This window comes from Strix uralensis, chromosome Z (genome assembly GCF_047716275.1).
Source record: "Strix uralensis isolate ZFMK-TIS-50842 chromosome Z, bStrUra1, whole genome shotgun sequence".
NCBI classification, from domain to species: domain Eukaryota; kingdom Metazoa; phylum Chordata; class Aves; order Strigiformes; family Strigidae; genus Strix; species Strix uralensis.
Window position 1 is genome coordinate 85,155,071 of NC_134012.1, and position 144,179 is coordinate 85,299,249.

At 39.7% G+C, this 144,179-nt stretch overlaps 4 protein-coding genes across 13 annotated transcripts in view; 3 read left to right on the forward strand and 1 right to left on the reverse strand.

The window, feature by feature from the left end:
* Nucleotides 1-31,372: 31,372 nt before the first annotated feature.
* On the reverse strand, nucleotides 31,373-80,150 carry NNT (nicotinamide nucleotide transhydrogenase). 3 transcript variants are annotated; one of them, XM_074856698.1, is made up of 22 exons: nucleotides 80,036-80,150; nucleotides 78,769-78,966; nucleotides 71,582-71,811; nucleotides 70,209-70,426; nucleotides 68,660-68,747; nucleotides 67,858-67,946; nucleotides 66,064-66,251; nucleotides 65,199-65,332; nucleotides 61,893-62,084; nucleotides 60,598-60,751; nucleotides 59,559-59,720; nucleotides 58,672-58,782; nucleotides 57,723-57,868; nucleotides 56,078-56,273; nucleotides 55,231-55,464; nucleotides 53,165-53,325; nucleotides 52,249-52,428; nucleotides 47,853-48,012; nucleotides 46,530-46,611; nucleotides 35,890-36,008; nucleotides 34,804-34,919; nucleotides 31,373-33,541 (listed from the first exon to the last, which is right to left on the reverse strand). In XM_074856698.1, exons 2-22 carry the CDS (start codon nucleotides 78,917-78,919, stop codon nucleotides 33,392-33,394), a joined length of 3,261 nt encoding a protein of 1,086 aa, XP_074712799.1. In that variant the 5' UTR covers nucleotides 78,920-78,966; nucleotides 80,036-80,150; the 3' UTR covers nucleotides 31,373-33,391. The 3 variants fall into 3 exon arrangements, with proteins under 3 accessions (XP_074712799.1, XP_074712801.1, XP_074712800.1); XM_074856700.1 differs by having other exon boundaries at nucleotides 80,079-80,114; XM_074856699.1 differs by having other exon boundaries at nucleotides 80,032-80,067.
* Nucleotides 80,151-80,268: 118 nt separating this feature from the next.
* On the forward strand, nucleotides 80,269-105,159 carry PAIP1 (poly(A) binding protein interacting protein 1). 7 transcript variants are annotated; one of them, XM_074856707.1, is made up of 13 exons: nucleotides 81,737-81,851; nucleotides 84,170-84,859; nucleotides 84,972-85,126; nucleotides 85,460-85,641; nucleotides 88,219-88,407; nucleotides 93,072-93,184; nucleotides 95,841-95,952; nucleotides 96,843-96,968; nucleotides 99,537-99,643; nucleotides 101,022-101,139; nucleotides 101,266-101,320; nucleotides 101,867-101,960; nucleotides 103,718-105,159. In XM_074856707.1, the coding sequence occupies exons 3-13, from the start codon at nucleotides 85,096-85,098 to the stop codon at nucleotides 103,809-103,811; spliced, it is 1,221 nt and encodes a 406-aa protein (XP_074712808.1). In that variant the 5' UTR covers nucleotides 81,737-81,851; nucleotides 84,170-84,859; nucleotides 84,972-85,095; the 3' UTR covers nucleotides 103,812-105,159. The 7 variants fall into 7 exon arrangements, with proteins under 7 accessions (XP_074712806.1, XP_074712808.1, XP_074712803.1 ...); XM_074856705.1 differs by lacking the exons at nucleotides 84,170-84,859; nucleotides 84,972-85,126 and adding an exon at nucleotides 80,269-80,633 and having other exon boundaries at nucleotides 81,734-81,851; XM_074856702.1 differs by having other exon boundaries at nucleotides 84,170-85,151.
* A 15,159-nt stretch (nucleotides 105,160-120,318) lies between these two features.
* On the forward strand, nucleotides 120,319-133,198 carry CZH5orf34 (chromosome Z C5orf34 homolog). The gene is made up of 12 exons (XM_074855241.1): nucleotides 120,319-120,545; nucleotides 120,872-120,961; nucleotides 124,633-125,249; nucleotides 125,838-125,933; nucleotides 127,227-127,350; nucleotides 128,191-128,282; nucleotides 128,496-128,565; nucleotides 128,870-129,040; nucleotides 130,038-130,126; nucleotides 130,861-130,953; nucleotides 131,742-131,782; nucleotides 132,538-133,198. Exons 1-12 carry the CDS (start codon nucleotides 120,351-120,353, stop codon nucleotides 132,729-132,731), a joined length of 1,872 nt encoding a protein of 623 aa, XP_074711342.1. The 5' UTR covers nucleotides 120,319-120,350; the 3' UTR covers nucleotides 132,732-133,198.
* Nucleotides 133,199-134,431: 1,233 nt separating this feature from the next.
* TMEM267 (transmembrane protein 267) overlaps nucleotides 134,432-144,179 on the forward strand; it is an 18,652-nt gene continuing 8,904 nt past the window's right edge. Inside the window, exons 1-3 of one of the 2 annotated variants that reach the window (XM_074855242.1) lie at nucleotides 134,432-134,625; nucleotides 137,589-137,727; nucleotides 139,669-140,056. In XM_074855242.1, coding sequence (XP_074711343.1) covers nucleotides 139,733-140,056 — 324 coding nt within the window. In that variant the 5' untranslated portion in view covers nucleotides 134,432-134,625; nucleotides 137,589-137,727; nucleotides 139,669-139,732. Of the gene's footprint in view, nucleotides 134,626-134,868; nucleotides 134,958-137,588; nucleotides 137,728-139,668; nucleotides 140,057-144,179 lie in introns of those variants that run through there. The other variant, XM_074855243.1, reaches the window with a different exon arrangement.

Here is a 144,179-nt window from a genome sequence, read left to right on the forward strand (position 1 = left end):
CACAGATGTGACCATCAAAGTGAGCTAGGACAGAAGCCTGCAGTTCTCAGTGACACTGTATCTTCACTAATCTACATTTACCTCCCATGGACACTGACAGGATTTAATCTAAAAGACTGATATTGTTTCATACTACATGGCCTCTTTAAGTTACAGGAGCTGCTGTACACTTCTAATGCTTTGTTTGATAACAAGAGAGTTTGCAAACAAAAACTCTTTTTGGTCTTTACAACATACTGTGCATTTTTCTCTTTCATCTCTGGATGTCTCTAAGGAAATTGGATGAGCAGGGCAAAGAAAATCAGCAGAGCATAATATGGTCATTAGCGTATCAACTGTAGTGTGTGCATTTATGAACCTGTCAGTCAAAGATCAGACCAGACATGCTTCTCTCATCAAAGGCTTCAAAGTCAAGCCAGAATACTCAGCTGACTTTCCCAAGATGGGATTCTCCTACTCTCAAAACAAAAATATAATTTCTGTCTGTGCTGGAGAACCCTCTCATATAATGCCACATCACTTATAATTAGTTAGATTATTGAATCCAACTGCTCCAGCATCAAATTCTCTAGAAAGTTCCAGTGTAGCTGTCTTGCTGACTTGTAATTTCCTGACAGAAGATATTAAGGCATCTTTTCTGTATGTGTTGGGACTGCTCTAAGTCAATTTACAGTTCCAGTGAACTGTAATCTAGTTCAGCCTAATGACTCAGAGCATTAACTGGAGAGCTGTATTCCTAGGTCAGGTGCTGGGTTACTATATGACTTTTGGCAAGTTGCTTAACATTTCAGATAATCTTTCTTCTAAACTTAATATCACTCTATTTACTATATTTAATTCACAAGAATTTTGTAAAGCTCAATTAATATTTACATGTCTTCTGGCTTAGATAGCAGGCCCTGCTGAAATGCCAAGTATTATCACACCTATTAAAGCTGCTTCACAAATCACCATTATGGCTATATCTAGTGACGGAATCATGATTAGGCACTTTTGTTATCTTGTCAATAGAAGTTAGACTGCTTGCACAACATATAAAACTACCAGAGTGATGAACCCTCCTGCTCACAGGTCATAAAGATTGATTCCATATTTTAAAATGTGGCAATTTTTTTTTCTTTCAGTTCACAGCTTACTGAGGGCAAGGCAATGCCTTTCCTCAGGATAAAAATTCATTTTTTACTAGTAAAGTTCAAAATACATTCTTCTCCCACTTAGTGTAATGTCACTCTTTTTGGATCCTCCTTTTTACTTCTGTGTTTGAAGTCCTGCACAAAGTCAAAGGATTAAGTCATTGGAGGTGTGACATGTAGGAAAAATGTTATGGGCTTTAGCTGTTCATGGGAGAGTATACAATGTTAGCAGTGATATAGTAGCTAGCATTACAATGACAGCTTTTACAAGGCAAACTGTATCCCCTTTACGGAAATCATTTCCTATTTGAAAGATAAAGACTAGTAACTGAAGATGCTTGACTCCAGCATTGCCCAGACAGTCAGGGACTGAAAGCATTAATGCAATGCAAATTATTAATTTTCAACCTTTGAAAATTCCTACCAAAGAAACAAAAAATAAATAAGTATTGATTTACACTCACAGACCTCAAGGTTGAATCATTTCTGTTATAACGGATGGGAACATTTCCTTTCTTACCTTTACTGTCTGTTGCTAGCTAAACACAACCTCTGTCACACACATTCACCTCATAATCACATATTGACTATTAAAAAGATCGTTTAGCCTCCAAGCAGGGGGTAGAAGTACTTAGTGATGTTAGCTGATAGGAGTCAGAAGGCTGAGTTCCTGTTTTATTTGCATAAGGGCGTGATAAGCTTGTGAGGACCGGAAACAACTGCATTGCAAATTCCTAGCAAGGTCTCTATAATCACAAGGTTATCCAAATGCATGTGAACAGGCAGAATGTAGTGTGTCCATCCAGTGTGATGGATGCAGCCAGTAACCATCTTGCTTCTCTACAGAAACAGTGCAATGCTCCAAACCCGTTCATCAGTAGCACTTTGAGAATATATTGGAAAATCCACTTATAAACACAGGCTAGCCATGTATGCAGCTACTCTGGAGTATAGTTTGTAGCTTGACAATTAGTAGTATTTCATCATAATATAACAAACTTTTTAATCATCATTTGTGGTTAAGGAAGAAAGCAAGGAGAAGGTAAGGAAATTCTATTTGCAGTTGTAGGGATTTAATGGCCCTAAGTAATCCAAACAAAACTGTATTGCTGTTCTCAGCTGCTCTCTCATAGTGTTGTCAGCTTACAGGATTTAATCAAGAATATTCCAGTACATATATTTTTCTTTAAAACCCAGTACATGAAGAATCTCAGTTTGTGACTTTCAAGCAGGAGCATTTGGTGCTTACCTTCAGCATTCAACTTGCATGGAAACCCTAAAGCACCCAAAGAATACATCCTTTCTGCAGAATTTAAGCAGACAGGATCTCCCTCTACAGGCTTCCAAAGACACTTCCTTCTCTCCCTTGATGAAAACAGGATCCTAGAGGAGTGTCCAGATGTGGTTAAAATGAATCACAGGTTAGGTGGCCTGGATACCAAATGAAGTTTCTTGTGCTAAGGTTTAAAGATGAACATTCCTCATGCCTAAAAGTTCGAAGTCCAAGCACAAAGAATTGTACATTTTGTGATGTGCAAAGTCATGATTTTTAAGTTACCCTCATGATTTTTTAAGTCTGTTTGTTTAATATCTGGAAGCACTGCATGAGAGTGTCTTCCTCTTTAAACGAAGCCCAAGCAGCTTCCTTTGCTTGATGGCATTAATGGCAAGTGTGCAAGAGGCTGTTTGAGAGTAGCAAGGGCTGTATGCATGCATCCGTGCACCCTTCAAGCTGAAAGGGAGTTCAGTGTTTGGATGAGCTACAGTGGTTGATGTTTATGGCCTGTGCTGTGTGAAGAAACAAACTGTGGGTTAAACACGGAGTTTTCTTTTGTAACCTCAGTGCTGATGATAGGGATTGCAATGCTGCCATGCGGCTGAGCAAAGGTTCTGCATATTGCAAGGACTCACAAACACAAATACATGCACGTGATGCTTTTTTAAAACCCCGAGCAGGGATTTTATTTCCTTTTTAAAAAGTCGGTGAACTCACAGGTGCATGAGAGTGTCTCTGCCACTAAGTGCCTTTTCAGTACTAACAGAAGCTTTGTGTGTTTTGTCTGCCTCTGTCATAAAATCCCACGGTATAAGGGCCTAGAATCTCCCCATTTTCTGATGATAAAAATGAACTGTCACAAGGCCATCTGGCATTATCAAACACGGTAACTGTGGAGGCACATAGGTTTGAAGTAACCTGGAATCTTCTTTTGCTGAAATGTCATGGTGATGGCCACAGTGAAAACAGAGGACTGTGGCTAGAAGGAAGGCACACGGTCTGTTGCAGCTTCAATACAAAATATTTTGTGTCTGATACTTTTCTTTTTATAGTTATGAAGATTCTCACCAATAGTCTTGAAAGAATGGCAGCGTTTAGAAAAAAAAAAATCAGTGTGCTAGGAGCCTTGAAAGGAATTTGGAACATATTGTTTACTGGATGTTAGCAGCTACTTGAAATTGAACTTTTTCTGTCTGTATACATTACCATCCTCCAATTCCACAGGAATTATACACAAATATCCAGCTCTACTGATGGAAAACATGACGGGGTGCATTTGGCAAGGATTTTTCATTCAGAACTGACTTTCCTGCCAGGAGGTTTCAAGGCTCATGCAGCATTGTTCGTATGGCACCCTTCTGGAAACCATCAGTGTGGCTGAAAAAGCTTCCTGATCACATCAAGTCTTCTCATTTTCTTACCATTTACTAAAAGTTTCCTCTGGTGGGAAAAAGGTAGGATTTCTTGTTTCAACCATATTAGATATTCTCACACAGCCTCCTGTCCCAATTTGAATAGATTTATTGGCAAAACTCATAATAGATTTAATGTGAGAAAGAATGGCCCAAACCAGTGATTTTTTGTTTTTTTCTATTTCTGGATCTTCAACATTTCTGCAGGGGAGGTGGGAGGCATGTATAGCAACATAAGCTGAGCAAAACCTTGATTTCATTAGCTGTCTTTCACAGACTCCTTGTAGAAAACACTGTCTTAAATCATTAAATCACAGAGCTTAGCTTGTGCAATATTTGTCTCTATGAAGCCAGGAAGCTCTTCTGTGCAGGATTACTGCCCATGTTCTGGCCCATAATGCTTATGCAGGTAGCTATTCACAAAAATCTGTCACACAGTAAAGGAAAAGACATCTTCTCTTCAAAATGAGACATTTGTCCTTACAGCTGCACTCTCAGAGTACCTCAAGGTCTGTGGGGTGTGTATGTACATTATATGTATATGTGGTGTACTCATTCTTAACAGTGGAGAATTAAAGAGCAAAGGAATACCTTTTCAGGTATATTCAGGAACCTAATTTCAGAGGAATTAGAAGCACAACAGAAATTCTCACTTCACAGTGGAGAGAAACGAGCTTCACAAGGCATGATGCAGAGCAAGATGCTCACTTAGATATTTGTTGTGGTTTGAGCCCAGAGAGAAACTGAGCATCACACAGCTGTTTGCTCACCCCTTACCCCTTAGGAATGGGAAGGAAAAATTAAAGCAAAAGGCTCAGGAATCGAGATAAGGACAGAAAGGGATGACTCACCCATTATGGTCATGGGCAAAAGACACTCATTAGGGGAAGAAAAAGAACATCAGTTTAATTCAAACACTAACAACACTTAACAAGCAGAGTAGGACAGTGAGAAGCATTGTCATATCTTAAAAACACCTTCCCCCACCCCTGCATTCTTCCCCAGCTCAGTTTTGCTCCTGATCTCTCTACCTCCTGTCCCCACAGCAGTGCAGGGGGCAGGAAAGAGGGTTATGGTCAGTCCACTGCTCCTTCCTTCTTGGAGGGCGGACTCCTCGCATTCTTCCCCTGCTCCAGCATGGGGTCCCTTTCACAGGAGACAATCCTTCATGAACTTTCTCTGATGTGAGTCCTTCCCAAGGGATACATTCTTCCTAAGATGCTCCAGAGAGGGTCCCTTCCACATGTTGCCGTCCTCCCAGCACTGAACTACAACAGCAGGGGCTTCTCCCCACAGAGTCCCAGCCTTCTTCAGACAGAGTCATGTGCTCCAGCATGGGGCCCTCCATGGCCTGCGGGTTGGTATCTGCTCCACTGCAGACCTCCGTGGATGGCAGCGGGGACAGCCCTGCTGTCTCACCGCAGGATACAGAGCACGGGTATCTGTTCTGGCGCACCTTCCTCCCTTCCTCCTCCTTTCTTCCACTGACCTAGGTGTTTGTGTAGGTGTTCTCCTCACAACCCTTCCTCACACCTCCCACTCTTCCTCCCAGGTTCTGCTTCTTAAATACATTATCATAGAGGTGCAGTCACCATCACTAATTGGCTCGGCCCTGGCCAGAGGGGGGTCTGGCTTGGAGCCAGGGGAGCTTCAAGAAGCTTTCTCAAGGGCCAGCCACTGCTGTAGCCCCCTCCCCAGATACCAAAAACCACCACCACAGACACAAATCCCACACAGTATTGTAAATACCCTACAGTCTCCTAATGGACAGTGGCCCACGGGTGACCCACGCTGCAGCAGGGACACCTCTGTGCAACTGCAGCTCACAGGGGACCCACACCGAGGCAGGGACACCTCTGAGTGACTATGGCCCACAGGTAACCCACGTCGGAGGAAAGGCACTAAGAAACAGCATAGCAAGAAAATCTGAAGAAGCAAAGAACAGCAGAGAAAATGAATAAGAAGCAAAGAGCAACAGAGGAAAAGCAGTAAGAAGAAAAATGCAGCAGAACAAAACAAAAAAGCAAAAAGAGCAGCAGAAAAAACAGTTATGCACACAACCACAGACCTCCTGCATCATCCCATCACCTGACCAGAGTAAGTGGGATAGACTGAGTTAATCTCCCAGCAAACACCAGGAAGTCGAGCCTGGGAAAGAGGGAGCAAAAGGTGTTTTGCTCAAGTGATCTTTTAATTGTTGACGTTTTTTCTCTATACCAAATCAGTGATAGAAGTTGATGTTAACTGGACATAAATTAAGTAAAAATACCCTGAGTAGAGATGTTTTGTCCATGACAGATGCTCAGATGCTCTTGACAACAAGGTATGTGTTTCCACAGTGCAGCTCAACCAAGCAAAGCTCCCATTCCTCCCCATGGGAGCACATGTCTGCCTCCAGTAAAAACTGACCAGGACCCACAGTGCCTGGCTCCCATCAGGTGTCCTAGCCAACAATTCCCTTTAACTACTGCAACATAAAAAGTTATAAAGAACTTATTAATCAGCGAAGCCTAAAGCTATGGGAGTATTTCAAATTATTCATTATTAAATTTGGAGGGAAGGGGGAATAAGGAGTTATATTTGGTAGTAAAGAACTGCAGCCCAATATTTAAAAATAATAAATAAATGAGTATGGATATTATTAAACACAGAGTTAGGTGACTGTCATGTTACAGGTGAGGTTTTAACATTCAGTTGTTCTTTCACTATGGTCAGTAGTAAAATATGCTTTTACTTCAATAGGAGGTGAATAGAGTCATTAAATGGAGTTGAATTGTTAGGCCATATGGTCTCTCTCCTTGTAGTTTTCTTCATGTTGCAGGTATTTGTTTCTGCTTTGTGTTTGTATTTACATTTTCTTGGCCCTTTAGTGCCCTAAGGAGCCATTTATAAATGGTCATAGCACAGTAACCCACAAAATTACAGCCCTATAAATTACCCCCTCAGGCATTAAAAGAGCCTGGGAAAATACAAACACAGACAGACTCAAAACTTTTGTTTAACAAAATTTAGGCCATATTGGTAGTGGGGAAAAAACCCCCATCAATGCAAAAACTGGAAAACTACCTGTCTTGTAGACAGACATCATTTGGTGGCTAACATATAACAAATATAAGAACTAAATAGGCCTTCCATAGTATCTTAGGAGGTCCAAATGGATGTTTTTATTAACAGGGAAAATGAATTTTATGTAAAAACAGTGAATACTGCTAAATGGCAGTGTACTTACTTATCACATCATTTACAAAGTGAAACACTTAAAAGTCAGTAAATTAATAAAGGACATCTGAAATCTTACACTTGTCACAGGAAAAAAGAAAACACACTGACAGCCTCTATTGCAGTGGTACCCTAGAATATCACATTCAGACATTTGTTCTCAAAGCTTCTCTCTGAGACAAGACATGATATTTTTAATCAGTGGGAAACCGATGCACAAGGCAACAGATTTGTAAGGATACCTAACTTTGCAGACACAGTGGAGACACATGTTTGCTCTTAGCTTCTATGCCAAAGGGAGAGAAGTCCCATAAAGCTTCATTTGCAGCACACAGGAGTGCAAACAAGAGGGTGATGAACACACTTGTGTTCTCTGACTGTGCTCCTTCTGCAAGTTCCTGGAATCAGAGCATACATAGCTCAGTGACGCACAACCACACCATTAGGAAACAGCTCAGGATAGTCCCAGGCCCCATAATTTGGGGATCCACTCACTGAAAGCCTCACAACCCACTTACTTACACAATGTCTACCATATGATGCTGTGGTAAGGACAAGGGTAGTGTGGACCCAAACCATTCTGCCACATCACTGAGTGCCCCAAAAACCTGGCAGTTGCACTTGGGCATGTGGCCAGACACTGCTTCACTCATACTGAGAAACAAGAAGTCACATGAAAAACTGCGTGCAAGGCCAGGAAACCTATGACAAAAACTGACTTGCAGATTGCCAGTAGGTTCAACTACAAACTCTCCTCAGAAGTTTCCCAACATGCCCTACCCTACTTAACCTGCCAGGTCTGGCAAGAAGGTGGTATGGCCATAGATAGTCTCAATTTTAAGGTCTAGTGAAGTGATACTAATTTCTTCACAAAAAGATTTGTACTAGAGATGTAATTGCAGAACACTTCGAACTAATGTTTGCAAAAAGACAAATGCCTCCGTGTTGTTATTGCTTCTGGGATTAACGAGAAAATGCCTTTGTCAGTTGTTTCCAAATGTTTTTTTGACCTCTTAGTCCTGGAGATTATGAATTTCAGATGGATGTACTGGATGCCAAATATATTAACTCAAATAATCGGTGCCCTGGGGACCCACCTCTCTGGGAGACTAAATTCATCAGTAGACCTTGCTGCAGGACCTGATTTTGGCACACATTAATATGAAATCAAGCCCAGGGGAAAGAATCTTAGAGTTCACCTTAAATATTTTATGGACTAAATTCATGGTTATACGTTATTTTTCTAACTACAGTACTGCTGTCATAGGATTTCAGGAATGTTTTTTTTCCCTCTTTCTTCTGAAAGGGATAAAAAGTGGGTGAGAAACCATGTTTTTAACTAGGACGAGCTACTGAAGAGACAGTATGTCTGCTGGAGACATAAATGGAACTGTCTGTCCACCCGTGTTTATGGGGAAACTCTGCAGGGTAATATGTTGGGATATGTTAAGTCTCCACAATCAGCAAAGAAACAGTTCCAACTCACATCAGTGGTGAAATAAGGCCCAGAAGATACATTGCACTTTCTAAGAGAGAAGGCTTTGAGCAGAGCAGTGAGAAGGCAGGCTGCTAAGGAGCAGATCTCTGCTGAACATTTCTCTGCTAAAGCACTGTGCACATTTTTTACTGGGGCATAACAAAACTTACCATTCGGTGTCTTTCCAGAAGGTATAGATAAATCATTATTGCCCAAAGATTTCTCTGATAACAAAGAGTTGTCAATTCAGTCTTGCTAGATGATTTGGCTTTATTCACAACAGGCCCAGGACTGTCTGCTAGCCCTGAGGCCACCTGGCCATGCGCAGAGTCCATCACATGTGTCCCTTTCCCCATTCACCCTTGAAACCAGGATAGCAGCATCCAAACCAGCTTCTGGGAACAGCCCCTGGGTGATGGTATGGCCAGGTCTCCTCTGTCAATGTACCAGCTGACTTGGGGCACAGCCAGGAACTACAAGAGCAGTTTTACTAATACAGCTATATATCCTATTAATATAGCTATAGCCACTTAGAGCAAGCTTGGACCAAATGAAGGTAAACCAGATCTACTCAAGACCTTGTGGACACAGTACTGTCCTCCTTAGAGCGAGATAAAAAAATCCCCCTAACCATCCCATAAAACCTTCTTCTGAGTCTGAAACCAAATTCCTTCCAGATCATTTTGTTCCTAACAGCAAACAATTTTAAAACTCAAGTTTTTACACTCACAGAAATGAAAACTTATGGGCATCATAAATTTTATTACATTAAAACTTATAAACCTGTTTTCATATTGAGTACAGATTATGCCCAACTGCTAAGTATACATTCTACTGAACATTTTTATAAAATCAGTTATTTCAGCAGATATGAATTATCAACATTTGACAGCTGTGAGCTAATTTTTATTTGTAAGGGTATGTTCAGTAAAATTCACAGAAATAAGATCTAATTTACTGGAGAATTCAGATTGACAGCTTTAAATGACTGCTTTCATTACAGAGGTTCCATAAGGAAACTAATAAGCAATTGTCTGAAACTTGAAAACCACACATTATTAATTTTAAACTTTGCACAGAAAAGTTAAATGATATATAAAGTAATATATTTAAATTAAACCCCTGAATTCAGAACTTCTCAGAACTGAATTTTATTAATAATTTTTAATAAAGTTATCAGAATATTTAAATTAGTATATTTTATTATTTGTCAAGTCTTAACAACCTGTTTTGCATTATGCAAAATAAAACTTGAAGACAATCTACTCCTCAAGGAGACTTAAGTCAAAATATTGGATATTCTCATGCTATATAGATTCTTAGAGGGAAACAGATCATGCAAGCAGATACAGCAAATATCAATGCATCACTGGAAGAACATGCACACAAAAAGTTGATTTATCTCCAGAGAATGGACTTCATTTAGGGGTTACCACTTCCTCAAAGGAAGAAATCTTGCAAAGACCATCCTGTCCTGTGATGCAGTCTGGTAGTACTTTCTTTGCAGAAGTTACATCCAAACTTTCTATGTCAATACTCAGATTTCAACAACAGTTCATCCTCCATGATGATGATAAAACACACAGGGTTCTTAGCAGACTGCAAAATGTTCCATAAGAGAAGATACAGCACCACAGCCCCCTTACTGTAGCTAGTTCTGGTTTATATCTACCTGACATTCTTTATTTGCATGCAATCTCTTTTATACACTGTTTAAATATGCAGTAATGTTGCTGCTTTTGTAGCAGTATAAGTATACAACCTAGAGTAGGTAATCTCAGTCTCTGTTCATTATTCAGTTGCATACACTGGATTACCATAGGATTTCAGTTCAGCAGCTGAGGAGTCAAGCAGCATTGTACAAAGAACTTTTTATCCTGCTTTTATGATGATTTATAAATGAAAGAAGAAAAGTAGTGTATTTCTTAAGGCTTCATTTTAAGTAGCATTTCAAGACTTTGATTGAATACATAGTTCATTCAAAATGGTAAAATATTACTCAAAGGGTACTTCTATTTCTAATGCTCCAGTTAGGTTTCAAGGGGTTTTTGGCTTTCTTCCATTGTCAGGAAGTATTGTTTCCAAAATCATCATTTATTAGAGCAGTGTTTAAAAAGTACAAAGGACAGGCAAAGAATTGAACGCTATGTTCTTTCTAAAAGTCTTATAAGGAATAAAGGAAAGGTAATTTAGCCTCTACCATCATGCCTGGATCTGCATTCCTTCCTCAGAAAAAAACAGCGTTATTGATCCTTGTGCCATTCCTCCTGAAAGACCTACTTTGGTATCTTGGAAGCCCTCTCATTATGTAACATGCTGTAACATTGAAAACATGTAGGGGAATATCTGCACCATTATGCAATGTACAGTACAGTCTATGAATCAGGGCTCCCTTACAATGGCCAGTGCTTCAAAACAGTTTGGTTTAGTGTCTCCTGTAGTATCTCTCTGCTGCTAACTAAATATTTTAGAACAGTTTATATTGACTCCAGGGACAGCTGTTGAGGACAAAATTCCTTATTTCAAGCCAAATATGGAGTTCATGGCTTAGCTCAGGAATTGGACACTACCCAAGAATTTGTTAGGTTTTCTTCCCCTTTGCTCTGAATTGTCCAACATCCCCCCTGCCTCCCCCTCCCCGCAAAAAACCCTCTACAATAATAAAATTTGAAGTGTACCCAGAGTGCTTACTATATGCTGACATTTTCTTAAAGGGATGGTGTCAGAATAACTTAGGCCTAAATTCTGGATTTAATAAAAACTTTTAAACAAAAACATAAAGTTAATACAAAATTTAAGATGATTTTAAACTGTCTCAGCAAAAAGAGCAGTTCATATTTTAAGAGGCCCCTAATGTTGTTGCATTTCTAAGAAATGTCTCACTCTATAAAAGCTAGTAAGTGAAACTGAGTAGATTTTTAAAAAGTCCAACACTTTGGCCTGGTCTCACTGTCTAAGTAGAGAAAAATGCAAAGGAAAAAAACCCTAAAATATTTTTGGAATTTTCACTTTTAATGCTTTATCATATATTAATCACACACCATACAGATATCAGTTTTTATTACAGCCCTTACAACCTGGTAACCAATAGCCCTTTAAAAGAAAATATATGCCTTTGTCCTAACACAAGTTACAATTGGTAATGAAAACAATAATATACCTTCCATTTCCACTAGCCAAAGGTTTAACTACTTTTCCTATGACCAATCATAGCAAATACATCAAGAGTCATAAAATACAGGAAATACTGACCAAATTCTTCTCCAGGAAAAAAAGGAAATATGTTTATAAAATGGCACGTATTTGTTACAGGAAACATCTCCATTTGAACTTACTGCATAAAACCTGTGTTGCGCATTTAATTTCTGTCTATGTTTAGCTTGCTTTTAAAACATAGGACAACATAAGAAAGTTACAAATTCCACAAGGTGTTTAGAAAACGCAGCTTATCAAGATAATATTACACTACACAGCTAACACCTATAAAGATTTTCTGTGAATGATATCTTATATATCACATAAATAATGCCACAGGTCTTTTGTGAATGACATGATACATCAGTTCCAATAGAAGAGGAACTTGCTATCATGAAAAAAAATTGTTTTTCAATAAAGTAAGGCACTATCAAGAGTAAAAGCAAACCTGTAACTGTTAACCTCCAAGGCATGGGTGACTCAAAGCAAAAAACACTTAATCCCAGTGATATGTAAAATATTTTAAAGATTTGCCATTGTGAATATCTGAGCAGTTATGAGTTTTTAAAAAATGTTTCTTGGATTTTACTGAGAATTCTTGGTGGAAGTGATGCACCTGTGGGATGTTATAACAACTTTATGGCAACCACTCATCATGGCCAGAGAGGTCTGACCCCTGGAAGGATGGGTAGCAGGGGCAGCTTGAGGTGCTTTCCTTGGTCATGTGCTGCAGCCTCAGAAACTGCCTTCAGCAGCCACTGCAACCATCGAAATTGGCAGGAGGGTTCTGTTCTTCTAGGAGGAAATGAACGTTGCCCCTTTAGGCAATCAGCAGTGATAAACAGACCTCCTGCCCGGAGCTCTGCACAGCAGGTATTAAAGAAGAATGGTTGCAGAGCTATAGGGTCCTAGTGCAAGGCACCCATGGAGGACATAGCTTAAGGAAGCCCTCTCGGCTGCTGCCCCACACACTGAGTTACCTCGGGCAAATGGCTACAGTTTAGATCTTCAAGGAAGATTTTTATGGCACTAAATCCAGTCTGTCTCTGGATGGATTTATACTTACGGGTACCCACATGGTTAGAAAGTACTTAAAAATTAAAAGTCTGACTTCTAGACTGGTGTTTCTCTAGCCTAGTCCCTTTAGAGGCTTTGCCCTTCTCAGGGTATGCCCTTATAGATGTTTATTTGTGCTGAATCACTTTGGGATATCTCCAGATGTGGCCAGCAGAAGCAATAAATGTGATTACAGCACTACATTCACCAAAGGAGAATAGGATCCAATTCCCTCTTCACAACTCAAACTTTTCCACCTCTCTTCTAGAAGTCTGTGCCTGGTGCTGTAAAAGAGTCAAAATTAAGTAAAACATAGAAAAAAGTATAAGATATTTTAAGTCCATGGTTTAGGGAATTCCTTGGAGACATGCCTCAGTTCTCTGAGGAGGAAGATGTCTCCTCATGTCTTACAGTCTCTACTTCCAGAGCCAGTGCTCTGAGCAGCAGATTATTTTATACAGGCTATTTGCTGACATTCTGTGTGCTGATCCTGTTTTAAAACAAAGCATCTGTATAATTGTATTTCCAGAGGTATCAGGTTTCATTGGGCCCCTGGGGTTAAGTGTCCTGGGAGAATTCCCAATGGATTGGCATCCAAGGGAACCAGACATCACTCAGTCCAGGCTCAAGACCCTCATAAGGAGGTAGGTGCTGATTTTCACATTGATTAAACAAAAAAAAAAAAAAAAAAAAAAGGCTCAGATTTTTATGTTTAAAAAATGCAGTCTCTTATGAGATTAGGCATTTCTACTATTAGGTAGCAGCTAAATAAGGTTCTTTAGAATTTGGCTTGGACTACTTTCGGATATGGTTCCCTGTTGCTAGTTTTGCATCTCTAAATCACAGAATCACAGAATCACCTAGGTTGGAAAAGACCTTGAAGATCACCTAGTCCAACCATTGACCTAACACTGACAGTTCCCAACTACACCATATCCCTCAGCGCTATGTCAACCTGACTCTTAAACACCTCCAGGGATGGGGACTCCACCACCTCACTGACTGGGCAGCCCATTCCAACGCCTAACAACCCCTTCTGGAAAGAAATACTTCCTAATATCCAGTCTAAACCTTCCCTGGCGCAACTTGAGGCCATTCCCTCTTGTTCTATCACTTATTACTTGGTTAAAGAGACTCATCCCCAGCTCTCTGCAACCTCCTTTCAGGTAGTTGTAGAGGGCGATGAGGTCTCCCCTCAGCCTCCTCTTCTCCAGACTAAACAACCCCAGTTCCCTCAGCCGCTCCTCGTACGACATGTGCTCCAGACCCTTCACCAGCTTCATTGCCCTTCTCTGGACACGCTCGAGTCATTCAATGTCCTTTTTGTAGTGAGGGGCCCAAAACTGAACACAGGAATCGAGGTGCGGCCTCACCAGTGCCGAGTACAGGGGCAAGATCACTTCCCTGTCCCTGCTGGCCATGCTATTTCTGATGCAAGCCAGGATGCCATTGGCCTTCTTGGCCACCTGGGCACACTGCTGGCTCATGTTCAGCCGGCTGTCAATCAACACCCCCAGGTCCCTCTCTGACTGGCAGCTCTCCAGCCACTCCTCCCCAAGCCTGTAGCGCTGCTGGGGGTTGTTGTGGCCCAAGTGCAGCACCCGGCATTTGGCCTTACTGAAACTCCTACAGTTGTCCTCAGCCCGTCGCTCCAGCCTGTCCAGATCTCTCTGCAGAGCCTCCCTACCCTCGAGCACATCAACACTCCCACCAACTTGGTGTCATCTGCAAATTTACTGAGGGTGCACTCGATCCTCTCGTCTAGATCATCAATAAAGATGTTAAACAGGAGTGGCCCCAAAACCAAGCCCTGGGGGACACCACTCGTGACCGGCCTCCAACTGGATTTAACTCCGTTCACCACAACACTTTGGGCCTGGCCATCCAGCCAGTTTTTTATTCAGCAAAGCGTGTGCCCATCCAAGCCACGAGCAGCCAGTTTTGCCGGGAGAATGCTGTGGGAAACGGTGTCAAAGGCTTTACTGAAGTCAAGGTAAACAACATACACAGCCTTTCCCTCATCCAATAAGCAGGTTGCCCTGTCGTAGAAGGAGATCAGGTTTGTCAGGCAGGACCTGCCTTTCATAAACCCATGCTGACTGGGCCTGATCATCTGGTTGTCCATTATATGACTTTTAATGGCACTCAAATGAGGGACAACAACTCAAATGAGGGACAACAGCACAAAGAGTCCATTCCAGGTGTTGTAAGAGGATTAGCAATACCATCAGCTCTTAGGTCAGAGGATACTCTGTAACTCTGAATCTATCCCTACCTCCACATCTTCCTGGTAACCCTTGGATATGCCACCAAGGTAAAGGTAAAGGAATCTACAAAAGTGTTATAACCCCTCTTCAGAAGGAGCTGGTGCCTTTTTTTTTTTTTTTTTCCAGCTGGGGTGGGTGAGCTTTAAAAATGATTCTATTTAAAGAATTTATTGGTAGGCAATAATAGAATTCTTAGCACAACAAATATTAGGAGACTTGTTTGTTAGATGGAGACCCAAAAGAAGGGAAACAATCAAGGCTGGATGTGTTTCATGGATCAGATAGTCCCACATTCACATCAAGCCTGAGCTCCTAAACCCTGTTGTGGTCTGCCCTTCTAACACGGATGTTGTAAAACTTTATTTTCCTTGACAAAACTTGCAGCCCCCCAGTTTAGCAGAGTACTTTTCATAACACCTACAGGTTGTCACCTACTAGTGCTTTGGCTTGTATAAGCATGGGGCCATGATAAAAAGGTCACAGCTTACACGAGGGAAAAGAAAAACATGTAAGTGTTACTGCAGTTTTTCTAAAGTGGAGTCCTGGAAAAATTCATGTAAACTGTCCATAGCTGTAATGTGAAAGGGGACATTTGTTTCTTTAGAAAGGAATTACTGTGGTGCAAGAATTGTCTTGGCAGATAAACAGAACATATTTGACCAGTGTGTAAATAACTTTTTCTTCTGTAAAACTTCAAGTAAATAAGTAACTTTTTGAAAGGCAAGACTCCATCTCTTTACCTTCTGTACAGACACACATACCTGTTACTTTATTAAAAAAAAAAAGGGGGGGGGGGGGGTAGGGGTATGGGATTTTTAATTCTACCTTTTGACCTCAATGGTTTCAGCACAAGTTTCAAATGTCAAACCAAAGAGTATTGCTCATGAAAAGAAATCTGCTGGCAAAGGTAACTCTCCTATTGAGGTCACAATTCTAGAGTTCAAAGTGTGGGAAAATTGATAGTTTTTTCCCCATTTTCCTAAGAAATTAGTCATGTAAATATTTTGTAATTACAGAAAACACTACACATAACTTGCCTATTGAAATGTATTTGTTTGAGCGTCTATTACGCAGTTTCACTAGAAGGAATGCCTGCCTTTCGCAAATTGTGTGCAAACGGGTCCTTCCCTATTGGCTGACCTGGGGAGGAATGAAGCCTCTCCAAACCATAGCAGCTATCTGTACAGAAATTCCTCTTGAGCTCAAAGCACAGGATGCCTGTGCTTCTGGAGATGCTGTTCAGCTATGGACTAACTGTATGCAGTAGCATATTGTCCATGTTAATACTACATGTTAATGCCAGGCTGAAGCTCTCAGTTGGACCTGCTCTGTTGAGCCGAGTCATAAACATTTTCTACTGGAAAGGGGTCAGTCATACAAACATCGTAGAGTTGATGCCAAAATCTGTCTCATTGAAGGGAGAAGGATGGGGAGAAGAGAACTCAGCTCAGCTCAGGCAAGATGTTGCCCTTTTACACTGTGATCATCTCACCAACCTGGATCATTTTAAGACTCAGACAGCAGTTGCTTATACTCTAGATAAATTCTTTTTTTCCAATTTAATGGTGAGTCTATCAGAACATGGAAGCCAGGGCTTCTTCTGGGTGTTAGCCTGGAGCACAAATGCACCCACTGTTAAACCATGAGTCATTTTGCCACTTGCTAGAACTCAGCAAAAAAGTCACATCTTCTTGACTATTTTCTTTGAACAAAATTACTTCTATTTACACTATTTTACCTGGATTTTTTTCTCTCTATTTATTTTGTGAGTTGTCAGTGGCAGGACTGTTTCATTATTTGCTGTACAAAAAAAGCAAAGAAAAATTTTCATTTATAGCCTACCAGAAGCATAAAGTATACAGATACACAAATTTTCAAGAAAATGAACAAAACAAAACTTTTCCTACCATTTTTAGGTAGATTTTGACACTCAGGAGGTTGGAACTACTTAAGTCTTTTCTCATGATTCACAACTAGGTCCACCATACATTTTAAAAGAATTAATGAATGTATCACCCTACAGAACACTAATGCATGCATTATTCATTGTGCCTCAGCTTGTTTGAAATGTTTGCAGGAAGAGGAACTCTAGTAGGTACTGTTTCATTTCATCACTTTCAGTGCCTGCAACCTGACTGCAGTAAAATTTACAGCACTGGGCTCTTGCATGATTAATAATACTACTGCCCTGAGAATCTGCTATACTTTTGGTACCATTATACACACAGGTTTCTCTTGGATACCATTCTTTGAGACTTCACATATCATGAATTTAAAGCCAGCAAATGTTTCCTTAAAGTATGTTTTTAACCTTATATATCAGACACAGGAGACATTCTATGAAATTTGTGGAAGAGATCCTTTGGAAGAAGCTGATACAATTCAAGCTAAGGAAGCAGCCTAACATTAATCTGCTTGTGTCTACTCATATGTAATTTAGAACTAGATAATTCCCCAAAACAAAAAGAACCATAAGACTCCTAGATAAATAAATGAATAAAAACAACCAGCAAGGTCTCCCTCAGTTATCCAGCAAAGCAAGAGAAAGGTTAAAACTCCACAACACACTAAAACACACTAACCCTGACACCACCGCTATTCTTCTTCTTGGAATCTTCATCATGTGAAGCAAAAAGTGGCAAAAAAAACTAAAATACAACTACTTGAAATGGCTTGCTTGTGGTGGAATACACACAGCTCAAAGGAGAGAAGGCAAATGGGGAAAACAGGATGTGAAGTGCACAATAAGTTAAAGGTGAATTTTTTATTTCTTTTCATTTTTCCATTCCTCCCATGCGTATGATTACAAAAGCTCCACTCATACCTTTAATTAAAATATTGAGTGCCAGAAAGCAGCTGACAAACTGCTTCAGTTCTTGTAATCTGTAGCACAGTCCTTTGGGGCATCATTTACCAAATTTGACCAATACGTTTAACTGTTAAAACAAAATTAGCAAAGGTTTGTATTATACCCTGATTGAATTGTATGTAATTAAGAGTAAACAAGCTCTGTAGTCTCCATTGGTATCTAATATGGTTTTATAATAACCAGACAGAGGCAGCCTATGCTGTTGGGAAATTAATACTATACAGAGTAGTGAAAAATTGGGACTGAAAACTTCACTGTAGAGTTTTAAGATATAAAAGAACTGAACAGAAAAAATGTCTTTGTAAAAAAGATGAGATCAAAAACCAGACATGAAAACACTTGGATTGACTAAAAGATCCTTGGAAAGAGACCATTCTTTAACAAAAAAGCCTGTAGAGTTGGTAACCAGCAGCCACCTCAGACCCTACCATGTAGTGAACTTTACTCATGTTTTAATAGCAGATGACATCCGATGATGAAAATGCAACTAGAAGGGCAAAAAAAGACTATTTCAGTTTTAAGCACACTAACGACATATTACTATAAAAAGTTTTCCAGAGCACTAAATAAACCTTTAAAATAGTAATTTACTACAAATACGTGAAACATAATCAAAATTTACAAATACAAACATATTAAAAAAAATGTATTAATGTACCCTGCAAAGATGCTATCACTTAAGTGTTTATGTCATAAGTTTCAGAGGAATGACAAGTAGTAGAAAACTGTTAACAATAATTGCTGGTTTTTACATTGGATCCATGCTTGAACTTCTGTTCTTCAAAGCTAAATATACAGAATTTTGAAAGATAAACAACATGTATTTTAATTTTAAACAAAAAGTTTTGTTAGAAATAAAAATCATAAAAATGGATGATTTTTTAAATGTTGTTTCTCAGATGACAGGGGACAGTTGTTTGGGCTCTTTTTTTTTTTTTTTGTCAGAATGCATTAGCACTTCAGAACAACTCAGTAGATGTGGGAAAAACCCTCTCAACACGAAGTCATTGGAAGAAGTACACCTCACTTCAATAAGGACAACATGTCATTCTACATCTTAATTACCAGTAAAATTTTAAGAGCTGACACCAAGGCAGGAATCATTTCAGTAGAAAAGAACATTGTGACACTACAGAAAGTCTGTATGATTAATATTGTAAAGAAGACAACGATATTAACTCATTAATTATGGGATATTTAGCACATATATTGCTTATATTATGCATTTTATATGTTTTGTATTTATTTTACATATTTTAATATTATATGTGGTTAATATATTTAGAATATTAGTTAAATTTTATTATTTTACATACTTACTAGAAGATGAAAATTTAGCCCCAAACAGAAAATAAGTGATGGCACAGTGTGCTCTGGCTGAGGGTTACATGTATAGGCATTGACTCATAATTGAAAAAGACTTCCACAGTTCTCTGTGGCTTAGTCAAGAGAAGACCCTTCTTCCTTTTATTCCAGGCTTTTGATGCTGCTGTCAGATGCTGCCCTTAGGACTGACATAACAGACAGGCTGTACATATAGGCACAATTCTGTTTGCACAACACATGACCAGATCAAGTGTAACTACCTATGTCAATACACAGAAGAACAGTTAGAATTTGACTGGTGTTGATGTTGCCCACACATTTTTTCAGGATGTGAACTTCCTTAGCTAGATATTCTGCAGTGAGTGGTCACTACCCCAAGAGGAGAATACTTCCTCTTGGGTTTTGTTCCTTTCTGGTTTTTCCTCTTTTTTTTTTTTTTTTTTTTTTGGCAGCGTCTTTCCTTTTTCTGCAAATCAATTGATACATCTGAAAGATATATCTTTCTCTACATCCATATTTTTGTCTTTAAGACAAGCCTACCAATGCACAGATCAAAAGCACTATTGTGAAAACCACATTTCTGTTGACTCAGATTCATGGTGCAAGTCAGTGTTAATGCTACAGAGGAGATGGAAATCGGCATAGTAGTGGCAGAAATAGGACCTTCCTGATCACTGTCTCATGTTATATGTTATAGGAAAACCCAATATCTAAACCTCACTTATGAAGCATTATAGGCAAACATACAGCTACATAGGCAACATAGGCAAAAATACAGCTACAAGCATCTTGTGCTCCAAGGTAACAAGATGTCACTTCAAATTAACCTCTCTTGATTTTCAGATGAAGAAACACAAGGCAGAGAAAGAAAACTTCTGCTGCCTGTGCTCACCTAACCACCATTTCCACGTTCATAACAGACACGCAAACTATTTCTTCTGATGCCAGTCTATTAACTTCTTACAGATATTTATGTGGAACAAGTGACATCCAGTGGCTGGTACAGTCAATTACTAGTCAACTCTCAAGACAGGTGCTCCAGCATCCATATGTTTCTCCCTCCCTTCTGTTCCCTGTCTACTCCAAGTGTCCATAGCAAGTCGACCAGTTTTTCTGTCTGAAGAGAACTCCTTCAGGACCCTCACTGAAAAAAATCACAGGGAGAATGGCACAAGGATTAAGAAGGTAGACAGGAAGCCCAGATCACATTTAAATGAGGATTTTGATGTTGAGGTTTGCAGTGACATTTGATTGCAAAGCCATTTATGTTGCAGCTTGTTTTAATCCTCAAAAAAGCAAAATGAAAATTGATTTCCTAAAGGTACTCCATGAAATCTGCTACCTATCTGTGATATACAACAAATCTTAAAGTGCTGCATAGAATACTCTCAAAAAGCATATATTAATAGCTGAATTGAGTAGGTGTATTTAGAAATTGTTTCTGAAAAATCCCAGTAAGACTCTGCTAGGACTGGGAAAGGGAACACAGAAGCAGTATTAGACATTTTGTGTAATAGTTACAAATATCTGATATCCAAAGGTATTTTCATACCTATAAACTACATTCAACCTCATTTTTATGAGCTCAAAAATCAAGCATTTCCATACTAACTGGCTCAGCATAGATGATGTTACAAAAAGACCTAGGAAGTCATCTCTTTAATCTGTTTTTACTAAACACTTCTAACAAAAACATCACATGGGCAGAATTTATACATCAGGGAAGATGGGGCTCGGTAGATCTCCAACCTGGACACCCTGGAATGAACCAAAGAAAATGGGAGATCCCTTACAACACAGTCTCAAGCATAAGGCCCAGTCACAGCATCAGCGACTTACCAGATCTCACTGTTGTTCTTACTACTGATACCAGAACTCACTGAAAAAGGACACAGCACAGAAAAGAAGCCTGGGTCCCGTCAAAAGGCAGCCACTGATCATTTGTGTCATGAAAACTGCTATAATGAATACATTGCATGATTACCAAACAGCTTTGGGATAGCAGGCATTTATTTTATCTTACATTATTTAATTATCAGTGAGCAAGACACAGACTGGAGTCCAGTTAAGTAGTAAGAGAATGCTATAAACTATGTAATTCTGTAACAGACTGAAGTATTTTAGTTCATTTTAAAGAATTATTTGACAACATATTCAGATCAAGTACTCTGGTCTGAAAGACATCAAATAATAGAAAACACAATAGAGTATTTTAAAAGCTTTTCCCTTTTTCTCTATCTTGAAATCTCCTGCATACCTATTCACCATGTATGCACAACTTTTATTTGCTATAGGTTACTTACAATAAAATGCTTCATTTTTATGCTGTGTTAATAATATGTGCATTCTATTTTAAATTCTTATCTAAGAATTTTCAAGATTTTAGCATTTAAAATGAAGTTAAACATTGCTGCTACAGAAAAAGGAGAATGGGCAATGACATTTAATAATAAATGCCAGAAAAACAGACCAGATATCTTTAATACTACATTAATATTTAGTAATTTTAGATCCCATAGCAATAAAAAATATTAGAAGATACAGGTTTGCCTGACATACCACAGAAAACAAGTTTTGTGAGAAGAAACAATGTAAAACAAAACAATGTAGCTGGGAAAATAACAGGACAAGCTTTCAGGCCAACGCACCCTTCAGAGCGGAGTACAAGGCCATTTCCGACTAGAAGAATATGAGGTCTGAAAAATGTGTCTATTCTTTTCCCAACTACATCAGTTGCCTAATAAAACATGTCAACTCTCCCTTTCATTTCTAGTCTGTTATGACAACAACAGGCCACCAAACAATAGCAACAACCAACTTCCAAAGAAGGAAAGGTCTTTTTCAGAAGACGATGTCATAGCTGCTCCATTACACATTCTGCATGAGGATTATTTCTTAATGGTAATGGGAACACAAACTAAGCCAAAGACAGCTAGCTAACTTTGACATGTCTGGAACAAGCTTTCAAAAAAAAAAAATCTCTAAATGTGTGACCAGACAGCAGCATACTTAGAAGTCTTAAGTGTTCAAGCAAAATGTGTCTGTAGAGATAAGTATCAGCTGAAACCTACATTTTGACAACTGACATTTATATACATCAACACATACAAACAGAGCTTTACCCCTACTGTTTGGACCACAACAGTATTTTTTCCCTACAGGATTTTAATAAATTATGGCAAAACACTAGCCTTAAAAGATGTGCTTATTTTGTGGCAACTCATATTCCACATCCTGAACACTTACGTAGTGCTTGGGGTGACAAAGATCGTAACTACTCTTGTAAAGTAGAGCTATCACTGTCACATGGCAGTCATAAGGCAAACTGGGACTCCCCTTCTCAGAGTATCAAACCCTTCCTGGGGCACAACGGTCTGAATCACACTGTTCTTTAAGGGGCTTTCTTTTCAACCATTCCTTATTTTGGGCTGCCCAAAAATATTTTATACACAAGAAATACAATCCAGTAAGGGGATAATGGTCTGTTTTATCTATACTTTATCTATACTTTAATCAGAAAACATGAATTTTAAAGATAAAAATCTCAACATTTACTTTTCTTAAATGCCTCTATTTTGACAGCTTGTGAATACTGAGATAAATCACAAATAATTCCTATTAGGAGAACTGAAATTTGTGGATAGAACCTCAGATGCGGACTGCATTAATTATCAACTTGTGTCTTCATTTTGATGAAACTTTAATATACAAAACCTAAATTATTTTTTTTAAAAAAAAGCTGCTTTAGGTGCCCAACTCCTATTTGTCTCTGCTCCTTTCTTATTATCTTTGTACTTAACACAATTTAATGCTTGCAATCCATGGTAATTCATCTTTGTGTTTCCATTCCCATTAACCATGGCCACCTCCTCCCACACAAAATGCAGACAATTAGGAAAATAACTGAAACTAATTTTCACCGACAAAATGAACCCAATATAAGTTATAATTCAAGTTCATCAGAGTAATTCCCAAACCAATTACAACTATTCTTAAAAGTAAAAGCCATGAGCAATTTTTGGAGCTAAATAGACAAAAGGGAGTTGATATTACCTCTGCTTGGAAACGGAAAAACATTAATGTATTTAAACTCTGGCAGAATGCTTCGGTATTTCCTGCAAAGAACATAAGTCTTCAGGTACGGTAAACTTAATGTCAAACTGATCAAAACCTGAGCTTCTTCCTTGTTCTAACCTAATATATTATTTGGTAAGTCTGGCCGAGAGTCAAATCAGTATATTTTGAAGATAAAATAAAAAAAGATACTGGTTAAAAACTAAGGTTCAAATACTGTCTTTTGCACCTCACCAACATGCTTTTTTGAGGAAAAAAAGCATTGCTTGCAGGAACAATTCTAATAAAACATCTTCTCAAAGACATGTCTTCCAAATACTGTAACTTATTTCTGAATTAAAGAAACAAGCAGGTTAAAATGCTTTTACAACTATTTACAGATAACAATGAGGTAATCTTATTCATGGAAGGATTTGCTATGTTTATTGAAAACTAATGGCAGAACACCATCTAACAAACACAAAAACAACACAGGAGAAGTCTGGAGGCTATATGTGTTCCAGGTTCTGGTTGATAAAAATATCCATCTTTCTTCTTAAGAGCCAACAATTTTAAAGATAATTATTTTGAGAAGAATGCATGCACAGAAACAACGTGTTGATAAGACTACTACTTATTTTATTGAAAAATTGCTGTTTGTAAGCCACTGTACATTTTCTGAGATGGAAGGATATCATACCCGTTCAAACACTGAGATTGATCTGTTCAGCCCAAAGCGACAGAGCTGGTCCCTGAATAGATTGAAAGAGAATTGATTGTTACAAAAGCCAAACTCACCCCCTCTTGAAAATTTTCTCATTTGCCATGTCATCAACAAATGATAAAATGTCAGATGCCTCCTCTTTATCCAGAGGGATACACTGCAATTCATCTGGGAGACTGACCCAGCACATCTGCAGGACAACCAAGACAAGTCTTTTTACCTCCAATGTTACACCATTTGTTACACTGAGCTCTTCAAACTGTATTTTGGTCTTCACTGTCACCTCAGCTTCATCCCAACATTGTTTTGCTTAACCTTTTAATAAAATGCATTTTAGTAAGTCTGAGGAATCTCAACATGTGTCAAACATGAGGACTATGGTAATCTCAAGGTAATACACTAGGGTATGTTTTCAAACTAAAACTGAACTTTCTTTTGTATCATCTCCCATTCGGGCCATATTCACGCTATTCAGATCTTTAATGAACATGAGGGATTTACACCTTCCTTAAAGACCAAATGAATCATAGAGTCATAGAATGGTTTGGGTTGGAAGGCACCTTAGAGACCACCTAGTTCCACCCCCCCTGCCATGGGCAGGGACACCTTCCACTAGACCAGGTTGCTCAAAGCCCCGTCCAACCTGGCCTTGGACACTTCCAGGGAGGGGGCAGCCACAGCTTCTCTGGGCAACCTGCGCCAGTGTCTCACCACTCTTGCAGTAAAGAAAAATGAGCATGTTTATATTTGAAAATAAATATTAGAGCACCAGAGTAACATTTTAGGACCAACCGCAATGGTCAGTCTACAGCAGAGATGTGAAGCTCTTTTCTAGCTTGGCAACAGAATTAGAGATACAGGAGAGTAAGGTGAGGCTATTGTATGGTTTCCTGTAAGATCAACTCCACAAAAAATGCAAAGGTGACTACCTCTGGAGGAGGACAACAGAAATTAGATCCCCCAGACAGAGTTAGCAGTCAAATACCAAATGCTATAATAATTTCACACAAACCAAAAAAGGCACAAGTAGGTAAAAAGGCAACAGATACTTCTTCCTCTGTTGCTCTGCAGAAAAAAATGATTCTGAGGTCTACAGACAAAATTCAGCAGCTCCATGGGTAACTTTAACACTGTTCACAGATCAAATTGACCGGGTAGAAAGTCTGGTTTATGATATCTCTGAAAATTTAAAAAAAGAAGTCAGTTACATCAGAAATGTAACCTGAAAATTATATCAATATTTAGCACGTCGTGTGATAGACAGTAAACTGTTTGTTCATCAAATTCCATTAAAGATACTGGGAGCTTGTGACATGTTATTCCATAAACTGTGTAGGCCTAAGCTTAATCTTAACTATTACACTGTGTAACGACTAACTGACTGCAAGTGCTTATCTAAGTTGAAATGCTGAAGCAAGGACTCCTATTGTACAAAAGACTGAAAAGAGGGAGAAAGGGAAGAAGGACAAAGGGGAGAAGGAAAAAGGGGTAGTGTCTATACTCTGTAAGACATAAACAAATATTTGTGAGCCACTCTCAGGAAAGCAGGAAATACGAGGAGTTGGTGACGCAAGGAAGACCCAGATGGAGCGACCCCCTAGATGCAAAGTGCGCGGACGCAGGGTACACCTCTCAGAGAGACCCGATACCGGAAGGCGGAGGATATAAAAAAGACGGACCCTCGGGAAGTGAGTGCGCGCCGTTGGTGGAGCAGGGACTCCCCGGCCGCCCAGCGCTGTTTTGCTTATTGCCGCTTGCTAAAATAAATAGTTGAAATTTAATTTGTCCTAACTTGCATCATTTTGGCAAGATAGTCTATAACACATCACACTAAGTTGATTACACTTCTATGGTTTTAAAAATCAAATATAATTAGATGACCTCATATTACATGGTTTGCTATACTAACATTCAATGGATACATTTGAGGACAGAATGCTGATGAAAAATAAGGATTGTTGATGTGCCTATAAATTAAAGAGACAACTTCCTGTGTTGTGTCCACACATTAACAAATCCACCATAAAACACTTGAAAAGTTCATTGTACCATGGACTATGACAACAATGAGCTTCTGAGAATGTATAATCAGAAAACCAAATGTTTTTTTCTATCCACATCTGTAATATTTTAATAGGGAGAATGGGCAACTGCTAGTTATTACTACATGAGACAGCTTTAACATCTGCTTGAGCATTTTATGTTCACTAGCTGTTAGTTTCCATTCTGCTAGGGATTTTTTAAATTATGGGTTAGACTGACCATGTAATAGAATAACTTAATTTCATGCTGGGCTAGAGTACAACCGCAACCTTCTTTCAGAATGACACTTCTTACTGAGTGTGAAGCCCCCTCAGCCCTTTTGTCCTCCAGTTCCTTTGTTGCCTCCTTCCTTCAATAGGGAAAAATTTGGATAATAACCAGTTTTATGGGTTTTGTCAGCAAGGAACAGGAAAAGGTGGTCAAGAGACACACAGGGCCTTTTCCTGGTCACATGCCTAATTGCAAACTATCACACTATTTATAAATGTCATATTCAGCATCTAACAGAACTGCATCATGTATAACCTCATTTCCAAAGCTATACTGACACATGAAGTAAAGGTCTTATTTTTGCAGCATGACTGCTTTACTTCTCTGACGTATAATTTCTTCTCCATATTGTCCGACCCTTTTTGACCCTATATTCAAACAGTGTAACAGACATATTTTGTAACTCTTGTTCACGTAAGATTCCAAAGACAGAGTTAGTTGGTAAATAAGGATTAACAGTTATTTTCCCTATCCTTGTCTAACTAAAATTGCTTTGCAGAAGTACAACCTGCAGAGTTCAAAAAAGCGTCAAGAGTTATGAATTAAAAAATCAGCAATGTAGAATTCAGAGAGCCATTTCTCCAACAGGTAAGTAAAACAGGTATTAATTTAAGTATGCTGTCCAGAAAATTGGACTGTGGAGTGCCAGGTTTCAGTGATGTACAGGGCTTCATGCAGTCTTGGGAGTCTATGGGGAAAAATAAAACAGATCAACCGTCATTAAGGGAAGAACACAAACTACCTATCTTTATGCGCAGTTGAAGCATGTATGATCCCCCTCATTCTCAGGGAAAATGTCTCCAGGCAAAAGTGAAACAGAGAAAGCGAAATAGTTATGTTTCCTTTAACACTTTTTTCCATTCACTCTCTTATTAGCTAACATTTCTCATTATCCTTGCAACAGGAGAAAAAGTTCTTTCCTTAAAACTCATATGATGATCACCTTAGAATAAAGACTATAAATTAGTCCCTCAATATCTCAAGTAATACTTTAATGTTTTAGTACTGTTTTTTCTACTTCAAACCATCACCTTTTGGGAACTGGAGCTTTGAATACTTCTAAGCCCATTTATGAAAATGTGCAAGTACGTATCTTCCACTCAGGATATATGTATTATAATGTATCACATTAGTTTAACAGTTAATAGAATATATCCTCTGGGCAGCTACAGAACAGTTGTATTATACAAGTCTCACAGAATCACAGAATCATCTAGGTTGGAAAAGACCTTGAAGCTCATCTAGTCCAATCCTTAACCCAACACTGACTGTTCTCAACTACACCATATCTCTAAACACTAGGTCAACCCAACTCTTAACACCTCCAGGGATGGGGACTCCACCACCGCCCTGGGCAGCCCATTCCAACACCTAACAACCCGTTCTGGAAAGAAAGGCTTCCTAATATCCAGTCTAAACCTTCCCTGGTGCAACTTGAGGCCATTCCCTCTTGTCCTATCACTTATTACTTGGTTAAAGAGACTCATCCCCAGCTCTCTGCAACCTCCTCTCAGGTAGCTGTAGAGGGCGATGAGGTCTCCCCTCAGCCTCCTCTTCTCCAGACTAAACAACCCCAGTTCCCTCAGCCGCTCCTCGTACGACATGTGCTCCAGACCCTGCACCAGCTTCGTTGCCCTTCTCTGGACATGCTCGAGTCATTCAATGTCCTTTTTGTAGTGAGGGGCCCAAAACTGAACACAGGAATCGAGGTGCGGCCTCACCAGTGCTGAGTACAGGGGTAAGATCACTTCCCTGTCCCTCCTGGCCATGCTATTTCTGATGCAAGCCAGGATACCATTGGCCTTCATTACCCTTTGTAATTTTTATTTAAAAAAAAAAATGCCCTACATTAGTAATATTATTAGAACAGCACTCATTGAAAGTCTTATGAAATGAGTACTTGAACTGCCCTGCTTAGGCACAGAACAGTGCCAGATCTTCCAGTATTCAAATTCCTTCTTGTGAAGTTTTCCTACAGAGTTTGAAAGCTTACACAAAAGTATACATGTGCTAGGGGAGCAAAAAGCTTTTTTGTTTTGGGGTGGCTTTTTGAACTTAAATTTTATGTTAACTTATTACAAATAATTAAGCCTTAGAATGGAACGAAGCGAACTACAGCCTCTCATTCTCTCTTACACTCCGGAGATCTGGAAGTCTACCTTAGCAATTATTTTGGCACAACAGATTCAAACCTGGCAAACAAGGCACTCAGTGATGAAGATATGAAATCCACTGCTGTATGTCTGAGGGTGTTTACTGTGGACTACCTCTAATCTGGTCCTAGAGACCGAATGTTTGTTCACGGCTCTAATGCATCTTCTAGCTTAGTTTCAAAAGAATCCAAGTTTTTGTGCTCCAAGCCTCCTCTGCAAGGGAACCCAAAACTTAGCAAGGAGAAGAAACTGTGATTCACTGCAAAACCCAGCTTTTTATTCAAACTAAAATACAAAAGTAGGTACAAGTCCTCGATTTACCTACTTGAATAGACAAGAATTACATGCTTGCTACAAGGAACCAACACAGCAGGACATGTATGATACTTTAGGTTATGATATGGTTTCTAAAATTCCAGACTAAAGCAAGTTTAAGAAACAGATTGATGGATTAATAGATCACATAACTGCAAACTCATCATTTTGCAATAAGTGAAATTCCCCTACTTACGAAAAATTACAAGGCAAATTTACCAGCACAAAACTTCGTACTTCTCATGATCAAAAGTAAAGTGTATTTGCTAGAAACAGCAGCTTTTACAAAGTTCTAATTTAATTTCTGATCTCAATGGTAAGTCACTGGCTCAAGAAGAGCAAGGGGGAGGACAGGGAAACAATAGGCCAGGCAGCCTAACCTTGACCCTAGGAAGGTTACATAGCCAACTCCCCTGGGAACTTCACGACAGACCAGGTGACTAGGAACAGGCAGCACAATTTTACCAGAGGCAAATCAAGCCTGACCAACCTCCCTTCTACAGTGAGATGGCTGCCCTTGTGGACACAGGAAGAGCAATGAAGTTTGCATAGTTGATTTTTAGCAAGGCCTTTGACAAGGCTTCCCACAGTATCCGGGCACATTAGTGACATACAGTTTGCACAGGCAAAGTGTCGACTAGGTGGAGTATTAACCAGACTCAAATGGTTGTGATCACAGCACGACGCCCAGCTACTGGTGAAGTACCAGCAGCACTCATGAGAGCATCAGTGCTGAAGTCAACACTCTTTAATGTCCTTATTACTGGCCTGGACAACTGGAAGGATAGCACTCACAACAAGCTCACAGATTTTAGTCAATCATAGAAACAAATTATATACTGGAGGGCATGACTGCCAGAGGGACCTCAGCAGGCTGAGAAACAGGTTGACAGGAATCTCATTAAGTTCCAAGGCAAATGTGAAGCCCATTACTCAGGATGGAATAACCCCATACAACAGTACCAACTGGGGGCTGACTGGCTAGAAAACAGCTCTGCAGAAAACAAGAAGATGGTCCCACTAGACCATCATGGAACATGGAACAGCAGCACAACCTTCCAGCAAATGTCAACTGCTTATTGGGCTGCATCAGTAAACACATCGCCTGCAGCTAAGGGAAGCGATGATTCCCCTACGCTTCGTAAGACTGTGTCTGGATGAGTGTGTCCAGTACAAGAAACCATTGACATACTGAAGTGAGCTAAAGAGGGAGCCACCATTCACACATGACATACAAGGAGAAACAGAAAGAACTGGATTTGTCAGCCTTAGTAAGGTAAGGGCAGAATCTTCCTGTTGTTTTCCATGAGACAGTAGTGAAAACATTCTTCTCAGAGGAGCACAGCAACAGGATTAGGCTAGGTAATGCACACAAGCCACAACAAAGGAAATTGCAATCAGATATTTTTAAAAAATTGTTCACAAAGGGAAGAATCAAGCACTGGAATAGGGGAACAGAGAGGCTGTGGAATCTCCAGCCAGGCAATGTTGAAATCAAAGCCTGTAGCAATCTGGTCAAACTGGATCTATTCTCAGCAGGGGACTGGACCAAATCATCTCTAGAGGATCTTTCCAACTAAATTCCTCTGTAACTACAGTAGTGTAACAACTTGTATTAAAAACAAAGATCCAAGATGTCTCACAGCCATGAACACACACTGCAAACTGGAAAAAATTCACCAGCTGAACAGAGATTAGTGTCCTTCATCCTCTCCTTTTGTTCTTGCTGCACTGCTTTGCCATGATCTGATCAGATTTTCATAGCCTGCTTCAGGCAGGCTAGAGTAAAATACCTCTTGGGTGAGGCAAAGCAGTGCAGCAACAATAGGAGAGAATGAAGGACACTAATCTCTGTTCAGTTGGTTTTGTCAGACTACAATCCATACACTGTGGGTATATGCTTTCCAGGTGGGCTGCTCAATCAAGAGGGATGAGAGGTTACCTCATGAATCAACACCAGCCTGCAGCCTCTGAAAAGAGACCTCAGCTCTCAGCTTGACCAAAGCTTGAAGAAAATATGAAAGTTGCATGTCAGACTTCTGCAATGATACAACTGAACAGACCAGACAGCGAAAATTATTCATTTATCATTCACTTTGCAGGTAGAAACTGAAATCATCACAACAATCAGCTTGACCATATTGTAGAACTAAGTAACTAAGAACTGAAGCAAGCTTACATGGTATCAGGCTCAAAGGGATAGGATTCATCTCACACCTCAGCCAATGGAAAATGAAGTACTCAGCCAAGTTAGTTCTTACTGCTTTTTTTTTCTTGCCTTTTTTTTAAGTCAAAAAGGCAACACATACTGGGATCAGCTGCTCTCAAAAGTTGTCTAACTTACTAGAAAAGCTCATAGTGAAGTTGGCAAGGTCAGGTGACATCAGTCATACTAGAATGAATATTTTAAAGAACTATTTGAATTTTAAAAAAAAATAAATACGCATATTCCATTATGATTCCTTTTCACTACATTCTTCAATCTCAACATCATTTGGTGGCATTGTTATTTTCTAACTCCCAGAAAGAACCTCAGACTACTTACCTACTCAGGAAACACAACAGGAGAGAAAAGAAACGGTGATCAATAAAGAAAAATAATCGATTTATTAGCACTTCAACAATTGCCTGGTGTTCCATGGTAAAGCACAGTTATAAGATAACACTGGTACCTCTGATCCAACATAACAGTATGTTTTTTTTCCCAAATACAAAGGAAAAAAGAAAACTGTTCCATATCCCCATTGTTTGTTCTGTTTTTTTTTTTAAGAAAAGCTAAGTCTTATATTAGCTACTTATAAGCAGAGACATGTTGCATACCGCATTAGATACTTCAAGTCTGACAAGACAAAAATTAATGCTTTGGGATGCTAAATCCCTTCAAATCCCCTTTTTGCTTAGCTGGGACGGAGAGAGAGAGAATTATTTCCTATTCTTTCCCCTTCTCCCATTTCCCTCTATTTTTTGCAGACCTAAAAGAAAAGTTGAATACAATGAAATCAAGAGGCCATACATGCTACATTCAAATCTAGCTGCCACGATGTTTTAAAATTTAGTTACAAGTCTTTTCCTGCAGTGTACAACATATTAATGCTTACATGATAATTTTTATTTCAAATTATATGAAAGAGATTTGCAAAAAGCGTAGCTTCTTTCATACACTGTTTCATTTCTTAATGCATTACTTGTTCAAAGTCTGTGTTTTAAGTGATCTTCACAAAAACAGAGGTAGCTAAGTAGAAATACTATATTTTATGAGGTCTCTATACATGGTGTAATAAAAAATGTTTGTTCTACCAAACAAGGTGGATTAATTTCAAGACTTCATAAGAGTTTGTCTTCCCCAGATATGAATGCTTTCTAATACAAGTACAGCTATTTCTATTTAGCCTTCGTCACTATGGACAGTTGCTACATCATTATAGAAACATGATAAATTCATTTTATTAGGAAAATATTTGAGTTCCACTGAAGTACACTTAATATAATAAAAACAAAACAGCGATCTGTGTCATAATTTAATTCTTTGCTGAACTTATTATGGAAATTTAGCAGTGCTTTTAATTAGGTTAGGGAGAAGTCAAATAATCTAAACACTGGTTTTAAGTTTGGTATGCTTCTGTCTTGTCAAAACAATAGCTTATTTATTTAGAAACATCCTAATAAACTCCAGCATCTTAAATATGTTCAAAGTGCCTTTTCCAGCATCACATAAATGTTAATTAAGAAAGCATCACTAAACTTTAAAGTAGCAAATACAGTTAAAAGTCTAAGTGAACATAAACTGAAACACTGTGGTCCAAATTCTGTGAACAGATCGGGTAAGATGTTTTGTCTGAACAGAATCGGACCATATTTTTCCTCAGACACTTAAAAAGGCAACAACTGAAAAAGATGGAGAATTTAGCAGCTGCTTAAAATGGTTAAGCAGTGCAAGTCCTTGTCAGGCTTGAAGATCACTTGGTAGGTCCCTGAAATCTTGTGTTTTGTTTTATACAACATAAGTGGGCACTACAAAAAAGTGGAACTGTATTTTAAAGAGAAGTAACTTTCCTAAGTGTTCCTGATTCACAGCATCTATACAATCCACAAAAGAAACAGAACATTATGTTTAGAATCTCAAATCATGTAAGCATCTATCTGCATCTGCTTGCATCTGTTTGTAATTTTACTTTAAATTTTGATGAAATAATTGTTTTGTCCATACTGGCCAAAGAACAGCTTTAATGATAAGATAGAATTTTGGCACAGTATTTTTTAGTGAATTTCCATGACAGTACAGAGAGTAAGGAGTAGGAAACCAGTAACTCCTTGAAGATGACCACGAGTTATTAGTTCCTGCTTTTAACAGTGTAATGTTAACCTTAAAAAGCGCATTTTCATTCTTCAATGCATTGCCTCATGGGAGATTTAGTTTGAAGGGCTAATGTGCCCATCCTTTCACAAAAGCCTACGTTCCCTGACTGAACTATATCTCCTAGGAGTCAATGCTTCTCCAAATGCCAGCTGCATTATGACAGTGACAGATTCTTCTAACTCTTGTTTTCCATGACTTCTGTAACAAAAATGTAGTTGCAATCATGGGTGGAACATAACTCAATATTTAGCTTTGATACGATTCCCTGACTTTGGCCTGTAGGGCATCACAAGTCTTCTTAGCATCTCCCAACAACATGGCAGTATTGGGTTTGTAGAAGATCGGATTGTCCACCGCTGCATAACCAACTCCCAAAGATCTCTTCATCACAATGACCTGCACATAAAGAGTTCATGTTTGAAATAGCAAAAACCAACCACCATTCCCCCTCCAACAAAGTCAACACAAAACCAACCTCAGTAAATGAAAGAAGAGGAAGAGAGATCCCTGGCAAAAAAAGGGTGCTCAATGCAACAAAACAGTATGTTCAATTTTAATATAGCAGACAATCTGATATCTGGACCAGTTTCAGAAACATTTTATTGTTAAGCACATATTACATGTCAGATGGAGAGACCGTGGACACTACACATACATATGCTTTTACTTTATTCCATGTAATAAAGTCAAAGCAAGATGGGCACTGATGATTATAACTTAAAAGTTTTTTGAGTTTTTTTTATTTTTGAACTGTTTTAAGAACCCAATTCCCTGACAGCATCACAATTCAGATGAGCATTCACATCAATACTTGGTGCAATGCTCTCTGGTACCTCTCCAGACTATTTAGTACTCTGTATTACTTCATACATGGGATTTAAAAAAAAAAAAAATCTTAAAATACATTTTAGCCAGTTTTAGCTATTAAATGTCACATTGTTAACCACAGCACCTTCAGCAGAGAAACTGTGAAGCTTTACCAACTTTAACATGTACATCTGTATTTCTCAAATAGCAACACATAGCTATGCACAAACACTGATAAATGTATGTGCCTATGACTCTTGAGTACTTGAATGCCTAACCCACAGAAGAACTGAGGCTACGATGGGGTTCAGAACAAGATATCAAAGATTCCACATCAAGGAAGTGTATGTACTTTGGATCAGACAATGTTGCTTTCAAAGAGTAAAAGTGGTGAGGTAACTAAATCGCCAATTCCATCTGGATAGACTAAGCTCTCAAGTCAACCAAGTCACTTTTTTTTTTAAGCATGTTAGTTTTTGTATTTTCACCTCAATATTAAAGTTCTCAATCAATTTCCTATAAATTTAAAAAAGCAGGTATTTGTACAGAAATGCTTCTGGGCTGCAGATGTGAGCAGAACATATTCTAATCACATTTTTCAGCAGAAGCACTTTCACTAGGTTTTTTTACTGCAGTCATCATTAGTCTCACTAAAGCACTTGCTGATGATTATAAAATCATGAACAGTGCATAACACTTGCAAAGCATTGACTGTTTTGTTGAACAACTTGCAGAAAAGTTTCTCATGGAAACCAGAAGAGTAGGAGAATCTTGTTAGCTTACCCTATAAACCATGTTTTTAAAAGCATGCTACCTAAGGTAGGTGCTTAACACAACTCTGTTAACCTCACCTGTTTCGACTTCCAGACCTCAAGGACTGGCATTCCAGCTATGATAGAGTTCGGATCTTCCTGAGCTGCTGAATTAACTGTATCATTTGCACCAATTACAAGGACCAAGTCAGTTTCTGCAGCAAGACGAAGAAAATAAAACTGATGAAAAATTATCTGAAATCTGAACATTGAGGCTGATGTACATTTGTGTGTTAAGTCTCATCTTTAGAGGCAGAAGAACCCGTTACAGTGAGCACTCTACAAACATTTATGGGGATTTCGTTCACAAATACTTCACAAATTTAACAGGCAAGTTGTATGTGAGAGTCCAAGTGTGCTACCAACTACCTCCAGCAAACTGCAAGCATCCACAACCCCATTCCAAGTGGTTAGACCACTATGCCACACAAAAGTTAAATCCTTTGATATATAATTGTGGTTTCATGCACACATAGTATCATAGCTTTCAAATTTTTTTGTGTCTGGCTGTTTTTTCAAAACACCTTTTACAAGCACCTTTCTGATTTTTAAATAAAGATGGGAGAAAGGAAGAAGTTGTCTGTACGATGCTATACTGGTTTGCAAGACATGACATGATCAAATCATCCCAACATCCGACCTAAATAAGTAACAGAGGTCTTCCATGTATGGAGCAGTAACAGTGATAAAAAAGACACAGCATTTGTAATTTATTTCACAGCTACAAGCACTTAAAAACCCAACCTGTTCTCTTGGTTCTGGTGAAAACAAGTTTTACAGACCTGTTTAACCTCCCTTCAATATCTACTGTTTTCTGTACCCCTGAATCCAGTATTTCCCTTTTCCTACATTTCCCTGTCTGTACTCTCTTCTTCTCAGTTTTCTGCTTCTGAGTTAAGCTATTTCTCGTATTCCTCTGTGCTCACTTGCTGTCAGCTGGGAGAGCACTCAGATTGCAAGAAAGACCTTTACTCATCTACAGTGTTATTGCAACAGGTACAGACTGAAACTGAATGGCCTGAGATTTTCTGTTTTTAAAATCCTTGTGTAATGTGAAAACAGAATCAAATAAAAACTGACAAGATCAAACCCAATCTACTGGAAACTTATAGCTCGCATGCTAACCTGGAAAGTCTTCGTTGATCTCATCCATTTCCAGTACAATATCATAGGGAACACCAGCCTCTGCTAGGAGTACGTTCAGTTGACCAGGCATACGGCCAGCAACAGGGTGAATACCAAACCTAAAACAGGAAAGAAAGTCCAACCCCATTAATAAGTACTGACTACTGTTTTATACACTAAAATTGCCACCTGTGATCTACAAGGCTGAGAAGTTCTTAAGTATAAGCACACATGTGAATTAATAAAATGAAATGGTTAAACCTTAAGAATATCTTAATTACTTTTTCAGTGTTGCAGGGAACTGAGTGGGTGAGAAAGGAAACATGGGCCATAGACTTGACTTCACCTGGAGGGCAGCTGTTCCTTTTTTGGAAAGTTATAAGTATGACTGACACAGCAGGTACGCAAAAGAGTATGTTATTTCCCAATAAAACTAAAGAAGAAGGAATATATTTTCAATCCTTAGTAAGACGACTCTTTCAGAAAGTTGTTACATCTGCAAAGTGGCTTTGGAGAGCCTGCTGGATACTTCTAGTGACAACACAGAAGAAACTCATGGCCAGAAATGCCTGGAACACATCACTGCAAACAGACCAACAGAGTAAATTTTCCACCCAGCAATAGCTTATACAAACAAGCTTTTCTTCAATTACTTTTGAAAGTAATAGGACTATTTTATCATTTTGTCTGACTACAATCGTCAGTCTGAGCCACATCACACACTGTAAGAATTTGCATTCACCTTCCAAGCAGTACAGTATTTAAAACCTTGTGACAGATACCTTTAGTTTTTCATGAATAAGTTTTTTGGCTGCAAAACCACCACCCACATTAATATGCTTTGGAGGTCCCTCACATCATTGAAAAGTGAAAGCATGACAGAGAAAATGAATTTGCGACATAATAACACTCTTCATGAAAATACCAAAAGACTGTGCAGCCTTCCTGAAGTAAAAATCACTCCTAGACCTAGAAATGCCCTTGACAAATGACCTTATTGATTCAGGTATCTCTAGAGTATGCATGGTCTAACACTCCAATTCAACAGAAAAATTAGCAGGGATTCCACCTCAATCTCAAGACAATGCTTTGCTGAATTAAGTTAACATGTCACTTCTCATGATTGGTCTTAGAAGGAAAAAAAAAAAAAAGGAGTGGGAGTGAGAAGGTGGAAAGCTAAGAAGCTATAGCAGTACAATTTAAGCATAACAATTTAAGAAATGTTTTCAGAACAGCTCAAAAACAACTTAGAGAAAATACACCACTTATGAATTACTAAAAATTCAGACAGACACACAGAGTGGCAGCATGCTAAGGCATGCATGCAGTTCTGTAAGAGTAAAATCCTGACAAAATTCAGATGTTAAACTGGTTTAGCTGCAACTCCCAAAGACATCATTTGGTTAGATACAAATCTATTTCTTGTGGGCAGATTGTACTGTTCTGCTCATCTACTGGCTCTGCATAAACTAGGAATATCAATGTCTACTGTCCTGGGCATTTTCTGTCTTTCCAGCTCTGGAGCTATCACCAAATCTAATACTGACTCAAGCACACCAGAAATGCCTCAGATGAATGTCATATATGGCTGAAGTTACATGTTTAATGAGGAAGCCTACATGTACTTTGGAAGAAACAGAAAATACCCAAGAGAAAACTATAAATTCTTGGATTTCTGAACAGAAATTTCTGAGAAGAAATCCAAGTGAGTCAGGAATGCAATAAAAGGACAGCAGACTTCTTCAGAAAGGAGGGAAACACTGATAAATCAACTCGCCATGACAGATGTCACATACTGTGTTTTCAACGTTATTGCAATGGAAGTGGGTAACACATCAGTGATGGTCCACAAGTCACGGTCCAATCAACACAGATCGTTTGTGAATTTAACACTGTAGAAATACATCCTTAAAAGGGCAACTGAGTGCTCCATCAACAAGACAATATTAAGACAATTCAAAAATGAGACAACTGGAACTCCAGCAACAAAATTAAGGACATATGACTAATCCACATAGTACTACATATAGTATAATTTTAAGTTCTAGGTCAAACAGCAGGATAAAAGCTCATTTTAAAAGGACTGCTTTTAAAGAAACAAAGATAACAGATTACAGAATCACAGAATCATCTAGGTTGGAAAAGACCTTGAAACTCATCCAGTCCAACCATTAACCTCACACTGACTGTTCTCAACTACAACATATCCCTAAGTGCTTGTGTCAACCCTACTCTTAAACACGTCCAGGGATGGGGACTCCACCACCTCCCCGGGCAGCCCATTCCAACGCCTAACAACCCCTTCTGGAAAGAAAGGCTTCCTAATATCCAGTCTAAACCTTTCCTGGTGCAACTTGAGGCCATTCCCTCTTACCCTATCCCTTATTACTTGGTTAAAGAGACTCATCCCCAGCTCTCTGCAACCTCCTTTCAGGTAGTTGTAGAGGGCGATGAGGTCTCCCCTCAGCCTCCTCTTCTCCACACTAAACAACCCCAGTTCCCTCAGCCGCTCCTCGTACGACATGTGCTCCAGACCCTGCACCAGCTTCGTTGCCCTTCTCTGGACACGCTCGAGTAATTCAATGTCCTTTTTGTAGTGAGGGGCCCAAAACTGAACACAGGAATCGAGGTGCGGCCTCACCAGTGCCGAGTACAGGGGTAAGATCACTTCCCTGTCCCTGCTGGCCACACTATTTCTGATGCAAGCCAGGATACCATTGGCCTTCTTGGCCACCTGGGGACACTGCTGGCTCATGTTCAGCCGGCTGTCAATCAACACTCCCAGGTCCCTCTCTGACTGGCAGCTCTCCAGCCACTCCTCCCCAAGCCTGTAGCGCTGCTGGGGGTTGTTGTGGCCCAAGTGCAGCACCCGGCATTTGGCCTTATTGAAACTCCTACAGTTGGCCTTAGCCCATCACTCCAGCCTGTCCAGGTCTCTCTGCAGAGCCTCCCTACCCTCGAGCACATCAACACTCCCACCCAACTTGGTGTCATCTGCAAACTTACTGAGGGTGCACTCGATCCCCTCGTCTAGATCATCAATAAAGATGTTAAACAGGAGTGACCCCAAAACCGAGCCCTGGGGGACACCACTCATGACCGGCCACCAACTGGATTTAACTCCCTTCACCACAACTCTTTGGGCCCGGCCATCCAGCCAGTTTTTCACTCAGCGAAGCATTTGTATTCAACTAGTTAACATTTGGGATCGTGTTGCAAAGGATAATACCTAGAATCAGAAAAAGGAGAGCAAATATACAGGACAAAACATTAACAACTTATATTTCACATGTAAGCCATGAGTAGTACACAGCCAGTCCTTAAGTGTACCAAATTCAATCACTTACAGTACAGTAGGACAACTCTTATTCTGAAGTACACTTGAGAAAACCCATCACTCCTCTGGCAGTGAAAATAGATTTTCCAACAAAATTCTCTTTTGTTTCTAATTAAATTATTTGAGCGTCTTTGTGACCAAAAGCTGCTTTGGCAATACACAAAACAAAATACTCGTGAGGTTTCTATTAAATACTGTATACACATACAATCTTATTTCAAGGGCTGGAAAGCCAAAACTTAAGCTGCCAAGAGATTCACCTTTGACTTCACCATTCCTGGCAAAAGGCAAAGAAAGAAGAGAAGAAAGGGACAAATTATCTTCATTCAGGAAGAGTTATGGCATCAACCATCAGTAGTTAGAGACTTCTGACAGATTCTTCTTGAAACCACATACTGTGTATTCACAAAGTTTGAAAAGCTGCTCATACAAAAGCTTTTTAGACAAATATTGAAGTGACTCCCAGAAGACTGCTTTTAAGAGCCTGTTAACCAAATATGAGAGTAGCCTGCCAGTATCTCTTGAAACTGGATGTGCAAATGTGTCAGAAGGAATCATTAAAAATATGTGTAGATATAAAAATATCTAAGGCTTTCATTCTTTCACAAGATATGATCTACACATATCTGGAGTGAAAATAGCCTTTCCAACAGAAAACAGAATTCAGGTAAGCATGGAAAAGAGATAGCTAAAATCCTTGATGGCTCACAACTTGTCCAATAAAAGCTCCTGACTCACAACAGCAGCCATTCTTCAAAGCTATGTGCATTATGGCAGAAACATTTTGTCACATATGTGCTCCCAGATGTTCAAAATATGAACCTCGTTCACATTCAAAAAATCACACACAAATTATTTTGAGAAACATGTTTTATAGCAAAAAAGTTTTAAACTGAAAAATTGCCAAGTTCCTTTGATATGCTTTTAGTATCACTTAAGCAAGAACTTCCTAAGGTTGGTTGGTTTGTTTTTAAATCAAGCAGAAATCTCACACTCTTTTTGACTTTGTTTACATGACATTAAGTTTTCAGCATACATACACTTTACCCATAACAAAGATTTACAATCATGCTGTGTCTGACCTGAAACATTATTCTGATAGTTCATTGAAACACAGAATTCACCAGGAATTTCTTCTCTTGACCCTTACCATGTAACACGGGGCCTGCTTATCACCACCAGTTGTCAAATACACTGAAGTGACCACACACCTCCTTGCTACTAAGACTTCAAACCTAAACAGCATGAGTACCAGGAAAGTATATTCAGTCTTCTTAATCATCCTCTTTTAGATACTTTTTAGCCTTAGAAAAACAACACAGTACACTGAAGAATGAGTTCATATTTTGAATTTTTTCTTGTAATACAAAGAGTGCATCATTTTCTTTTAAATTTAGACTAGAAATCTAAAACTCATGACTTACACATCATACCTGGGACAGCACTTTCACACTTTCAGCACAGAAAGCACTGAAATTCGGGGCGGGGGGGGGAGTTACAAGTATGAAGTTAATTATTGTACTATGAAAAAGGCAACTATTGTATGCAATATTACTGAAAAATCTCAGAATGGAAATTACTTCCCATACAGTTCAAAAAGTCAGCATCTATCTTTATTACAACTGGCTAGATAACGTTCTTTTAATCAATACTGAAGGAGTTAGCACATACCTAACCCAATGCAGAGGTGTTTCAAGATCACTTCATCCATGTAAAGATAGGATTCCTGCCATTGTGCCAAAGCTGGACAAGGTGATGTAAGTAAGTAACATCTGGCTGATGCCTAATTTAGCTTGCGCAACACTTTAGATGCTATATACAGGGAGAATAATTTGCTGAAGGGTTTTGCCTCACCTCCTCTTCCTCCCACTCCATTTACTCTATTTGTGTTTTGACACCTCTCCACCTCTGCTTCCAGTACAAACAATAATCTGTTATTCAAGGTAACAAGAGGAAAGAAAAAAAAAAGCCAACTAGATGAACTGAGAAGTGCATCATTCAGATATTTGACAGCTTGAATCCTGCCATATAACAACAGTTGCAGTGTAGCACGACTTCTAAGTACCACAGTATAATGCTCTCATCACACATTACAGATGATTATGTAGATTACTAGCACCAAAGCACATAGCTGCTTAGCCCAGGTGTCATGCCTGAGGAAACAACATGTCTCCAGAAACAGTACTTCAGCATAGACTAAGCTCAGAGACTCTGCTGGGGTCAGGCCAGTTAAATTTAAACTGAATTAAATTAGTTGAATTAAGCATAATTAAGTGAGGGTTGGTACTGGCTCCCTATTTCCAACCACTATGGTTTATCACAGCAGAGGCAAGATCTAAATACCTTTGCTCAATGCAATAACCCTCCCAAGAACCCAACTGCAGGGAATTAAGAAGAGCCTGCCTCCACAAAGCATCACCAACCAACCTAGTATAGTCACGCAGAGCTCACTTGACCCATATGGAATCAATGGCATACCTACAATACATAGAGCTATAGCTGCATCCCTGCAGAAATGGATCAGGTACAGTAAGGTTTGCTAGTCCTCTCTAGCTACACTGATACAGCACTTGAGCTAACAGATCTGTTGGACTCCATTTGTCCCTTCATCTGCAGCATTAATAATTCAGAACCCAGGCAGTTAATCTGACCGTAAGAAACAAACTGAGAACTGACACACATGTACACACTTACTGTCTTCCTAGTAAGCATACTTCAGCTTCCTAGAAACTTGCCTTGACACACATTGTTCTCAGGCTGCCATGTAGCAGTGACAGTAATTTCCACCATATGCACACCTAAGCTATGCAATATTTTATGCTGGTTTAACCACTCATCCTTTAAAATTCTTCTAGATTTTCATGTAGACCAACAAAGAATGATGACTGTAAATTGATACAATTAAAGTTAATCAGTTTTATCTATTGATTTGTAGATAAATGTGTAAGTGGTACCCATCCACATGTTCTATTACTCACAAGCAATTAGAAAAATGGAGAAAAAACCCAGAACCCTAAACACATCTGATCAGAGCTCAGCCATAGAGGTAACAATAAAAGTCAAAAAAATGCAGGTCCAACACTAAATCCATGCTATCACATTTTAAAAAATATAAGAAACCCATGTTTCCATGTGCTCAAAAGTAATTGGATTCTCCAGCATCAGAAGACAGAAATCCAAGTCCTTCAAGATATCCACTCATAAAAATTAGGTCAAAAAATGCAAACCAAAACACTAATGTATTAGCAACTAATTTGAAAAGCTGTTAAAGAGGTAACAAGCATTTCTCTCAACTGTGACAGCCACCAGAAAACCATATTTGAGTTAGATTTAGAAAGTCTATGCAAAGCACAATTTTAAGAGTCCTTTCACCCTGCTACACATTTTTCTTATCAAGAATTTCACTATGAGGAAAAACAAAACACCTTGATAGAAAATGTCTTAGGAAAGTCACACTGTGGCAAAAGGCAAGATAGTTACCTTGATGTGGACATGGACAGCGTCAATTATCCATGCACATATGAGAATGTATAGTTTTAAACTGTACTATAATACTATAGAATAATTCTGTATCTATATATAGAATTACTATAGCATATAATTTAATTATATAGAAAAAAATTAGAATTTCACAACTAGGGGCCTACAAACAACACAGCATGTGGCTGAAGAACTCTGGTAATGCAAGAACTTCCAAGTTGTAACTCAGTTGTAACTTTGCAGAAATATGACACCAGTTGCAAAACTGGCATTTCCTCTCCAAGGCCAATGGATTCTGGGGACCACAGGTTTTTTGTTTTACCCATCTATAACAAGGGAAAGCTATAATGAAGGCTCAGCAATATCCAGCTTTCTATGTGATACTACTAATGCAATAAAGATGTGATCTGCTGCAAGACCATCTTAAGTAAGCGATGATGTTAGCTATGCAATTTAGTAACTAAAACAGTCTGAAGTTTCCGAACTCTCCTGTACTTCTTAATTTAAGCTCTAGTCAAAGGTTATGCATCATGTTACATAATCCTCTCTCCTCACTGAAGTGTTATGGCTATAGGCAAAGTAAATGAAAACAACAGCTCCTCTGGATCAATCGTGAGCCATGAAGCAAAAAAAGACCATATGACAAGACACAATTTTTCTTGGCACGGTATGGGCATTACAAATTGATGACAATCGTATGTCTGTGCTGGCACCCCTCCACAGCGGATGTGTGAGAGTGTCACTACATCTGGATGGTGAGCGAAGTAGGGTCCCGAGGCACTCCAGGCCTACTGAAACCAGAGGGACAGCAGCTGCACTCAATGAACACCGTGAGAGCTCCACAAAGTGATGAAAGGCCTGAATTACCACAGACTGTAAATACAGATTTATTTCATTAAAATACTAGGTAACCACTGCAGTGATGCCTTCCTGAAATTTACTCATTTCAAGTATAAGCCAGTCATTTCAAGGATTCATTCACATTTCTCCCCTGCAAAGCCAACATAAAAGGCAAAACCAATGATTTTTTATTTCACTAATGTTGATAAAAAATAAAGTTTGACCCCACAGAAGCACTGACAGGAAAGCCAAAAGCACGCGACATTGTCATCGCATCAGCCAAGGAAGGTTCTTTTGTTGCACAACTAACGGGTCTTCAAAATTTTTAATGTAATTTGGACACACACAGAGCTTTTGCTAAACATGGAGAAATAAGGTGTGAAGAGAACTGCTCCAGGAAGCAGATACACCAGCACACACCCTCATCTCTCATGTATGCATGAACAAATACATCTATAAAGCAATTCCATTTGCAAAATTGCAACATTCTGGGTAAACTAACAAGTAACTGCTGCTAAACCCTACAACCAGCATGCTGTTATCCATCATAACACATGATGTGGAACACTACGAAAACTTACACACTACTTTTCATTAAGCTTGGTAAAATAGTGGAAGAAAATAACAAAAACAAAAACCACTAACTGCTAGAGTACTGATTCCAAAGGAAAGACACCATCTAACTGAAATAAACACATGGAAATCAGAGAATGAGTCTGGCTAACCAGCATCTGCCCAAATATCTTGTTTTAAATGAAAATCAAGCCTTGACTAGTTTTAAATTACCATAGTTAGAAAATAGTTTCCCAAACAATCAGCAAGAGAGGCACCATGTTAGCTCTCCAGTACTTTCAAAAGCTGTAAGGTCTATGAAAAATTGAAGGAGGAATGGACTTGAGGCCCATACTGGCACCTAAGAATTATCCCTGCTTTTTGGAGCAGCACTCCAGCAAAATAAATCCATGGGACTGGCCACATGCACTCCAATAATCCTTCCACGTAATACTCCAAAGAACTCCAATAGCAATCTTGCTCACAATAGCAAAAACTTATGGGAACCCAGTAAGAGTAGGTTTAAGTTGCTTAACAGATTTAAGTATCTGCCAAAAGAGGACAGGCTGAGATCTGGGATTCTTCAGCCTGCAGAAGAGAAGACTCAAGGGAATCTTATCACTGTGTATAAATACTGATGGAGGTGAGCAAGGAAGACAGTCAGATTCTTCTCAGTGGTATCCAGTGAACAGACAAGAGGCAATGGTCGCAAAATGAAATACAGGAAAAACCTGGCTTACTCTAAGGGTGATTGGACATTGGAACTGATTGCCCAGAGAGGCTGTCAAGTCTCCATTTCTGGAGACCAGATATTCAAAATCCAACTGAACAAAACCCTAAGCAACCTGCTCCAGCTGACTCTCATTTGAGCAAGGGAGCTGGCTGAACCAGACAATCTCCAGAGACCTCTAACTTCAACTATTCTGATACTGTGAAGATTCAGGTTACATTAAAATAGTGACAGAAGTTAACATCCTCAGACCTTCCTATGTTCACTGGCTACTTACTGAACAAATCAGACTCTAGAAACCTTCAAAGCATGGTGTGAGAGAAGATGCCACAGCCCTAATGCTTGGAAGGGCAAAGGGAAATCAGATAGTACATCCTGTGGAAGCTAAAGTCCTGCTGCTAACGTAACATCACATGGATTGACTTAAGAGAATTTCGAGGAATGTAACAGAAAGATCTACTTTTAACAGAGGCACTGTCTGCAGCATATCAGTCCAAAAACAGGAGCTCTTGAGCATCTGCAAGACATCTCTCATCAATACACACTGAACGTCTTCAGCTATTCCAGAGCGCAGAAAGGGTTAGCAGAAGAATAAAAAGGCAGGGTAGACTGTGGATTTTTAACTTAAGAAGGACATCCAACACTGTAGTGTGATTAATTCTTTTCAGCACTGTTTCAAGCATGCCAATCGGAATTGGATGCTACTGTCCATATTTTTTTTAATATATATACAAATGTTGCTGTATAATAGTAAGCATTACTTCTATTAATGCAAGTCACTTATCCCAGGAAAGAAGTCAGTCCCATGTTCTGGGTGCAGAGACTGCTACCCTATCTACTCTTCCAGTTCATACTAGAGTGACCCCAGCAAACACTCCTCCATACTGCAGGAGGGTCTCATTTCCTGACTAGTATCCTCAACTCATTGCACCCCTTTAACTATTCCCCAAGCAGAGGGGTCCATTTCCTTAGGAAATTAGGGCTTTTAAAAAAAATATTAAAGGTGTTTTAGCCTAGTAAACAATCCCCCTTAATGGAGGTTTCCCTTAAATTGGGCCTGTGCTCTCTCCCTATTGACTACAAGCATGAATTAAAACTATTCTCCCTGCACTGAAGTCAGCTATTGTGACTACTTCTCACAGTAACATATTTGCACAAAGAGCTATCCAACCTCCTTAACTTTAGAGAAGCCTGCTCTCTCTTGAACACAATACAAAAAGCTACATTAAAGTTTTATTTTACAAAAAACTTCACTGCTTGTTTTGTAGAAATATACTGCTATATTCAAAGGCAGAGCACACATATCTAAAGGAGCTAACCAAGATTCTGTTGCTACAATAAAGTAGTATTAAATTTTAAAGCCATTCTTTTCAACTGAACTTCAGCATGACACCAAACCAAAACAACAACAAAAAATTATTCTCCAACTGCTGGGGCTACTTCCAAACCCCAAATTTAACAAGAGTGTAAGGGAATAAGGCATCTTTTACAACAAAGCACGAAATTTCCATGAAATTTCTAGATATTCAGCTACAGGTTAGTAAGATTAGAGCATTTCTCCTGCTGGTATTTTTGAGAGAGAGATCAGCATGACATAAAAAAACTTAAACCAAAAAAAGACTTGTAAGGGATTTTAATGGAATGAATAAGAAGCCAAAAAACAAAGAACCTGTAATTCTTTTCATTAAGGAAAGTACTTACCTGACATTTTTCCCTTGTTCTCTCAACATCTTCACCAGATCAGCTATCGGGTATTGAGCTTTTGCTGCACACAAACCATAACCTGAAAGAATTTCCAAATTGTAAGCTATTTTTCTGTTTCAGTGCAGACAGAAGCACTCACAATTAAACAAAAAAATTATATATATACACACACACACCAAATACTCATGTACTCCCAGCCTGAGGACTATAATTCATCTCTTCTTTTTGGTCTCCTGACCACTAACAGTGTAGGTTTGACCAGCCAAACAACATAAGTAACTTATTTCAGCTTCACAAAAAAAGTGTTCCTTTCTCTATCAGAAAAAGTTTCAGACAGGTACGCTGAAAAATTGATAAAGAGGCTACTATCAGGTTACTTCATCACTACTATCCTCACAAAATTTTGGATTTGCATAATGTAAATCTAGTAATTAAGTACGGCTTTCAGCAGCAAATAATATTTTCAGTCTTTGTCTGAATTAATTCATCAGAGCAGCATTGCCCAGGAAGAAAATGGAGAGTATAAATTATTAATGGTGTCCTCAAGGTTTGACCACAGGAGCAAGAAGCAAACTCCTTGAAGACGTTTGGAAGCTTTGTTGGAAACAAAGGTAACTTCTCAAATTCGAACTCTACCTCACCGATGTTTTGATTTAATATGAAGTAAAATGAAAGAAGACTTTGTTTCTCAGCATTGTTCTCATTCCAATGCTAAAATAAATTTAACACAATAGTTGTACCATTCAGTTTAAGAAAAACAAGTCGAGCTATTCACTACCTGACCTCTCCTAACAGGGAATGTGCTACTGAATCATATGAGCCTACAGCAAACTCAAGAGTTTTGGTTTTTGGGGTTTTTTTACTTTAATTCTAGTATTTATTGTATGCTAACTAAGTTTTAGATGTTTTTCTGTCATTTTTTTAACAAAACAATGAAGAGTTGAGCAAGTAGATGAGAAGCATAAACAAAATCCTCTCTTTCAGTAAGCTAACAGACAGGTATTTTGTTATAGGTACTACTGGTACTGTGGTAGTGCTTGGAAACTCACACCACAACAGCTGTACACAAAATTAACTATAAACATAATTTACAAAAGACAGCCTTTGTCTTGAAGAATTTAAAATCTACATAAATAGGACAAAATTTGAAGAGACACACACAAGGAAAACTGAAGTGGCATACATATGTCTACACAGAGGAATGATGACTGACCTGCAAGACCGGCTACAGTTTTTTGGTTTGGATTTTTGATTGGTTGTTTAGTTCTTTTAATAATACATCCTCTGAACATTTTGCTGCGTAAGTCAAGAGTGTCTTACCTGGTGTAATAATAATATTATTGGCTTCCTTTATCATTTCAATTGCATTGTCCACATTGATTTCTGTGTGGGTTCCAGTAATTTCCATCGGCTTCCCACCAGCTGTTGACGTGGTGCCATAGCCCCCTAGAATCACATTTGCAAGGGAACGGTTCATAGCCTGAAAGACAAGAGGTTTGTGATCAGCTAAAGATGAAATCAAAAAAAAAGGAAACAAGATGTCCACAAAGAAAACTTGTGAAAATATTAAAGCCCTCATAACAATAGTATTTATCTGCTGGTTTTGCCTGCTTACAACTCAAAACATCTTAAAAGAGGCTCCTTAAAACAGAGACACAGATTAACACAATAGCCAAACACCAGCTTTTAACAAATTACATTACACATGTAATGATAGAGCACCAGCGTTTCCCCAAGACAAAGGAAAAAAACAATGCAAAGAGCAAATATTGGTCTCATTTTGTTCTCAAAAGAGAGGATATAAAAATGCATATTTGATGAGGGGGTTTTTTTAAACATCTATATACACATACACACCATTTCTGTAAGATACTTTCTTAAGTTCTTGAGCAATTCAACATGTAAGCACAGAACTGCTATATGGCAGCATGGAAATCATATAGCTCTTACAGGTAGCACAGAAGCAAAGCTCCTACACCAGCAAGACAGGGAAAAACACAACAACACTAAGTAGCAAGACAAAATTAACGAAATGCTAACTCAAAACAAATTGTAATGAACTGAAGGGGGCCATTAACTTACTGGCTGAGCACCAAAGGGGAACAAGAGATCTTAAACTAGGATCTTTAAGAGGAGAACACATCCTGAAAATTTGGCTCTGTTTAGATACATAGCCAGGAAAAGCCACTGGCTATATGTTTTCACTGGCATATCTTCTTGTGAGTGTGGTCCCAAAGCAGAATCTGGCAATATCTGGAAGTAGGCAAAACTTGTAATTGCAGTAAACAAAACTTCAGAAGCAGGAAAGCAACAGGATAAATTGCTTCTTTAATTAAACCTGTGTCATACATGCTGTGCTATCCCAGAAACCACAGCAAAATTTAAGAATGGATCTGCAGAAGGACACATACAAGTGAAACACCCACACAAAAGTATGCTTCCAGGTGTCCATTTTCTGCTGACATTTCAAATTATGCAACTTCACAGGTTTTTTGCTATAGCCTGAGAAGACACGCTATTCTGTGAAATTCATCATCTAGCAAATAAGCACAATGAAGATGTCAGAACTTTTGGTTAACCTAATAAATCATCACTGTTTTAGACACTGTAAGGAAGGCACACAAACATAGTGAAATCAGCATCTTTCTAGTGTCTGATGTAGACAGTAATTCACACCCTCTAAGAACACAATGACTTTGACATGTACCACAATATTAAATTGTCAAATGGAAAAACAGACTACTTAGTATATTACAGCAGTTAGGTGTCAGGTAAGACAGCCTAGACCCTTTTAAGTTGTTGCGCATATTAGAAGCGAAGCACCTTCTACACCTATCTAAATCAAAAGACAACAGTATGACCAGACCAAAGGAAAAGAAATTCCAAAATTTTAAGAAATTTTATAATCTCCTCAAAGCAAGCATGAGACTGAAGCACCCTTGCCTGGCTCTGAACCAAAGAGCCAAGGAAAGAGGTGAGAGTTCTGGCAAAAAAAAAAAAAAAGAGGGTGGCAGAGAATGCTTCAGAATGAGACAAGACCTCATCAAGCAACAATAAACCAATGCAGCTAAGACCTACTCAGCACAGGGACAGTGTGGAAACTCTTCTATAGCCTATTTCACCTTCTTCACCACTACAGACCACAAACATGTATGAATAAAGCGGAAGCATCACCATTCACAAACAATCCAACCACCAGGAAAAAGCTCTCTATGCTGTGCTGTGATACTGGCCAGGAGCTTACAGCCCAGGCAAAAATCAAACCCTCAACCCCTGAGAACTCCAAGTCCTTCCACTGTGCCCACAGAAACAGCAAAGCTAACACAGGTGATGGGCCAGCATACAACTTATAAGACTAACACAATTTGTCCCTTCTCTTGCTCTATTTCATCACCCCAGTTAATGGTTCCTCTTCAGCCTGAAGCATTTTCCCCACCCCTAAGCATACTGATTCTAATACTACAGTTGCAATCATCAAGTATTCACTCTGCAAAAAAAAAAAATAGGGGAGAAGGACATGCTAATGCAATCAAATGTTCTGAAGAAGACATGTCATGTTAGTGTTTTAAAATAAGTCAAAATTCACAAGATGAGTGAACAGTATAGGTCTTTGCTCTTTTGTTTTGAAGTTAAATTCTTAGTCCTTAACTCACCCTGCTAATAGGGATGGGTGGAAAAATAAAAACACTCACCCTACTAAGGAGGGATAGGTGGAAAATCAAGCAGATACAAGTGCAAAAACTAAGTGGTTGTCTGAACACATGTTGGTCAATTTTATCAACTCAAGAATTAAGAGATTATCTGGATAGGCTCTGGATGATTACTGTTTTATCACAAAAAGTAACTGGAAAAGTAAAAAGAAGGTTTTAACTATTAAGATGTTTCCACAAACACCTTCTCACCTGTACTAGATAAGCTTCAATACACTGCTTTGGATGGAAGTGATACTACTGGGAGGGAAAGGAAAAAAAAGGGAGGGGAAAACTGTTGCTTCATTAGCACAGGTTGCAACAGCTTAAAGCAGAGTTTACTTAAACTCTTGAGCACTTTTTCTCCTGAAATGCAACTTTAAGACAATGATACTGAATCTCCTGATTATAACAATGCTTTTAAAAGTAATGCTTTCCATTAAATGAATTAAAGCAGAAAAGAAAAATTCTGGGCTAGAAATAAGTTATTCTGCCTATTGTGCAGAAATTATACAAAATAATTTTAATTTTATGGCTGATCAACTTTAATTGTCTAAGCTTATGTAAAGCAGCACAAGATTTCTAGAATACTACCTCAGAAACTAAACTTCCTGAAACTTGAAAAATACATAAAGAAAAGACGCTCTGTCACTGTGTAAGTATTTTGCTAATTACTCCCCAGGCTTCCTATTTACCTAGATTCCTCCAACCAACAGATGCAAGTATCTCAAAACTCTCTTCTGAGTCCTGAGAGGAGCTAGCAATAAAATAAATTTTTAAAAAATGAAGGGGACAGTAAAAGAAATATGAAGGTATAGAGTGACTAGGCCTACTGATAAATACATACCCAACAGATCATACTTTCACGAAGACTTACAAGAATTTGATCTTTAAAGAATATACTTTTCATACCTGTGTTGCCCATAAGCATCATCTTTCTACTGATATGGATTAAATAGCTGACTGTATACAAATATATATGTATATATATTTATATTTAAAAAGATGTCCCAGGAGCAATATAACCTGATTTCCTTTTGATAAGGAGATACAAAATGTTCAAGAAAAATTCTTTAAAATTCATATCCGGGATTGTTCATTTGAACTCACCTCCACAAAGCTGCACAAAAATAATTTTTCTAAGTTTTTATGAAATTGTTCCTCGAGAGGGATGAAAATTAATGATACTGAACATTCCTAACGTGGTAACAACACTATTTATCAGCAGAGACAAAGTAAAAGAAGACAGCCAGAGCTGACCATAGTAAAACCATCACGACAGAACAGAAACACTGATCATACAAGAACACAAGAGCAGAAGTGAAACAGAATTACACAACAGAGAATCAGGAGGTTGGCAGCTGTTGCATTGTGAACAGTTTTAAGTCATTACCTCTCCAACTTTGAAAAGAAAAAGGAGAGAGACATGGGAAAACAAGAGACTTCTGTACAAATGTTCCAGAGAAAAAGAAACCATTACTAATAATGCAATATGATTTACACAGAGTTGAAGCTCAAGTTTGCTCTGACACAGTCACTAGTATCAGCGATAATTAATGAAAGCATGCTGCCACCCCGTGGTACTTCAAAGTAGGTGCTCTGAAGAAAGTAGCACACTCCCACACACTGCAAAAAACAAACTTTAAATTACTAATTGAACCAAATATGTTTTGTTTGCTTATCAAAAGTATCTCCTGCTGATAAATTTTAAACTTAGCTTAAATTTAACAACACTGGGGAGTGATATGACTAAAAAAAACCAGCTGAGCACCGCAATCATACCTATTTGAGCACAGATTCAAACCCTCAATGCCCAAGTCAATGCAAAAGCTTTCCTCAGTTTTGAAGTATGTGTCTCTCCAAACCAAAGAGAGATGACTGACATCTAATCTGACAGTTTCAGTCAAGAATATTCTAGTCTGTGAACACCTAGCAGTTTGGTCTTCTGTGCTCATCTTCCTAGCAATCATGCTGAATAAGGTTTTTCATTACTTGGAAAACAAGCACAACTTCTGCTGACTTCTTACCACACACATGATGTAAGAGAGGATGGCCCCAGACGAGCCAATGAGCGCACCAACAATGGTCAACAAGTTGTTGTTCAGTAGGAAGCCCTCAGCACACAAAGCCCATCCAGAATAACTGTTGAGAACAGTAATAACTACAGGCATGTCAGCACCTCCAATAGCTGCTGTTAAAGTGACACCCTGGAAAAGGAAAGAAAATATTTCAGTATAAGCTACAACTAAGCAGAACATGCAGAGAAGACAATACGCCTGCAGCACTGAAAAATAAATACCAAGTTACTTAATAACATATTCAAGAATTTTCAATGTAGGAGACCATCCAGCTGTGGCCTGAGGATTGGACTTGCCAATTCTGCCTTTTGAGAGAGGACACTCCACTGTCCTCATGCTGCACTTAAGTCACATTTTTACTTGCAAAAATATCCTACCAGCTCCATGGAACTGTTCATACCATTAAAGGATTCACACTGAGCAATCTTCACAAGACTCAGTCTACAGAATGGTAATATTCAGGGTAAACTTTGCAACAGCTGGTGTGAGTGACTGGGGGAAGTTACATATGGGGATAATCTTACTAAGTCATCATGATAACCTGTAGATCCAGAGCTCTTTTAAGTATTTTACGGATAAACTTTCCAAAAAGTCTTTTAAAATATCAGTTTGTCATATGAAAGACTCCATTAAGTCACAGCTGCAAAAAGTAATTCTATACATACATGCCTGCTCTCTGGAACAGTTCTGATTCACAGCTAGATTTAGGAAAGTCAGTTGCTACTTGCTACTGCAAGTTAGCATACAGGCACTATGACAGCTGTGACTCAGGATGGTAAAATACAATCATTAAATGGAAGCTTGCAAAGCTTAAGAACAAACTGCTTGTTTAATTTGTTTCACCTCCTCCAATTCCCCAACTTACCATTATGGCTGAGAGAGCTGACACAGAACCTAAGCAAGTAATTCCTGTTGTGTAACTAGGATCAATCATGTATGGAATCATTCCGCCAATGCTGGCAGCCAGCAATCCTGCATTCAATGCATGTCGACCAGGCAAGAGCAGTGGCGCAGAATTCAGGATACCTGCAATCAAATGCATATTCAGAGACTGACACACACATGCAGGAGAGCCTGACTCTTGCCTTCAGAGAAGACTGAATACCTTAGCAAAATAAAAATTTAAAAAAGCGAAAGGGAGGGGCCGAAGACAAAACAAGTTAGTTGAAACTGAGACCTTGTGCTGACTCAGTATTGCAAGACATTCAAACTCATTCTAGGTTCTCAAATACTCCTGTTTAAACTCATTTTACTTCTTAATCTTGCTGAAATGCTTCAGAATAATCACAAACATCTCTTCGCTTGAAAAGCCTTTTTTTAAAAAAAAAAACCATACTTTCATTCTGGCCCCAAGTCTTTGCATATTGTATATGATGCTTTGTAATAGGAAGCTTTTAGCTGGAACTTCTTTGTACAGGTGCGTGCGTAGAGAAATATGACTGTGAAGATAACCCCAAATATAAAACACTCCTGCTTTCAAATGTTTTAATTTCACCAGTACCCTCAGTCACTTCCCACAGCTTCCTTGGACTTTCCACAGTTTCCCACATTGGCAGAGACTTGAGGGGAAAAGAGGGTTTGGTACTTGTGTGAATCACTTTAAAAAGACAATTACATATTTATTTTCACCCTAGGGTTGTTTGGTTTGTTGGCTTTTTTCTCCCCAACAACACAGCAAAGAGTAAAAATAATGCAAGTTTATCTGTTACTTTTCATGTAAGTACTCACCAAGTGCCTCATTTAAATTTACCTGAATTCAAGGGAAAGTATGAACTGATAGTCTTGGGAGTCAAACTGTGTGACCTACTACCTCCAGTTCAATAGTATAGACAAGCTTATTATTGCATATCATGCTGATATGAAAATGCAGGCGGAAGAAAAAAAAAACAAAACAAAAACCCCCAGGGAAGTGGGCTGAGACAGGCAGTGAAGTTCACCAGGGACATGCGCACAAATGATGGAGGTGGCCGAAGGCGTAAGATGGAGAAGAGAAAAAAAAAAAACAAGAAAAAATAAATGAGTAACTACTTAGCAGAAACACATCAGAAATACATACTACTGACAAATCCTTCAAAAGATTATTAGAGAAGACAGCTTTCCATCCATGTCATGCTTCCTCCTTCAATGGCTGGTCTCATAAACACTGAAGAAAGCAAACAGATGTTTCCCAAAGGAACTATTGCAAAGCTATTAACAGGATTAGTAATAGGAAGCTCTTAGCTGAAACTTCTTAGTACAGGTATTACTTCAGTTTCTCAAAAGCTGTATGCTTACAAAACCAAAAATAAATGCAATAAGAAATCTTCAGGTGCATAAGAATCAGGAATTAGTGAGTATTTAATTTAGAAGGCATATTTACTAAAACAGTAAGAGGTATGGCGCATGGAGTTTGCACAGTAGGTAAACAGTGAACTGAATGGTTTAAAGTGAGGCACTCTCAACTGATATTGCAAGCTGCCTACCTAAATGAAGCCTTCAATGCTAAGAACAAAATCCAATAAATATTAGCGGTGCTCACTGAGACCAGCAGTTAAATTTTCAATTAAATTGTCTGCTCAAGAATACAGTGTGATCATAAAAGTTCAATAAAATAAATTAGAGAAACAGTATCAGGTACTGTCTTAACAACACTAAAGCAACACTTATTTCTAGACAAGATGAACTGAGGGAAGCTTACATGACTTGGGCATTAATAGCAGTAGTACGTCCAAACACTGAAAACAAACCTTTCATAACTAAAGCTGTACACAAATTAAATAGAATAAAAAAGACAAAAGTACATATAAGAATTAAAACATATAAACTGTTACCTGATGCAAAATACAAGGTTTCTTTCCAATCACAGAGCAGTCTAAAAGGCAGAGCCAAACTCCAGGGGGAGGGGGGACCAAAACCTTTAACAAATACTTAATTCTGAATGGAAGGTCTCACCTTGCAGTTTTCCATAAGCAACAAGAGAGCCACTGAAAGTCACTCCACCAATGTACGTGCCAAGGTAGGCCACAATCTTGGTGAGGTTTGCAGCTGGATCAGTAGCAAAGTGAGGATATTCAATCAGGTATTCTGCTACACAGGTGAGCACAGCAGCCAAACCAACCAAACTATGGAAAGCAGCCACTAGCTGAGGCAGATCTGTAATCTGGATGCGTTTAGCAATCGTCAAACCTATTGAGAGTTGGAGACAGAAGAGAAGTCTTACAAAACACAACGAATCTGTGCAGCTAGAAATTAACGTATCATGGTTCAGTGTGCAATGAATACATGCACACCATGCCTGTTCCAATGGAAAAATTTGTTCTACAGTAGAAATTGCTATGGCATTTAACTGACAGATGCATATGCGTATTTTGTGCAGTGAGGATATCATGGAAATTAGAGAGAAGATTTAAGCATATCATGTTCTTAGAAGCTTCACTAAATATTGAGAAATTCAGCATTTTCTCTGGTGAAAGCACAAATGTGAAAAATGCAATTTTGCAGCATTCAGCCAAGAACTGAAGTATCAAGTTGGGCAAGTTCATTCACTTCTGCATACCCAGTTTCCCTAACAGAGATTATATGCTCCTGCTCTTTCACCAGTCTCCCCATTCTTTATCACATCCTATACATTAATAAAAGCCCTGGGACTTAAGATTCTTTGTTCACATATTTGCAAAATAACATACACAAGCCATAGAAGTCAATTCACCTGTGAGCTATACAGTATTTTGTGTAAATACAGCTTGCATAAATCCATGTATAGAGCATATATTGTTATTTTATAGTATCATACACATACCTATGGTACCACCAAGTGCCATTGCACCTGACATCTGTGCCAACAATTCAGGTGAGGGTTTCAGGCCTCCAAGAGTTGCTGCTAAACCTCCTGCAACACCAATCATACCCAAAGCATTTCCAAGACGAGCCGTTCCTTGGGTGGACAGACCAGCCAGGGCACCAACACAGCATAAGCCTGAGCCCAGGTACATCATCTTTAAAATAAGAAAAACATTAATATGCATCCATGAATTAGAGACAAACTGAAAAATCATTATAAAAATATTTCTGATTATTACACAAAAGGACTGATTTCTCCAGAATATGTGTAAGTCACATTTCTTAACTGAAGTCAAAACCCTTGACTGTGGGAAAAATGTTGTATAGGATGTGAGTTTGGCCAATTAAAACATGGTCTCTGTTAAAACTTTTTCCCCACTTTATGACCTTGGTTTATCTGTACCATGAGCTCCAATTGTAGCACAGACTACACGCTACCCTCCTGCCACATCCAAGGTCACCTGCTCCACCGACTGAGCCAACTCCGCCTTATCCCTCTAGTCTTAAAAGACTGTCATGACAGAGCAAACCCAAAGTATGGACTAAATGAACTCAGTAGACATTCTGGAAGGACGACACATAGACTAAGAAAATGGTATCTGTGAGGCCAGGGAAAGGGCTGGTTGTTACTTACAGTGTATCAGGAACCTGAGCACAACATAAATGGTATGGAATAAGGGATGGAGACTGTCCTGGTTTTGACTGGGACAGTTAATTTTCTTGAGCTGGGAGGGAGCACAGCCAGGGTGCCAGGCCCAGATTGGCCATTGGAGTATTCCATATCATGTGACATTATGCTCAGTACATAAAGGAGGTGGGTTCTCTCTCCATTGGGGCCTCTGACAGCTGGTCGGGAGCAAGCTGGGTATTGGTTGGCAGGTGGTGGACAATCACATTGTGCATTACCCCTTTGTACTTTCCATTATTGTTAATGTTTTATTACAATCATTAAACTGTTTTTTATTTCAACCCACGAGTTTCTCTCGTGTTCCTTCAGCCTCCTTCCCCATTCACTGAGAGTGGAAGGGTGAGCAACCCACTGGGTGGTGTTTGGCTGCCGGCTGAGTTCAAAACACAACAAGTTCAGAATAAAGTTTTCCTTTAGTACAAACCCAAAGCTAAACAGTCCTGTTCATTATCAGAACAGTTTCAAAATTTGCTTATGGCACATGTGAACTCCTGTTTTCAAAAAGTATAAACAAACTTAAATGAACTGAGCTGTACATGTCTAGATAACTGAAAAAAATCAGATATAATACAAGCCCCTAGCATAAAGGTATGTTTGGAGTCATTTTTTCCAAACACAGAGGGGAAAAACACATTGATTTTTCTTACTGTTAAAATAAATGCAAACAAAAGTTTACTGTAAAAGGTGCTATAGGTACAATTCCTGTACATCCCTCTGTGCTGAAAAGTTTTAAAATTTGCAGATTCAGCATTTGGGGTACGATTTTAAACTTAATCAACTTCAGATTGACCTTGTGGGAATACGTAGCTGATGAAAAACCATGGCTAATTTGCTGTTTACTCCTCAACAGAGTAAGCACAGAAGAAGCAACCGTGCTGTGAACAGTGGGCTAAGAGCCACAAAGTTATCTTCTTACCTGTTCAATATTATAACCACCACTGAGTGCAGCTGCATAGCCTCCTACAAATACACCACCAGGAAGTAGGTACAAGTAGTTGTACTCAGGAGGATCTGTGGGACGTTTGAACATATCCAGCATTCTCTGTGTAACTAGAAATCCACCTGGCCAAAAAAAAAGGAAAAAATTTTACAAAAATAAAATCTGAAACTATGTATACCAAGGTATAAGGGAAATACTCGGTTACATCATATTACCACAGAAAGTTAGCAACTGACACCAACAAAGCCTCTGAAAAGCTAGTAATCTGGAAAACCACCAGGAAACAAAGGTGTAATCAGGGTGAGATCCTGCTGTCTTTTTTAACTTTTTGAGGAAATTCATAAAATGAGGAGTTGGAAAGCCTGGAGGACTTGCTCTGGCTCCATACTCTACGCTGACTGTAGGATACAGGTTAGTTTATGACTGTGTCCTTTTCCCTATCTACTCTAGCAAAAAGCAGTATTTCTAAGTCACAATGCTCACTTTCTCATCTTTTTTATTCAGGAAGCTGGGACTTCTGAAACTCAAGCAAGCAGAATTTTGTTCTATGCCACTAGTATATTTTTCAAGTAGGAAAAGGAATACAAGGACAAATGCAGCACCATCTTGGGATATACAGGAAAAGATATTTCATATAACCATCACCCAAATGATACTGTAAAAGAAAAATGCACATTTAAATGCTTCCCTAAAAAAAATGTTATACCACAGGGTGTGCAAACCAGATACAGTAACTACTATGAAAATCAAAGGTGGGGGAGGGGGAACGGGGGCAGCTGGGGAGGGAAGAGCTGTTCTTTATTGATGGATGCTCTCAGATTCTACTCCCAGGAGACTATTTCTGGTATCTATGCAATTACAGAGATAAAAAATAATTACACAAGTGCTTTAAAGTTACCCTCAGGAGAAAACCTAACATTCATACCTGCAATATTGACTGACGAGATAAAGGCCGAAAGCACTGCTAGACTTTGAGGAGTGTTTTCAGGGAGATAGCTTCCTCCCATCAATACCAGCCCACCAACTGCAGTCAGTCCTATTTAAAAGGGAAAAAAGTGTTACTGAACCTTAAAAGGCTCTATACCTATAGGAAGCTTCCTTTCAGCTGTCAAACAGATACCAGTCAACTCAAATTCTGACCGCTGCTCTACACATTACTATTTAAACAAAGACTACCATGGTCTTTTTCAGCAATACAAACATGTTTTAAAAGAAAAAAAATAGTACATGAATACAGCTTTGACGTACAGTGCCTCAAGCACAGAGTCAACCTCCGACTACTTGTTCAACAAAAGAAATTTTGCTTTTAACAAAGTAGATGAGACTGGGCCTGTCACATACGTACACACACAGATATAGAAAATCTTACATATTTATAGTTATGAATCTTATGGGTCACTTATGCATTTTTTCTTTTTCCCCCTCTCAAAACACATAGTTTGAGGAGAGGCAAAAAGAAAATATGAAAGACAAGTTATTTTCAGGGCAACATTTTTGAGAGATGGGAGGAAAGATGTGTTCTATGAAAGGAGAGACTGCAACACTCCAAGTAAAACAAACTTTAAAGCAAACGGATTAGGAGTGAAAAATTACTTACAAAAATTAAAAATACACAGCACTATGTTTGCCCTTCTTTTGAAAAAAAAACTCTCAGAAAAAGCCTGTTTTGGGTGTCCTACTCAGACATGCAAAGTAGTACTAGGCTCTTCAGCATTTTAAAAGGCGTATCAGGAGACTTCTGTCTAAAGTTTGGGTAAAACGAGCTGTGCCTACTTCAAATAGGAAATAAGCAGTTGCATGACAGCTACTTACCTGAGATAGCATTAGTCACTGACATGAGCGGAGAGTGAAGAGCAGGAGTCACACCCCACACTGTATGGTACCCCACTATTCCAGCTAGGCCAAACGTCGTCACCATTTGTGTGAAAGCAGTATTAGGAGCTACAATGCCCAGTCCTAGCATGCCAGCTAAACCTGGAAGAAATCCACAGCAAAACTTTTCTATAACTTCTCAGTGATTTCTTACATTTAAACTCTGTACAACAGGAGTCCAGTATTGAGCTAACAGCAAAACAGTTTTGTGCATGGACTTGTTTCAAGATCAGGTGGATCACCTTTGTCAACTACCACACTCTTTCAGTGCTAGTGTTTCTTTTACAACAGAAAATAAAACCATAAGTATGATATGCACATCTTTGTTACACATGTACACAAAGAGGCAAAGATATATTTCTACACCAAATCCTGTCACTCTCCTGTCCTACAGCAAAAATGTAGATGAGTCACAATCATGTTGTGATACTACTTGTGAGACTCAAAGCGTGCATACAAAGAACAGCAGTTAAAATTAAGAATACTCAATTTATTGATTTCCTCATGCAGAAGTTCTGATGCACACAGAATAACAAGGGACAAGAAGAGACAACATTTATTTGTCAAGACAAACGTCCTATTCTTAGTACTTCAGTAGATTGTGGGCATTTAAGTCTCATACAATACACTGAAGTTTGTAGATAGCAATGGCATTGAACTGATTCTGCTGCAAAGCACGCACAGTCCCCTTCAGAATTTTAAGTATTTTACTGATATTTTAATAAAGCCAAATACATTCACACAGCATGAGTCAGCACTGTTTGAAATGTTAATAATCTTGGTTAAATTTATAAAATTTTATTTTCCCTCTCAAAAGTAATTATTACACTACACTGATTTTGCACTAGAGTACACCAGCCAATCATCTGCTCTCCCAAATAGTTATTAAATTGAATGAGTAAGATGAGGAGTCATTTAGAAGTATTAGTCAAATGAGAAGCACTCTACACTGATACTCCCAACTCTGGAAGTTGCCTACCTGCTGTGTATACAGATGCACTAGTCATAGTTTTTCTAAAGGGTGTAATAGTAGCTGCTTTTTCCGCTTCCAGCTCTGCTACAGTCTTCTGCTTCACAGGGGCTCCTTGAGGAATGTTATTTGGTGGAGGTGCTGGGAAAATCACTTTGCCATCCTGACAAGAGATATGTACAGTTATCCCTAACATGGCAGACGCTTTATAGTTAGAGGAGCCTACTCTTCTTAAACCTGCAGCTCAGGTAAGTCTTAACATCCTACACCCGTGACACAGGAACACCTCCTTTTTCTGCCTCAGCAGAAGTTTGCAAGGCTGGATGATAAGTACAGCCTAACCAAGTTAACCATACTGGTTTACACATTTTTTGCACAAGATTTAATATCAATGTCCAAGAGCACCTGATGGAAACACGCCACAAGGCTTGAAAGCAGATGCCAAAACAGAGTAAAGTTCCTTAAAGGAAAAACATTTATGCAAAATAAAACAAGGTCTTGGAAATAGCAAAATCTGCTACAGATCTGAACTGTAATCAGAGCCTGCCCAGACCTCAGCTAGGTACCAAGCATGATGTCTCGTATTTGCTGTTTTCCAGGCCTCTGGAGGAATATGGGGTGGAGTTGTCAGACCTGAGCTGTACACACCATTTCAGTGGTCTGGGAGAGCTGAAGTCAATGTAAGCCTCCTCCAGAGTAGCTATCATAAGCATTACAAAATGTTGGCAAAATTATGCAGCAAAACTCAACAGAAATGAATACCTCTTACCTAAACTGCAAATTATTATTTCCTAATAGCTGCAGAAAGAGAGCCCATACTGGCCCATGCCCTAAATTTGTATTTTATTATTTCTTAACAGAGCTTAAAGTATCCTGCATATCCTAGTTCCACCATTTTTCTTCTGAAGTTACTCTTATAAGAACAGAAACTTGTATGTATTTTTAAAAAAATAGAGGAAGAATGTTTCTCTGGTCCTGTAGTGGTGGTTCAAACATGTTTTAAATAACTATGCTTTTATCACATGAATACAACAGGTAAATCAAATCTTTTTCCTATTTTTCAATAGTAGACGTTATGTATTTGTTTAACCATGACAAGATGACAAAAGCAAAGAGATTTCCCTTCACAAAAATGGACAGAGGAATATTCATCTGAATAGAAAACACAATTGCCTGCAGTGTTCATCAAGCCCCATCTGAAGTCTATTGGCATGCAGTATCTTTGAATGCATTTTAAAGAGACAACACTGATAAATGTAGAAGTATGTACTCACAAATTAAGAAGAGAATATTTACTGACTTACCTTCATTACTACAGTTCCTCTAACAACATGATCCAGAGTTCCATAATCAAATTCATCTTTTGGATCAAAGTAGAAGTTCTCTTTGTCAGGACTAATAGCCTTTAGGAGTTTGATAATATTATTTGAATACAGAGTACTGGCCTGAGTAGCCATTCTGCTAGGCAGGTCTGTGTAGCCAATGTGTGTAACACCCTAAAAAAAAAAATCAAGTACAATATTAAGGATTAGTACAATCTCTGAAGAAGCATCTCTTCCAATATATCCTTCTGGAAATATATATCCTAACTGTTTCACTTATTTCCATTTTTAACGCCAGCTAAAACTGTTACCTGCAGCTCTAACATTATTAAGCTATAAGAGGATTACTCACAGCAGTTACAGAATTCAACACGATCAAACCCAACACCTTAAATGCTATTAGCAACAAGGCTACGCAGAGCAGAAGATGTATTGGTCCAAGAGCTTGTCCTCTCCAAATCCTACCACTGCCTCAGAACTTAGCTTCTTAAAGCAACCAGGTAACAGATTATCCTGCCCAATGCTTGGCATCTTCTCAGTTCTTCTGGAGGGCATGCACTGGAGGCAAGCTTCTCTATGACAAGGAGTGAAGGGAGTTTCCTCAGAGCTAGCTAGCTGTACAACTAATATGCCCCGTTCATGCTTATGTAAATAAGTAACATTATATCCACACTGTTTAAAGAACAAATGTGAGTATACCTGGCTATCCTGCTTTTGGCAGTACGGGAAGCTGAGGATGGCATACACTCTTCATGTTCAAGTGGACTTGGTTAACACTGTTCCCTCAACCTACAGGTAAGATCCATGCATGCTTTCAGGAACTCTGACTTCTTAATGCAGTGTTCTGCTATACTGCTAATATATCTGCACTGCTGCTCTTTTCCACAGCTCGGTTGTCAGCATGCTACATTCAGGGGTAATACTCTGACTAGAAGAGCTCCATATAAATTCATCCTGCAAATACCTTATTTCTGTCCTACATACACTAAGTTCAGTTTTTAAGCAATGACATCAAAAGCCCTAGAAAACCTTAAAGCCAAATACAATGCTGTGAGAGACTGAAATGTCCTATGACTGCCTCAAAGCTTTCTTGTGTCTGTGCAAACCTCCAAGAGAAGCTGCTGTGGCCTGTGAATTGGTCTGGGGGATGTCGCCCAGAGAAGTGGGAGTGTATTGAAGGATGCACCCCACCACTTCCTTGCAGTTGCATTGTCCGGACTCTTTAGACAAGCCTCAAAGGGGCAGAGGTGTGCTGAGTTGGCCCCATCCTGTAGCCATTTGTGGCTCTATTATGTAGGCCAGAACAATGAACTGACAAGAGGCAAACGTTCCTGCCCTGAAGCCAGATGCAACAAAACCTGTGGGACCAAAGGAAAAAAAAAAAAATATAAAGGTGGGGAGATACGCTAATCAGCAGATACAATGAACTTAAAAAGGCAGCAGAAAATTTTGCTCAGTGTGCATCTACCAGATCCGTGTGCACCCACCACCGAAGAACTGAAGACTGAGGACCAACGGGACGCCGCTGGATCCATGGTGGTGACTGTTCTTGCAGCTGATACAGAGAAATGATTACTTGTTTTAAGACTTATTTACTTACAGAAAACTGCTTAGCAACTTATTTCCTTACTTATAGCAAGTTATAGTATTACTTATAGTATTTTTTAATATTGCTAAGAATCCTGCTTGCCCAGACTGTTCTGTGGAATTTTACCAAGGACTACTGTGTTCATCAAAACAAAGCAGTTTACTGTGAAAATCTACCAAGAACTGCAGTGTTCAGCAAAATACCGTGTTTTTGTCCTTGAGGAACAGGTGCGCTCTAACTACTTGGGCCTCAGTAATGAGTAAAGATAGCCATATACGAATGGTAGAAGTTTCATTGGTTCCCTTAAATAAGATAGAATGAGTAAACCAGCTGAAAAACATTTTTGTTGTTCAAGAAACTGGCTAAGAGAATCTGCGCATGCTCCAAGGGAAAAAAACAAGGTGAGAAAGACTACGAGCCTTCCTCCCGAAGATCCCCGAAGACGACCACCAGGCGGGAATGCGCAGGTGCAAAGATAACATAAACTGCTGACACCAGCCTCTAGAACTAACCCAGCCTTACTCATGCATATGTATGTTTGTGTTATGTAATCCAATGAATATGTATATTCACACTCTATAAGTTTTTGGTAAAAAGTGCTGTGGGTGTGCAAGCTTTGTGGAGAAATCCCCTTGCACCCCGGCGCCGGAGTAAACATACCTGCTTTATAACTCTATTCGAGTTGTAGAGTTTGTTTTCCGCAAGTCACAGCCCTATCCCGCATCCTTGCTTTATTTCTTTCCTTCCATTTATTTCCTTCCATTCTGTCCTATCGCTATCCCTCTTCACTTTTTTAATAATAAAAACCTGTTTTGGGTGTATGGCATTTGACCTCGTTTGTGTCTTAATCTCACTCTTGGGATCATATCGAAGCCTCCCCTGACATTGGATCGGGACAAATGCATGACTCATTATATACACACAGAGCCTTGTTTGTATTAATGACAACCATGGCAGCAATATGTCTTACAGGCTTCCCTAGTAACAGCATTATGTCCTTACAGTACCAAATAACTGTAACTGCTAGTAGATTTCTCACAACTACCAGAAATAAAACCCAAAAAGCAGAAAAACAAGCTCTTAACTGAGGCAATGAACACTGGAGGAAAACCAAAGTAGTTAGTTCAGTCCAGAGAAAAACTGCTAACTTTTATGAGCCAATTCATGCTACTCCTAGTTTGGGTTACAAGTAGTTTGGATACTCTAGGGCAGCCACACTCATGTTGGTGAAGCTAAAGACATACAAAGACAGCACCCTCCTGAAGATGAAATTATATTGAGCTAAGCCAGAGACTTTGCACTGAAGTAAACACTGGCATAGTCTGAACCTGTTTAGTTTACCTAGGACAAGGACTGTTAACCTCCTGTTATGGAAAGTGATTATCAAGTCAGAGAAGCTGCTACTACTGTCTCTTTAGGCAGACCAAGACACAGACATCAAACACAACCTCAACTCAGCAGACAAATCACTTGACTTGAAAGTCTAATTCACTTAACACTATTAAACTAACACTATACAAAAGTATTTGTTTCTTTAAAAATCTCCAAATTGTTATAGAGATGACTAGTGACCAATTGCAAATCTAAAGGATTACTTAAGCCCAAATAGCAAAATCAGCTACTCATTTTCAGCACACAGTTTACAAAACACAATGTGAATTCATGCAAAGTGAGAATGATCTGCTGAGTAGAATGCTCACCTTATGAACATACATTTCTCCAGGCTTTGTAGTCTCAATGTTTCCCCCTGCTTCTGCAGCTAAATCCACAACAACAGAACCCTCCTTCATTGATTCAATCATGTCTCTTTTAAACAAGATGGGAGCTTTTTTGCCTAACAAGAAAAGGCATAGTAAGTTAAACACAAAATACAGCTTTTATCTGTAGAGCTCAGGAGGTGAATTTTCCCCTTCTCTCTCTCTCTCTAAACCTTATTTTTGTAAGCAAAATTTTCAAGTAATTGGACCTAGAATGAAAAGTCACAGAAGTTTACACAGGCACAGAGAAGAGATGCTAGAACATCTTGCTCCCAAGCATATAAAAAAGGTACGCATGGGCAGTCTACCAAAGATGCTGGCAAGACCAATTTTGTCCTCACTAAACTGACAACATCCAATCTTACAATTCAAGTCATAACAAAAAAAAGAAGATATGCCACATCATAAGTTATTAAAATATAGATGTTGTGCAATACAAAACTCTAAAACTTAAGTTCTACCTTACCACATTTCAACTACAGAAGACAGTACTGTTTCAACTGGACCCGTTTCAGTGCACAAGCTGGACAGCAGAATTAACATGCTGGGGAATTATCTTACTTTATTACTATCTACTCCTTGTTTAAATAAGAAAATATGATGATATCGAGTCAAAGGCTGCTAGTTTTTGAAAACAAAGTTGTAGAAGGCACAAACTTTTAAGAACAGGCATTTATTAGGAAAGGGAAAAGGTACACACTAACACAGACAAAATTCATGAACACCTGTTTTCACTGCAGGCACAGCTTCAAAGCATGCCAACTTACACAAGATAAATGAAAATTAGCATCTTGAACATAAAACATACCTGGAATAAGCGCTGTAGTGATGATAATATCAACATCTTGGCACTGCTTAGCAAAGAGTTTCATTTCAGCTTCAATAAATTCTTTGGACATTTCTTTAGCATAACCACCTTGTCCTTCTCCAGATTCCTTTAAGTCTACTTCCAAAGGCTCAGCACCAAGAGACTTGAACTGTTCCAGAGCTGCAGCTCTAGGAAAAGAAAATTGCAAGGGCAGAAACAACCACTACTTTAAAAATCCACCATGACTTTTTCAGGTCTTTTTAGTAGCAGTCTTCAGACAAGAGATCTAAAACTTATTCTAGGATTAAGGAGATCACAACTAAAATCCTCAGCTTTCTGTATTTAGTGAAAAAAGCAACTGCATCACTAACTTTAGGTCCCTAATGTAGATACTTGGATAAAGAATGAAGGCAGCCTGCGGTTTCTGGTATAGTCAGCAGAGTTGCTCCAAGAAGTCTCAAAACTGGGAGCTTAACAGTTGAGTAACTCTGCTCACCTACTTCTGCTGTCATGACTAGATAAACCTAGAGCCCAAACTCAGATGCTTAAAATACATGATAAATACACCTGTGGCCCTGTCTAATCTGTGAAATGGAAAATACTACTAAGTCTTATTTTCACAGGGAAAATTGGTTTTGGGTGGGTTTGGGGAGCAGTGGTGGTGTTTTGGGGTTTGGTTTTTTTACAGTTATCCTGTAAACCTGTAGTTTATTTTGCATCACATGATATTACAGTAAATAATGAAACTAAATTTCAGTGTTACGTGAACATTCACAACATACAAAAGATTTAACACAAACATTCTTGCACACCAAAATAAAAGTATACAGGATGCTTAAGAAGGGAATTAAAACTAACTGTGAAGAGTTTATTGTTCATAAAAGCATGATCAAAATCTGCCTAAAACGTTTCAGGTTTTTTTAAGGCATATGCAGAGTGAATGTTTTTTCATACTGCACATCATAAATCTGGAGATATATGCCTTTTTATTCTTCCATATTAGATATAGCTAAGTAGCACTAGATGTCATTTCTGCATAAAACCAAATACGTATAAGTAATTTTAATCCAAATACAGTATTAAGCACATATAAATTCAATATAAGGCCACTTAATCAAAAAAAAAAAAAAAAACAGAACAAGTTTGCAGTGCCAGCAGCTATAAGAAGAAAAACATTTGTGCTCTGTAATCTTCCCAGTCTACTGCTCTAAAAAATGGCTATGGGACAAAATAATCCTTCCGAACATAAAGAAAAGACCAGAGGGAAGCAGCATTTAAAGCAGCTTCAGCTGCAGTTTCTGTTCTTTCATCCTGAGTTTCATAAACAAAATAAGTTGATCTTTTTCTCTCCTTCAGCAGATTGAAAGAAGTGTCTCTCCAAAGAGGTTCTAGACGCTGTCTCTGGGATCAAGACAGTAGAGGCGAATGAGAGTATGCAACTATGAACCCGGATCAAAGCAAACTATAAATAAGGGTGTAAGGATTCTTTCTTTACTGTTTTCCCTGTGTCCCCAAGAAGAACAGAGACATGAAATTCTGGATAAAAAGACCTAACTTTCTTATTTTCATAAAGCAATGATTTTTTATTCTTATAGTTCTGAATGATTTAATGGGAGGGCTCTTTGGAAGGCTTAGTTATTCAAGGTATAACAAATGGAGGAACAACAATGGAATAAAAATGGTAGGAAAGGAATTGTGATTCAGTGCAGTACAAGTGCTTTCACTGTAATACAGCCACAAACTACTTAATCTTAAAATAATTTAAGATTACTATTACCAGTTTCACACACCTACCTTGTGTCAAATCCACGAACCACCGCACCCATTGATTTAGCTGCTCCTGCAGAAGCCAGGCCAGCAACTCCTCCTCCTATGATCAAGACCTAGAACAATAGCACCATCATGCTTGGAGCAGAAACTAAAACTAGAGCTGGTTAGAAAACGAGCAGCATTGTACTGCTTTCACAACTGCAGATACATCTCATTAACCAGCCAATTAACCAAGTTACCTTAAGACACATAACCCGGAATTACTTCAGTTAAGCTGCCCTGTAAATCTAACAGTTTAAAAGCTGTAACTCCTAACTTCACTTATCTGAGAGTCACCTCATCTGTAGCTAACAATTTATAGGTTTTCTCCTTAATTTATATTCTTTTTTTCCTTCCCTAATTCTACTTTAATTCTCTTCAACCCAATCCACCTACAAGTCCAATCAAGCAATCCTCTCCATCACAACCTTCAATGCACCAGAAATCCAAACATCTCTGGCTTTTCTTAACTGCTTCCTTGCCTACCCCATCTGGAAACAAAATCCCTCCATGTATAGCTAGTCTGATGTTTTAAACTAAGCAAACTTAAATAAAACTCAAATTATTCTATTATTCCTCCCAAAAAAGACACTACAGATAGCAAACAAAAATAGGTATGGGAATAACTATAGGGATATCTAAAGTCTCTAGAACGGCAGGAAAAAGCCTTTGCCTTTAAGCCTTCCCAAGGCAGGAAAAAAGCCTTTAAACACAGTTTCAGCAGTGGTTAACTGTGCTCAGGAACTCACATATTCTTCTGCTACAGTATCTGTGTAATCGTACATACCTTTGCTGGAGGAACTTTACCAGCAGCTGTGATCTGACCCGTGAAAAATCGACCAAAGTGATTTGCTGCCAGTACAACAGCCTTGTAACTGTCAATTAAGGACAAACACATTATCAGTATTTTCTCAGACTCAGTACAATCCCATTCGTGACAGCAATCAAAAAAGGATGAACATTTGACCATAGCATGCATAGGATAAAGCAAGTTTAATATTTTACTAATGACCACAAGTTTAGTAGTCTGTCTTTGCTCATATTTCTTGTCTTTTTTTTTTTACATCATGGAATGCATTTTCAGACAGAACTTTTGGACTGCCATGTTGGGTGTCCACAACTATTTACTCTTTCAAATAAAAGTTTACCTGAACAATATACAAATAACTTACCAGAAGTTAACTCCGTATCTTTGAAGCTACTTTCAAAGGCTGTAACCTGAGGTTTGTTACGGAAGGGAACATGAACAAGCAATTGCAAAACCCAGGCTAATTTTGCACTAAGCTCACTCAGACATGCAAGCATACATTCAGAAAAGATACTCTGACCCTAACTCTGCAGAGACTTAAGGCAAATAGCTTAACCTTGCTACTTCTTTTGCCCCATCTGCTTTGTACCCATCCCAGAATGGGTGGCTCGATGACAAGTTAACATCAGTAGAGCTAACTGAAAATGCAGATGAACATGTGACTATGTCTCTTCTTGACAACACCGTACACTTTCTTGCATTTTTACTAACAGTGTTATGGTTCAACAGCCCCATTCCACACTGTCCTATCTCTAGCAGGAAAATATGGAAGCCTGTATGCCTTAAAATTAGTTCTAATATGGAATCAGCTTGTAGATTTTATACCTTTAAATACATTATGAATTTCTATATTGTAGTAAAATTACACAGAATGAAAACAGAGAAATAACCAAACATGTACACAGATGTATACTGCTGGTGTCCATAAAATTTGGCTTATTATGCCTCACAGACATCATCTAAGTAAAAAGTCAAAAAAAATTTTAAAAAAGCAATAAAGAACCTAATAATAGAAATCAGCTTGACAACAACTACATTTTAATTCACTACAATACCAGGCACAAAGCATGAAGATGTCTGAGAGTATTTGGTCTTTTGTTTATATCTGCCATGGCAATTGCATTCATACTGAGTGTTGCTTGGGTTAGTTAGCTCCCAACAACATTCAATCCCCACAACAGACAATCTGTGTTCAAGCTGTCTTAAGGATATCTTTGAGCCTGCTCTGATCTAGTTCAGATCAAAAAGGCACAAGACAAAGCAGTCCAGGAATTAGAAGAACTGCCTTCAATGTTGTTTTTTTTTTTTTTTTTTTAAAGCCTTGCTCTGATCTGCTGCAAAGCTAACCATAAGAAACTTAAGTTGTTTGGCACCTCCAATAGTGCCATCCTGCTTGAAACAGCTGTATGAAAATAGAGGTGCAGAATTGTTTCAGATATACCTAGTATCAAAGCAAATATCTTTTAATCCAGCTACGTTTACTCAAGCTGAAAAAAAAAGAAAAAAACAGAAGAAGTAAGATTCATACCCAGCAATGTTGGCCATAGAGCTAAGTGCATCATATCCCTGAGCAATGGTGACCCGTGGAACCTGATCCATAGCCAAGACAGTAGTTTTTTTTTCTGCAAGTTTTTTCAGGAGGTCTGGATTTTGTGCTGGGTAGATAAAACTAATCAGGGTAGCCGCCGTCTTAAAAAGATCTGCCTCATGAACACCTAGAGCCGAGTTATATATAGGAGCCCTCACCTGAAGGAAGAGAGAAGTTTCCAAATTAATCAGAGGAAGTCAGTCAGAACACACTCCACTTCCTTTCTCCCAGCTTGCAGTCTGTCCATTCCCATCCACAAAGTACAAAAGGGAGAAACCGTATCAAAGGCTGTTTACACAACTCAACTGAGCAACTGCACCGCTCAACTGCAGTCCACATAGTAGAATTAGCTCTAGGCGAATTGGTGACAGGGTAGTAATAGTCAGCACACACCTTCAGAAAGATCTGATGGCTTCTACCCAGCAGTTGCTGGCTTTTATGACAGACAGCTGCCCCAAAAGCTGACACTTAAGCAAAATGACTACTGAACAGGTGTGCCAATTAAGGTCAACAGGCTAACAATCACTAATTAGGTTGCAATGCACCATTACATAAAGGCAATTTCAAGTATGAAGTCCAGCAAATACTCATCTTGATCTGTATTCCCTTCTTTTGAGTTTCTTACTTTTCTCATAAGAAACCTACTTAAAAAGGGTGCTCACAAACTAGCTTACAGAAATTCTATGTTCAATCCTGGCAGGATAACTTCAAATACAGCAGTTAAAGCAACCATCAACATCAAGTTTAAGGTCTTTTTCTGTTTTCCTTCAGGACTCTGCACAACCTAATACCTCTCAAGCAACTTCACTTTTAGCAGTCTTCCCACATCAGCTGCAACTCATCTAGTTACAAACACTTTTGAAACACACCATTGCTGTGGAATTGTTGGATGTCTGATTGAGAAAAGTTAGAAACTTGCATCTTCAAAATTCCAGGCAACTCTCTCTAAAAACTAACTTGAGTTTTATGTTACTAATTTTGAAGCAAAAGTTTCTTAGAGTGGGGATCTCATCTGTTTACAGTCCAGAACTAGTTTACCTTGCTCTGAAAACACAACTTCTCCAAGGCAGTTAAAACTTGATAAGAAATTATCCTCAATTTTTTCAGTGCTGTCATTTACTACTTTATTACTGTAGGTGCACACCTGAGCTATAAAAAAAAAAGACAGACTAAGATTGAATCAGACCTTAGAATTTAAAAATACAAATTTAAAGGAGCTTACTTACTGAACTTTCAGCAGACTATTAGAAAAAAATTACCTATATGTTTCTCCAAAAATAATATAATAGGATATATATTAATAAAGCAATTACTTTGACAATCAAATCAGAAGCCAGGACTTCCTTGGTCCCCTGGATCTTTGCTCCAACTTCCCTGTAATGGTCATCAGAAAATTTGGAAGCTTCTCCAGCACCAGATTCCACCACAACATTGAAGCCTTGTTTAACCAAGGCTTGAACTCCAGCCGGTGATAGAGCCACTCTCTTCTCATTCTCAAATATCTCCTTGGGGACACCTACAGTCAGCTGTTTATAAGGAATTCCTGTAAGAGTGGCAGATAAGACAGCATTAGTTGCACTGAAGATTAATGAATTTATATTAATGGCACTCTTCAGTGTTGTACAGACACATGCAGACATGTCACAGCAATTCTCCCTCCTAAAGAAAGAGGAAGAATGGTATTTTCTAGCATTGTAGTTTGTATTTCCTTAAATTATACCATCTTAAATCCCTCTCTAGTCACTTCAACATTATTGTGAAGAAATCAACAAATGAGCTTGAACAGCCAAACTGCATTTTAACTGAACATGTTTTTAATGTCTATCAAATTACAGTTGTCTCAGATAACTATCAATGAATGTAACTCACATACCACAAAGTACATTAAAAGGCACAACTAATCCATGAGTTACTCAGAGTTGCTACAGAAATGAAAAATATGCATTCAGGAGTAGATGAAGAATAATGGAATATCCATGTACTAGTTTGTTCAGTTACACTTCTCTTCAATGTTCTCTCCTTGTCTTAACTTGTTCAAAGCTCTACTAAGTAACACCAGAAAACCACTGAAGCTGCAATTTATCAGTTTTAGCTTAATGTTTCAAATTACAAACAATCTAACTTTGTTAATATACAATTTGAGGGCTTCCAGTCTAATAACTGACAGTTAAACCTCTCTGACCCAAGCAACCCTTTGAATACATTATTTATAAATACACAGTCTCAAGCAGAATAATCGTTTATCAAACTACCTCATTGCTTCAGTTACACTAGACAGCATGCAGTCCAGCACACAGGCCCAGTTCTGGATCAGTTTTCAGCGATGTCTATCCAGAATTTAAACACGGATTGTGACATTTATACACAAGATACTTACACCACATACTTATTAATGAAATATAACTTGAGCAGCCTAAGCAGTCATGCATATTAGAGTTCAAGCAACAAAAACCCAAAATTAAAAAAAAAAAAAAAGGAGAGGAGGAGGGTGAAAGACTTGTTTTAAATTACAAATCTGCTTTTAATTTGGCCACCAATACTATGTAATGTGCTACAAAACTTGTACCAGACTAGTAACGTGTTGCACATTTTAGGAAAGCCTCCTTTTCACTTTTGCTTTCCTGTTTGTTTTTTAAGATAGAAACAAGCAAAACAAAGACAAAAACATATCACACTATAAGAGCTTTAAGGAACTGAATTATTTTGGTATTTTTAAATCCAAATCTATGAAATAAAAGTGGGTCTGTAAGGTACTTAAAGTTGAACATCTTAAAATGTTTTAGATTAACAACTGTCAAGATACTATCAACTTACAACATTCTGAAAATACAATACAGAGTTGCTAAGAACTGGTACATGAATATCTACCTGTACTTGTCAGTCTTCTAACCCATTAAAAAAACCTGATTGAACACATCCAACAAGAGGACAGAATGAAAGATCACAAGACAAAGAAGTGCATTACTCTACTTATTTTTACCTTTTTTTTAATTATTATTTCAGCTTTCTTTTTGAAATTAAACTAATAGTAACAAATAATTTGAAGACAGAAGTGTTTTGATATTTTATATTTTGAACAACATTTAAAATTCCCTAGATTACAAGACAAAAATCAAATTCCGAAAAACATGCTTCAAAGGAACGTAAAGTCACAACAGGAGCAAGAACGCACATCTAAAATAACTGACACACAAAGGTAACAATGCTTTGCAAAGATTCACTTCATCAGCATACACCACATCTAAACATCACCAGGTAACTCATGGCAGCCCTCTCACAGCAGCACTAACCACTTGAAAGCTCCAGTAACTGTTGCTGTCACTCACAAATTACCCTTGTCATTTGAAAAGAACTTTCTCCTCATCTCTTCTAATTACTACACAATAAAGTCCTGCTTCTGATTTTCACTAAATCAAGCCAGTGGAAATGAGGTCTCTTGTCTTTTAGAAGCAGAAATGAAACCTAGATATTGAAATTTGTTAACAGTAACAGAGACCAGTATCAGAAAGCAAGTAGTTCTAGGCTAACAGAAGTCAAAAAAGCTTTTCAAGAAGCACTGAGAAAATAAGAACTGGAGTGCTAGTTTCTCCTTCTCCTTTTGAAAGTTTTTGCAGAACACAAATGCAGAAAAGAAAGGAATAAATTACAGCATACAGGGAGAGAAGGATGACTGAAAGTGTAAAGGCACACAGACACTTGACTAAAGCTTGTACACTTCTAAAGCAAAAAGTTTAATTTATTTTTTTTTTTAGCTCCCAAGGCTCAAACTGATGTCTCTAGGAAATTTTCTACTCTGTTCATTCTAAACTTGTAAATACAACAATGACAGGGTAAATCACTAATTTAGAAGTGCTGTGAGCAAAAGAACGAACCTGGAGGTAAGAGAGTAAGTTGCTCCAACTTTGTATAAACAATGCATGTCTGCTTAATGTTAAAAAGACTGATAGGAGGGAATCATCCTGCCACAAGATGGATGGTTGTCTGAGAAGAAAATCAGCACTAACTGGAGAAAAGACAAAGGTGGCAGGGGTGGGGGGAGACTGCGACCACCGACTCAATTTAGTCTGGAGAAGAGGAGGCTGAGGGGAGACCTCATCGCCCTCTACAACTACCTGAAAGGAGGCTGCAGAGAGCTGGGGATGAGTCTCTTTAACCAAGTAACAAGTGATAGGACAAGAGGGAATGGCCTCAAGTTGTGCCAGGGAAGGTTTAGACTGGATATTAGGAAGCATTTCTTTCCAGAACAGGTTGTTAGGCGTTGGAATGGGCTGCCCAGGGCAGTGGTGGAGTCCCCATCCCTGGATGTGTTTAAGAGTAGAGTCGACATAGCGCTGAGGGATATGGTGTAGTTGGGAACTGTCAATGTTGGGTTAATGGTTGGACTGGATGATCTTCAAGGTCTTTTCCAACCTAGACGATTCTGTGAATTTAAGATCAAGAAGACGTGCCCCCTCCCTTCGCCTTGAGTTTGCGCAGAAGAATTAAAAGATACTGTAACTTTAAATCAAGACGAGGCATGTTGTTAACCAATGAGGGACAAAGTGATAAGAAACTAAACAGTGACCATTGCAGTAAATCTGTATTCATGTAATCTGAAGTGTATAAATACACTGAAGTTCTTTTGTGCGGTGTGCTACCTTTGTGGAATTGCCACCTAGCACCCTACTCTGTGCAGACATGGACTAAATACATACCTCTGCTCTGTGTGTATATTGGCATACTGCACACTGGGTAAATGACCCCACTCAAAGGACAACAAAATGACAATTGATGCTTCTGATTTATTTTTGTTCACTTGCTTTTCTGGGGGTACCAGAGTAGAAGAGTAAATGGGTTGGAGGGATGGGACAGGAATATGTACTTGCTACATGTGAAATGTGTTTCCTCATTTCTTTCTTTCACATTCGTAAATCTTGCATGCAATAAAAACAGGTAAAAACATTTTCAGATAGAAAGTATTTGTACCTTATTTAGTAAGCAGAATGATCAGAGACCAATACTGAGGACTATGCCCTCCTCCAATGCTTTGGGACATCAAATCCAAGACAAACATTCAGCAGGTCTCATTTGCCTCTCACCTTCTTTTCTCCTTTGCACCACTACCTAATTTCTAGCAACCAGAGAGTACAGAAGCAAATGAATATAGAAGCAAACTGATGTTGGTTTGCCAGCCTTTAGCTAGAGCTGGTATCAGACACTTTTCAAGCATACTACCCTGAGCTGTCACATCATTCAGCACCAAAACAGAGAAGATGTCTCCAACTGAGAAGCAAAGGTCTACGTTAAAACTTCAGGACAGGGTATGATAAATACTGTTTGAAGAAAGCTATACTATGAACACTGATTTGGTTTGCTGAACTCAGCAATTTCATCTAAGTGATTAGTTTTGAAAGGTTGAAATCTAGAATTATAAACTCAGGATCTGATTTAGGTTTTATATTGAGAAAGCACAACTGCTATCCCTGCCATGGGTTTAAAACTGCATGAGAGTGTGAAGCTTCCAAGTTGCCTTTCTAAGCTTCCATGTCAGATACTTCTTTAAGAACTGCCTTGAGTATGTTTTAGTAGCTAACTTTCTGCTTTATGACATCAAGAACATTTTCCAAAACCACACCAACATAGACATACCTTGAGCACCTTTTTGAGTCACATGAAGATTTCGAATGTATTTTTCACTAAGTAGGAGATACACAGTACTTTTTTTTATACAAAGAATCAACACCAGAAGGATTTTGCAGCTATCAGTAGAATCATTAAACTTCACAGGACTTAGAATCTTAGTACAGAATGTACATAAATTAGAATTTAGAAAAGCTAGTAAGAAGCCACCCTTTCTTATCCCCTTAACAATCTCAACTATGTAATGACGGCATATTCAGAGCACAGTATCAAACATCAAATAAACAAGCATGTAGTCTACCTCTCCAAGCTTCAAACAATTAAAAATAACTGTAAAAGTGATTTTCTCCATTTAACTTCCATACAGAAATGGAGAGTTTAAAGAAGATCCTAAGTTAAAATTATCAAGAAAACTCAGAGTATTCTATGTGGAGAAATAGAGAAGAATATAGGTTTATCTCCTTAATCTGATTTCAGGAAGTAGTCTGTAGCAAAACAAGTATCAACAAGTATTAGAGACTGACTTGGAGAAAAGAGAAGTTTTGCCTATATGCCACATGTTCTGGATGGGAAAACATGATATGTAACCTGCCTAATTTCTAACTTACTCTAACAGCAGCTTTAAACAAACCATCTCACCTGTTCTGAAGATGAAGACATATTCCGAAGAACAGCAATATGATGTTGGCAAAAAGAAAAAAAAAAGAAAAAGAATGGTACAGAAGATTAAACAAACACCTGATCCCTCTTCTTATACAAGCAAGGAGATACAAAAAACCCAAGGAAATTAAAGGACAATGTCTACGGTTTATAAATAACGTATAGCTTATCTAGAGAATTAATTGACAATAAACTGTTATAGAGGTGTAAAAGTTCTGCAAAATTTTGGACAAAAAAAAGGAAATTTTAAGAAAGAAGCATCAAAATAAAAAGGACATTAAAAATTCCAAGACAGAGAGTGGTAAAAGTCACAGAGCTGTAGGACAAACCAATCTGGAAGTACATTGAAAACCTCTGAGTCAGTCACTTCGTAAGTACCTTTCCCACGTCTTGGGAAAGTTTTGCATCTGTTTCTGAAGCATCTCATGCTAGTGACTATTTGAGACAGGTTACAGGAATACTTGTTTACTCCTGTATGAAAATTCCTGTGTTTCTAAGAAAGAAAATAACAGCAAAATAAATAGCAACAAGAAAAGTATCCATCCTCCAAGTTCACTTTTCAACAGACTCCAAATCTCTTCACTCCTCAAGCAGCTGTTATTCTTGTTCATAACATATCCTGAACTAAATGAAAACTAATCTGAGAGAATGTAAGTAATAACTAGTCTTAAGAAGAACAACTGTGACACTAGTCTTTTCAGAAAATTTAACTTTTCTCTGTATTACAGTGATTTTACCAAGTGTCACTATAATCAAAGATAATTTCTAAAGGTAAGAGTAAAATGTAGTTACTTTATACGCTGTTAAATTTTGATTCAAGAGCATTAGAAAGTGTACATAGGCAATAGTACTGCTACTGATTTGTCATTCAATGGCTATTCTATCCTTGATTTGTCCTCTACTGAATGACAAATCTCATGTTACCAAAATGAACTATAAGGACAGCTTAATTATCAACCAAAAGACTTACCAAACTCACAATTCTCAGCATTAAATAACTGCATTGCCTGAATACTACTTGCCCTTAAGTAAGGACTTCCACACGACAGACCTGAAGGGACAGCACTGAATGCTTAAACACATGCCACTAATGAGAATTCTCTGTCCTTGTGGAAAAATTTCTGGAAAGTGATTCAGAAAAGCAAGAAAATGCACACGTACACACAGAGATAAGCATACTAATTTCAGTAAAACTGAAGAGATCTTTCCATTTCATGATCAAATTTGTGGTCAAAGTCAAATACAAAGACTGATTCCAAACTCAAACAACAAGGGCACTTCCCTGGGACATTTGAGCAAGAACTTTGAACCCAGTCTCCTACATCCCAGGTTAACACTCCCAACCAAGGGACAATTTGCCTTATCAATACAGACATGTCTTTCATTCAGATAAAAAATTTGGAGCATCACAAGTTTATGGCATGGCAAAACTATGACCTCATCAGTTCTGACAGACCCCCTGATCCCTCAGCTGTCATTCAGAGCAAAGAAATTCAGGTTTCAACATGCAACTGTGGTAAACAGCTATGAGATACAGATTATCAGGAGCCCTCAGAATAAAGAAACAGTGAAGGTCAACTGATTTTCATACACCCGACTCAGGTCATAAACTTGAACTAAGGAAGCCCCCATTCCTCCCTCCTTTTTTTCCTGAAAATACCTGAACCTGTCCATTATCTGCACTAAAATGTAATTAGTGCAAATATACCAACAAACCCTACACATGAAGATGCAGATCAAAAGTTATCCAAGGCGGTACAACGTAAGAGTTTCCTGAAAAAAAGTTAACAGATTTTTTTAGATGGCATAATTACACCTACATATAGCCATGTTTGCAGATGCTGTCTTGGTGAGGGCTGTATTTTCCCCTGCATGCACACAAAGAGTTGCACTACCAAAACTCATGGGGAACTCGGGCTTTTAACTTAGAAAAACATTTGTTTAAATACTTCCTCAAGCAAGGTGCCAGCAGGAGCTTTGATCCCCCACCCATAAAAACTATTTGAATCCAAAGCATTCGTAATAAACACAAACACCTTCTGCATAAGCCCTTTAAAACCTGTGTAAATTTATACTGCAACTGACTCAAGTATACTGTTGACATCATTTAAGAACATTCTTTTTTAAGTCTTTTCTGTACCAATGCCTACCTGAAAGAAAAATTCAAGCTACCTTCATGTTTTGACATAAAAGATTATTTACAATAGTTTAATCAATTTACCTGGCTTTGGAGCTGCCTGAGACGTGAGCATCTGGTGGGTTCTAAACATTCGCAAACATGGCATCTTTGCAGAACGCATCTTAGGTGGTAACACATTGCCAAAACCAGGGGTTAAGCACCCATTAACAGCAATACGCAGAAGGCTTGCCATTTCACCCAGACCTCACAGCAGACTCCTTGCCACGTATGGAATCTCTGCTGCACGCGGGAAAACAAAGCAAGAATTGTTAATGATACTAGACAGAAGGTATGTAAACTCAGCAGCTTAAGCCTGGTCGACTGCCAGTAGCCATGAGATGATCATTTCTCCCCACCTTTTCTTTCTAGCTAGAAAACAAACTCCACTTTTTTTTCAAACTGAGCAAGACAACTATCAAACTGAAGTAACAAGCCCATGGGAGGACTGACATTACAAGCTCACCTAGAGGTCATATTTCTGTGACTCAAGATCATATTCTCTTTGCACCGGTGCTCTAAACAAGCAATTCTGACACGGGAAAACCTCCTGCGCCCCAAGGAACCAGACAAACACTTCTAATAATCCCAGGCAGAGATCCCAAAGGAGTTACCCGATCGGGACCACCGCCTGCGGGCGCTCAGGAGACCTACCAAAGCCGGCACTCGCAGTGGGACGAGCGGAGCAGCGGGGAGCGGGCAGGGGAGCCGGGCCGCCCTCGCTAGCAGGTGGCTGCCGGCGGAGGGAAGACTCTTCGCCCTGAATCCCACCGTCCGCCGGGCTCTAACGCGCCGTTCCGTCCCGTCCCTTCTCACGGCGGCGGCTCACCGCTCCCCGCCGGCCCGGCCCACAAGGCAGGGGCCCAGTTTCGCTCCCGCCGCTATTTATAGCCCGCAGCCACCGACTGACCTTGGGCAGCCGGCTCGCCCTCCGCGGCCCGGGCCCACCGCCCCCCGCCGCCACAAGGGCCGGCAGCCATCGCGCCCGCCCGGGGGGAAGCCCAGCAGCCGCCACCTCTCTGCTCTCCACCTGGGAGCGCTCCCGAGGGCCCCTTCCCGCGCCACCTGCCTTCTTCGCACGTCCTTCCTCCCACACGTCCGCCCTTCCTCGCACACGTCCTTCCTCCCTCCCACCCGCCCTTCCTCCCGGGCGCTGCGAGAGCAGGACACCGCAGCCTTCTCCTCAGCAACGGCCGCCCGCCGCCTGCGTGGGAAGGCAATCGGAGGAGGTGGTGGTGGTAGTGGTGGTGCTGCTGCCGCTGCTGCCGCTGCCGCCGCCGCGCACACCCCCCCCCCGGCCCGCCGTACCCACCAGCCGCGCCGTCGGCGCCGGCCCCGCCGCGGCACTGACCGACCTTGGGGCGAGGCGGCGCGAGAGTCCCGCCGTGGGGCGGGGCGGGACGCGGCGTGGGCGGGGCGGGGCCGCCCGCCAACCCGGAAGGAGTGAGGGGAAGGCGGAGGGCGGCGCCGCGGCGTCACGCGGCGTCCCTGTCCCCGCTCTGGAAGGGGGCGGCGGGGGGCGTCTGTCACGTGGCGCCCGTCACGTGGCGCCCGTGTGCCGCCGGCGGCTCGCGCCTCGGGCGCCCGCGTGCGGCTGAGGGGCGGCCGGGCGGCTCCCCCCGCGGCGGTCCGACCCGCCGGTCCTGCGCTCTGCCCGGTGCCGGCGAGGGGGTTCCCGAGGGAAGCTGAGGTATCGCTGCCGGGGCTGAAGTCGTCGCAGCCGTTGCGGGAGCCCTTCAGGTGCTGGGCGCTGGCAGCGGGCGGGCACAAGCAGCCGCTGGCGCGTTCGTCCCTCAGCCGTGGCGGGCCGCCAGTGACTGGGGTGAGGAGGCGAAGGTCGAGGCGGCCGTCTTGCGGAGAGACTTCCCGAATCGTGGTTGTTTAGCGTGGGGAAACGCCACAGCATATAGGTGGTATCTTCTTTATTATTGTCGTTATTTCTTGAAACGTGTAGTAAAGCAATGATCTGGTGTGAGTGTTGGACGTAGAGTGATAGATATAAAACAGGGATAGCAAAGGGGAACTCTAGCAACTGTATAAATAATGTATGAATCCGTAAAGAGAACACGCTATTAAAGAGACAGCTCACAAAGGACAACTTGCCGGGTTGCCTATTGCCTTTATATCTTCTCTTGTTTCACACGCTCTGTAGTTTCTAGGTATGACTTAGGCAATTTTTAAAATTTTTACATCTGTGTAATTGCTCATGCAAAATCGCCAGAGATGTCACACAGCTTCCAGTCTCACAACTCATTGATTATGACTACAAGTGAAGTTAAACACTGAAAACATGAGTCTCTGAGAGCAATTAACAGGTTACTCTACTACTAGATGTTTGGGAGATTACTGTGCTTTTAAATAAATTTGTGGGAAAGATTCTGTTTAGAGTTACAGCTTATGTGCTAATAATATATGTGTTTTATGTTTTGGGCTCAATAACCATTGACTAGGGCAACGACATGCCTCATCAGTATGATAGGGATCAGCATAATTGCAATTATTAAAAACACATTCAGTTTTAAAAGATAGAACCAGCCCTCTCCATTTTTCTAGTTAGAAATATGTTTTCAGCATAAAAAGAAAAAAAATATGTAAAAGCACTTGTGTTCTGAATAGTGACAAAGTAGCAGCTGCTGTTTTCTCAGTACCAAGCACTGCTGGTGTGTGCACTACTGCTACTGAATTAAGTTTTAGGCTATAAGGTAGCATGCTTAGGACAAAACAGGTAACTCCTCTAATGGATATTTATAAGTGGTCATAACTGTGTTTGGTGGAAGTTCTGATCCAGTCATTGGGTGTTTAGGATGTGTCTTGCTAGCGTAAGTAGCTCAGGTTTTCTGCTGTTTGGTCTCAGAGGATTGAAGTAATTGACAGCACTTCAGGTACTTGGGCTGGAACATTGTAAGCACAATTTTAGGCATTGTCTAAAGGGGTTGACTATTGTAGGTAGTACTTGGAGATTGTAATTTTGGATTTAACTGCCTGATTCTTTTTTAAATTTTTGTTTTAGGTGTCTAAACTGGGGAGGAGAAATTGGGTTCCCAATCAAACACAGCTGCTCTCATGCAAACTTCAGTAGTGCATCTGTAATGAAAAGATGGATCTGGAATCACATTCCACTCTAAACGGTAAGTAGTTGCCAAACAATCATTAAATTAAGATAATATGGAACATCTGCTAAGTGAGAAGAATTCACATTTATCACCAAGGGTTAAAAGTTGTCCGGTTCAATAATGATGACCTGAGGCATTTAATTCCTCGTAGGAGTATACCTTAAAGAATGAGATTTGCTTCCTTGAAAGACTGGCATACTAAAAAGTGATACCAGCATATAGTGGTGATTTTCTTAAAGCCTCAGGATCCTGAGACCAGTGATTTGAGAATTTCAGCTTCCTTTTTCACAACAGTGTAAGCTTTTCATTCTCCTGTTGGTAAGGTATAGTCAACAGATGTGACCAGAGGCTTTCAAACTGGATCCGAAATAACACAGAAACAGTGAAGATTTTTAATATAGTTATTTTAGTAGCTGATTTGTGATCTTTAAAGGGTTGGCAGTACTGCTTAAATCTAGTTTTGACAACTGTTTACACAAGTCTTCTGATTTTTTTGAAGACTCATCAAAATCTACACTTGCTGTCATTTCAGTTGGAGAGTATAGGTTTGTTAGTTTATCACTACTCACTTTCAGTAAGGGTTGCCTAGGAATAGTTTTCCCATAAGCCTAATTAATTTTAACTGTGTCACCTTTACTGTCTGGCCAACTTTGTATCTCACCAAAAATCAGTCCAATTCATGCCTTGGGGAAGTAACAAATATTTTACACCCTACCCCCCTTATTAATTAAAAATGGTACAATGTAATAATAACCCAAAGAGGAATGTTACTTCTAAAGGCACCACTTTACAATGCAATTGGATTCTTTTTAAATATGAGACAGTGCTATTCTCATTTTTTTTATAGTGTTTCAATACATACTTGCATATTTTTTCATCCCCTCATGAGTGATGAACAGAGTTTGACCCAACACCACACAAGCTGTGGCTTTGGCTATGGAAGGAGCAGGTAGTGAGGGAGATGAAATGCAAACGTCCCCAGCAGAGGATCAGCTGAGGTGTGCTCAGGGCACCCCGGATATCCGTTACCGTCCTCACCTTGAAAGCTGATTGTGATCGGGAGTTTGCAAAGCTAGTAGAGCAAGATGCTGGACTGAAATTGAACAAAAATTGGTGAATTAAATAATTTTCGGTTAATGAGATAATATTAGCAAAATGCATTATGTGGCCAGCCTCCCTCAGTTAGTTCCTGTCAGCATGGAAGGTTTTAAAAATTAAATCAGAGAGCATTTGTTATCACGTCATGCGTAAATTATACGTGAAAATACATTATTCTGAACAAAAGCATTTTTATTAGATAGCCCTAACAGTGCAGTAATATTGTCACGTTGGAGGCTTAACTTCGTTGGCTTAAATTTAGAATCAGGTCCACAGCTTTTACACACAAACCCCGTTCACGTGGAAGAGGCAGTCCAGGCACGGAGTCGCATGGAGCACCTGTAGCTGCAGGTCTCCCACTAAGCGCAGCTGCAGCCTCGGGCCTGTTATGGCCGCCTCGCACCGTTTGTTCCTGTAGGGAAGCAATAACAGGGGGATCCCGACTTTCTGAAAAATGGCGTTTCCAAGCTGTCGTGGGTGTTGCGGAAGGTGTGACTCGGTACACCCCGCGGCCCCAGCCCCGGCTGCTGACGCAGACAAACCCCGCGCTTGTGGCCGCCGGAAGTCGGTCCCGTGCTGGGGGTGGGGGGAGGGGAGTGCTGACTCATCAGTTCTGAATACGCGGGGTTGACAACGCGAAATCCGGACGAGAGCCTTTAACCCGTGACAGCCGAGTCGGCCTCTTGGCCCGGCGGCTGCTCCCGCCGAGCCCCCGCCTGGAGCGGCGCGGCCCGGGCTCCCCCGGAGGGCGCCGCGCTCCTCCCCCGCCCGGCGGCGGCCCCGCGCCGCGGTTGCTATGGCGACGGGCGCGGCCAAGCCGCGAGGGGGCGCTGTCCGCCGCGCCGGGCCGCGACCATCGTGGCTGTGCGTGTGGGGGGTGAAACTGAAAGTGAAGGGCTCGGGCCGCGGCGGGGCGGGGCCGAGCTGCCGCGCCGCGCCGCGCCCCGCCCGGCCCCCGCGGGCCCAGCCTACCCCCGGGCCCCATCCTACATCCCGCGCGGTCGCCGGCGCCCTCCCATGAGTGGGTGAGCCGCCCCGGCCTGAGCATGTCGGAGAGTTTCGACCGAGCTCCAGGGGCTGGACGAGGCCGGGGCCGGGGCCGAGGAGGTGCCGCTCCCCTCAGCGGCGCGGGCACGTCGCAGAGCGGGGACGGGGCCCGCCTTGGGGGCAGCAGTTCCCACAGCTCCGGCCCGGCCGAGGAGCAGCAGCACCAAGCGGGCGGCCTCTTCCCGCAGCAGGAACCATTGCGGCCTCCGAAGACGGCGCCGCTGGGCACCGGAATCGCAGGTACGGGCCGCCGCGCAGCGGCCCCTTCTCCGCCCCCCTCCGGAGGCCCCCAGTGTTGAAGATGTCGGGGAGGAGCCCCCTGAAACCTGCCGCGCCCCGCTCGTTTGCCCGCACCGCGCTGCTCCTGCTTCGGCTGTCGCTCTGACTCCGTGCGGACCCCCTCCCCCCTTCCCCCGGCTTCGCAGTCCTCCCACTGAGACTGGAGGCGTGGGGCTTCCCCCACCTGCCTCCGGCCTGGCCACGGGGACGCGTCCTTTTTCCCACCCCCGCACCTAGGGGCGGAGAGGTTACCGCGGCCTGAAGGCCAGCACTGTGCGCACCCCGGGCACCTGCCTGTCTCTTCTCGGCACTGCACGGAGACGAGTCGCGCAGGGGCACCTGCACCTTTCCTCAGAAGAGTGGCCGTGTTTCTGGGTTATGGGTCTGTGGCCAGGTAAAGGTGTGATGTTGTATTGCAGCGGCTCGCAACACCTCTCCGTCTGTTCCCCCCTTTCTGTGCCCTCACATACGCGTGTGCATTTTATCCATCTGTTAATCTGACCGCAGATGGTCTCAGCCTTCCCCTTGTTGAAGAACTCCAGCCTGAAGGTTTGACAAAAAATAAATACAAAGCATTGTTTGTTGGTTAGCTTTTACAGGTAGGTATAAGTTTCTTTTTTCAACGAACTTGGGAACTAATCTATAAGAATACATTTGGAAAATGTGGAAAGTATGGTTTTAAAAACACTGTTTCGTTGAATTTTTTGGCAGATGGCGTACGAGAACAATGATAGCTAAGCATCTTTGAGGATTATGTTAAAAATTAGTGTTGTTAAAAATTAGTGATCTCTTCTATTTATTGACCTTCAAACTCTTGCGTTTGTATCTGAAATCTATGAAAAACCTACAAGATGACCAAGCATACCGTAAGCAGATTTACTAGTTTCTCAGGTTAGCTCTTTTAGAAAACATGTTTTGATGGGGGAAGAGAGAGCTCTTTTTTCTTTTTTCCTTCCTCTCCCTTTTTTTGGTCACATTCACTTGAACATTGTGTTTTCTTTCTGTCATGAAGGACCTCTAGAGTTTGCTAAAGTGAAAACTTTATCCATGATCAATAAAAAACAATAAATTTGAAGTAAACTTGAAAGTGTATTTATAGTAAACATATATTTAAAGTCAAAAAAGTTATGTGTGTACACTGTGTGAATACATACTAGTTTAGTGATTTCTAAGAAAAGCTGTTAACAAAATCTTTTCAGACCACGTGCAACAGACAGGAATTTCATCTGGATCACAAGATGAAGTTTCAGTTCCTGATTCTGGACAAGAAATGGCTGAACCTCAGGTGGCTGTGGCTCCTGTAGTCACATCAAGGTTGTCTGTTAAAGCACCTGAGTTTTATCCATCAGGATACAACCAGAACTTCAATCAGAACTTCACAGTGAGTGTTTATCTTCTCTTTTCAGTATATGCCAGTTTACTTATATTCAAATTAGCAATGCTTTCTTGAGCTCTTGTATATGAGGTAACTTGAATGCTGCATTTGCTGAAAAGAAACCAAAAATTCTGATGGTAACCTCCAGAGTCACAGTCAGAACGTTAAGTAATGGGTGAATATTAGGGTGTACGTGAGAGCCTTTAGCGTGGGATATTTTGCTAAAGCTTGCTGCAGATAACCACATTCATTGTTGATTATGTCCAACATCAGAGTAAGCTGTCTTTTTGGCAACTGCCTCTGTTGTAGTTATACCTACACTGCATTAGTTGCACTTTTATGCATATTTCACAGATTTTTGAAGCAAGTGTGGGAGAAAGGTTGAACTTCATAGCTTTTCTGAGCACAGGCTTTACCTTTCCCAGATTTACTGTGCCATGGGTATGATTGGTCGTGACTGCCTAACGCAATGCATGGTCATGTGTCTCAATTCGTTCAGTAGTGGTGTATCATCAAAGGGGGAAAAAAAGAGGGTGAGGGTCATTCCTCGCAGTTACCTACCCACATACCTAATACGAAACATATTTGCAGCCAGACTAAGGATGATCTCAGATTAATATTGTAGATGCATCATGTAATAAAAGTTGGTACTTCTTATTTTCTACTCCATTGTCTTCCATGTTATTGCTTCAGTAATTCTACTCCAGGGAAGATCTGTGAATTCTTGGAATATCCTTTTGTTATGCAAGCAGCCAAACTCTGGTACTATATATAAACAGGTGGGAACTATTACTTTTACAAGTACAATCAAGTGATAAAAAGCAATTATACTGAAACAAAAAGATTTTTAATAACTTACAGAAAAATACTTGATTTGAATGCTAAATATGGTGGTTTGGTGATCTGAAGTCTTTTTCTCACCAGTAAAATTGATGTAGTCTTAACATTACCAGCTTACTGAATAGAATTGCTGTTCTGGATAATAAAAGCCCATAGCCAATATACAACTGTTAACAAAATGGCAACATGAACATGCTTCAGTGAATGGATGACCTTCGGGAAAAATAACTACTTTGCCCCAGTACATACTTTCTATAAATAAAGGATTTCAGTTTCAAGACCAAGAAAAACCGCTGTTTGGAATGGCATACATAATGCATATACCTATAATTACAAAGTTTTGAGGCCAGCAATGTTGCTTTTCAGCTGTTTTGCAAAAACACACAAGCATGTGGGAGTTCCTGGTTGCTATGTTATAGGAGTATACTCTGAATGTGACTCATCTATTAATAAAAATACCTCTTAAAATGCTAGCAAAACCTAGAACACTTATTTGGAAGTATGTTGCAGGGACATTAATTTCATTAGAACATACTGGAACAGTAGTGTTTCAGACTTTACTCCTTCACTATAATAAAGTTTAGGTTTTTTTTCTTTGATGATTGAAATAATTTAATAAATTGCAATCACAGAATGGTTTGGGTTGGAAGGGACCTTAAAGATCACCTAGTTCCAATCCCCCTGCCATGGGCAGGGACACCTTCCACTAGACCAGGTTGCTCAAAGCCCCGTCCAGCCTGGCCTTGGACACTGCCAGGGAGGGGGCAGCCACAGCTTCTCTGGGCAATCTGTGCCAGTGTCTCACCACCCTCACAGTGAAGAATTTCTTCCTTACATCTAATCCTCTTTCATCTTAAAACCATTACCCCTCATGTTGTCCCTCCCCATCTTTCCTGTAGCCCCCTTTAAGTACTGGAAGGCCACTCTAAGGTCTCCCCAGAGCCTTCTCTTCTCCAGGCTGAACAAGCCCAACTCTCTCAGCCTGTCCTCACAGGGGAGGTGCTTCAGCCCCCTGATCATCTTTGCGGCCTCCTCTGGACATGCTCAAGCAGGCCCATGTCCTTCTTATGTTGGAGGCCCCAGAGCTGGACACAGCACTGCAGGTGGGGTCTCAAAAGACCAGAGTAGAGGGGGAGAATCCCCTCCCTTGACCTGCTGGCCACACTTCTTTTGATGCAGCCCAGGATACGGTTGGCTTTCTAGGCTGCGAGTGCACATTGCTGGCTCGTATTTCTCCCTCTCCGTATTCTGGAGCACTGTACATGCTATGTAAACCCAAAATACTTTGAAACAAATTTTCAATTATTTTAATTTCCTTTTGCGGTTCATCTATCTGCCAGCACAGTTTGTGTGTGCATCAAGACCAGGAATGGGTGTTGAGTCTCATTTTGGTAGATTTATTCTTAACAGATAATACTTCCTTACTAGTTTGTTAGTTAATCTTGCACCCAACTTGGCAAACTGTTTGATTTCCTTCTAGTCTGTCTTTTGATGTGTTGTGCTGGGAGACCCTAATCTATAAAGACATGTTACCTAGTTCTTCAGGGGATAGAACTACTGGAGCTTTCAGATGCATTGAGGTCTATGCCCTCTAAAAATGTTGAAGTGAACTGTGTAGTAAGGATCACTATGAAGTAGGCAGACACTCAGGACTAAGGGCTATACAGTTATTTCTGGACATAATAAGTGTAACATTATTTTAGGTTCCTTTTAAATAGTTGGCATATTCTTTCACTGCCATAGGATTCTTCCTTTGAAGATAGATATGATGGCTATCTGACTTTGGCAGAATACGTACAAGACTTCCTAAATCACCTCACTGAGCAACCAGGTTGCTTTGAAATGGAAATAGAGCAGTTTGCTGAAACACTGAATGGCTGGGTCACTGCAGATGAAGCTTTACAAGAACTTGTTGAACTCATCTATCAGCAGGTAACCTGTGTATTCTGTCTTATAACTTGGATATTATGCTTCTCTTAACTAGTGTCCAAGATACACATACCAGTATTATTTGACTGAAACATAGAGGGGAAGGATTTTGCTCAGTAAAATGAAATAGTAGCTCAAGTGTGGGGTACCTGGGTGGTTGATTAATTTTCCCCAATTTCTTCTGTTTCCTTTGCTGTGTATTTGAATCTCCTGGGTCACATGCGGGAGTTGAAATTACAGCACTTTAATTAAAGGGATTTATATTTGAATTTGTATTTATATAGTACAGATTGAAGAAACTCTTAAGCAATGTCAGAATTGTATAGTTTTATTCTATCCTGAAAAAAAAATTTATTCATAATAATAAGATACCTTTAATTCCTTGCTATTTAAACAAAAAATTTGTACCTATTGTACACATCACCATTTGGAAATGCTCCTTTACTAGCAGGATGTCTTTTCTTCTTCATTTGAAATATACCTATTTCAGAACAGCATAATTACAGGAAAGGAAAGCTCATCTAATGGTAACTAGGTGCAGTCCCGTTTATGGCCATGAAAATGAGGACAGAGACCTTGAGCTGAACTCTGTACTAATTGGGGGAGCCATTGAAAAGAACAGCTTAATATGTGTTGCTTAGCAAATGAGCTGCTGTTACTGTCTTTTGGGCTTGCTGCAGAGAATGAAGTTACACTTTTGCTTGCTGTTCATTACATTGCATGTCTCTCAATTTCCTGGGCTGGTTGCTTCCAAATCTTCCTTGAAGAATGCAAACTCTTACTAACCTTTTCAGTGCAGATACTTGCAGAATATTTTTATCTGGGGGATGTGGAAGCTGCATGACTGGTTGGTCATTGTACAAAACTGTAATCTCGAGTTTGTTACTATTGTACAGAATTCATGCACATTTAATTAAGAACAGTTTAGTTAGACGTTAAGATTACCTGTGCTGTGTTTGGGAGGATCATTTTCCCATCCTTTATTTGAATGCATGGAAGGTAGTTAAAAAAGGTGAACATATTCTATATAACTTTATTGGAAGAAAAAAAGAGGAATTTATCCCATTTTTAACTTCATATTTGTTAAATACATGGACTCTCATTTAATGTAAGTCTTCTAATGTTATCATAGAATCATAGAATGGTTTGTGTTGGAAGGGGCCTTGAAGACCATCTAGTTCCAACCCCCCCGCCATGGGCAGGGACACCTTCCACTAGATCAGGTTGCTCAAAGCCCTGTCCAGCCTGGCCTTGGACACTGCCAGGGAGGGGGCAGCCACAGCTTCTCTGGGCAGCCTGTTCCAGTGTCTCACCACCCTAACAGTAAAGAATTTCTTTCTTATATCTAATTTAAATCTACCCTCTTTCAACTTAAAAGCATTACCCCTTGTCCTATCCCTGCCCTCCCTGATAAGAGTCCCTCCCCATCTTTCCTGTAGCCCCTTTTAAGTACTGGAAGGCTGCTCTAAGGTCTCCCCAGAGCCTTCTCTTCTCCAGGCTGAACAAGCCCAACTCTCTCAGCCTGTCCTCACAGGGGAGGTGCTCCAGCCCCCTGATCATCTTTGCGGCCTCCTCTGGACATGCTCAAGCAGGCCCATGTCCTTCTTATGTTGGAGGCCCCAGAACTGGACACAGCACTGCAGGTGGGGTCTCAAAAGACCAGAGTAGAGGGGGAGAATCCCCTCCCTCTGCCTGCTGGCCACACTTCTCTTGATGCAGGCCAGGATAGGGTTGGCTTTTTAGGCTGCGAGTGCACATTGCTGGCTCATACTCAGTTTTCCATCCGCCAATACCCTCAACTCCTTCTCCGCAGGGCAGCTCTCAATCTCTTCATCCCTCGGCCTGTAGCGATTCTGGGGATTGCCCCGACCCACATGCAGGACCTTGCACTTGGCCTTGCTGAACTTCATGAGGTTTTCAAGGACCCACCTCTCCAGCCTGTCCAGGTCCCTCTAGATGGCACATCCCTTCCCTCCAGCTTGTTGACTGCACCGCACAGCTTGGTGTCATCGGTGAACTTGCTGAGGGTGCAGTCAATCCCACTGTCCATGTCACCAATAAAGATGTCAAATAGCACTGGTTCCAACACCGACCCCTGAGGAGTACCATTTGTCACTGCTCTCCACTTGGACATTGAGCCATTGACCACAACTCTTTGAATGCGACCATCCAGCCAATTTCTTATCCACTGAGTGGTCCATCCATCAAATCTACACCTCTCCAGTTTAGAGACAAGAATGTCATGTGGGAGAGTGTCAGAAGCTTTGCACAAGTCCAGGTCGATGATGTCAGTTGCTCTTCCCTTGTCCACCATTGCTGTAACCCCATTGTAGAAGGCCACCAAATTCATCATGTCACCTCTTCCTTTCTCTCCTTCCTTAAAAACAAGTCCAGTGTTAGGGTTTTCTGTGCCTTCCTTGATTGAGAAGTATTGAGTGTTACTAGTCTGAAATCCAAAAAATAAAACTTAGCACAAAAATGCTGTGCTAGTATCCAAAAGCATCTGATTACAGTTTTGTATGTCAGGATAGGATAGCGTTCAAGTGTAAGTCAACTACACTTATTATTCTTCTGTCCTCACCAGAAGTTCAAGTATTTGTGTTTCCTGGCTTATCACAAAACAATTAAAATCTCTGAAGTGTATTTATAAGCATCTGCTTCGGTGATGTTAATTTAACCCAATTGAGCCAGATTTACAGATGCTAGGTTTGTGAAGGGAAAAGACTAAAATGAAAGAAAATCATGTACACGCTTCCCTTCATCTGTGTGTCAGGTGTCTTAGCCTGTCTTAATACACCCTGTTCTTCCTAATCCATTTATGTCCCTGGACAGAGTGAAGTGCCAGTTCTCTTGATTTCCAAAAGTTGAACACTATTGCCTTCATAGGTTGGGAATCTTGACTGTTGTACAGTTAATACTGTGGATTGTTCCTGTTACAGCAACTAAAATTTCTTGAGATATGTATTGGTAGATTAGCCTTCATGCTTAGATTGTGACTTTTTTGAGTCAGAGATAAACTGGGATTACCAGCAACAATAATTCAGGGAAGGTGATACTGCACTGTAGTGATTGTTACTAAGAAGATTTAAGGTGGTTTTTTTGGTCTCTGTGCACTATGCGAGTTCATAATACCTGAAATTTAATTGTTTCAGTATTTGATGCAACCACAAATACAGACCAACTAATTAAGAAGATAATGTTTGAAAAATAGAGATGAGGTTTGAAGAATTTGTGTGTGTGTTTGGGTTTTGGTTTGGGTTTTTTTGTTAGGAAAGAGAAGTGTAATCTAAGTGCTGTATTTTGCCTTATAAAAAAGGGGCATCTCTTCTAGTCCAAGCAACTGATTGAACCAAAGCTCCAAAAAGCTTGTTAGCTATTTCACATGTCTCTTACTGGAAACTAAATTCTATTTGACTATCTTAATTACTTCAACTTGTATCTTCCAAAGGCACTTCCATTTTTTTCCAGCAACTTCATATACACAGTGCAGTTGCACTAAGTGCATATTTTTTGCTGCTTGTAGAAGGTAACCAGATATAATGCATTGACATGCTAATGGCAAGACGCTTTTTTTCAAACATGTTGTTAGCAGAAGCGTGCAAGCACATCTGTAGTGCTGATAGATGATCAAGATGTTAAAAGGAATGTTCGAAAATAAAGCCATAGGAGAAGTTTAATGAATTCTTATTATCCCTGTTTTCTTTTTGGCAGAGCTGATGGAGTTATTTACACCAGAACCTCTTTTCCCTGAAGTTGTATCTGAGAAATAATCTCAAATTCAAGTGTTGTTAGAAGAGATTTTAAAATAAGTGAACAGTGATAAACTGCCAAAATAAGAGGGTGTTCTGCATTAAGTTCTATGAGAGGTTGAATGTAGACACTGTTGAATTCCCAATTACTTTTTTCTACCTCTTGAAATGTTGAAGTATCAGATTCAAAGCAAAGTATTTTTCATACAGTGTGTAACTTATGTTGTGGAATTTCATTCCTACCACCTGTTTTTAGATTACAAAAGTGTAAATCTTCAACAGTAACATGACTTGTTTTAGAAAAAAGTACCCATCAGGAGCTATTAACTGTAATGATACAGTTTTAACCTCTGAATCGGGAGTTTGCTTTTCTGCAGATTGCTGGACCATGTACAGGAGAAAGTGCTTATCTTTACTTGCCATGTTCTTTTACTCTGTCCCTGGGCATTCAGTACTGCCAAAAATAGATTCTTGGATAAATAGCATAGACTGAATGAAGGCGACTTTTTTGTTTGTTTTAATGTACTCATTGCTCCTTGAGAGAGTGCATGTCCTTAAAAAAGTGTCTTAATGTTTACTGTTGATTTTTTGGTATGAACAGTTTGTAAGTGACTTTCAGACACTCTTTAGTTGTAGGTCATAATGGAGAAGTAGAGTTGAGGACATGTGGCATAATGGTGGTTGTTTCCTTAAAGCCACAAAATCACAGTGTAATGAGCTTTTAAGTACTGAAATGCATATAGCAAAGTTTTGATGAGATACAAAAATTAATATGACAAATAGTAATTATTAATGTTCTGCTCTTCAGTTGTCTCATCAATTGTTGTTAAAGTTTTCAATAAAGCTTTTAAAGATATTTCCTGATAGCCTAATTACGAGTTTTATGAGTAATTTATTTTTCCACTTTTATTTTGGAAGGCCACATCTGTCCCAAATTTTTCCTACATGGGAGCACGGTTGTGTAACTATCTATCGCACCATCTAACCATTAGTCCACAAAGTGGGAACTTCCGACAGTTGTTACTTCAAAGGTCAGTATCAGTATGTCATTTTAAGTCTGACTTCCTCAGGTTACATGTCTTCCTATTTCGTATGTAACTCTTAACGTCATGTGCAAAGACATATATATTTAAAATAGAAGTTTAGACTAAGGATTATTAAGGCACAGGTGCATACTGGATATCAAACACATATTTTTAAATATGAAAATAGGACTCTCTTCGAAGTTCTGTAGGCTCTTTTGAACTAAGTATCTTAGAGTCAACTTTAAAAAGTACTGAATACACATATATGTACTGTACTTGTCCTTTGACTCTTGCGAGGACTTAACTTCATTGTGTTGTTTTTTTTAATTACTTTTCTGGCTGGAGTTGCTGCGTAAGGTTCATTCACTGGTCAGATAACATATGAAGTAGGTGCATAAAATCCAGAAACATAAATTTCTTCAGCTTTCAGTTACTACAGAGTTCTGTTGGTTTATGGTTTAATCATGATTAGACTTTGCAGTTGACAGAAATGCAGCATTTCTTAAATGGGTATATTTTCTTTCAAATCTTACTGCCTGACATTTGAAGAAGTAGTACACTTTTAACACTTCAGAATTCTTTAGAAATTGCCTTTTTTTCTCTAAGGATTTCTGGCTTTCTAAGCTTCCAGCTTGCTTCTTATTTTGAAAGTTTCACTTTGTCCACCTATGTTTAGGAGTAAAAGCATGATAAACCTTAACAGCAATGCATTCTGATAATCTTTTATCACGAGTGGTACCTTATGGAGAAGCTGAAAATATTTCTTTTTTCCCCTTCTACCAAAGCAGATGAGCCTTTTTGCCTTCAAAATTACCACTATCTTCTGTTTTTTTAACTATGTATGTTACTTGAACATGAAGTGAATCCCTGTGTAATGTTGTATTATCTGGTTCCTGGTTTTTAAAGCCAACCCAATAGATAAAATTCATTTTAGTACCCTGAAGCCATGAATTTAAAAGTTGCTTATGTTTTTATTGCTAGTATGGATGGAATGGGGAGGATAAACAGCCTAACAATATGACCACAGAGACATCCTCTTTCTGTTTCTTAGCCCAAGTTTCTACCTTGAATTTTGTATTTCAGCTCCTTAGATTTTTCAGTTTCTCCGGTGTTTCTTAATCCATTACATAACCATTGACAATACATTAGAAGTTGTCTGGCTTTTCTTTTATTTCAAATATTTTTTAATTATGTTTTTGACCTGCTATGTAAACTTCTGTATTTGTTGAATACTAGAAAAATTACCTCACTGCCATGTTATCTTAAGCCTCTGTTATCTGTATTTAAATTATAGAATCACAGACTCATAGAATGGTTTGGAGGGACCTTAAAGACCATCTAGTTCCAACTCCCCTGCCATGGGCAGGGACACCTTCCACTAGACCAGGTTGCTCAAAGCCCCGTCCAGCCTGGCCTTGAACACTTCCAGGGAGGCGGCAGCCACAGCTTCTCTGGGCAACCTGTGGCAGTGTCTCACCACTCTCGCAGTAAAGAATTTCTTCCTTATATCTAATCTAAATCTACACTCTTTCAGTTTAAAGCCATTACCCCTTGTCCTATCCCTACACTCCCTGATAAAGAGTCCCTCCCCATCTTTCCTGTAGCCCCTTTAAGTACTGGAAGGCTACTCTAAGGTCTCCCCAGAGCCTTCTCTTCTCCAGGCTGAACAAGCCCAACTCTCTCAGCCTGTCCTCACAGGGGAGGTTCTCCAGCCCCCTGATCATCTTCGTGGCCTCCTCTGGACACACTCAAGCAGGTCCATGTCCTTCTTATGTTGGGGGCCCCAGAGCTGGACACAGCACTGCAGATGGGGTCTCATGAGAGCGGAGTAGAAGGGGAGAATCCCCTCCCTCAACCTGCTGGTCACACTTCTTTTGATGCAGGCCAGGATACAGTTGGCTTTCTGGGCACCAAACGCACATTGCTAGTTTGTAGTCAGTTTTCCATCCACCAATACCCCCAAGTCCTTCTCCTCAGGGCTGATCTCAATCCACTCATCACCCAGCCTGTATTTGTGCTTGGGATTGCCCTGACCCATGTGCAGGACCTTGCATTTGGCCCCGTGAAGTTTCGTGAGGTTCGCACAGGCCCATTGCTCAAGCCTGTCAAGGTCCTTCTGGATGGCATCCCTTTCCTCTAGAGTATCAACTGCACCACACAGCTTGGTGTGAATTATGAATTATGCATCACTGTCACTTAAAATGGTGAGGTAAAGAATTTATTGAATAAGTGTAAAGCCACCTAAGACAATGTGAGCAACACCCTGCAAGAGGGAAAATGTCTTCCAGAGTATTTCTAGTTTATTTCTGTGGACGTTTGGCTGCCTGTGTTAAACTTTCTGGACTCACACTCTAATACATAAACTGTGTACCTGACTTTTACAATTTTTACATGTTGTAATTTGTTTTGTTTCATTTTGCTGTCTCAGATATCTCAGCGCTTGAAAACATAATTGTGTAATTGTATGTATTCATCAAAAAGGACACAAATCCACAGTGTCTTTGTGAAGTCCTCTTATTTCCTTCACAAATCATACTTCCCAGCTTTCAGCAGTTAACAGTTTTAATGCAGATCATAAGTTCTCAGCATTCTATTAATTAAGTAGCATGTTACATATGCCAGGATGTCTACAGGTTATATGGTTTTATTTTAATATTTACAGGTGTCGAACAGAGTATGAAAACAGAGATGAAGCTACCAAAGGAGATGAGACTACTCGAAAACAATTTCATGCCTTTGTTCTGTTCTTAGCTGAACTTTACCTTAACCTAGAGGTAAGAAAAAAGTTGCATGTCAGGTGGTTCTTCATTAATTTTTTTTGTTGTGATTAGGTAAACACTGAAGTGGAATATAATTTGAGGTGCATTTCTAAAGGGAGAGGGTAATACAGTAAAAGAACTTTAGAACAGTTTTATTGTAATGTATGTCCAAGAAACAGAAACAAAAAAGGACAAGATCATTAGAAGTGTATAAAGATTTTAAAAAGAGTGTAAGAATTCATAAAACGAACCAACCATAAATCACCTTTGGAATGAAGCTTTTCGTATTTTCTTTTGATTGGCAAAACCCCCAGATGACTACACTTAACCAACACAGGAAATGTTACAAGCTAACAGAAGCAGGTCAGGATCGATAACCCATGTAATTCAGTATTCGGCCACTAATAGGAGCTATTATCAAACCCTTCAGGAAGATGTGGAAATACTCAAAATGAGCAATTAAAAGATATTTTGTCTGAAGGTTGAGTCCTTGGCTTATGCATGAAGCTTGAAATCTTGTATTTAGATTGGGTTTTCATATCTGGTATGTACAGAAATGTGTATGTACATGTAAACCTTCTTTGACTCTTGTGAGTTCAGTAAGTTCACTAACTGCTGTAGCGTACTTAAAAACATATTTTTGACTGGATTATTGCAATGGTTTGATTTAAGCAGACACTATAAAATGCTAGACATGCATTGTTATGTAGATGTCATAATTGTAAAGATCTTATTACTCAAAGTCTGTGCTCTAAAATAGTTACAGTATTTGGCATATTCTTCCAAATAAAGAGCTCAATTGTGTTGATCACAAACTAAATCATACAGCATTCAAAAGAGAAAATGTGACTAAATAATTTTCTAAAACTTAAGTCTCTTAAATGTTTTTTATATATATTTTGCAGATTAAAGGAACAAAGGGACAAGTAATGCGAGCAGAAATCCTTCAAGAAGGCCTTCGGGAATTATTAAACGCGCTTTTCTCTAATCCTGTTGACAGCAATTTGATATGTGCAGTGAAACTGCTGAAGGTGAGACAGGAGTTTTCAAAGGAAAAAAACCAAGTTTTTTAACCTTCCTACCTTTGGGAGGAGCGGGGGAAACTACAAATGAGGAAGTGTTTATAGGGTTTTATGCATTACATCATCAGCAGAGTAAGCTGTACTTTTCCCTAGTACCATTATGAAACTGATCCAACGAACAAGTAATGTACTGCTCTAAAAGTACTATGTGAGACCATTTATGTACGTATAAGAGCAATAGAACTGAAGCCAAGGTGCAAAGCAATAAGCAGTCCATTCAGGTCTCCTTTTGCTGCTTCTGGTGTGGGAGAAAACTAACCAACTTGAATGAATTGTGGGGTTTGGGTATGGTCTTTGTTCTGAAGGACACTCAGCAGTTAGGGTCTACCACTTTTTGCAGCAAAAGGTTCTTGATCTCAGTTATTTCGTACTGTATTGTCTGCATCATTACTACTGTAGAAAAATATGTATTTCTCTTTCATAATGAAAAACCTCTTTGCTCTTAAGTTTCACTTTCTTTTAAAAAAATTGTTAGCCTCTATGCAGGGAGAAACTTTTATCTTCACACAGTTATACTCGTAGTTGGGAACACACAGGTTATTTTAGGAATGAAGGTTAAAAGCTAAGCAGTATTTTTCTGGTTTTTTGTGGTTGGTTGGTTTGTTTTCCCTCAGTCTTCCCCCTTCCTCCCACTCCACTATTTTTAAGACTCTTTTACCTTGAATTCCAGTTCTGGCAGATTCTTTTGATATGGTGAATAGAGAAGAGAGGTTTTACATCTTCCAATTTCCCTTCATTTGAAGTCTGGGTATTTCAGCAGGTTGCTTCATAGCAACTGTGAGGTTGTGCTCAATGAGCACATTCACTCCTGTGGTCAATCCTTATGTTTGGCAGTGCTTCCCTGAGGCAAGGCCCACTGAAGGACCTTTCAGAAAGGGAGTACACAAATCAGGAAGGTTTCCAGTGCTGTTGTTTTTTATAATCATTCTCCAAAGAAGATAGAGGTATCACTATTTCTGTGGATATTCTTGGAATACTTATTTGGCTTCACAGCACCCATTCTAAAATAAAAGACAGAGATCTAAATTATTTTATGACATGTTGATAAATCTAAAAGGTGTTACGAAACAGATTTTTTTTTTTTTGAGTGCAAGTGTTTTCTGATGTCTTACAGTATCTTCAAATGTTGGAGGTATCTGTAGCTACATTGGGCTACCTCATGAATCCTTGGTTTCACTACTGAAGTAATAAATGTCTCCTGTTGTCTTTTGCATTTAATATAGTGATAGATACAGGTTCTTCTTCTATTTTCTTTGCAATATGTTTATTTTTAATTAAATCTTGGTGCTATTATCTAATTATCTAGGATCAGGGTAGGACTGCAGTACAAAACTGGGAATACCAAACAAGTGCTGACTAAGGTGCTTGCTTTTGTCTTTGCATTTTCTGCCTTTGTATCATCAGGTGCCATTCCAAGCATTTTGGAACATGTACTATTTATGCTGATTTATGCTGAGTAGATCAGGAATTGCTATTGACTTTGATCATAGTGGCAAACTACTTTTTTTCTGATTTAATTCCTACTGTGCAATGAAGTACCTATTCTTAATAAAAGCAGTTCTAGACTGCTGCTGAAGCTCTCTCAGCAGCAACTTCAGCCTCTCAGATTTTATGTATTAAAATTCAAGCTGGCTTGGTCAGATAATTCTTGGCTCCTCTTATATATACCCAGATTAAATTCTCTGGCATGTCTGATGCTAGCTAAATTGGTTGAAGTGTTTCTAAAGTTTATTAAACTATTTGTTAGGCAAGCTGGTGGCATTGTCTGCAAAAATATGGTCTCTTTTTTTTGTAGCATGTACTTAAGTGTCCTGGTTTAACCAGGATAGGGTTAAGTTTCCCCAGCAGTGGGGGGGAGCTCTAGCCGGGTTATTCAGATACCATGCGGACGTCACATCCTGGCAGGTCACATTTTCCTGGCGCGGAGCGCGGTGCACTCGTGGTTTTGTACATCGTGCTTCAAACTGCTGTATTTGGTAGCTATTTTGCTCTGTTCACTGCTATCACTATTACTGTTATTGTTATTGCTGTTGTTTGTTGTGTTGCTATTGCACTGTTGTATTAAACCTTTCCTTATTTCAGTCTTGGGGCTTTGTATTTCACTCCCTTTGTGGGGGAGGGGCAGCGGCCGCGTGGTCTCAGACCCCGGCAGGGGCTAAACCACCACATTAAGTAAGATCTGACAGATGTCAGTGAAGAGTTGTTTCAAAATCATATTTCAAGACTGAAAGGTGAGAAGTGGCTGTGAACTTTCAGGTAACAAAAATTGGACACAGAGCTACCATACTTTCTGCAGTCTAAAATAAACTATATACAAAGTCTGTTAATCTATTTAGCAAAAAGATGTAGGTACTTGGGAGCTTCAGCCCTTAGGTAGTCACACAGTGTATCTAAATGTTATGAATTGTTACAGAATCTCTTCTATTGACAGTTTATTAAAGTTTTGTAATTGTCTTTTAAAAAACAAACCCCAACAACAACAAAAAAAACCCAACAACACTAATCCCTTGTCTTTAGTTGACAGGCTCAGTTTTAGAAGATGCCTGGAAAGAAAAAGGAAAGAATGATATGGAGGAGATGATTCAGAGAATTGAAAATGTTGTGTTGGATGCAAACTGTAGCAGGTGAGAAGATAAATTTATCTGCCTTAAAAATCTTCAGGAACAGTGAACGTATCCAAAACATTATCTTTAGAAGTTTTATTTATGAAAAGTAAGGTGATATTTGAGTCACTCCCCATGTTTAAAAAAAAAAAAAAAGTTTTTCAGTTGAAGAGGTTTTGAGGGTGGTTTGTTTTGTTTTGTTTTTTTTCACTTTTGTATTTTATCTTTTAATACAGATGCATGTTCCACATTATTTTTTTTTTTTTTTTTAAACCTTTTAGGTCTTGAAATCTTTCGTAAGTGCTTTAGGCTCTAAGAGCAAGTATATACACAAAGAGACAATAGTGACATTATCTCATAGTTTATACTTTTAAACCTGAATTTAACAGTATTAAATATGTAATAGTATTAAATTTATACAAATCATTATAAATGTAAAGACAAAATGGAATATTCTTTGTTGGTTTTTTTCTGGAGAGTATGCTTTTTTGGCAAGGGTCTTACTGCAGTCTAGAATAAAATGAGAGGTTGGCTAATGGTACTCTGCTTCTCAGTTTGCAATCAACTGAGTGCATGAGGTTATCTGATTCTTCTGTACTTCATTCTCAGCTTCTTGCAAATTTACTAAAAACCTATAGAGAGAGTTCAGACACTGTAACCTGATCTCTTGCTATACGGAGGGAGGCCCACAGGTAGCTCATAGTATCTGTGGGTTATAATTGAGCTGCCCCCAGGGATGATGTGGAAAATATTCCTTCGAAAACCATAGAAAATTGATAGCACAAGCTGAGGCTTCAAAGACACAGAAGCACAAACTTATTTCAATAGAGAAAACAACTGAAGATTTTATTTATTTATTCTTTGATAAGACTCTTCTTCGTGGACTTGCTTAAAAGAAGAAAGCAATTTCTCTTACTTTAGGGATGAAATGGGTGGTGGTATCCAGTGTATTGGAGACATTACTTCTCTCTGACAACAAAATTTCAGTGTAATTAAGAGGGCTAAAGTTAGGAGCATAAATTAGATTATTAAAAAACAACCTGAAGGTCATCCCCGGTTTTCCCAGTACTGTCCTTTTCATCAGGAAGGGATTTGTTCCTCAACTTGAGCTGCAGGTTTCGTATCTTGATAAAAACTATAGCGTCTTCTGTTTCATATGGGCTTCTTAGTTTACCACAGAGGAAGTGAAGAGGGTGAGTATCTCATAATTGACACATAAAGCATCTAGACTTGCAGGGGAAAAAATTAACCAAAATTATCTGCAGACTGGACCACATTTTATCCTGTTTAGAGCTTTTTGGGGACAATTTAACTGTCTAGTATTTGTAAGATAAGACAAGCCCAATATCGTGCTTAGCACAAAACATTGTAACTTTTGTAGTGATTCTCTTTATTTCAGAGACGTGAAACATATGCTTCTGAAACTAGTAGAACTGAGATCAAGTAACTGGGGTAGAGTTCATGGAACTTCTCCACGTACAGAAGCTACCCCTGAAAATGACCCAAACTATTTTATGGTAAGAATTTACGGGCGCTTCAGTTCCTTAATTTAATGTGAATTTAATTTGATTCATAGATAATCATATTGCTGAAAACTTGTGTCTCTTGAATGCATATAATTTTCTGTATAACTTTATTCTTAGAATGAGCCAACATTTTACACTTCTGATGGTGTTCCTTTCACTGCAGCAGATCCAGGTACGTCACAAGCTTAGTGTACCTGTCTTCTCAGTCTTCTTTAAAAAGTTGTAATAAAGTTTATGTCCCATTGAAGTACATAAAAAGTTGTTCTTAAACATCTTAAACTTGTACAACTTAAAAAACAAAATTACATCAGAATGCCCAGGTTTGTGTCACGTGTGCCTTATTCTGCATTAAAAGAAGGTAAATGTTTTAAATGCAGAACAGGTATTTCAGTTCAAATAGTTCAGAAGAATGTTTTGCTTGTCTATTGTCAGTAGCAAAAGGGTTTGTTTCTTCCTTGGTTTCTTTGTTTTCTGTCGTCTGAGCACAACGTGGCATGACATCATTTGAGGTAAAGACATCTGTGACTACAGTTCTCTGGGAAGTTCAGTATCATTCTTAGAGGTCAATTGATGTCCTGAGAAAACAATGTAGCAGGATTTTTTTTCTATAATATGTTTCATGCCATTTATGGTTTCATTAAATAGGCTATTTTCAAACTGTAGGATGTTAATTCAAAGGACTAGTCTTACTTATTCAGTCTCATTTTTACTTTGGCAGATTACCAAGAAAAATACCAAGAGCTGCTTGAAAGAGAGGATTTGTTTCCAGAATATGAAGAAAATGGAACAGATCTATCAGGACCTGGAGATCTGTATGTTTTCTTTTTGAGTGATAGTTTTTTTTAATACTAGTTATTTTTACTGCAGACTTAGGAATCCAATCTTGACCAAAATGAAACTAAATAATATAATTATTATTTAGTTGTGCAATGGAAGTTATGTATTTGTTTGACTGTAAGCTGGTTTGTAATCACACAAGTTTGAAATAGATTTCATATTTATGCAACTGAGTAGGGTAATTAAATTATGAACATGTACAAACAACTCTCTTCTGCATTAAAAAAAAAAAAAAATTGCAGGCAAAGTGAAGCACCAGACATTCAAGTGTTGGTAGTGGGGAAACCTGAATTCATTTGACTGATGCATATACACATCCCAGCTAGAGACAATTCAGTCTCTTTCAAAGAGAGGAGGTTGTTACATTTCTTTCCTCAGGATAAGTAGTATTCCCTCAGTTAAATGGCTATTCAGTATTCCTGTAGAACAGGAAAAGCAACCTAATGACAAAGGGGGAAGCAATATATGGGCATGTAGTCTGACTTTCTGGCACCAGTTTATAAGAATTTAATAGGAAACCAGTAAAAGAAATGTTGTCTAAAATAAATTGCTGTGAGCTTTGTACCCACCTAGTTGAAGGAGGACTTTCAGATCATGACTTGATAGCTAAGAACATTTTCAGGTTGTGTTTATGTGTAATAACAGTGCTGGTCTCGATCAATATTTTTGTTAGTAAATTAGAAAACTTTTAGATTGTGCCTGGCTGAGGGGAGTGGCAAGAACTTTGTAAAATAAATCAGAGATGTCATGAGAAATCAACAAGTTCATACCAAGGGGAGAAAAAGACCCATGTGAACCTCTTTAGGAGAACAAATTAAATGGAGTAAAATGGAGACAGCCAGCCATTAAAAAATACAGCAAATCCAAAGAGTGACATGTGGAAGACTGCGAGTCAACCTTCTTGCAAGGTGACTGTGGAACCTCCTTTGTTGAAGACTTAAGAAAAGCTTAGAAAATGTATGCTGATCCTCTCGTCAGCTATTTCTCATGACTGACATACAGTTACTCAAGTTACTTCCCAATAACTGTGAGGAGAAAGCATGCTGAAGTGATCCCCATCACTTCCCAGCTTTATTTTGAAACTCTACAGTAGTCTGCACTCTGTGCAATACTTACCATCATTAATGGAATCCAGTCTTTTCTATGACCTAAATAAGACAGACCTTTTCCAAAAGACTGGTTACCATATAATAGAAGGTAATATAATTCAGGTGCATTTGGGAGATGAATTAAGATTTGCCTTCTTTCATATAGCAACAAATAGGAATGCAGGTTTTCTATACAAATACATTCTTTGAATAGTGTACAACCAAGACAGTTGATGCAGTATTTGAACTAGGCTGTTGATGAACCAAAAATTATGCCAATATGATGCTAAATATGTTTTTTGCAAATAGATCCATACAGATGCATTATTAAATTTTGGGAACCTTGGATTGCATTATTGTATTTTCTATCATCTCAGCTACTATTTCTGTCTTTTAAACTGTGGACAGCATAAGATGATCTAAAATGGTGACAAACACTGTAGCTATTTCTATGTATCTGTGCTGCTTTGAGGTTTCTATTTGTTTTCCTAAAACTCATGATTTTTTTCCTCTTAATCCCCTTCAAGAAAATGTCATGTTTAACTGCTACTTATAAAGCTCTTGTTTTATTCTTGATACCTACATAAATGTTTCTGAAAATCTGTACATAAACTTAACATCTTTGGTGATTTTTTTTTTTTAAGGTATTTTGATGACATCGACGATGAGATGGATCCAGAAATTGAAGAAGCATATGAAAAATTCTGTCTAGAATCTGAACATAAGAGAAAACAGTGAAATGCTACACTTTAATGTTAGTTTATGGAGCCAGTTTAGGCATGGTTAGAATACAGGGGGACACAAAATGTTTGTACCAAAATAAGGAACTTGAGTTTCTCAAAGTACTAAAGCTATACAATTTCCATTTTGTTTAACAGAATCTGCCAAAAATTGTAAACTTATACCCTGTAACTTAAAATGTTGTGTATATATCATAGTTTATTTTATGTACAGGTATATGAACAATGTTTTGGCTGCAATTAAAATGATTTAAAAATTAATCATAATTGAAATTAAAATTTAATGGGGAACTATCCCATAAAATTTCCTTTGAGGGAGAAAAGGGAAGAATAACTTGATCTGAATTTAATTGCTTGCTTGCTTGTTTTGGTCTATATTGGAATTTACTCATCCTTTTTACCATATACAAGATATCAAGATACCTGGAGTTTGGTTTTGTTTTTTGGTTTGAGGTTTTTTTTTTTTGCTAAGGAGAGTATGATCCAGACAGGGATAGGAATTTTTCTTTTCTGTAGTTCCCAATCATGAGAAGTGGTTTGTGAAGGTTTTGTGTGGGGTTTTTTTGTTTTGTTTATTTCCTTTTTCTTCCTCTTCCAAAATCCGTATGAGTGAGGTCCGGGCTTTTTTTCTGGAATAAACATGTTGTATGTTGATACGTGGAAAAGCAAGCAGTATTTCAGAAGTCGTGTGCTTTCAAGATCTTTGGTTCGGATAAGCTTATTTTCAACTTCTACAAGCAAAAACTATCCTTTAAGTTGTTGTGTTCTTCAAGAGTATATGAATATAGTTATGTTTAATCCATGCTTCTCGAGGGTATGTGCAGTGCTTGGGGTTTGGGGTTTTTTTTGCTTTTGTTTTTTTAACGTATCTAACATGTCTAACCTTCCAGCAACCCTTGTAACTTTCTCCATTCTTCTAATTTTACGTAGTTTGATTTAACTTTGTAGTTGGTGTAAATTCATATATTTCATAAATGTTAACATTCTGAAGCCAACTGCTCTATTTTGACCCTATATAATCATTTTAGTTTTCCTAGGAAAACTAATTTTCCATTGTTGTTGCCAAACTCAGTTGTACTGTTTCCTGTTACTGATTAGACTGAGTAGACCTCCTTACCAAAAACAATTGGAACCATTTCCCAAAAGTTACTTACTATAAAGAACACATGTTGTAAATATGCATGTAAATAATTCTGTTAATATTTCACTGTTATTTGTTTGGTTAAATAACTTGTGCATCTGCTAATAGAGTGACTGTTTTCTGGATGTTTATTTAACATACTTATTTAGGTTGGAGTTTTGGAAAATAAAATTTAACTAGCTTTGTTTCCTTTGGTATAATTTCACTACCTTGTCTCTTTGCTTTAAAAAAAAATAATTTTTTTGGTCCTTCTGTCTACCCTTCACCTAACACTCCTTTTTTTTTCTCTTTACACAGTTGCAGACGGTATTATCTTTTAATACTCATTGGAAAAAATAACATTTATCAAAGGGCAATATGGTCATAGGAACTACATTAGCAGTTCAAAGTCTCTAGACTAAAATTCAGAAATTAGGGAACTGAAAATCAGAAAAAATTATTTTCACACACACGTTCTCTAACATTGGGCATATTATTCATACAAAACTTTTAATCCAAATACAGGTCAGACTTCCTGCTGATGACTTTACAAGCAGGTGTCTTGTGGAAAACGCATTTACTCAAAGTCCCAAGGACCAAGCATTCATATATTCATTATAGTAAAGTAATAGTGTCTTCAAGGGACTCCACTTTACATGTTTTAGTTTTTCATCTTTTGTAGTGTGTCTTTTTTTCTGTAAAGTAGCTGTCAGACTCCAGATGTATATTCTGTCAGCTTGTGGAAACAGTATGTCTTACATGTAGATAAGAAATATGCTAACTTCTGTACAAAAATGTTGGGAACTAGTAATTGTATATATGAAGTAATTCAGATCAAGGTTTGCAACATAAGCTTTGTCCTCCACCTCCTTCTCCACACTGAGAAGTCATAAATCGAGACTTTTGTTCAAAGTAATGGAGTAGTTTGTGGTCCTCTGTATGTACACAGCTTTGTAAGAGCTTTAAGCTTGTACTGCAGTAAGGAAAAATTGGTTTTAACTCTGTCCTACTGAGTAAGTAGGACAGGATAATCTTTGCCATAAACACTTAAACATCTTTCCTGCTTGTCTTAAATCTCACAGGAGTCTAATACAAATCAGTGATGGTGGAATGAGATGTGAGAGAGCAAAAGAAAGCAGCAGGTTTTGCACCATCATAATCACCAGTTACTGCTTGTCTGCCCACTTTTAACTTACAGTAGCTTTGTTTATGATAGTCTTTAGAGGTTTAAAGATTATTTCATCTGATTTTTAGCATTTACAAATTTCAAGTGCACTGTGTAGAAATATATCTCATCTACAAGTTTCTGAACGATACCTTGCAGATAAACAACCCTTTAAAAAGATTTATTTTCTTTGTGGCATAATGGTGCAGCACAGAAGCATGGAAGAGAAACTTTGGGGGAAAAGTGAAGCAAACTTCTTCAGCACTGGTTCTAAAAAACATACTTTGCATTTGAATTCAAGCACGTGACTAAGCTTCACACATCAGAAAAAGTATGCACAGTATTTACCATTCTTGACAGAACAATTGTGATGTTACAAAAATGTTTAGTATTTGAAAATCACACTTTGCTTAAAGTAATTTCAAACTGGGCTGCAATAGCTGGGATTTTTTTTTTAATAGAATATTTAGTGATGGCACTGAGTATTAGTGGCATTACTGATTTGTAACAGTTATTTTTATTTCTCTCTGGGACAGTACTTCCTTATCACGTTTTGCCATTCCTTCCTATGGCACAGAACTCACTCAATTATTGATAGCTCAGGTTTACAACTTCTCTCTGACTGAATTACAGTTCTAATTGCCCAGTTTATGCCTATGGATCCTATTAGTTGATACAGGAACATAAAATGACATTCTGGCTAAAAGTCAGGGAAGATACTGCACTGTTTGTGAATTGCTGAATTGCCACCTCTACTTCAGCCTATGTGACCCCCTTCCACAGTTCCTACACTGAGGGTTCTAGCCATAGCAGTGAAGTTGCCAGCAAAATACAATGCATCATCCATAAATAATAAAAAGTAATCAAGGATTCATAATTCAAATATATACTTGCTTCAGGCAAGTACTATGCAGAATAATATTCATTAAAAAGCGTATTGCAAGTAGAACCAGATTTATTTTGATGCGTGGCTGTGACTGCCGCCAACTGACTGAATGTTACTCTGTACTTTGCTGAGAAAGTAGTTGTAGAGAATGGAAAGGTGTACGGAATGCACTTCCTCTCTGATTGCATACTGATCTGAGAAACCTGCACCTCCACCTGTAAGAACCAACTGTAACAGCCAGATGAGATCATATGATCTAGTGTGGCCTGTATAGCAAAGGCTCTTAAATTACAGTTGCTTGGTGCTTTTAGCAGGAATTGTAATAAATTGTCACTTAACTGTAAATTGTCAATCTGTTGTCCCAAAATCTGGGTTCATTTACTCTGTATGCAATGAGCTGAAAAACAGTCAAGGTATTTGTTTAATCCATATCTATGCAGAGATGGGTGCTGGGTGGTGATTCCACACACCAAACTGCACCATGACCACTGGTTAGTTTCTTACCACTTTGTCCCTCACTGGTTAACAACATGCCTCCTCTCGTTTTAAAGTTATGGTGTCCTTTTATTATTCTGTGCAAATTCAAAGGGTGGGGGGTCTTATTGGAGTAGGGGGCTTCTCATCAAGAGGTGTGATTTTCACATTAAAATGAGCAAAATTCATCTAAAGGGCACAGCTTGGGCAGCCTTTACGGTATCTCTGAGCACATGACCAACCGAGGTTTCCTTGTTCCTCCATTCAAAGTTGTGTCTGTCCTTTTATATCTTTGTTCTGCAAGACTCTACTATCTTTGAGCCTATTACAGCCTCCCAAGGCCTTGTCCTGTGGAATGTTTCTTTTTGGTTTTGCTTTCATCAAATCCACTTAAAACAGCTTTGATTAAACTGTAAATATGGGGGGATGGGCAGGCAGACACGACAGCATATGTACCTTCCAGAAAGGCAACTAGGCATAATTATTAAATTGACCTTTGTGAAACCAACCTTTCAGTCTATTCAGCTAGGGCTTCCGTGACCCAGTTCCAAGTACAGGGAATCCGGTTAGATTTCCTTGCCCTCCGAATGAATGTAAAGCAGCAGCCACAAGAGAATTATTCACCGGTAGCCTGTCCGCGGGCTCTGCCTTCCCGGCGCTGCCCCCCAAGCCTCCACCTCGTTCCCCGGAGGAGCTGGGTGGGGAGGCGAGGGACGAGCTCCCTCCAGCACAGCTGGGGCTGTCCCGCCGCGGGTCCGGAGCGGCGGTGGGGGCTGCGGCCACGGCTCTCGGGGTGGCCGCGCTCCGTGTCAGGGTGATGCGTGGAAACAGACTCTACAACTCGGAGAGAGTTACAAAGCAGGTATGTTTATTCCGGCGCCGGGTGCGTGGGGGATCGCTCCTCCAAAACACACGCACACCAACAGCACATTTTACCAGAAATTTACACTGCAGATATACATATTCATAGGGTTACACAATACAAACTTACATATGCATAAGTAAGGCGGAGTTAGTTCAAAAGGCTGGTGTCAGCAGTTCTAAAAATGTTTATGTCATCTTTGCGCCTGCGTATTGCCTCCTGGTGGTTGCTTTAGCGGTCTTGAGGAGAGAACATCATCATCTTCCTCACGTTGAACTTCTCACCCCGTTCCTCGGAGCATGCACAGATTCTCCTAAATAGTTTCTTAAACCTTAAGAGTGGTCCTAACCAGTTCAATCCCTCTATCTTATCTAAAAGCATTAGCACTCTAGCTTCTACTGTCTATACATGGCTATCTGCACTCTGCAAGGACTAACTTGTTAGAACACATCTGTTTCACAAGGACATGTTTCTTAAGGCACATCTTGACAACTGCTTTGTTTCCTTTGTTATGACAAATACCAGTCCCTGACAAGCTTAATCCTTGACAAACACCAGTCCTTGGTAAGAGTTTCAAAGAAACAATCAAGGCAAACAATATTTAGAAATCATTATAAGTCATTATAAGTAAATAAATTGCTAGAAGTAGTTAGTTCCCTATTTCAATTCCCCCCTTTTCTTTCTCCTAAGCAAATTCTTTTGCAGTAAAAAATGTTTCGTTATATTTCATTACTATCTTTAAGGCCTATATTTGTTCAGTAAGCCTTTTCAGTTTACACCAAAAGATAAGATTTACTATCATCAGTATTGCCGTGACTCTTAGTAATATCAATATCGGGTGGGTCAGTATGTTCAGAACTTTGGTAGTTGACTGAGAATGGCGCATGAACACATCCCACCAATAGTGCTCTCCATCTGACTTCGCTTGTTCCATTATTTGATATATCCTTTCTGCATTATGTTGGATAGTGATTAGAGTCTTTTGTCCACTTTCCTGAACTTGAATCAATTTATTTAGATTTTTGTGATGTAGTAGTTTCCTAACTAGAGCCGGATTCATTCCAATAGGGAGGGGTTGCCAATCTTGAATCAACTTATAACTAGATTGTAACAATTGATAAGTGGTGACAGGAACAGTATAATTAAAATCATAGCCTGTAAGACCAGTGAAACTGCAGGTACAAATATTCAAATGGTTGCCTGTGTCCACTATAAGGTCATCTGCTTGTACGGACTCACATAGGGTTCTTAAACACATCCCATACCCATGCAAATTATTACAGTTTCTAGGGTTGCATTGGGATGTATTTCAAAACGACAGACATTTTGTTTGGTGTCAAGACAGGTATCTCGAGCTTTGAGTGTGTTACCTTCACAAATAAATCCTTGCTGTTCTTATGTAACACATGCCTCGACATCAATAGTTTGCCATTTTTCTCCATTTTTCCTAGCCCATACCTTGTGCTCTAAAGGATAAAGTACAGTTCTGTGATGATTTAATCCTAATGCAACGATTGGGTGTATATTATACACCAAGGCTATTGTTAGTACAAAAGCTGTGACTGTGTTACTATTAGGGTCAAAGGTAACTAAATGCCACCAAGATTGGAATTTTCTTTCAAATTCAGTTGCGTTATCCCAGACCACCTTTCGGATTTCTCTCAGCAGGGTCCTGTCCTCACTTTTCCTGATGATTGCAGCTGCTATTGACTGTATCCATAATTGAGCTTAGATACAGTTAAGTGCTACAGGAACATTAGTTTGGACTGAGCCTAGGGCCTCAATAATCAATTCATTATCTTTTTAATTTAGCTCTTCCTGTTGTGGTAATGCATTTGCTGTAAGCCATAGACTGTTTCCTAAAGTTAAGAGGGAAGATCTTAAAGGGTATTGTATTTTGTTCAGGTCACTGGTTGTCATAGTGAATTTGTTTATTATTATCTCAGTATCTATACTATTTAGAACTCTCAGTCCTGTTCCTATTGTACCAGTTATATCTCTCTTAGTCCTCATTTGGGGAGGAAAGGTTCTTTTATGTAACCATGTCATCCAGCCCACATGTGAAGGTTTTAGGAACGATGAACAAGCTGGTTGAATGGAGGAGATATCATTCTGTACCAATAGTTCAACTCATTTAAGAGACCATGTTGGATTAAATATTACTTGTTGTTGACCAACAGACTTAATTACATATGGTCCTGTTGGATACACATATGGTCCCAATCACTCAATCTCTGTGTGACCTGATTCAGTAACCTGAGTCGGAGTACTATAAACGGGAGGGGTGGTGGTTTCCTTCTGTGTTATATTTAATCCAAACTCGAAAGATACAGCTCAGTCCCCTGGTCCAGCTCCCCCTAAACAAACAATGGATACTGGTTGGGCTACAGTAAAGGCATACCAACAAACATTGGCCACACATTGTTCTTGACCTATTTTGGGTGCCATTTTCCCATTGGAAATTTTCCTAATAGTAATTTGGGTCAGGGGAGGTGGATCTTTTATACCACTTGCATTGAAAACCCTACAATGTATCTGGACCTCCTTTCCTTTTTCAGCCGTCCAGATATGGACTGAATTTATCCTTTCCCATTTATTTGGTCAGCATCTCATGCTGCCATATACTACAACTGTTGCCAAATTCATTCCAAATAGATTCTTTCCCATGATGCCTGTAGCACTTACTATGTCACAGTTCAGCAGTCATAAGAACCCATATCATCATTTTTGGATGCAAAGCTTCAACGGTCCCATAGGTGTCAATTCCCATTGTGGCTTAGGAGCTTTCTTCACCCTGGTGTGATGTACCTACAAGGTATGTTCCTTAATCTTGATCACTGTGTGGGATGTCAGCAGCACCTGGAAGGGGCCCTCCCACTTCAGTTCCAGAGGTGAATCTGTAAAGGACTTTACATACACATAATCACCAGGCTTAACATCATGCACTGGTCCATCAAGACCTTGGGCTCTGGTTCCTAAGACCAGTTTCTCTATTTCCTGTAATTGTTTCCTGGAGGCTTATTACATAATCACAGAAACGTGGTGGGATGCCTCATATGACTGGAGTGCAGCAATCGATGGCTACAACTCTTCAGGAGGGACAGACAGGGAAGGAGAGGTGGTGGGGTGGCCCTTTATGTTAGAGAATGCTATGACAGCTCAGAAATCAAGTATAGTGATGACGGGGTTGAGAGTGTTTGGATTAGGTTAAGGGCCAGTAACGCAGACCTTGCTGTGGGAGTCTGCTATAGACCCCCCAACCAAAGCAGTGAGGTGGATGAAGCTTTCTATAAACAGTTGGGAGAAATCTCATGGTCACTTGCTGTTGTTCTTGTGGGGGACTTTAACCTCCCGGGTATCTGCTGGGGTCACAACACAGCAGAGAGGGAACAATCCAGGAGGTTCCTGGAATGTGTGGAGGATAACTTCCTCACGCAGCTGGTGAGTGAGCAGACCAGGGAAGGTGCCCTCCTGGACCTGCTTCTTGTGAACAGGGAAGAGCTCGTGGGGGAAGTGATCATGAGATGATTGAGTTTTCGATCCCTGGAGAAACAAAGAGAGGGGTTAGTAAAACTGCCACCTTAGACTTCCGGAGGGCAAACTTTGACCTGTTCAAAAGACTGATTAACAAAATCCCTTGGGAGGCTGCCTTGAAGGATATGGGAGTCCAGGAAGGCTGGACATACTTCAAGAGTGAAGTCTTAAAGGCACAGGAGCAGGCTGTTCCCGCGTGCCGAAAAACAAGCCGGCAGGGAAGGAGACCGGCCTGGCTAAACAGGGACCTTTGGCTGGATCTCAAGAACAAAAGGAGAATCTATTGCCTTTGGAGGAGGGGCCAGGTCTCTCATGAAGACTATAAAGATGTAGTGAAGTTATGCAGGGAGAACATTAGGAGAGCCAAAGCGTAGCTAGAGCTCAACATGGCTACAGCTGTTAAGGATAATAAAAAATGTTTCTATAAATTCATTAACAACAAAAGGAGGATTAGGGAAAATCTCCACCCTTTATTGGATGCAGAGGGAAACGTGGTAACTAAGGATGAGGAAAAGGCTGAGGTGCTCAACGCCTACTTTGCCTCAGTCTTTAGCAGTGGAACTGGCTGTTCCCTGGACACCCAGCCTCATGAGTGGGAGATGGGGAGGGGAAGCAGACTGAGGTCAGCACAGTTGAAGAGGAGGCGGTCAGAGACCTGCTACACCACTTGGATGCACACAAGTCTGTGGGACCAGACGGGTTACACCCAAGGGTGCTGAAAGAGTTGGCAGATGTGCTCGCCAAGCCGCTTTCCATGATTTACCTGAAATCATGGCTAACTGGGGAGGTGCCATTGGACTGGAGGGTGGCAAATGTGACACCCATCTACAAGAGAGGCAGAAAGGAGGATCCAGGAAACTATAGACCTGTCAGTCTGACCTCAGTGCCAGGGAAGGTCATGGAGCAGGTCATCTCGAGGGCCATTAAAAGTCAGATAATGGACAACCGGGGGATCAGGCCTAGTCAGCATGGGTTTATGAAAGGCAGGTCCTGCCTGACAAACCTGATCTCCTTCTATGACAAGATGACCTGACTATTGGATGAGGGAAAAGCTGTGGATATTATCTACCTGGACTTTCAAAAACCATTTGACACAGTTCCCCATAGAATTCTCATAGAAAAACTGGCTGCCCATGGCCTGGATGAGCGAACGGTCTGCTGGGTCAAGCACTGGCTGGATGGACGGTCCCAGAGAGTGGTGGTCAATGGAGCTAAATCCAGCTGGCGACTGGTCACAAGTGGTGTTCCTCAGGGCTCGGTGTTGGGACCATTTCTGTTCAACATCTTTATTGATGATCTTGATAAGGACATAGAGTGTATCATCAGTAAGTTCGCAGATGACACCAAGTTAAGCGGGAGTGTCGATCTGCATGAAGATAGGGAGGGTCTACAGAGACACTTGGATAGATTGGATCGGTGGGCCAATGTTAACGGGATGAGCTTCCACAAGGCCAAGTGCCAGGTCCTGCACTTGGGCCACAACAACCCCTTGCATCGCTACAGGCTTGGGGAGGTGTGGCTGGAGAGCTGTGTGGAAGAGAAGGATCTGGGGGTTCTAATTGACAAGCAACTGAACATGAGCCAACAGTGTGCACAGGTGGCCAAGAAAGCCAACGGCATCCTGGCTTGTATTAGAAATAGTGTGACCAGCAGAAGTAGGGAGGTGATAGTCCCCCTGTACTCTGCACTGGTGAGGCCACACCTGGGGTATTGTGTCCAGTTTTGGGCACCTCAATACGAGAGAGATATCGAGGTGCTGGAACGAGTGCAGAGGAGGGCAACGAAGCTGGTGAAGGGCCTGGAGAACAAATCCTATGAGGAGTGATTGAAGGAGCTGGGACTGTTTACTTTGAAGAAGAGAAGGCTGAGGGGAGACCTCATCACTCCCTACAGCTACCTGAAAGGACATTGTAGAGAGGTTGGTGCTGGTCTCTTCTCACAGGTGATTAGTGACAGAACAAGAGGGAACGGCTTTAAACTGCAACAGGGGAGGTTGAGACTGGACATTAGGAAAAAATTTTTCACAGAAAGAGTGGTCAGACAGTGGAATAGGCTGCCCAGGGAGGTGGTGGAGTCACCATCCCTGGATGTATTTAAGGGGTGTTTAGATGAGGTGCTGGGGGATATGGTGTAGGGGAGAACTTTGTAGAGTAGGGCTGATGGTTGGACTCAATGATCCCAACGGTCTTTTCCAACCTGAATGATTCTGTGATAATCAGATAATGTTTCGTCTCCTATCTGAGTTGATATTCCCGTTTGTACGATATAAAGACTCCCATAAAGTATTTCAAAAGGGCTCAGCCCCTCTTTCGTTCTGGGCTTAGTTCTAATCCTCAGGAGTGCCAAAGGTAATGATTGTGGCCAAGATAATCCGGCCTCCTGCCCTAATTTTACAATCTGTAACTTGACCACTCGCTTGTGGCCTATATGAGGTGTGTAACTGCCAATCTATTCCCAAGATCTTACTAACTTGCTGAACAATTTTTGCAATAAAATGTGGTCCTCTATCTGAAGAGATTGTTTCAGGAATCCCGAATCTCGGTACTATTTCTTGTAGTAGCACTTTAGTTACCTCCTTAGCTTTATTGGTTCATCAAGGGAATGCTTCTGGCCAGCCTGAAAAGGTGTCCATTAGGACCAACAGATATCAGAACCCCCCTTTTCTTGGGAGCTCTGAGAAATAAATTTGCCACTGTTGCTCTGGACAGTTTCCTTTCCCTATTTGTCCAAGTTGGGCTTTAGGGCTTGTTTTAGGATTATTCTGCAAACATATTTCACACTGCTGTGTCACTTGCTTAACAGTGGTGTAGAGGTTCCGGGCAACTATACGCTGGTTAAAGTATTTATACAACGCTTCAGCTTCCCAATGAGATTTTCTATGTTCTGCTATAACTATGGCCCACAATAATGCAAATGGGATTATTATTTTGCCTTGTGGAGTCTATGCCCACCTACCCTTCTCTATTTCTCCACCTAAGTCTTCAACTAATTTCTGGTCCTCTTTCGAATACTTGGGTTCACAATCAATTTGTGTTTTACTGTCTGGGACCAAATACTGCACCTCTAATTCACCCCCTTCAGCCACTATTTTGGCTTCATGATTCACCATAGCATTACTCAATTCTTGAGCAGTATCTCCTTTCTGATTAGCCTTGCAATGCATGATAGCCACCTTTTCGGGTAGCTGCACTGCTTCCAGGAGCCTAAGAATTTCTTCAGCATGTTTTATATGTTTCCCTTCAGTAGACAGGAGTCCCCTTTCTTTTCATATGGCTCCATGGGCATGGACTACCCCAAAAGCGTATTTGGAGTCCGTCCTTATATTAATCTTCTTGCCTTTGGCTAGTTCCAGCGCTCAGATTAAAGTTATTATTTCTGCCTTTTGTGCTGAGGTATTTGGGGCCAGGGCTGCAGATTCTATCACCTGATCCATAGTGGTTACCGATACCCTGCTTTGTGGACGTCTTGTCGAACAAAGCTACCTACTTCCGTCTGTGTACCAGGAGTCTTCAGCATCTTCCAGCGGCTCCTCTTTTAGGTCAGGTCGGCTGGAATAGACTGCTTCAATCATTTCCAGGCAATCATGTGATACCGGTTCTCCTGTGGTCCCACTGAGGAAAGATGCTGGATTGACAGTGTTAGTAACCACTATTTCCACATCATCCTGTTCCACCAGAACGGCCTGATATTTAAGGAATCTTTGTGGTGAGAGCCGGTGCCCCCTTTTACCTCTAATACTGTAGATACAGTATGAGATATCAACACTGTAATCTTTTGGCCCAATGTAAATTTACGTGCTTCTTGAATATTTAGTACCAATGCTGCTATCGCTCTTAGGCAGCTAGGCCAACCTTTACTTACTTCATCAAGTTGTTTGGACAAGTACGCCACTGCCCTTCTGTATGATCCCAAGCTTTGGGCTAGGATTCCCAGGGCTATTCCCTGCTTCTCATGGGAGAACAGCCAGAATGGCTTAGTAGTATCTGGTAACCCCAAGGCAGGGGCATCCATTAGTTTCCTTTTCAGTTGCTGGAATGCTCTTTCTGCTTCCCCATTCCAGGTGAGTTCATTGGATTAGATTTCAACAGTTCATAGAGTGGCCTTACCAAGAGTCCGTAGTTATATATCCGTAAGTGGCACCATCCACTCATTTCTAAGAGCACGCGGAGTTCTTTAGCTGTCTGTGGTTGAAGAGTCTGACAGATGACTTCCTTTCCTGCTGTCCTTTGGCCAGCAGTTATCTCATATCCGAGATAAGTTACCTGCCACTGAGCTACTTGGGCTTTCTGTGGAGAGACTCGATAGCCATTAAGTCCAAGGAAATTTAGCAGACTAACTGTCCATACTATGCATAGTTCTTTCGTTTCAGTGGCTATCAGTAGATCATCCACATATTGTAATATTACTCCAACTCCAGGTTGTCGCTCCCACCGTTCCAAGTCTTTGGCTAATTGATTTCCAAAAAGAGTGGGGCTATTCTTAAACCCTTGTGGTAACACAGGCCATGTTAGCTGTGCCTTTTTTCCAGAGTCGGGGTTTTCCCACTCAAATGCAAACAGCAATTGGCTTTCTGGGCTCAAGGGTAGGCAAAAGAAGCCATCTTTCAGGTCCAATACGGTAAATCAAGTCAATTCAAGTGCCAGTCTAGTTAATAATGTGTATGGGTTTTCTATGACAGGATGCAGATCTTCAACAATTCTATTAATAGCTCTGAGATCCTGTACTATTCTATAACTACCATCCGACTTCTTGACCGTAGAATGGGAGTGTTATATTCCAATTCACATTCTGTTAACAGCCCATATTTGATAAATCGGTCAATTATTGGCTGGATTCCTTCTCTATCTTCTGTTCTAAGGGGATATTTCCTGATTCTTACAGGCCTCGCTCCTGAGTCTGACTATTATAGGGGAGGCATTTTTTGCTTTTCCTGGTATTTCTGAGGCCCACACCCCCGGATATACTTGGTTCTGTACTTCCCTGAGCTGACAGGGGTATCTTTGAGGGCTAGACTCAAAAGTTTAATTAGCTGGTCATCTCCCATTCAAAATTCTACTTTCTCATTTTCAAATTTTATTTCCGCTTTTAGTTGCTCCAATAAGTGTCGCCCTAATAGAGGTTCTGGCGAGTTAGGCATACATAATAATTTGTGTATTCCCAATTGTTTTCCTAATTTAAATTTAAGAGGTCTCAAAAAGTACGCCTTTTCAGTTTGGCCGGTAGCTCCTCTTACCATTACAAAATCATCATCTGTACGTGTTAAAGCTTGGTTTAAAACTGAAAATGTTGCCCAGGTATCAACTAGAAACTCTACACTCTATTGTTGTTTCCCTAGCCTCAATATAACCAGTGGATCTGCTAGGGTAGATTCCCCAGGTCCCCGTCAATCTTCTTTGACGTGGGCCTGTATCCTTCCTTGCCATTTCTCTGGACACCAGTTTTTCCAGTGTCCCCTTTGTTTACACCATGCACGTTGCTCTCTTCCCAAATACCTCTTAGGTCCCGTACCTCTGCGTCCCTTACTCTCTTGTAGTGCCACTAACAATGCCCATTTATCCTTCCTCCGATCCTCCTCTATTGCTAAACACTGTCCATGCTTCACCTAATAGAGTCTCCAAATTTCTGCTTCCTGTCTGTCTTAATTTCTGCAACTTCCTCTGAATATCACTCGCTGATTGTCCTATGAATAGACACACTTAACTGCTGTATTCCTATTTCCGATCCTGGGTCCAGAGCAGTGTGCCACCTCATAGTGTCTTGTAATTTATCCAAAAATTCCGAGGGGGTCTCCTTTGGGCCCTGCCGAATAACATATAAGGCTGACCAATTAATTGGTTTTGGGATGGCCTATTCCATTCCTCTTGTGACCCAATTCCTGTATTCATTCAGTAATTCTACATGAGCCTTTCTATTAGAGTCCCGATGTGGGTCTTGTAAGGCAAAATGATCCTTTATGTCCTCTCCCATGTTCTTAAGTTGGTCACTAGCTAAGTCCTGGGCCGTCTTTAATATCAGTTGTTTCTCGGTTTCCGTCATGTGGTCTAATAGCAATTGGATATCACTCCAACTGGGATTATGTTGTTTTATTAGAAACTGGAAATGTGTAGTTACCCCTACAGAATCACTTCGGTAGCCTTTAGCTACCACCTTCCATGTTTCAAGATCAAATGAGGAGAAGGGCACCTTTATTAAAGGCCTTTATATAAAGGGCCTCCCTCTGGCCCCACCGCCTCCCTGAGGGGTGCTTGCACCACTATCTGTTCTTTCTTATTTCAGGTGCGAGAGGATACTGGACTATCTGAAGGGGCTTCTGAATCAAAATCTTCACTTTCTTGTTGTTCTGCTCCTACCGGCGGTTTATAATGCTCCGGCAGGTCTCCCATCCCGAGATCCCTTATTTTCCCTAACTTTGTACATCTCTGCCCTATGCTGCATGCCAAGCAACACCTTTTCATCTTTCCTTTTCCCTCTTTCTTATTTTCCCTCTCCAAAGCCATCACCATGGGGTCCTGTGGGGGCATTAATCCACAGTCCGTTTGATACTCGGGATGATTTCTGAGGGTGAAAAACATATCCGCATATGAGACCTCATCCCATTTCCCTTCTCTCCTTAAGAACAACATCAATTGCAACAAAGTATTATAATTCAATGTTCCATTAAAGGGCCATTTTCCTTCCTCATCTAATTTATATAAAGGCCACCATTGATCACAATATTTTATTAAAGTCTTTCTGTTCCAGCACTTCCCCCTGGCAGCTCTCCTATCTCCTTCCAGTGAGCTAAAATACAGCCTAACAGGCTCTTTTTCAATATTCCGCCACTTTGTTTATCTCCCATAATAAATACCTTGCAGAGGTTTGTTCTTTAGCCTGTAAATACAACCTGATTAAATTGACCACAATAATACCTTATCCAAGGCAAAAGATGCGAGGGCATGCTTGCCCCACAACGAATGCATCTAAATTCAAGACAATTGTCGAGACAAAATTCCTGTCTCCCATTAAAAGAAATATTGTACTTATGACACTCCAAACACTTAGAGCAAACAAGCAACACTGATGACAAAGTGGGCAGGCACTCATCTGTGCTTCATGCTGAATAAACCTAGCACTACTCTGCTCTACGTTTCCCCCCATATACCAGCAGCATTCTTACTGATTCCTTACACCTTCTAAGTTTCCACAAAATACCTGCTTAACATGGCCTGAACATTCAATCCCATCCCAGTCAGACCAGTTTCCTTGGCATTCACCGCACCAAAAATCGTCCCCAAACCGTACCCAAATGTTCCGTTTACAACTAAAGGTTTCAAAAACATATATTGGGTTACATAAAATCCTGATGTCTGTGTACAGGACGTAAGGGTTAACAATCGGTTAGACTAGCACAGTTCCAGCGTCTGTCATACGCTTCGTCCGTCTCCGTCCGCTCTCCTCATGGAGAACATCGAACCACAGATCAGGACTCCACACTCACTCCATTGTCAGACTGCGTCTCACTCAAGCACTCACCCAGCATTTTAAACTTACTTCAGACAGTAATATGAAGTATTAACAGAACAACAAAACACTTATCACACAGTACATGGTACCAGAGCTTTACGACAGATGACAATAATGGTAGTTATGTCACATACTACTCCTGCCACTGTGGCCAGGAGAACCCAAGTTACCATTGGTCAGGGTACAGAAGTTACCCTACCACCTCCTGATGGGGACTCAAACCCCAACCCCCCCAGGGGTGAGCACCAATGCTCTTTAGCTCATGTAGGATGTCTCCTCACGACTTACAGGTATTCCCCTCTTTAAATCCACATACCTGGTCCACTGATGGTCCTTGTCTGTCCCCACAGTGATTGGGAAAGTGAGGGAGGTTCTCCGAGAAAGAAACCTCGGGGTGTGCCTAGAACATCCCCTTCTCAGCTGGTCCTGCAGCCGGACAGAGAGGGTCCCACCTGGGGTGCCAAATGGATACACAGAAACAAACCCTACAACTCGGAGTTATAAAGCAGGCATGTTTATTCTGGCGACAGGTGCGTGGGAGATTGCTCCTCCAAAACACACACACCCGGCGCCGGAATAAACATACCTGCTTTAATAACTCTTTCCGAGTTGTAGGGTTTGTTTCTGCGTATCAAGGGCACCTGCTGAATGAGGGGTCTCTTACAAGAGGCACGGTTACAGGTAAATAGGGGTTTTTTTCTATAGTCTAGGCCTTTGTAGTGCTGATTTTCATTTCTGGAGCAGCAAAAAAAGACATCCCTGTTTCCAGCAGCTAAAAGTAAAAAGACAGGGTGTGTATTTCCATCCAGCTTGTTTTACAAACATGTATATAAATCAGGCCGCATTTTCTCCCTGTTCCCTGCCAGCAGGAGGGTGAGGTAAATTCGCCAGGCAGAGGTACGGCCGGGCGAGGGGGAGGGAGCCCGCCCGCCCCGCTCCGCCCCGCGCTTCCCGCCTGGCGGCGGCGGGGGCCGGCCGGGGCCTTGGGCGGGGATGGCGGCGGAGCGCCTGGCGGTGCTGTACGAGGGCGGCGCGGTGGAGGTGCACTACGCGGGGGGGTCTCGCTTGCTCCTGGCCCCCTGCGGCTCCGAGTACCTGTTCGAAGCGGCGCTCCCCGCCGCCGCCCACCCTCTGCAGCGGACGGAGACCGTCCGCCACCGGGTGGCCTTCGCCGTCAGCGCCCACAGGGTAGGCGGCGGGCGGGCGCTGCCGGGCCCGGGAGGGGCGGGGGGGGCCGTGCCCGCCGTCAGCCGCGGGCCCGAGGGGGCCGCCTGGAGGGAGAAGCCGGCGCTGCCGCTGGGAGGGGGGCGGGGAGCGAGCGCCCGCCGCGTTCTCGTCAGGCGGCGCCGGCGGGGGGGCCCTGGCCCGCCAGAACGAAATCGTTGCTCCTGTGTGTAAAATGGAGCCTCTGCTGAAGAAAAGAGGGTGAAATCAGCTTAAAGTGTTACCACTGCATAGAGGAACACGTGATGTGACAGCGTTGTGCTCTTTTGCTTTTCTTTGCACTTCAATAGGAACAACTTCTGCGAGCTCTAGATTTCCGAAACAAGTTTTCTTCTCGCCCGTACTTACCTTCAAGTGTCATACCTCCAGAAAGAAAAAAGGTGAGAGTCACACATGTAATGCTTTTGTAAAATAAACTTCCCCCGTAGTCTGAGAGAGGGTTTGTGTAACTTACATGTATTTGCATGAGTACAGGCCTTGAAGATCTGCAGAGTACAGTTCGGCTAATGCATTTGTCAGCTTGATTAGAATACTGCCATTTTAAATTACAGTTTTAACTGTCACTTAGCCCTCAATTTATGCATATCTTTTGTAGCCAGACACTAAAGGGTTCATTTGCTCTTACTAAGACTAAAACCTAGGATTTTGTACGTCTAGAACGAGTGGTTTTATATATCATCACTTTTCTGCATGTGAAAACTTTCAGGGAAGACTTGGTGAAATAGGACAGTGTTTTCCAAGAGGCTGTCAGGTTCAGAATCCCATTGTTTCCCCATGGAATTACCTGTGTGAGTGTCGTGGTTTAAACCCAGCCAGCAGCCAAGCGCCACAGAGCTGCTCGCTCACCCTCCCCCACCCAGGGGCTGGGGAGAAAGTTGGAGGGATAAAGGTAGGGAGACTCATAGGTTAAGATAAAAACAGCTTAATAATTGAAATAAAATATAATAATAGAAAATACAAACAGGTAATGCACAGTGCTTACCAACCAACCAATGCCCAGCCTGTTCCCAGCTAGCAATCTCAGAGAAGAGAAAATCCCAAAACTGTAATCCTGGAAGTGAGACACCCAGCATCTGAGCCAACCGTCCTCTATACTGAGCTGGGTGTTATACGACATGGAATATTCTATTGGCCAGTTTGGGTCCATTTGCTCTGGCTGTGCTCCCTCCCAGCTCCTTGTGTATCTGCACGCTAGCAGGTCATAGGAAATTGAAAAATCCTTAATCTCCTAGCAATGACTGAAAATATCAGTGTATTATCAACAATCTTCTCGTACAGAATCCCATACTGAATCCAAAACGCTGCACTGTTCTAGCTACTAAGAAGAAAAACTAGCTCTATCCCAGCCAAAACCAGGACAGTGAGTCTGTTACGGGGCCCTGCAAGAGGGCTGGGTCACTGTGTCACTCTATGGGAACGGCTACTCCAGGTCAGACTGAAGGTCCATTGAGAGACCCCATTTACCGTTTCTAGGAGCTTTACTCCTCATTGGCTTCCCTCTGGCGTTCCCACTGAATGCGTGCAGGTGTGTGCACACTGCGGTGGGAGTCTTAAGATGACTGATAAATCAGGCAAGTTTTAAGTTTTAAAACTTTTTAGACTGATCATTAGTAACACACTTCATGCTGATTTTCAGTTGCTGAAAACACTGTCAGTCAGTATCACAACGTACTCAGCATCAGTCATTCCTTCACACCCATGCTGTATATGACTGCAAGGTATGGCAGTACAGGGCTGATGCTCTGTCCTTAGCACTAGTGCGTAGCGCTCCCCCAAGGCCAGGATCTTGTTCTTCTGGTAGATGGCTGGGTTTCTAGACAGTTTCTAACACAGCTCCCACTGTGACTGCCTGTTTGAGGATGTTGAGGGGATAACCTTCCCAGGCCACAGCAAGTACCTTTTGATTGGCTTTTTTTTTCTTCCTTTTTTTTTTTTTTAATCCCCCCCTCCATTTACTAGCAGCTGCTTTTCTTAAAGCAGTCTTTTTGTAGTTCCTGAGATTGTACTTGTTCAGTAGTATACTATCAGTTTACAGTTCTCTATTTTCAACCAGTGCCATATTTTCCAGGCCTTTGCTATTTCCCACACTTCAGCAGTATATTTTAAGGAGGTATCAGTTACCAAGCTCCAGTTCAGTCAGCATGTTCTCATAACAATTTGGTAATGACCCTAAGAGGCCAGCTGGGGGCTTTGCACAGTTAGCTTAAGCCACAGTTAGCCTAAGGCCTGTGGCCTGTTACTAGCAGTGACAGGCCACTGGGTACAAAAACACTTCTACAGTTATACTGTATTACTTTGTGCTTGAACTCAAAACAACCTAATATATCAGTTTTCTTAGGCTCTGCTTTGGCCACACTAACCATCCACATGGCAGCTTGACAAGGGGGTTCTTGTCGGTGGTGTGGCCTGTTCAGAACTGCAAATAGTATTCAGAATGCAGGTTAACCATGAGTATGTTCAGTGGTGTGGTTCTATCTTCTGTTTGTTCTTGTTCCTTTCCTAGAATTTTCAAACATTTGATAACACTGCTTAAACTGCTGCTGAGCATAGAGTATGTTTTCATGGGACTGTCAATCATAACATCAAGATCTTAATCGTGTGATGGTAGTCAGAGCCCATGCTTTTATACATACACATCTTAGTTAAGAATGCTTTCCCCATTTATATTACATTACATTTGTCTTCACTGAATTTTTTTTATTTTTAGTCTTACTGTCTGGTCACTTGATTATTTTTGTTTATGGTCCTTTTGCAATTCTTTATGGTAAATTTTCATCTTTATCACCCCAAATGCCTTCAGCAGACTTTCCCACCTTACTAATACACTAGTGCTGCTATGTTTCATTTTTATTGGACTGCAGGCTTTTCCAGTGCTGGGCCAAATTGTGATTGGGGCTGAAACATATTTGATTAAAGATCAGTCAAATGAGACAAAGCTGGTTAAATTGAGATAAAACAAATGATGAGGACTGTGAATACTCGTTTGCTAAATTTCTTTCACATATTACCTGGAGTCTTCAGCTGAAAGCAGACGAAAGATATTTTCTGTGTAGTGATCAGGTATAAGGACAGTACAAAGGAAAATACCTTATTTTAGGAAGAGCTTCTGCAGATGGCTAGAAAGGCTTTCTCTGTCTTGAGTATTTCTGGTTTCAGAAGGTGATTAGTGCATTTTCTAAACTGTAACTACATCTCTATGGGCAAAGCTTTAATCTTGGGTTTGAGGTAGATGTAGTGCTTGTTTGGAGTAATTAGTTGAGAATCATCTGCTTCATTTTTGTAGAAGGGGTAGCACAAGGGCATATGCTATGAGAATGTTTTTTGTTTGTTTTGAACAAAAGTGCTAATTGAAGCAACAATCTGTACTTGAATATCACAGCAGTAAGATGAGGCTATTCTTCTGAGACTTTCCAAATGTGGTATTGTAAAAGTTTGAAATCTTTATTAAATTTTAAATTCTTCTTCAGAAATATGTTTTATCCACATCCCAGCTATAGCTATGTAACTTAAACTGCGTTGCTGCAGTATTAAGTAAGATTACCCACCTAGCTGCAGAACATTTTCAATAAATTTCTGTTTTGATAAGAACACATAAGTACATGTTACATGCCATTTTACAGGCTTATTTTGATTTTGTAAATAAAGAGAAGATTTCAGAGCACGTGGGTTTTTAATGTACACAGTACACAGTTTTAATGTGGGCTTTGCATGAAATCAACTGATATAATCAAGATAATTTAGTCTTTCTCTTCAGCGTTTCTTAAGAAGCAGGTGGAAGCACAAATATCTACTGTGCCTTGTCAGTTGGTCATGTATCTTACTAGTTTATGAATGCATATTAAATTAAAACATTATTGCTAGATAGAACTCTGTTAGAACAGGAGGAAGCAGATATGAAGGTTAGATATCTTGCTTCCTCTTGAATGAAGTTTCTTTCCATATGTCCTTGCAGAGGGACTGAGTTCTTTTAAATGTAAATCCTCCATTGTAGTTTCTGGGAAGCAGGTAATTATTATCTTGCCACACATTCCAATCCTTTTTGTTGTATTAGATTCTTTTCAGCGATGTCTTAGAAATTAGATGGCCTGACCCTGCTACGGCTGATCTGACAAGATGTATAGACAATGGCAGTGTGAGGATCTCGTCAGTAGATGGTTATGCTCACCTTTACCTGTCAGAATTGCAGCAGGAATTTACAGTGGAGTTCTTATGCAAAGTCAGCCAGTCATCTGCAGCATCCTTGCACTCCTCTCAAAAGAACAGCAACTATCAAACTGGAGATCAACACGAAAAATCAAGGAAAAGTTCTGTTGCAGAAACGTCATCAAAACAAACAAGACTAGAGAATAACAAGAATGAACCAACCAAACCAAAGGACCAAAAAGGCAGAGATGGAGTCCCTTTGTTCCACACAAATTGTTCTTCTGAATATACATGGGTTACACAGCGTTGGTCTGTTTCCTCTTACCCAGAAGAATGGAAATACCCTTTGTCGTTGGCACTAATGTGCTATAACTTACATACTGTTAAGAATATAAGGAAGACGTGTGAGAAAAACAACCACACATCTATAGAAGCCGATGTTTTAATAGACTCCGAAACACATGAAGCAGTTTCTCATTTGCCTACAGCTTTGCCACTCAGCTGCAGAGCACCACATTTACACAGGTAATTGAAGCTGTTTACTTCGTAGATTTTAACATATGTTTTACAATTCTGCAATTTGGTGCTTCAACCTCTAGGAAAATAACTGAATTCTAGCTATAAAAAATTTAAAAATTACTGTCATGTTCTTTTTTTTTCCAGAAACTTCTTGAAACATGAAATTTGTAAAACCAACATTCTGTATCCTACTGTAATGACTATATAGTAATTACTCCACAGAAAAACAAATTTTATTTTCTGACATGCTATATAAATATGAAAATGAAAAAGTGGATACTAAAAAAAGAACACAGGTTTTGTGTTGGTTTGGGTTTTTTTTGGTTTTGAGAAGATGGTACTTCTCAGGTGGGCCAGCGACATACATTCTCTGTCAGCACCACTAAAAATAAAAAAATATGTTTGCAGGTTTGAGAAAACCAATTTGGTAACTAATGTGGATAACTAAAGAATCAGAGCGCCCTGAAAAATGTGGCTTCTTTTCATTTGAATAGGTGTGCATGCATCTGTTCTTGCTACAGAAGTGATTACCTGCACACAAAAAAAACCCCCCGACCTTCAAACTTACTGAAGCTTTTATTGTGTTTTATACAGGTGGACTTTCTGTGACTTCTTTCAGAATCAAAATACTGAAGAGTATTCATGCCCTCAGCTAATTCAAATTGTATGGTGCCAGGGTGTGTTTTATAGGTATGTAGGAGGTCACGTGTTTCATCTTTGGAAGACCTCATTTGTATGGGAATTAAGCTTTAAGATCAAATGTCTTGCTTTGTCCCTTTCTCACTCTTTGAGAAACTGTACACAATCTTCATGTAAGAGTCTGTTAATTTCTCCTGTTTGTTCACTGGACTTCAGATTTCTAATACAGTATATTTCCAGGTCTGAAAGTGGGTATGTCTGAAATAAACAATCTGGAATCACGTTTAAGGCTTTTAAAGAAGTGATCTGATTATCTGATTTCTTAAAGGTTTGCTGGACAGCTGGAGCTTCCACAGACTTCACTGCCAATTACGGTGCTTGGTTTCTTTGCAAATTACATTGTTCCTTTTGATGCTGAAGATGTCATGCTTTAGAAATATTTGTCTTGGTGACCTACATAATTTGCATGTTGCAGGCAGCTAAACCGTGGGTTTTCCTGGCAAATCACCTTGTCCATATGGTTTAAAAAAAAAAAACCAAAACTTTTTTTTAAATAGCCCTTTCAAATCTGTTACACAGACTTTGAAAATGCTACAGTTGCTATCAGCATCTAAAAGTTTTTGATACAAGCATAATCAGTCTTTAAAGTTTTAATCTTTTTGCCCAGTGCTCTTAATTTTTCTCAATGTAGTTCCTAAATTTTCATCTCATCTGAGCAAAATGTTTAGCAGCTCTTCAGTACCATACCCCATTTCTTTGGAAGTATGGTGAGTAGCCATACTTAGTCTTGTAAATCCCATTAGCCAAGTCCAGGCATCTAACCACAGAGTTGCAGAATTGGGTCATTAAATGGGTTTTAGTCTTCAAGATACTGTATGATCACAAGTAAAAGTTCATTGATTTTATTGAAAGACACATAGCTGCAGTGGAAATGAAGACCTTCAGGTTGTTCAGGAATTGTTCAGTCTGAGAGTTCTCTGTGTATTCTAGGTAGGGCTGGTTCACTCAGAAAACTGGATTTTTCTCTTTAGAACCACGATATTTTGTGGACAGTGAAATGAGCAGCTCTTGTGAGATGTTTACCTCAACATGAAAACGCTTTCCTTAGCTCCTTTAACTCCCATCCCCCATGCACACATGCAAACAAAGAGCCTGGTAACGCTGGTCTTTTATGTTAAAAGAAATAATTGGTACAATCTGCTGTTTGTGAAACAGGCAAAAGTTCTTCATGTAAGAGTTGTGTTGAAAATACGTTTCTCCCTACTTCAAGTATACTAACCTGTTTTGCTTGTTGAGTGACACAACATTTTAAATACTTGTTAAAAATCTTCTTATTTCTCTCAGATTTATCCATGGTAGGACAAACATCACAGAAATTTATCCTGGTGATGACTCATTTTTGAAGTCAGAGGGAGCATTTTTGGGAAACTATTTCATACATTATGCAATCCAAAAGGGAATAAAAAAGGTATAGAACTTTTTAAAAATATGTTCCAAATTCCTTCAAGTTAGCAGTTTTCTTAGTTTTAAGAAATTTGGCTATGCGGTCTGTAGTTAAAGTCCCTACATTGGTAATTACTATCATGTCAGAATCAAGCAATCAATCATACAAAAACCGAGATTATTTTCTGTTTCAGCATGTATTTCTGTAAATTGTAGACACAATAAGAAAAATCTTACTCATTGTAACATTTATTTCACAAGCTCAAGTCTGTACTGCAGTAAGATTCTACAATAACCATTTCTCACTAATTTAGAAGGAGAAGCTTATTCTTTAATATATTGATTAGAGTTTACTCTTTATGTACTTGGAAGTGTTTTCTTTCTTACTACATGGAGATGGAACATAGAAGATACAGGTTCTGTTCTGGCTTTGTCACAGATCAGCTGCTCAGTGCCAGAGAAACAATTTTGCCTCTCTGTGTCTGTCTGTTGTTAAGTTTCCCCACAGTAGAGATCCTCTGAAGTGCTTATGCAGTGTTTTGTATTTTTAAAGCAGAATTAAGGGTCAACTTTATATCCTTCAAACCTAACCTTTGGTAATGAACTGCAGTCTACCCTCTGATAAAAGAATTTCCTGGTCCATACTTCGTGCGTGGAAACTGAAATAGACTTAAAGGGTATGACTGCAGGTTTTTACTTTCAATGAGATACTTACCTGTGTTCTGGGACAAATTTAAATGTGATTTAAATGTGATTATAGTTGCTTTGTGGGAGGTCAGAAATTTCCTATCTTGCAAGCTCTTAGTACTGTTTTCATGCTACAGTACCTGTAACTAACTCATCTCCTTTCTGCTCTTTACTGCAGAGAGAAGAAAAGATGTATTCAGTAAACAGCCTACCTCCTGATGTACCAGGAACCCCATACTCTATATCCTCCATTATTACTCAGGCAACCAAGTAACTTTACTTTATCTTTGTTACATTAATTCCTCTGGCTTTGAAAGGACAGTAGTTGAAATTACACATAATAGTTATTATGACATCAAGTATAAAAATTAAAGGAATTTATATTATCACTGAGGATGCTATAAACTTACAGAATAAAGGTTGCAACTGTTTAGAAGACATAGTAAGTATGAAATGCTTAATACTTTGTTTTTTTCTCCTCAGAATACTTCAGTACTGCTACAAGGCTAAACTATCATTAACTCATAACTGTTATCTCTGCTGCTGGAAAATGGTATGTAGCTGAAAAATTATAAATCTTTCAGTGTTACAAGAATTATTATACAGGCTATAGGGAATAGGACCTAATCTAGAGGGAAGAATGGTGAGTATATCCTCAAAGATCAGAAGGTATATATTTGGGAACCAAAAGCATGCAGTGTAAAGGTATATTTGGGAAACAGAAAGCAATTGCGTGATAAAGAGAGCTGGCTGTGGTCTGAAAAAATAAGTAAATTGAAAATCTGGGAGAGATAGAAACAGCTGTAATGATGTAAATAACCTTTCCGCAAGCTTTAAATATATTTGTTTGATTCTAGGTACCTGAGACAGATGGACGAGAAATGTTGCCGATTTTGCTGTATGAAAAGGTTATTCCCTACACAGGAAGACTCGTTGTGTACTCAGATCATAAAGTCCATGCTGCTTTTTGGGATGGGATGACCCTGAATATGGTCTGGGATTTCAGCTCTTCCTGTAGTATGATCCAGGTAACTCATGTGTTAGAGGAATAACCATTCTTAAAACTCTTCATAAAAAGTGTTACTAGGAAACTAATGAGGAAACCAAACAAAAGTTTTTATACCTATAAAATACGAACTGAAGTCTTTTGAGAGATTTGTAACTCACAGGAGTTCACTGCTGTGGCTTACTCTTGAGCTTGTATAGCAGTCTAAGTGAAAATAGGAATTATCTGCAAATGCCGCTGTTAATGTATTGACAGTATTTTAGTCAGAAGTGAGGAGGAAGAGTATTTTAGTGCATAACTGATGCTAAAGAGGCAAATAAGACTTTATCCTTTTAAGAAGTCACTCACATTGATCGAAGAAGGGAGTATTTGTTTTTTATTTCAAATTACCTATAATTGAGAAAATAGTGAAGAAATTACTCGGAAAAGTAACTGTGCTCTTGTGGTATTCCATAGACATTTTTAAATCTAGGTAATGTGGATTATGTTGGTTTTTGCAAAATGGCAGTACAAAGAAAATCATGCGAGTGTGGGATTCAAGGTTGACTGCTGGGACTTTGGTCTTCTGTGTCTTTACGTATTAAGGTGACAAGAAACAAGAGATGTTAAAGTGTCTGAGGATATCTCTATAAACAATATAAATATGATAGCTAGTGTGTCAAAAGATGCAGTATAACTTCCTGGTGTGAGCTAGCTCAAATTTCTGTACTCACTCATGATATAAGCAAGAAGAACTGAAAAATCCACAAGTTTGGAAACATTTCTACACAGTTTTAGAAATAATTTATTCTTGAATAGCACAAAACAGGTGTTGGGGCCATGCCAGGTGTTCTTTTTTTTTCCTGTGCGTTTGTCATAGCAGACTATATCAAATTCTATCCTTAGCATAACACAGGCTTTTAAATGTTTGAAGTGAAATGTTCATAGAAAATTAACTCTTAAATTGGCGTATTATACTTGCTTTTTTTTTTCCCAGACTGCAGCAGAAAATTAATGCTTGTAATTTTTTTTCTTCAAAGGTAAATGAAGATGTAGGCTGGTGTAAGTTAACTACTCCTGATGGGGTACAGCAGCTAATAAAAATAAGTCATCCTGGAATCTATGAAAGGTATAAGTAATTGAAACAATTTAAAGTTAAATATAAAAGAATTCTGTACAAATCCTTTTACATGAAGAAAATGGTATTTACTGAAAATATATTGGGGGAGGGAACCAAACACGTAATGATAAAAGCTCCATCTTACATGTGGGAAAGATTGAGGAGCTGTATGACTTGGGACCGCTCCATACTGTCATTTAATGACAACTGTTAAGTAATGTCTTTTTAGAAAAATAACTAGAGCTGCAACTTGGCACTTACATCAGTGGACAAGAAAAAAAAAACCAACTTTGTCCTACATAGAGCTGGTACCTAGAACTGGATAGCACTTCATCCAGTTTTTGCTTTATTACCGGTATTGACCTCTGCCTGCAGCTTGCTTTCTGTAATCTGCTTGCTCTAATTACAGCCTCATTATGGCAGTCATCGGAAGCTTACTGTGCTGCATTTTAGCAAGCAGATATTCACAGATAAAAACTAACATTTGTACACCATTCATTACTAATCATACAGCTTTGTTATAATTTTCTGTAACTGCATGGATTTAAATATGAAGGAGATTCTAGACAAAATGTGGGAATCAAATAATGGCAAGGAAACCTAGAGAAAAAACTAGATTTTGAATCACTCCTTTTTTTTCAGATCCAGGTGTACTGCTTAATACCTTCAGTTTTTTGCTTGAATTAATACAGTGTATTTCTTATATAAATAACGACTTTTTATGAATTTTCATGTTAACATAGGTACATCAGAACAGCAATAGAATGGTGCAGAAGTTTGAACAAAAGGAGGGAGATTCCTGAATATACTGCACACTCTGTAACTGAAGAAAATTGGTATTCATCTTTATCCTAAATAATTGACTAAAGATAATGTTGAAAATAAAACTGAAAAAGACTATAAACTGTGAATTTTATAGACTACATTTCATTCGTAAGGGTCAAAAATGAAAATTGTAAGTCCATTTATTTTGTGTGGTTTCATGTTTTTCTTTCTGTGTTTAAAATGTTAGGTAAATTGAGTTCTAGGTGAAGCTTGTTTCATTGCACTTCTGCCTGCCTTACTTAAAAATCAGAATTACATTGACTTTGCCAAAGGAGGATTAATTTTACAGAGATAGTATCTTGCAAGGTGAAAAAGAGAAACTAGGGTAAGAAAGGTGTCTTTTAACAGAACACCAAGCAGCTCGAAATAGTGCTTTGAACTGCTAAATCACACTTGTATCTCTTGCTAATGTATTTGTCCTTTTTAATACATGCTACTGACTAAATGTCTACTGACATCATACACAAACAAATTCAGGTATTAAAAATGTGTTAATTGAAATAAATTACATTTGCAGTTGTTATTCAAATTGTAGCCAATTCAGTAGCTGATGAAATGAAAATTATATACATATATACAGCAAAGAGACTATTCTTAGTGCAGAGCTCTGATTTTTGGAAACATGAATGATTGTCAAATGGCAGCCATTGACTAGTGGTATGAAAGACAAAAATAAAGCATTTTTTTCACTTGGATTTTGCTCTTCTAACTTTCAGTATTGCTGCAAACTATTAAAAATTAAAATCTGAAGTAGAAAATACATTTGAGAACCTTCATGTAATGTTATTTTCTTGGACAGGTCTGCTGATGCTGAGCTCGAAAAAATACAGAGATTTAACTGTATCCTTTTGAAAGCTGTAACGATTTTTCATTTCTGTTGTTCATCTGCATATTCAAATCTGCATTTTAGATCATCAGAGGCTCTCTATCCTGTTATCACCTTCTTTTACTGTCTTACCACTTCTTAAAATTGTCATTTTCTGTTTTCTTATTTATCATTTTTATCATTTATCTTGTCCGACTTCTGCATCACAGCACCAGAAACAATAACAGTGGCAGAGTACAAACTAAAATAAAAAATGACCAAAAAAGGAAGCCCTTTAATGGGTACTGAATTAGTTTTGCTAACACTCATCTGCTGATCTGTTCCTGAAAGCGGGATGATGCAGTTGCCTTTGGGCTTGCTTTTGCAGTACAATACCTTTCTGTTTATCAACTACCTCAGTATTGTTCCATTGTGTTCAGCCAGCTCCAGAAAGTGTGCTGCGCTGCATGCGCTTAAAGCCACTCTATAATTGTCTTTAAGCCACAGTTCAATTTTATTAGTATGAAAAGTGCATGCTGTTAAACTGTGCAGTGTGACATCAGATAGTTTTCTTTTTAAAGTAAAATAAATTGAAGCCTTAGTTAAAGATATTTTCTGTAAATGTTGTAAATATTTTAAGTAATACAGTTTTTTATTTTTTAGCTTTATGTAATTACCATGCTATGAAATGTGAGACTTTGCAGTCCAGAATGATGAATACAAATATGGAGAAGTATGTTTCTCATTAGGAGGAAGAGTTTGATATTTTTTCTTAACAAAGTAACACTAGTTTTATTGGATAATAGCAATGTTCTGGAAAGGACATCTGCTGTAAAAACCAATCCATCTGGTATTGCTGCCAGAAGAACAAAAAAAGGGAGTGAGCTGGAAGGAATCAGTGAAGCATGCGTCTTGAAGGCTTTGGAAGAAACCTCTAAAGTAGTTCAGGATATTGAATCTCTGCTTGCAGCTTTTGTGAAGTGAAACCTCTTACCATGTGAAGACCTGTGTTCTGTATCTTCATAGGAGCTGTCCCAGCTATGTCTGAGGAGGCTTTGAGGTGCAAGAGAAAGAAAGGCTGAAGGCAGACTGATCAGTTGCCATTGTAATACCACAGCAGATCAGTAGAGTCTGTCAGTTGCCATTATAATGCCATAGTTGTATATTGTGGATGGGCAAAAAGAACAGGTGAAACAATAGAGCACAGCTGTATAAATACATCAGGGTTGACAGTGCTGCTTTTAAATGTATGTCTGTCTGTTTGAATCATTTTATTTTATAGAAGATTGTGCAAGCAACTTGATTAACTGCTTATGTGACTAGGGTAGGGGGATAAGCAGTTTTAACTGTAAAAATGCGCTTTTATTCAGAAGCTTACACCAAGTAGACCAATACTGAATAAAAAGTTTCCCAAATTCCTTCTACTTTAATAAATATCTAAAGCATCTTCAGCCCTTTCTGGTCTGTGGTCTGTCAACTCGGTGGTACACCATATCTTTAGTGAAAAAATACTAGCCTTTTACCATTGGTTCCTCTTCCAGCACTTTATTGAATCACAGAATGGTTTGGGTTGGAAGGGACCTTAAAGATCATCTAGTTCCAACCTCCCTGCCATGCCACACGTAAAACAATTTTAACAAGTTTCCATGTGCCAGGATGTTTCTCCTCTTGAAGGACGGTAGCTCTTGATTACAAGTTCCTTACTAATCATTGTTGATGGTTTGAAGAACAGACTGACCCATCTGATGCATCCAACTTGTCCTCGTATTTGACAAGAAACATTTGTATAGACAATAAGACGTACTATGCGTCCTTGGGTGCCATGAGAAGCATTTGATGGGGCCTGCAATGTGCAATGAGAGACAGTTTTTCAGCCTCTGATTCCCAGTAAACAATACATTCTTTCCCATGGGTACCAAGCACATATAATTTAAGCAACTCTGAACAAGGCCTTTTGTTCAGGGTAACACTATCCCTACACCCCCTGATAGAGTCCCTCCCCATCTTTCCTGTAGCCCCCTTTAGGTACTGGAAGGCTGCTATAAGGTCTCCCCAGAGCCTTCTCTTCTCCAGGCTGAACAAGCCCAACTCTCTCAGCCTGTCCTCACAGGGGAGGTGCTCCAGCCCCCTGATCATCTTTGCGGCCTCCTCTGGACATGCTCAAGCAGGCCCATGTCCTTCTTATGTTGGAGGCCCCAGAGCTGGACACAGCACTGCAGGTGGGGTCTCAAAAGACCAGAGTAGAGGGGGAGAATCCCCTCCCTCTGCCTGCTGGCCACAATTCTCTTGATGCAGGCCAGGATAGGGTTGGCTTTCTGGGCTGCGAGCACACATTGCTGGCTCATGCTCAGTTTTCCATCCACCAATACCCCCAAATCCTTCTCAGGGCAGCTCTCAATCTCTTCATCCCTCGGCCTGTAGCGATTCTGGGGATTGCCGCGACCCACGTGCAGGACCTTGCACTTGGCCTTGCTGAACTTCATGAGTTTTTCACGGGCCCACCTCTCCAGCCTGTCCAGGTCCCTCTGGATGGCACATCCCTTCCCTCCAGCGCGTGGACCGCACCGCACAGCTTGGTGTCATCGGTGAACTTGCTTGAGGGTGCGCTCTGAACCTTGTTGTGAATACCTAGCCCCTGTTTTTACTCTAGCTAGAAAAATTTCTTGCTCAGAAGCGACCGCACACCCCGTACCGCAGCGCGACTCCCGCCGCGGAGGGGCGGAGACAAGCGGCTCCCTGCGCCGCGGCTGGCGGGCCGCGCTCCCAGCGTGCTCCGCGGCCACGGGCGCCTCCAACGCCGCGCCGGCCAGTCTCGGGGCGGGCGGCTGCGCTTCACCTCAGGGGGCGAAGGGGGCGGCTGGCGGCGGCCGCGCTTCAGGTGGGCGCGGAGGGCGGCGGGGCGGGCTGGGCACCGGGAGCGGCGGCGGCCGCCGGCTTCCCATCTCCGCGGGGTGCCGAACGGCAACGCCCTCACCCCGCCGAGGCGGGAAGCCGCCCGCCCCCGCCCCCGCCCGGGCCGGGTAGTCGCGGGCTTCTCTTCATGGCTCCGGGCTGCAGGCCGCGGGGTTGGGGCTTCGGGGGTTCGTTGGTGAGGGCACCCCGGGGTGTTCACAGTGCAGTGGGTTTTACTGAGAAGGAGCTGAAAGCGGGAGAAGACGGTCGTAGCAGTCTGACAGGAGCCAGCGTCAGATTCCTGTTGTATTGATATAGGTACCCGTACGTCTTGTCAGATCTTAAGATAAGAAACCCTAATGCGGTACTTTACCTAAGCCAGGCATGTCACATGTGAGGCTCCCTGACACTCTTGGCTCCGCTTTTGCAGTAAAGATGAGAGTACATTTTTATTTCTTAATGACCGAGGAGATGGATGATGAGGGGCTTTGGTGCTGGTTGTTGAGACAAAGCATACCCTTTCCTCCAGAAATAAAAATTGTTGCTGATCTCTGTAATTTTACATGTCTGTCTGTCACAAGCCTGTCTTCCCTTCGTCCCTGTCTTTAGTTGCACATACCGGTTGTATTTTAATCTTAAATTGTATTAGCTGTTTACGGTCCGAATGCTGTTGTAGTTAATGAGGGTAGTACATAAACTGCTCATGCCTTTTTTTGGTTTTGGGGTTTTTTTTGTCTAGCATGACAAATTATTTTCTTCCATGGGATAGTACTGTGGTCTGTTTCTAGTTACTAAATACTTCTAGGATATTCTTTCAACTCTTTCAGGTACATCTCAGTTCCAAAGTACTCATTAAGGAGAAGATCTGCATTTTAGTGTCTTGCTACCTCTTTTGAAACACTTTAATTTATAGTCCCTGAAATAAGCAATTTAATTAAATCCTGATTTTATGAGGGTTTTGTTTGTTTCTTTGTTTTTCTTGATTTTCTTGTGGGCTTAGTTCAATTTGTTCCTCAGTATCTTGGTAAAATCCTACCAATTTCTTGTGTGCTTTCGTCATCTTTCCTCTTCATCCTCCTTCCAACCCCAATAATGCATTATAATTATCCGGCCAAAAAATATGTTCATTATCAGTGCTTCACAGTTTGTTTAGGCTCTGATCTGCTTTTCCATGATATAGTACATTAAAGGTATGAGCTTGTATCTTAAATGGTAATTATACTTTATGGAGTTTTTCATATAAATTAACATCTGAAATGAAATAGTGGCTTTTTACGAGATTGTAGAATTATAAGGGACTACTGTGGTCTTTTTGACTTCTTGCATGAAGTGTGTAATTCTACTAATTTTATGCCCTAAATTCTTATAGGTATTCATGTACCCGATAACTTCTTGCAAAAGTAGGGCAAAAATTTTGGAGAGCAATATTTTCAAATGATAATTTTAGCCGTTGTATTTTTGTTTCACTCTTACACCATGAGTTGAAAGGTCACCTGTTTCCCCCAGTAAATATTTACACCTTTGATCTAAATACCTTCTTGTGTCAGTAATTTACAATGTTAACTGCGTATGTTAAAATTATTTTTACAATTTGCTTAAATGGAATTAAATATATCAACAAAACTGCATTTTGTGGGTATAGATGGAGATTATGCAATGCTTTCTCTCATATAAAAATGTCATGACAAATCACAACTCTAAGCAGTGTTACTCTATCAGCTGTTATGTGCATGTGTTCTATGTAAACCCAACCTAAATCTTTCCTTCAGTGTGTGAACTGGACCGACCACCCATAGGTTTCTAAGAATTCTTGTGTAATACATCTATTTCCCAATGTTCTCTTTTAACAAGAATGTAAGCTCCACAACTATGCTTTCTGAGATTTATAGGATAGAAAAACCTATGACACTTTATTGTGATATTTTGTAAGCAATCTGAAAATCATTATTTTTCAGACAAAAAGTACAGTTTCTAGTTTTATATTACAAATTGTAATTTTGGAGATGATTTTGTCTGAACAGAGTTTTGCTTTTTCTAGTCTGATTTCACTCTTGATCTGCAGAATATTTATACTTAGGCCGTTGTACTTAGGAGTGTGATGATTTTTACACAGCAGTCATTTTTGTCTATAAAAGATGGCAGAGACAGACTGGTTACAAAGAACAGTTACACCATGAACTTGGCTCTTGACTAAGGGCAATCTGAAGCCACATTTTTGCTTCCTGCTCTTCATTCTGGCTCAAAGACAACCATTCACATATTGTCTTTGTTTTCCTGTTGGCATTGTTACCTTTATTTCATGATACATAATTGCCAAATCATAGTCATTTTGGATCTTTTCTAAGTCTGTAGAGATGCTTTCCCTTGTGTACTTTATGCACATGTTGGTAATACCTGTACCAAAGCAGTGTAAGCCTACCACAGAACTGGCACAGACCTCTGTTGCTATTTGAGTTCATAGGTCTCTGTTTATTTATTCCAAGGTCAATAACTGATGGGATGAAATTAAAAAATGGGATGAAAAAAAAAAAAAAAGGAATCCCTGAATGTGACTCATAAATGTTTCGTTAGGTGGGGATCTTTCATGCACACAGTTACAAGGAAAAGTCTGTTAAAGTAGTTCTCTGCATATTTTGAAATGCAGTTACTTAAAACAGAAGGCCTTTTCTGACTTTAAGACACTGGGGGTTATTATTATCTTTTAATTATTATCTTTTTCCATCTTTATTTGTGCCCTCTTGTTTTATGGTCTTTTTTTCCTGCTTTCTTTAACAGAGCTTCTAAAGCCCTACCTAAAGTTGCTTTTAGCATTTGTTCAGGAATTCATTAAAAAGATGTTGCTTCTTTCTGTATTTTTGACTACTGTTCAGTTTTCATGTATGTTTTGTAAAGAGTTTGAAGAGCTTTGTGTAGTATCAGTGCTTATGCTGCCTGGTTCTGTTTATTTAGGATGGAACAAGTGGTGTTTGGTCTTTCCTGCACTGGACTGGGTTCAGCAAGCAGAGAGGCTCAACACTAAGGGATAGACCACATTTCCTACTGGAACAAGGCAACTGCAATGGAAAAAATGTGTTCTTGTAGTCCCAGGGTAAGTTTCATTCTGAATACTGGTGTGCTTTTTAAAGGTAAGTTGCTAGCTACATCAGCTCTTCACAGATTGGATTCTTATACAGATTTTATGGCTATATAGGAAAAACATCCGTGTGATCACCATTTGTTTCTTAAAATGGAATTTATTCAGGAATGTACTGTATATTGTAAAGTCACCCACCAGAAAATGTCAGTTCCAGTGTTTCAAGAAACACTTTTTGTCTACATGTTCATTCAGAAGAGACAGTCATGGTTAACAGATGCTGAACTTGACACACTTTTTTCATCTGTGTGCAAAGTCCATGTATTATTCATGCTCTCTTCTCTTTTTTTTTTTAACATCTTCCAAATAAATGATTCAGTGGGCTTTTTTTCTATAAAGATCAATGCCAGTAGTCATGTCTTGTGGATAGTTCTACAATGAACAGGCATGTAAATCATCTGGAAGAAACATCTTATATTTTCTGGGGCTTATAATCAAAAACGTGTTTAAAATCATAAACTATTATATGTCAACATTGTTAGAGGTATTCATTTTTAAAGGAAGTCTAATACACTCATAAAAAGCCTATTTAGAATAAAAGATTACCAAGATTTAATGTGTTGTACAGAAATAGCAACCTCTTGGAAGAATCCATTTTTAGATAGGATGAAGGCTTTGAAACTGCGGTCAGTCTCCATGGCTCCCCAAAAAGACAGAAGAGTGTAACAGTTGGGACTGTTAGAATTTATGCTGTCCTTCAAAGACTGCTTTTCAGTGCGTTTAATGTATCGAAGCTAGGGAGTACATCATTTATATGAGGATTTTTATTTCAAAAGTGTTCTTTTTAATGATATCACAGAAATGAGCACTCTGTCTTTATAATCCAGGATTCCTATAATCACTTCTTGGGAGTGGGGTGGAGGTGTCTCGAAGATCTTGAATTACTTTTGGAATTTTTTTTGAGGCGCCAACCAGTTGTTGAAGGACAATAATTATTCCCAAGGAATCACCTTGTATGAGAGGGTTTCATAACAATTACAGAACATAAATAGTTTTTAAGGACTTCTGAGTGATTATTAATGCTAATAGCAGTGCCTTTATTTTCAAATTACAACTGTCAATTTTTGAAAAGTAAAATGACTGAGAATAGTAATTTTCTTTTTTTCTGCCAAAAGAGCTGTTATGAAGGTAGTGTGGTGGACAATAGACAAGTCCTAAAAGTAGCAGTAGAGTTTTCTGCTGGAGCACATACTGAGGAAAAGCATATGTAGTTTCGCTCTGTAAGAAGTTTTGATTATGTCTGCTTGACTGAATGGCTATTGTCTTTCTGTTTATGATAAGCGTACAGATATTTTAGTGGTTCTGGTTTTCTTAATGGTTATTCTACATGCCAGTTTCCAAGCTAAACAAGGAGTTGGTCAGAGAGGGGCACCAGGGTGATAATACATATGTTCGCAAAGTACGTAAATGGAAATAGTGTTTTGGATTACAGATTAGAAACTTGGTTTTAACAGTTGTGGCATAGAGAGATTTGAGATTTTTGAGCCTCAGTCCTAAGAATCCTCCAAATTGAATCTTTTTTTTGTTGTTACAGTGTAAAGGATTTAATTTTATGAATATCATGTATCTAATACCAGGAGGAATCTTGAGACATATTTAATGTATTATCATAGACATGTTTCAAATTATTTTGTAAAATTTAAGATTTCAGAAAGTGGAGTTAGAGCTTTTCATGTTACAGAGGTGCTTGTCCTAATTAAAACAGGGCAAGTGTTTTAATTCAGAGCTGTAGTGTTCAAGTCAACAAATTAACTGAAATTAAAAATACCCTAGGACTATTAAGTGCAACCATTGAATTTGCATTTTTTAGGCTCTGTTCTAGCTGTAATAGCAAATTCTTTGTGCTAATGGATTTTTTCCTTTAATAATTTTCTTTTTGTTCTCTGACATTTACAGAGCAACTGATGATACAAAGGACAATGTACAGTGTATATCCTGATGACATTTTGTGTACTTTGACATGGTTTTTACCATGGCATCTGAGACTGAAAAGGCCCATGCTCTTCTCCAGACTTTCAGCACAGCTTCGGTTATTTCTAGTCTAGGTTTGGGAATATTCTGCTTTGTAGCAGACAGAATTCTGCAGTTTTCCTTCATTCAGCAAAATGACTGGCTCAGAGCCTTGTCTGATAATGCAGTGCATGGTATACTAGGAATGTGGTCCTGGGCAATAGTGATTGGACTCAGGAAAAAAAGTGACTTCACTGAAGTCACTCTGGCTGGCTTCCTCGCTTCTGTCATTGATGTGGACCACTTCTTTCTTGCTGGTTCTTTGTCATTAAAGGTAAGTCAAAAGATCAATGATTGTTTATTTTCTTTCTTCATCACTGTTTATTTTATTGTTCTTCTACCATATCCTAAACAAAAAGTTCCAATGATACTTTAATTAGATACATTTTTAATAGATATATAGGAAATATATTTGCATGGACTTGTTATTCTTTTAAAAGCCCTAAAATTATTTTACATCTACTGTTAAGTTCTGCTCCTTACAAGGCTCTGAAAAAAGAATTCTGAAAGCCTGATAGGTACCTGATAACCTATGTGTATCACATAGCTGCTTTGTTATACAGGTTAAACAGTTAAGTGCTGCCATGCACACTTTGTGTATAAAGTGGATTATTCCATTTCTGTTTACAATAAGGGGTAGAAATAGCTGGAAGGTAAATAATCCATCTGCTGTTTGATTTCATTCAGTCAGTACATTTGGTTTTAGCCAGCCCTAAATATTTCTCCAACAAACAAGCTATATATGAGCTGTCAGCTTTAAAAAGGCAGTCTGAATATACCCTTAAATATAGTTTGTTGTAAAAATAAATAAATAAAGCAAATGTCAAACTTGTTAATGAAAGTAAAAAGATGAATTGACTCCTGTTAAGGCATATGTGTGATCATCATCCATTTGCAGAATTGCTTGTTAGGACAGAGTTTCTCAATAGGGTTAGTACTGCCAGGTTATGGCATTCTTTTTCAGTGGTTCTCCAGTTCTTTAGATGTGTCCTGTTCCCTCTTCTCTATTCACACACATGCATATATCTGTGTCTTCTTGCCTGCTCCAAACATACATATGCAGCTTTGGCTGACCATAACAGTCTCTTCTGTATACTCTCCAAAACATTTGCACCTTCTGTAAGCTCCAGCTGTGCCAGCTGCAGCCACAGTTTCTTAAAACTGCCCTCCAGATCTCATACCTCAGGCAGACAGACACTCCTCAGCCCCAGCGAGCTCCTGGTCCCTGTAGCTAGAGCCCTGCCACCCTGCTTGTTATCAGGAATTTGCTCTGCTCAGCAACACAAGTCCTCACAGTTTGATTGTATTGGTGTTTCTAGCATACATATACATACATGCTACTTACTCTCCCCTCCCCAAAAATGTACACCCCCACCTACAGATAGACCTGCACAGAAGAAGGGGAAGATACTGATCTTTATCCACTCAACCAGAGCATAACTTAGTTGTTTGACCATCTTGCCACCTTTCTCCTCCTCCAGTTTGCTCATAGTAGTGCTACACTCTTCATATGAATGACAGAGGAAATCGCTTCTAGGAAGCAGAGGAAGGAAAGAGGAGGAGGGAAAGCTGCTGTTCTTTGTATTTGTAATCCTTTAATTAAAGAACAATAATGCAAAATGGTTTACCAATTTTTTTAAAATATGTTGGAAGCAGCTATATGCAAGAAGCATTATTGCTTATGGTTGAGATGTAAAAATCAGACTTCCAATGGGAAAATAGTTTTTGTTTATGTACAACATCGCTATCTGTTGTCGAGAAAAGATGTTTTCCTATTTGTGCGTTTGGTCAGTTTCCCCCTTATATTTGTTTTCAACAAAGAGAACACTTTCACAGAATCACAGAGTGGTTGTAGTTGGAAGGGTCTTCTTCTGGAGGTCATCTTCTCAACCCTGCCACTGCTGAAGCAGGCTACCTGCAGCTGGTTGCTCGGAACCATGTCCAGACAACTTTAGAATATCTTCATGGATGTAGACTCCACAACTGCTCTGGGCAACCTGTTTCCATGTGGAGCCACCATCACAGTGAAAATATGTTTCCTTACATTCAGGAGGAATCTCCTGTGTTTTAGTCTGTGCCCGTTGCCTCTTGTCCTGTCAGTGGGCACCACTGGAAAGAGCCTGGCTCTGTTCTCTTTACACCCTCCCTTCAGATATTGGTGCACCTTGATGACATCTCCCCTGAGCCTTCTCTTCTCCAGGCTGCACAGTTGCAGCTGTCATCCTTTCCCCATATGCAAGATGCTCCAGTCCCTTCGTGGTCTTAGTGGCCCTTCTCTGGACTTATCTCCAGTAGCTCCATGTCTCTGTCATAGTGGGGAGCCCAGAATCAGCACTCCAGAGACGGCCTTACCAGTGCTGAGGCAAAAGGGAAGAATCATGTCCCTTGACTTGCTGGCAACACTTGCTGGAACGGTGTTGCTCCTCCCTGGGTAGTCCCTAGTTCTCCCCTTTTCTGTACTTTTTGCATATGGAAATACTGTAAAATTACATAATTATATAAAGAAGAGGAAAGTTAGTTGGTTGATTAATGAGTCCTGTAGTATTAACATTTTGGTGTAGCATTTAAATCTGTAATTATTCTCATATATATTTTCTTATTTTATAATCAGTAAATGCAAGTAATGAATGAATGGCTAGTTATTAGAAAGTATTGTTAAAATTTTATTGCTACTTTTTCTTGCATTTGAGATTTATACCAGTATTTTTTCTTAATTATGACCACTAGATGACACTCTTCACCAATGTCTGTGTAGAAAGTTGAGTATTGTATTGTATCAGGATTGGGAGGTGACCTGTCTTTACTGCCTTCAGTGAGGCAAGGGTAAATAAGCTTACACTTTCCATGATGGAGAATGTTTGCATAGCCTATCCCTGGTATCCCAAACAAAGTAAATTTTTGCAATTTCATGACTTAATTTGTTCCTATGTTGTTTCAGTTCCCAAGCAGCTAGCAACTGTTTTTCTAATATCCACCCAAAGTATTGCTGTTGACACTTAGATCTTGTTTTCTTATTCTTTGAGGCCTCTCTGCAAAAGACAGCTGATTGCTGTGCTCTCCCCAAAACTGTTCTCCAAATCAGAAGTACAAGATCTTGCAGGTAGAAGAATAGCCCTTTAGTAGCCAAACTTACTTAGCTGAGGTAAGGAGAAGGCAAGATACCCAAAGGCTTTTCCATAGTAATTTGACTACAAACTCCTCCCCCTTCCATACTTTAACTGGGCTAATAAAGAATGTTTATCTGTAAACCATATCCTCTGTAGGTCTCTTGACCCTTAAAGCAGTAACAGCATTACTCTTAACAACTTGCAAAACCATTATGCGCTGCAAAAATTTTCTTCTTGATTAAGTAACTTGCAAAAAAAATGTGAAGGGCCTGGATTTATGTTTTCTAAATCTCTTACTATTTTTCTCATCTCCTCTGGATTACCTTTTGCCTAAATTATCTTTAAAGGTCCTGTTGTTACCTGAAGTAAAGCCTCTTGAAACCAGTATTAGCTTAGAGAGGAGATGCTGCTTTATTCTGAGCAGGATGTTAGGTAGAAAGGATCCATAAATCAAGCGTCCTAAACAAAAGAATTTCAAAATATTGATACACTCCAAACTACATGATTATGTATTTACTATGGTGATTATTGGTTAATTACTTATCACTTTGATCCTTCATTGGTTACTAATATACTCCCTCCATTTTAAAGTTACAGTGGGTTTTTAATTTTCTGCACAAGCTCAAAAGATGAGGATCTTTATTTAGACAGGGGTCTTTGAAGCAGTAAGTGTTATTTTTAATATTATAATGAGGATAGTTCTTCCAAAGGACACTCTAATCTCTAATTAAACTAATTTACATAAAACAATTTTAACAAGCTTCAATGTTCCGGGATGTTTCTGTTCTTCAAGAATGGTAGCTCCTGATTAGAAGTTCCTTACTAATTATTGTTGATAGTGAGAATGACAGACTGACCTAACTGATGTGTTCAATCTGTCCTTGTGTTTGATGAGAAACATTTACATGGACAATAATACATACTATGTATCCTCGAGTGCAGTGAGAAACAGTTGTGCGGCTTAGGATTCCCCAGGAAACAATACATTCTTTCCCGTGGATAGCAAGCACATAAAATTTAAACTACTCTGAACAAGGCCTGTTGTTCAGGGTAACACTGTTCCAAACTGTTTATAGTATTTTAGGTGAGACTTCACTTGAGCCAAATAGCATAGATTAATTCCTTTTAATGTCACATGTATGCAACACTTCTGTCTCTTTAAAAAGAAAGAAAATCTGTTACAGGTTTTATGTCTCTTGCAAGCCATTGGAGTCTTTTTAGTTTGTAATATAATCTAATCCCCATAAATTTTTCTGTTGTGTTGTTGCCTGGCTAGCTAGACCTGATCAT

Bases quoted from the DNA above. Each gene is read 5' to 3' on its own strand.
- PAIP1 (XM_074856701.1), top strand. From the start codon at position 83,981: ATGTCGGAGAGTTTCGACCGAGCTCCAGGGGCTGGACGAGGCCGGGGC. The intron at 88,408-93,071 runs GTAACCTGTGTA...TTATTTTGGAAG, and splicing joins TTGAACTCATCTATCAGCAG to GCCACATCTGTCCCAAATTT. The intron at 95,953-96,842 runs GTAAGAAAAAAG...TATATTTTGCAG, and splicing joins AACTTTACCTTAACCTAGAG to ATTAAAGGAACAAAGGGACA.
- CZH5orf34 (XM_074855241.1), top strand. From the start codon at position 120,351: ATGGCGGCGGAGCGCCTGGCGGTGCTGTACGAGGGCGGCGCGGTGGAG. The intron at 125,934-127,226 runs GTATGTAGGAGG...TATTTCTCTCAG, and splicing joins TGCCAGGGTGTGTTTTATAG to ATTTATCCATGGTAGGACAA. The intron at 128,566-128,869 runs GTATGTAGCTGA...GTTTGATTCTAG, and splicing joins ATCTCTGCTGCTGGAAAATG to GTACCTGAGACAGATGGACG.
- NNT (XM_074856698.1), bottom strand. From the start codon at position 78,919: ATGGCAAGCCTTCTGCGTATTGCTGTTAATGGGTGCTTAACCCCTGGT. The intron at 68,748-70,208 runs GTATGAATCTTA...CTTAATTGACAG, and splicing joins TCTATGGCCAACATTGCTGG to TTACAAGGCTGTTGTACTGG. The intron at 66,252-67,857 runs GTAGGTGTGTGA...TTCTTTTCCTAG, and splicing joins GTTCGTGGATTTGACACAAG to AGCTGCAGCTCTGGAACAGT.